General features: G+C 50.8%; 4 protein-coding genes across 8 annotated transcripts in view; 3 read left to right on the forward strand and 1 right to left on the reverse strand.

The window, feature by feature from the left end:
- SNRNP200 (small nuclear ribonucleoprotein U5 subunit 200) overlaps positions 1-31,171 on the forward strand; it is a 43,165-nt gene extending 11,994 nt beyond the window's left edge. Inside the window, exons 8-45 of the mRNA XM_034761667.1 lie at positions 214-313; positions 848-984; positions 1,913-1,996; positions 2,259-2,432; positions 3,686-3,823; positions 6,040-6,195; positions 6,567-6,737; positions 7,043-7,236; positions 8,255-8,378; positions 8,961-9,110; positions 9,492-9,602; positions 11,455-11,586; positions 12,590-12,778; positions 13,819-14,016; positions 14,522-14,674; positions 14,844-14,924; positions 16,336-16,419; positions 16,937-17,043; positions 17,640-17,758; positions 19,193-19,347; positions 19,942-20,131; positions 20,857-21,030; positions 22,952-23,112; positions 23,368-23,595; positions 24,100-24,291; positions 24,375-24,553; positions 25,239-25,390; positions 25,891-25,999; positions 26,189-26,297; positions 26,847-27,036; positions 27,222-27,386; positions 27,716-27,837; positions 28,289-28,432; positions 28,684-28,860; positions 29,220-29,380; positions 29,508-29,589; positions 29,892-29,984; positions 30,574-31,171. Of these exons, the coding sequence (XP_034617558.1) occupies positions 214-313; positions 848-984; positions 1,913-1,996; positions 2,259-2,432; positions 3,686-3,823; positions 6,040-6,195; positions 6,567-6,737; positions 7,043-7,236; positions 8,255-8,378; positions 8,961-9,110; positions 9,492-9,602; positions 11,455-11,586; positions 12,590-12,778; positions 13,819-14,016; positions 14,522-14,674; positions 14,844-14,924; positions 16,336-16,419; positions 16,937-17,043; positions 17,640-17,758; positions 19,193-19,347; positions 19,942-20,131; positions 20,857-21,030; positions 22,952-23,112; positions 23,368-23,595; positions 24,100-24,291; positions 24,375-24,553; positions 25,239-25,390; positions 25,891-25,999; positions 26,189-26,297; positions 26,847-27,036; positions 27,222-27,386; positions 27,716-27,837; positions 28,289-28,432; positions 28,684-28,860; positions 29,220-29,380; positions 29,508-29,589; positions 29,892-29,984; positions 30,574-30,717 (5,529 nt within the window). The 3' untranslated portion in view covers positions 30,718-31,171. The remainder of the gene's footprint in view (positions 1-213; positions 314-847; positions 985-1,912; positions 1,997-2,258; positions 2,433-3,685; positions 3,824-6,039; positions 6,196-6,566; positions 6,738-7,042; positions 7,237-8,254; positions 8,379-8,960; positions 9,111-9,491; positions 9,603-11,454; positions 11,587-12,589; positions 12,779-13,818; positions 14,017-14,521; positions 14,675-14,843; positions 14,925-16,335; positions 16,420-16,936; positions 17,044-17,639; positions 17,759-19,192; positions 19,348-19,941; positions 20,132-20,856; positions 21,031-22,951; positions 23,113-23,367; positions 23,596-24,099; positions 24,292-24,374; positions 24,554-25,238; positions 25,391-25,890; positions 26,000-26,188; positions 26,298-26,846; positions 27,037-27,221; positions 27,387-27,715; positions 27,838-28,288; positions 28,433-28,683; positions 28,861-29,219; positions 29,381-29,507; positions 29,590-29,891; positions 29,985-30,573) is intronic.
- Positions 31,172-32,739: 1,568 nt separating this feature from the next.
- On the reverse strand, positions 32,740-42,535 carry CIAO1 (cytosolic iron-sulfur assembly component 1). Of its 4 annotated transcripts, none has more exons than XM_034761668.1 (8): positions 42,438-42,535; positions 42,050-42,215; positions 41,660-41,808; positions 39,336-39,447; positions 37,857-37,945; positions 37,158-37,359; positions 35,567-35,654; positions 32,740-33,607 (listed from the first exon to the last, which is right to left on the reverse strand). In XM_034761668.1, exons 2-8 carry the CDS (start codon positions 42,186-42,188, stop codon positions 33,367-33,369), a joined length of 1,020 nt encoding a protein of 339 aa, XP_034617559.1. In that variant the 5' UTR covers positions 42,189-42,215; positions 42,438-42,535; the 3' UTR covers positions 32,740-33,366. The 4 variants fall into 4 exon arrangements, with proteins under 4 accessions (XP_034617559.1, XP_034617561.1, XP_034617563.1 ...); XM_034761670.1 differs by having other exon boundaries at positions 42,416-42,486; XM_034761672.1 differs by having other exon boundaries at positions 42,457-42,480.
- A 250-nt stretch (positions 42,536-42,785) lies between these two features.
- TMEM127 (transmembrane protein 127) lies at positions 42,786-56,291 on the forward strand. The gene is made up of 3 exons (XM_034761673.1): positions 42,786-43,476; positions 53,822-53,986; positions 55,112-56,291. Exons 1-3 carry the CDS (start codon positions 43,233-43,235, stop codon positions 55,417-55,419), a joined length of 717 nt encoding a protein of 238 aa, XP_034617564.1. The 5' UTR covers positions 42,786-43,232; the 3' UTR covers positions 55,420-56,291.
- A 6,824-nt stretch (positions 56,292-63,115) lies between these two features.
- Positions 63,116-100,509, forward strand: STARD7 (StAR related lipid transfer domain containing 7). 2 transcript variants are annotated; one of them, XM_034761675.1, is made up of 9 exons: positions 63,116-63,183; positions 63,332-63,757; positions 78,345-78,547; positions 78,915-78,964; positions 84,252-84,362; positions 84,468-84,550; positions 86,920-87,019; positions 89,547-89,631; positions 98,269-100,509. In XM_034761675.1, exons 2-9 carry the CDS (start codon positions 63,354-63,356, stop codon positions 98,457-98,459), a joined length of 1,227 nt encoding a protein of 408 aa, XP_034617566.1. In that variant the 5' UTR covers positions 63,116-63,183; positions 63,332-63,353; the 3' UTR covers positions 98,460-100,509. The 2 variants fall into 2 exon arrangements, with proteins under 2 accessions (XP_034617566.1, XP_034617565.1); XM_034761674.1 differs by lacking the exon at positions 63,116-63,183 and having other exon boundaries at positions 63,229-63,757.
- The last annotated feature ends 26,651 nt before the right edge of the window (positions 100,510-127,160 follow it).

Here is a 127,160-nt window from a genome sequence, read left to right on the forward strand (position 1 = left end):
CAGACTGCACTTGGTTAGACTCTTGCCAGTGTTGCTTAGAATCTTGATTGTTACATGGAGGATGTGGGTTGTCAGTCTGGCGGGTAGCTGGTATTTACTATGCAGTTGGGTTCTATCTGTTGTGCAATGGGAGTTTGGGTCCCCTGCCCTCTCCCATGGCGAAGCCGGGCAGCAGATGCATCACCAGCATCTTTCTGTCCCTTCTTTTCCCAGACTGCCAGTGATGACAGGGAGTGTGAAAACCAGCTTGTCCTGCTCCTGGGCTTTAACACCTTTGACTTCATTAAGGTGCTGAGGCAGCACAGAATGATGAGTGAGTACTGGGCACCTCGTTAACCTGCAGTGCTGTAACCCTGGTTCTTTGCCTGTGTGCTGCTCCAGTCGTGCTGCTAGCCACAGCTTGGGTTATGGCTGCACTATGGGGACTTACACCAGCATAAGGGAGGCGACGTACCCCGGAGGGTAGATGCAGCCTACGGCGATGGAAGGGGTTTTTCCATCAGTGTAGGAACACCGGCTCCCTGAGCAATGGTAGCTGGGGTGACAGAAGTATTCTTCTGTCGACCTCGTTACATCTGTGTGGGGTTTTAGGTCCGCATAGCTACGCTTGGGGCATGGGTTTTTCACATCCTTGATTGACACATGTTGTCCTACGTTTTAAATGTAGTCCTGGTCTCAGTCAGCTTTCATAGCTGCAACTTTCTCACCTCTCCACACATCTGCCTTCTGTGCAGTCTATCCTCTGCACCATGCTTTGTGAAACTTCAGGTGTTCTCCACCTTGCCCCTCTCCCTCTGACCCCGTGCATTGAGGCAGCTGCCTTCTCTCACCCTCTTTCTCCCTCCAGTCCTGTACTGTACGCTGCTGGCTAGTGCACAAAGTGAAGCCGAGAAGGAGAGGATCATGGGGAAGATGGAATCTGATCCCGAGCTGTCAAAATTTCTGTATCAGCTGCATGAGACGGAGAAGGAGGATCTGATTCGGGTAAGAAGAGCGGCGAGAACCCATAAGGTCCTTGTTGCATCTGAGCTGTCACCATTGAAATAGCACTTCGCATGCATGTCACACACACGTTTCACTGCAATCACTGAATAAACTGGATTGAAAGGAGGGGAGGGTGCTACTGGGGTCACAGCATAGAGGTTTAGAATAATAGAATATCAGGGTTGGAAGGGACCCCAAGAGGTCATCTAGTCCAACCTCCTGCTCAAAACAGGACCAATTCCCATCTAAATCATCCCAGCCAGGGCTTTGTCAAGCCTGACCTTAAAAACTCCTAAGGAAGGAGATTCCACCACCTCCCTAGGGAACCCGTTCCAGTGCTTCACCACCCTCCTAGTGAAATAGTGTTTCCTAATATCCAACCTAAACCTCCCCCACTGCAACTTGAGACCATTGCTCCTTCTGTCATCTGCCCCCTTTCGGGTAGTTGAAAGCAGCTATCAAATCCCCCCTCATTCTTGATCTGATGTTGGTTGTAGACTGACCATGCATCCTCTCTTCATATTAGCCAGATCCAGCTTTGGGTGCTGAGCATTGCACCTACTTGTGCTGTTACTAATCAGCAGCTCCTGCGTCTCTGTTACGGGGTCCTCTGAGATACAACTCCCTTTGGAGCATTTCGGATCCACTCATTAGTTGGAAGGGGTTATGGAGACTTTGCGCATGACATCCTCTGTGCTCTGAGGGAGCCGAGATATCCGGACCAGGGTCTGATCCTGAGTCATCTTCCCCATAGTGCTAAGCATGGCTTGTTAGCCCCCTGAGGAGCTGCCTTACCAGCTAGCTGAAGCTGTGCTATCGCAGTGGGGCAGGAGCAGGCGCTAGTGTGCGGAGCAGGGCACAGCAGCTGCTGTTCCCCACCGAGAGGTGTCTGCACCATGTTAACCTGCCCTCTCCCTTTGCCCTCCAGGAGGAACGCTCTCGCAGGGAACGTGTGCGCCAGTCCCGGATGGACACAGACCTGGAAACCATGGATCTGGATCAGGGTGGAGAGGTGTGTCCCTTAAGGCACCTGTTCTTAGGATGCTCGAGGGGCTGAATGAGTGCAAGGGGGCTGTTGTTAAATAGGGACCGGTGCGTGCAGAAGACACCCTGATCTAGCGGCCTGCAGGTGGGGTGTGAAAGGTTAAGCCCCTGATCTGCCTGAGAAGCTTTGGGAAGCCAGACTTGCAGGCTGGAGGGAGTGGTTGCAATGCTGCCCCTTTAAATCTGGGCCCCTCCCATTCTTCCTCTGACGCCCCATCTGGTTTTTCCAGGTGCTGGCCCCGCGCCAGGTGTTGGACCTGGAAGATCTGGTGTTTGCCCAGGGCAGCCATTTCATGGCCAACAAGCGTTGCCAGCTGCCCGATGGCTCGTTCCGCAGGCAGCGCAAAGGCTACGAGGAGGTGCATGTGCCTGCCTTGAAGCCAAAGCCCTTCGGCTCCGAAGAGGTAGGTGACTCTATTCCCTTTCAGTCAGCGGTGGGCAGGGTTGGATTACCTAGCGTCCCTTCTTCCCGACCCCCCCACAGAAACCTACTGGCTTTGTGGCACTTCTCACTCGCAGTGTGCGACTCAGGTGTTGAGGGAGCATCTCCACGACGTGCCCTGGGGCCAGCAGGACTTGGGCCTCTTCTGACACGTGACCCTTAAGGAGCCTGTGCGTTAAGCTCTGTTTCCCTGGGATGTGCACCTGGCATTGGTGCCTCTGGTCCCCTTGCACCTTAAAGATGGGCTGCTTTGCGGGGTCTGGGGGCGCTGTTGCTGCACCTCTGCCAGTCATTTGTGCAAGCTGGTCTGCCGGACTGAGCGAATGAGCATGGGCCATAGTCAAGGTTGGGTTCCAGTTCTGGCTGTGCTACTAATTCACCATGTGACTTTGGACAAGTCACTTGGACTCTGTCAGTTTCCCAAGCTGTAAAATGGAGACAAACAAACCCATGTCGTGAAGAGTCAGTGCTGGTTGTACAGTGTTATGGATTGTTGTGGTACGTGCTGTAATCATTGCTTTGCAGTTGGGCTGCCCCGTGAGCTCTGACGTGCAGTGGGAACTGCCTGATACACGAGAGGGCGCAGTCTGAGAGAATCAGTAGTTTTGGCCCGAAGAGTTAGAATCCTCTATGCTAGTTGACTGCATTGCTGGTCACTGCCCGGAGTGATGGGTGAGATTTGCAGATCAGCAGTTGGAGCCCCTAGGCCAAATGCTTTGGTCTAATGGGCCCCATCTGATCTCTTACTACCTGCTCTGCACAAAGCATTATGTCCCAGCCACACTGAGGGTACGTCCAGACTACCCGCCGGATTGGTGGGTAGCGATCCATCTATGGGGGATCGATATATCGTGTCTCATCTAGATGCAATATATCGATCCCCGAACGTGCTCCCGTCGACTCCGGAACTCCACCAGGGCAAGCGGCGGTAGCGGAGTCGATGGGAGAGCCGCGGCCGTCGATCCTGCGCTGTGAGGACAGAAGGGAAGTCGAAATAAGATACGTCGACTTCAGCTACGCTATTCCCCTAGCTGAAGTTGCATATCTTGCATCGACACCCCCCCCCCCCCCCCCAAGTGTAGACCAACCCTGAGAGAGACCAAGAAGCTCCCTGCCATTCCCCAAGGTGGGGGTCTCTTCTAGACCACAGAGTGCCCTGCTTGCGGCACAATAAAGGGCCTGTTCTTTGATGTTAATGATGTTTCTCCTTTTCAGCAACTGGTTTCTGTGGACAAACTGCCCAAATACGCCCAGGCTGGGTTTGAGGGGTTCAAAACACTGAACCGGATTCAGAGCAAACTCTACCGTGCTGCACTTGAGACTGATGAGAACCTGCTACTCTGTGCTCCCACGGTAAGGATCCGGCCAAGCTGTCTCCTGCCACAGGAGGCCACCTCATAGATACTTAGTGCCTCCAGCCCCTCCTGTTTAGCACAGACTTTGGGTTGTAGCCCAACTCTCTTAGAACATAAGAACGGCCAAACTGGGTCAGACCAAAGGTCCATCTAGCCCAGTATCCTGTCTTCTGATAGTCGCCAGTGTCAGGTGCCCCAGAGGGAATGAACGGAACAGGGAATCATCAAGTGATCCATCCCCTGTCGCTCATTCCCAGCTTCTGGCAAACAGAGGCTAGGGACACCATCCCTGCCCATCCTGGCTAATAGCCATTGATGGATCATGAATTTATCTAGTTTTTTAACCCTATTATAGTCTTGGCCTTCACAACATCCTCTGGCGAAGAGTTCCACAGATTGACTGTGCCTTGTGTGAAGAAATACTTCCTTTTTGTTTATTTTAAACTTGCTGTCTATTAATTTCATTTGGTGACCCCTAGTTCTTGTGTTATGAGAAGGAGTAAATAACCCTTCCTGATTTACTTTCTCCACACCGGTAATGATTTTATAGACCGCTGTCATATCCCCCCTTAGTCATCTCTTTTCCAAGCTGAAAAATTCCAATCTTATTAATCTCTCCTTACACGGAAGCCGTTCCATACCCCTAATAATTTTTGTTGCCCTTTTCCGAACTTTTTCCAAGTCCAATATATCTTTTTTGAGATGGGATGACCACATCTGTACTCAGTATTCCAGAGGTAGTTGTACCATGGATTTATATAGAGGCAACATATTTTCTATCTTATTTATCTATCCCTTTCTTAATGATTTGCAACATTCTGTTCGCTTTTTTGACTGCCGCTGCAAATTGAGTGGATGTTTTCAGAGAACTATCCATAGTGACTTTAAGATCTTTCTTGAGTGGTAACAGCTAATTTAGACCCCATCATTTGATATGTATAGCTGGAATTATGTTTTCCAATGTGCATAACTTTGCGTTTATCAACATTGAATTTTGTCTGCCATTTTGTTGCCCAGTCACGCAGTTTTGAGAGATCCATTTTGTAGTTCTTCACAGTCTGCTTTGGACTTGACTGTCTTGAGTAGTTTTATGTCATCTTGGGGGGGGGAGGGGGGGCTGGCTCATACTTTGAGGGGAATCTGTCTTTGGCTGCTGTGAGAGACTGTGGATATGATGGGGCTGATTCAATGTATGTACCAGGGTGTGACATACCAGGGTGCAATCCAGACCAGTGGAGGGCTGTGTTAACCCCTCCCCTGCAACCCCGGGTGCCTTACAATGCCTTGCTGCTGTAGCTCCCTCTTGGGCTGCTCATAAACAGCCTTCCAGCATGCAAGCCACAGCCTGACTCGCACCAGCCATGGTTATACCACAGGGTGACCCCAACACACCCCCAGTCCGAGATTTTCCACCAGAAATGTGTGTCCTGTTGCTGCCCAGCACCGAGGAATAATATGCCAGTTTTTTGTCAAAGTTATTCAGATACTTTAAGTTAAACACACTGGATTAGCTAAAACAGTAAAACAAGTTTATTTAATACAAAGAGGTAAATTTTAAGTGAGTACAAGTAATGAGGCATAAAAGTCAGAAATGGTTACAAGAAAAATAGAGACAAGACATTTACTAATACCTGACTTGACTTAAACTAGATTAGATTCAAGCAAAGTTTCTCACCATGTGCTCCAGCAGATTACTGACCAAACCCCCCTGGAGTCCAGCGCCTACTTCCCTTGTCTCTTCAGGCGCAGTGAATGTGATGGGGCGGAGGAGGGTGTCTGGGGCTGTTTTGCCCCTCCTTTTTATCCTTTCAGTCTCTCTTGAGAAACATTTCCAGCTGAGAACCAGGATCCAAAGAGTCTATATGGAGAGATGTTCCCTGTTGTTTTTTCCCCACTGTTTGAACTTCCTTTGTCTTCCCTTCCTGCTTGATGACTGTTTCCTGCTTAAATGCAAATTAAGCAGAGTACACGCTCCTTTGTTTAGGACAGACCTGTTTGCCAAAGTCTTTTGGGGCAGGGTTGTGGGGTTTGGAACGTGTGTTAATAATGCCATACAGGGGAATCACATATCATGTTGCCCCACACATTTTACCAGGCCAATACTGATCAGCAAATTATGAGTTTTTTAACTGATACCTTACAAGGCGTGCTTTATGTAAAGATGATTACAGTTGTGTGTAGGGTGTGACTACAGAGGTGTATTCTGTGCCGCAGGGTGCGGGGAAGACCAACGTCGCTCTGATGTGCATGCTACGTGAGATCGGGAAGCACATCAACATGGATGGAACCATCAATGTGGATGACTTCAAAATCATCTACATTGCGCCCATGCGGTCTCTGGTGCAGGAGATGGTGGGAAGCTTTGGGAAGGTAATGGAACAACTTCGCTCTGGTCTTGCTACACCTGCGGGGGAGAGGGAGGGGAGCAAGGACTTGGAGCTTTGCTCCTGTGAGGTCTGTACTCAGAAGGGCCCCAGCTCAGCTCTAGCCTTAAAGGGTATCAAGCCTTGAGAGGAGAGGGTGTTGTGCCTCTTATTCCCTGTTCCCTTGGGCCTGATGCCTCTATTCCAGGCTTTGTGATTCAGCACCAAAGAGGAAGAATCCGTGTCTTGCTTAATGCCACGGTGCAGAAAACCCTATTTGTTGTCTTGGGAGAGGTATGCGATTGTGCATACGATTTTCCCGGTCTCCTCACATGCACTGGGCTCTCATCCAGCCTAACCATACTTGGTCTTTCCTAGCGCCTGGCAACTTATGGCATCAACGTGGCCGAGCTGACTGGAGACCACCAGTTGTGTAAGGAGGAAATCAATGCTACCCAGATCATCGTCTGCACCCCCGAGAAGTGGGACATCATCACCCGCAAGGGCGGGGAACGCACCTATACCCAGCTGGTGCGCCTCATTATCCTGGTGAGTAGCAGTAATGTCTCCCCAAGCCCACTGGGAGATGATGACCCTGACTGTGACTGCACTTCGAGAAGTGCCTCGTGGTACCTCAGCAGAAGGGGTTATGTCAGGGTCTTCGCGGTTTCTGAGGAGGCCATAATTGATCTGAGACTCCATCTGGTAGTGGTGGATAGGTGGGTGTTTAAACCTATGCAAGCCCGGCCATGCAGTTCCATCAGGGAGTACGAATGAACCAGACATGCAGCAAAGAAGTCAGTCGAACCTTTCCCCTTTGAAGTCAACCTCTTACCACCCCTTTTCTCCTCTAGGATGAGATCCATCTGCTGCATGATGACCGGGGCCCTGTCCTAGAGTCCTTGGTGGCTAGAGCCATCCGCAACATTGAGATGACCCAGGAGGATGTGAGGCTTGTTGGCCTGAGTGCCACTCTCCCGAACTACGAGGATGTAGCTACGTTCCTGAGAGTGGACCCCGTCAAAGGCTTATTCTACTTTGATAACAGGTGTGGGAAAGGTTGGGAAGGGCCTTTTACAATCCAATTGGGGAAGCAACCAAGGTCTTTGGTGAGATCTTTATGGGGAGGTGGTTTAGAATGTAATTGTCAATAAGCTGATGGTGCCAGGGTTTCATTGGGCATCCAGCCTGGTTTAATTAGCCACGGGACGAGCTTGTGGCTTTTAGGGAGATCTGTTAGAATGTGTAGGTCCAGGAACGCACCCCTGAAATGCACCCTAGGGATATTTTCCTGAGGTTGTGTAACTGTTAGTTAACCATAACAAAATCTTAAGGTTAAGTATATTTTTAGGAAAGGGACAGGTCACAGGCAACAAACAAAAATTCAGACGCTTGTGACCTGTCCCTGACTTTTAGTGAAAATAACTGACAAAATGGGTGGTCGGGGGGTCCAGCACCCACCTCCGCTGCGGCTCCAGGGTGTCTCAGGTGCCCGCAATGGCTTGTTTGGCATTCCGGGACCCGTGGTTGGGAGCTGTGGGGTCCCCCAGCCAGCTGACAGCTCCAGCCCCACCGCCCCAGGGCTGAAGTGGAAAATGTCATGGAGGTCTCTGGAAGTCACAGATTCTGTGACATAAACGTAGCCTTAGTTGTACTCATACCTGGTTCAGAACTTAAGCTGGGAGGGGAAGAAAAGGGATTCTTCACCCCAATCTGCTGCAAAAGCTTCTTGGGGGAAGCTTCGAATGGCTCTGAGGTGGCTTGCAAAGTTTCATCCATATCGGAGGCCATGCATCCAGGAAATGGATTCAAGTGACAGTCGAATACTGCTGCCATAGAACTAAAACAAGGAGGCATGCTTGGCCGGAACGTGACTCATTGATTCTTCGTGTGTTGGGCTAGAGCAGGAGAGCATTTAGCATGGAGTCTCTGTGGAGGGGCTGGATTGAAGCTTGCGAAGGGATCTGCACAGTGATTCTTGGATAGAAACCATCTGGTCTGTGGCGAAAATCCATAATGTGGAGGTGCCATTCCAGCCAGTTCATGCTGCCTGCTTCCCATTGCAGCTTTCGCCCAGTGCCCCTGGAGCAGACCTATGTGGGAATCACAGAGAAGAAAGCAATCAAGCGCTTCCAGATCATGAATGAGATTGTCTACGAGAAGATTATGGAGCATGCTGGGAAGAACCAGGTAGGCCTGCCGTCCTGCTGGTATTTTAGTTGCTGGTGCATTTAAGCCTCTTGGTTATGGTGCCCTGGTGAGAGGCTTTTTCTATTTGTCCTGTGTACTCTGCTCCCAGCTCCAGAACTGCTGCAGTCTCTGTCTGTGGATAGAAGTGTAGATCTGTGCTGGCTACCAGCAGCTGAGGCAGGGATATGTACCCCAGGCTGTTGTTTTTCTGCCTGTTGACTGTCACCTGCTGACCATCCAGCACGAGCACTTCCATTCTTCCCATGTGGCTGTGCCTTACCCCAACCCCTCTGGTCAAAGCTGGCTGGAGCTCCCTCCTGAGCCAGGTCACTGAGCCTACAGTCCCTCCCAGAGCCAAGCGTCTCTCCTCTTCCAGCATTGCGGTGCTCCCATTACCAGGCCAGCAGCTCCAGCCCAGACCTGCTGCATCAGCACCATGTCCCAGTGTGTCTTCTAGGCCACTCTTTTGCACCATAGTCACCTCGCTTTCCTGAGCATAGGGAATGGGCTGGGGCAGAACTCTGTGCCAGCTGCCATGGCCTCCCCCCCCCCGATAACAGTGCTGTGTGGTACGTTTGACAGGTGTTGGTGTTCGTTCACTCCAGGAAGGAGACAGGGAAGACGGCCCGAGCCATCAGGGACATGTGTCTGGAGAAAGATACACTGGGCCTCTTCCTTCGCGAGGGCTCAGCCTCTACAGAGGTCCTGAGGACAGAAGCTGAGCAGTGCAAGGTAACTGGCAGGCAGAGAGCTGGGGTATATGCCTGTAGTCTGGCTGGTGTGTTATGACAGACTTGGGGGGACAAAAATACTGCGGCTCACATGTCATAAGCTTGCCACGTTTCCGCAGAATCCGAGCGTTCTCTCCCTCTTGTCTCTACTCACAGCATTAAACCAAAATCTTTTCAGTGGGAACAGTGGGACCTGCATCCTTGTTCCCCGTGGGGGTGTTGGTTTCATGGCAGCATGAGAGACCAGCACTTGTTAATGAGTGGTGGAGCTCAGGCGCTCCCTGCCCTGGTTTGCCCTCCAGGATTTCCCCTGACCTGCAGTGTGTTCTGTGGATTCACTCTCTAAAGGGTCTGACTGTAATTAGTTGTCTTTTTGCTACAGAATCTAGAGCTGAAGGACCTGTTGCCGTACGGCTTTGCTATTCACCATGCTGGGATGACCAGAGTAGATCGAACACTGGTGGAGGATCTGTTTGCTGACAAGCACATTCAGGTGAGTCCCTGCGCCAAGTGGAGCATGTGTATTCAGGTCAGGCTGGTATCGTCCCTGGGAGATACTTGAGCAGTGCTTTAAGGTGATTGCTGCTTCAGCATGTGTTGGGATGCTCCATCTGGAGACTAGAAGTGCAAGGCTGTTGATTGTCATGTCTTAATGAAGCTAGTGCTCATTGTGACACTAGAGGCACACAGACTGGGTTCTCTCTGGTCCGAGGTCTAGGCTCCAACCCAGGTAGTGAATGGGTCCATGAACAGGGCATGGCTAGGATAGAGGAAGGAAGCCTTTCCTCTAAGCAGAGATGGGTATCGATGCTCTTGGATATCCCTTTAGCTGGCTCTCTCACCAGCAGCCCGTGGGCTTCCACCTTGGTTACCGTCATGGAGGATCATCTAGGAGTAGTTCCTGACTTTAACGAATCTCTGTGACTACTTCTGCTTCAGCCACGGCGGCGGAGGCTGGAGCTGGCAGATTTTTGTTTCTTGCCTGCGACCTGTCTGTGACTGATCTGAACCGTATTCATGCCCTGTTACTCCGTTTCTGCCTGTGGTGCGATGCAGCTGTGGGAGTTAGCCCTGCCTGCTGCCCACAAGGATGTAGCGGCTTTGTAGGGAAGATGTTCTGTTGTGGGACGAGCAGGGTTCTGTTGAGCACAGGATAACCTTGTCCCTCTACCCCAACCTTGTAAAGCACCTTGAGGGCAGTGAGACTGAGGTTCTATTTTACAGCTGGAGAAATTAAGGGCTGGAAAGGGTAATTGCCCTTAGACTTGTGACTTCTTTGGGGCAGGGAGTGTATTTGCTTTGGGTTGGGACAATGCCCAGCACAGTGAAGTCCTGGCCCATGACTAGGGCTCCTCGGTGCTACTGCAGTACAAATAGAGGGAACGTTGTGACAGACTGACAACACATGCCTTACAATATCCTGAATGAACTTCACTGAGGGCTTGTCTCCATTTGGAACACTCCAGTGGCCCAGCTGTAGTGCTTCAGTGTAGATAATACCTCCGCCTGTGGAAGGGGTTTTCCCATTGCAGTAGTTAACCCACCTCCTCAAGGCTAGCAAGGCCAATAGAAGAATTCTTCCATCGACCTCGTGCTGTCTTCACCGGGCGTTCGCTCAGCATGGCTAAGTCTGACAGGAGTGTAGATTCTTCAAGAAACCCCATTGTCTACTAATGACCTACTCTTGGAAACTGCAGCTCAAAGCCCCCTGAACGGTATAAAGTGGTGGGGGTGCTTGTTCTGAGCTGAAGCTGTGATGAACTGGTAACCCCCAGGAACCCTTGGGGTGGGGGTTGAAGGACTGCTCCTGCCAGAATCCATGTGTGGGTTGAAATGAACCCTGGTAAGTTTAGTACCATGTGTGTGGGTTCTTTGATCTTTTTGTAGTGCTTTTTACTTGAAGGGTAAAGCAGGCGTGCACAGGAAGTGCTGTGTGGTACCTTCTGATGATGGCACTGATACCTGTTAACCAGCTCTGAAGAGAAAAGCCGGTGCCCTTGGATAGTATCTCTGCTGGGACACTGAGGCAGGGAGCTGTGCAGTGTGGAAGTACCCTGGTCAGAATGAAGGGAGACGAGGGTCTCCACACAGAAAGGTGATGCTGGGGAGCCGGAAGCCTCTGGGGGCGCTCAGAACTGAGACAGGCGTGACTCACCCAAGGCCAGGCAGTCCGTGGCAGATCTGGGAATAGGCCCCAAGTCTCCCAGGCTGGGGCCCTCCACTGAGCTTTGGGTACATGGAAGGAGACTTTCAGGCACACTTGTCCTATTGGAGCAAGAGACAGTATCTTTGGTGGAGTTTCCTGTGGGAATGAGCTAACCAACCCCACTGTGTTCCTGCTCCAGGTTCTGGTCTCCACGGCGACGCTGGCCTGGGGTGTGAACCTTCCTGCTCACACAGTCATCATCAAAGGGACGCAGGTGTACAGCCCAGAGAAAGGCCGCTGGACAGAGCTGGGTGCTCTGGACATCCTGCAGGTAAAGTCCTGGCAGTAAAGCTGCTCTGACCATCCCTAGCAGGTCCCTCTCCTCTTGGAATCTGCCTCATGAATCCTCCATGTGATCAGCTTCGTGCATTTTGACACCACTGCTGCCACTGCTTTGCGTAGCGACAGCTCCGTGTTGGTCACGGATTCCGTGACTTTCCATGACTTTTGCAGTGGCCGGTGCGCCTGGCCCGGGAGCCACCTGAGCAGCTTGGGCAGCCCCTGGGCCAGGCACCCTGGCTGCTGCTGGGGCAGTCTTGGGACCCCGCCACCTCCCAGTAGCAGGAGTTTGGGTGTGGGGGGCTCAGGGCTGGGAATTGGGGTGTGGGGTAGTGCTTACCTGGGGTGGGGGGTGGATCCTCAGAAGGGCGACAGCAGCTCCCCTCCCTCAGCTCCTAGCTCCATGTGCGGCCTCCAGCCACAGGCATCACCCCCGCAGCTCTCATTGGCCGCGGTTCCCAGCCAATGGGAGCTGCAGAATCAGAGCTTGGGACAGAGCGGCAGCATCGCTTCCCCAGGAGCTGGATAGGGAGCCTGCCCCTCCCCGCACCCTCGGGACTCCCTGGGCCGTCCTCCCAAGGCGTCCCCTTTTTCCCCCTCTCCCCCCTCCCCCCCCAAAAGAAGAAAAGTTTTAGGGATATATAGTAAAAGTCATGGACAGGTCTCAGGTTGTGAATTTTTGTTTATTGCCCGTGACCTGTCCATGACTTTTTACTAAAAATGCCTGTGACAAAACGTAGCCTCCCCCATAGCCTACCCCACTCTGCCTCCCCCAGCTAGACTATCTTGACTGTCCGATGAGCTGAACCACAGAATAAGTGTGCTGGTAGGAGTAAGGACAGAGGAATGACCCACAGCACCATGTTACACCTCCTACTCTGTAGTGGATAGCTGAGCACTGGCTGGCTTGTGGCACAGCGGTTAGGGAAGTGTTCTGCTGTTGGCTAGGCTGAAAGCTCTTCTCTGCATCTGATTAAACCCTTTGTTTGTCCTAGATGCTTGGCCGTGCTGGGAGACCCCAGTACGACACAAAGGGCGAGGGGATCCTCATCACATCGCACGGAGAACTGCAGTATTACCTCTCCCTACTCAACCAGCAGCTCCCTATCGAGAGTCAGATGGTGTCGAAACTGCCAGATATGCTGAATGCAGAAGTGGTGCTGGGGAATGTCCAGAATGCAAAGGTGAGAATGTGGGTGTGTCATCCCTCCCACCCCCCAATTGCACCTTTGTATAGAAATGTTCACAATAAACCTGATTTCTGGTCTGGCGAAGAGAAAGGTGCCCTGTCTGCCATAGCCCTTCCTGGTGGCTTGCTGGACAAACTGCTCGTAAAGGCACAGAACACACTGGCCTTCCCTAGGCAATACTGTGCATCTCCATGTGCCTTCTAGCGCTGCCTGTCTGTAGGGGTGGCAGAAAACCCAGCCCTGTCACTGAAAAGGACGTGATACTTGATATAGACATGTGCAGATTGTAAAACCGATGGAGCACACATTCAATCCAGCGTAGGATTGGGGTTTATGTAAATCAAAATAGTCTGTAAGTGAAGCATTTTGGCTGTTTCGTGATCTTTGGCTTCCAGTTGTTGCCTGAGCTGGGAAGAGAATAGTGTCCTCAGGCAGTGAGTGAAATGATTTTTGCTCCCTGGTCCAGGATAGGCGCTTAGAGAAATGTATTAGCCCTGAAGGCATTTGCATTAATCTGTGATCTGTCCGTTTCTGGATCTCCGCTTGGTCTTCACAATATTCCCCTGCTTATGGCTAGCTTTCTTGACTGGAATCTCCTTACATTGCAGCATGGTTTTGCTGGCCTGGATGTCTGAGATGAGCATTCTCTGGCACTTGAATGTGGGGTTCCCAAGCTCTGAGGATAGAGAGCGTTTATTTTGCACTTTAGTGATTCTGCAGATAATGGCCCCTAACTCTAGGATTGAAGTGCAGGAAAGCAGCTCATACTCAGAAGGGTGCAAGTTAAGGCCAGTTATGACAGTCTGCCGGGGTAGGAGCTGCCTCTTCTCTGCTTTCAGTATTTCTAGTTCTGATGTTTCATGAGGCCTCGGTCTTTAAAACTGCCCCCAGTTACTTGATCTAGCCGGGGTCACATCATGGTAAGTTTTGGGTCTTGAACCAATGGTCCCCATAACTTCCTGCTCCAGGGGCAGCGGTGTGCCCGCTCAGCTGAAAGATCACTGGCATTGCTGGTTCTTGGTGTCTGTCCGTAGGATGCAGTGAACTGGCTGGGCTATGCCTACCTGTACATCCGAATGCTGCGCTCCCCATCGCTCTATGGGCTCTCTCACGATGACCTGAAGGGAGACCCGTTGCTGGACCAGCGCCGGCTGGATTTGGTTCACACTGCAGCCCTGATGCTAGACAAGAACAATCTTGTGAAGTACGATAAGAAGACGGGGAACTTCCAGGTGAGGCAGGGGACGGGGGTGTGACTCACTGAAGCCAGAGGGCTGGGGAGAAGGGTACAAGCAGCCTCCTAGAGGTGGCTCCAGATCAGCCACAGTGGGTGTTTTGGGGAGCATAGTGGCTGTTGCCTTCCAGCCTGGAGCTCAAGGGAGTCACTGGTCTGAAGAGACAGTGGGGAGGGTTGAAGTAGCTCCAAATGTCGGTATCCTCGGGTACACTGCTGCCTCCTTGCTGAGCAAATTCCCATCGCGGCCTGGGTCTCCTTTGCTTTGGAGATGGAAGTAGAGAGGCTGGGACCGAGGGAGGGAACTGTGTCCCTGACACAACAAACCTTCTCCCCTGGGCCGTTCCTGGCTCCTGAGGGATTCTGCTCTGAATGTCAGGAGCCTCTGTGCTGGCCAGCTTCATTCTGCATCTTCCAGTGGGCTCCTTTCTGCCTGGCTCAGCCCCCCCGATCAGCCAGAGGGGTCTGTGCAAACTGGAGTTACTCCTTCCTCCCTCCCCCAGGTGACTGAGCTGGGCCGCATTGCCAGCCACTACTACATTACCAACGAGACCGTGCAAACCTACAACCAACTCCTGAAGCCCACCTTGAGTGAAATCGAGCTTTTCCGGGTCTTCTCCCTGTCCTCAGAGTTCAAGAACATCACTGTGCGGGAGGTACGGCTCTGGGACGGGTTGGGGAGGGGGCTTGGTCAGGCAGCAGAGGTGCTCCCAAGATCTTCTCTCCTGTACCCTGGAGGGCTGCCAGGCTGGTTTCCCTGGTTCAGAGGGATTGTATGCGATGCCCCCAAGCTGGCTTCACCTCCCACTCCTTGTCTCCCCACAGGAAGAGAAGCTGGAGCTCCAGAAGCTGCTGGAACGGGTCCCAATTCCAGTGAAGGAGAGCATCGAGGAGCCCAGTGCCAAGGTGAGCCGCCTCTCTGCCCGCCCTCCTGAGAAGCCTGGCACCGCGTGAGAGGAGAGCCCGGCGGCACTGAACCCCTCCCTGCTTCTGTTCGGTGGTTTAGGGAATGCTTGATCCTGTTGCCCAGCCTCCCTTCCCTTTTGTGCAGTGTCCTGGTGTGAGGATGCGGCTCTGGCGGGACCCAACTGAGAATGCCAATTCAGGACAAATTGCTAGAACAGGGCAGTCACAGCCCAAGGCTGGGGTTTTTCCACCTCGAAGGCAAACCAAACCAGCCAGACAAAGAGGACTTCGGTCTCACCCCACTGGCTAACCACAAGTCTCACAAGCAATTTCCTTAGACACTCCAGTTTCCCAGTATCACCACCAGTGCCACTCGTTATGGGGACAAATGGTTATGAAAACCAATACCCCAGTAAAAGAAAAAAGGTTCCCTCGATCCCAAAGGACCAAGCCCCAGACCCAGCTCAATATACAAATCAGATCTTACCCACAATCATGCTGTTGCCAATCCTTTAGAGTCTAAAATCTAAAGGTTTATTCATAAAAGGAAAAAGATAGAGATGAGAGCTAGAATTGGTTAAATGGAATCAATTACATACGGTAATGGCAAAGTTCTTGGTTCAGGCTTGTAGCAGTGATAGAACAAACTGCAGGTTCAAATCAAGTCTCTGGAATACATCCCCAGCTGGGATGGGTCCTCAGTCCTTTGTTCAGAGCTTCCGTTGTAGCAAAGTCCCTCCAGAGGTAAGAAGCAGGATTGAAGACAAAATGGAGATGAGGCATCAGCCTTATATAGTCTTTTCCAGGTGTAAGAACACCTCTTTGTCCTTACTGTGGAAAATTACAGCAAAATGGAGTCTGGCGTCACATGGGCCAGTCCCTGCATACTTTGCTGAGTCACAAGGTGTATTTGCCTTCTCTCCATGGGTCAATTGTATAGCTGATGGTCCTTAATGGGCCATCAAGCAGGCTAGGCAGAGCTAACACAAACTTGCCTGGGATGTTTCCCAGAAGCTTAGCATAAGTTTGAAATACAGAGAGTACAGAGCCAATATTCATACCTTCAACTACAAAATTGATACACATATACAGACAGCATAATTATAACCAGCAAAACATAATCTTGTCTTAGACACCTCATTTGACCCCCTTTATACAAGATTTGGTGCCACTACAGGACTTTGGTTGCAACCATGTTCTATATGGTCCCAGATTATGCTAATAAACGTCACACCTGGACAGGAGCATAGGGGTGGGAAGGAACTGCAGTATCTCCCCCCAGTACTGTTGTGCCAGCCCTGACCAGCTAGGAGCTCTTTCTCCCCTCCCACCCCTCTTCCCCAAAGATGGGAGGCTCTCAGCTGATACACCATCAATGATTTGATCTAACTCCTATTCTTGCTGTCTGTAGATCAATGTGCTCCTGCAGGCCTTTATCTCCCAGCTGAAGCTGGAAGGGTTTGCTCTGATGGCAGACATGGTGTACGTCACCCAGGTGAGTGGGAATTCACGTGGGTAGAAAATCTGCCACTGTCTCGGAATGACTCTCTCTCTGCCCCGGTGCCCCAGTTTGCAAGGTGGGGATAATGCCTGCTCCTCGGGAGCTGGGAGGGTTAATGTTCGTTAGTTGCTTTGATGACTAATAGGGCTGTGAATTTATAACGGGGGCTAATTCCTGTGAGGTGCTCATTAATAATTGAATACATGAAAATGACTGCAGGTGAAAGCTAATTTATTTTGGAGAGAGATGACATCCGGGTCTTAGCTCTGCAACAGAGCTTGAATCTGAAATACTGACCGATTAAGTCACCTTAACACACACCAAGTCGCTGGCTGTTATTGACCCAAGGCTTGCTGGTCACATGGCTGGAGGGTGGAGTAGGTGGGCAGGAGGAGCCGTTTCCCAGGTTGGGGTAGGAACAGGGCAGTTGGTTGTGAATTGGAAATCCCCAGTGGCTGTGAAAGCCACTGATCCCCCATGGGCTCTGACAGCTCTCTTGTGTCCCTGCCAGTCTGCCGGGCGGTTGATGCGTGCGATCTTTGAGATTGTCCTGAACCGTGGCTGGGCGCAGCTCACTGACAAGACTCTGAACCTCTGCAAGATGATTGACAAACGCATGTAAGTGATGGCTCCGTGGTGCTCGGATTTCTGATGTGCCGCTAGCTTACCGCCTATAACCAAGCCAGGTGTCCGACCTGCCCTGGGTGCACCCTTCACCTCCAGGTGCTCTGGCCAGAGAGGCTGGTGGCGACTGGGACGATAGTGAGTGCATGAACATTGAATGGCACCATAACGAGTTCTCTACAGGCCAGCGAGTGATGTAACCTTAATTCCTGGGACAGCCTGAAGGCTGGTTGTGCTCTATGGAGTTGGCATGGACGCACCTATAGAGCTTGTGTCAGCCGGAGAAGGGGTTGCCTAGTGTGTCATATCCCAGGGCTCTTGGAGTCTGAAATCCATGTCCCACGAATGTGGAAGTGCTGTCAGAGGGCTCTGATTGTAGGGAATGGGGGAGCACAGTCTCTGGGCTCATGGGAATGACTTTTACCCAAGTAGGGGGGAAACATGAGCTGTGGTGGGTATGGTTGCTTGTAGTGGCACAGTTGAAAAGGCTGGCTTCTTTCTCAGTGCGGGGACATAGGCACATGCCTACAGGTATCCTGATGGCGCTGGATATCCCCTTGCTAACTCCTGTGTCCCGCTTGTCCCCATAGGTGGCAGTCCATGTGCCCCCTGCGCCAGTTCAGGAAACTGCCCGAGGAAGTGGTGAAGAAAATCGAGAAGAAGAACTTCCCGTTTGAACGTCTCTATGACCTGAACCACAATGAAATAGGTATAGGAACGGGGGCCTCTGTACCAAGCGGGGCTACTAACGGTCCCTGCATTCGAGCTGCTCACGGCTTTCATCTCTCTGCCTTTGCTTTTCCCCCATGGAGGCCCTGCACTAACTGTAGCAAGGCAGCGGGATGGGGGTAGAGGCACTGCTCTTTCGCTTGCCAGTTCCATATCCTCCCAGAGCAAAGGATGTCAGGGGATTTCGACTGAGGGCAGCTCGTGTATTTCCCAGATCAGTGGCCGGGGGTCACCAGTGTGGTCAGATGTTGGCTGCAGGTGTGTTCTCTCTGCGTGCTGCGTTGACTCTGGCCAGACAGCAGGCTCCAATCACACTGTTCGTAGCGAAGGAACTTGGTCAGGTTTATTATCAACGGAGCACAGTATTGGTGCCTTATACTCCATTCATGTATGCCTGTGACAGTGGACCCAGCTCAGTTAGCAGCGGGACTTTCCACTATCCCCTCCCTGTGAGACCCCTCTTTATATGCCGATACAAACAAGTTCCGTATTGCCCCTCCCATCGCCTTGTACCTGTTGGTTTAATCAGAACATCTCTATCATAGACTATCAGGGTTGGAAGAGACCTCAAGAGGTCATCTAGTCCAACCCCCTGCTCAAAGCAGGACCAATGCCCAGACAGATTTTTACCCCAGTTCTCTAAATGGCCCCCTTAAGGATTGAACTCGCAACCCTGGGTTTAGCAGGCCAACGCTCAAACCACTGAGCTATCCCTCCATCATGCTGTCATCATGACCTTATCTTTAAGATAGGTCAGCATGTTCCTGTTATCTGTAGGGAATGTGCTAATATCGGGGTGTTCCGGTACCCCCCTTTTGGAATGTGTTTGCGTGTATATTCCTGTACCAGCACTAGCTGGGAATGTGTGTTTCTGCAATATCAGCCCTGCGCTTGCCAGATTCTGTGAGCAGGGCCTGCCTCTTGCTCACAACTTAACTTTGCTTTATAGCAGCAAAGCTTTGACCCCTACTTTAGCCCAGGCCTTTGAGACAAGGCCTTATGTTTCAGGCCTTCTTTCTACTACAACCTACCCCTAGGTTCTGTCTCTGTTCGGTCATTAGCCTTTCCCTGGGACCAGATGGATGCATCTGTTGCTGGTTCTTGTACACCGACTGTAAAACACCTCAGGGCACCGAACAGCCTTTTGTTTGTATAGCGCCTAGCACAGCAGGGGCTGGATGAGGGCCCTGCTGTGTTGGTGCTACCACAGTACAGATAACGTCCAGGGAATGGGTTTGGCCTGAGAGAAGTGCTGTGGGAACAGATGCCCTCAGATCACAATTCTCTAGATATGAAACAGCCGCTTCTCCTTCAGAATGCCATTGAACTGGAGAAGCACTGAGCGTGTGGGTCCATCCGCTTGCCCGTTCTCTTCCCCCAGTGCTGCCCATAACGTTTGTGTCTCACATTACAGGGGAGCTCATTCGGATGCCCAAGATGGGCAAGACGATCCACAAGTACGTTCATCTGTTCCCAAAGCTGGAGCTGTCGGTCCATCTCCAGCCCATCACCAGGTCCACTCTGAAAGTGGAGCTAACCATCACCCCTGACTTCCAGTGGGATGAGAAGGTGAGAGGCGCCCCCGGAGACACGCAGTCCTGGCTGACCAGGTCACGGGGGAGGGCGGCAGCTTGATGGCAGATTGGAAAACCTGCCATATGGTGAGCTGCTTGAGTCTGTCCATCCATTTAGCTTGAGAGAAGGTTAAGGGGTGACTTAAGCCGATAAGTCCCTACCTGGGGAAGGTAGGGACTTCCGACATGCATCCGACAAAGTGGGCATTCACCCACGAAAGCTTATGCTCCAATACATTTGTTAGTCTTAAAGGTGCCACAGGACTCTCTGTTGCTTTTTCCTGGGGAAGGAAGATTTAATACACCTCTGCTCTGGGAATTGTGGGGCCAGTCTCTGGCCTGTGCAATCCAGGAGCTCAGACTGGTGGAGGACAATGGTCCCTTCTGGCCTGGGAACGTGTGAAAATCCAGCTGTGCGGTGGGACGGTGCCTGAGGAGCAGTGTTGCTCTGGAAGAGCTCTAACTGTGGGCTTGTGGGCAGGGGCCTGTGTGGCCAAGCTTGTCTGTGGCTGGCAGCCCCAGTGCAGGGCGGGTCAGAACGGGAGAGCTCTGGGCGCTGTGCTGCAAAGCTCACTGCTGTCTCGCCCAGGTGCATGGCTCGTCGGAAGCCTTCTGGATCCTGGTGGAGGATGTGGACAGTGAAGTGATTCTGCACCACGAGTACTTCCTGCTGAAAGCCAAGTACGCCCAGGACGAGCATCTCATCACCTTCTTCGTGCCTGTGTTCGAGCCGCTGCCCCCGCAGTACTTCATCCGGGTGGTCTCAGACCGCTGGCTCTGTGAGTCTCCACCTGCCCGCTGGGCTGGGACGTCTTTGTGCTGTATTGCAGGAGCTGTAGTGGGGGAGATGCTTTGCCAGCCAAGCAGTGGTAGCAGGTGGCCTCTGGAAGTATCTTTTTATAAGGGAATTTGTAGCCCCTACTTAGGGAGTGGGCTGAACCTTCCCCTGAGGCCCACTGAACTGCACGTGGAACGGGTGGGACACCTGGAGCTGTGAGAGCAGCAAAACCAACACTGGCTCGTGCCCTTGGGACAGGGCACAGGTACCTGCCTCAGTCACTGGCTGGGGAGACCTGCCGCTGTGCATTGTGGGAGGAGAGTGTCAGGCCCAGGTTGGGCCGTGATGATGAATTGCCGGTGGGGAGCAGAGCTGGTGGGGAGTGGCAGCTGAGATCAGTCGATAGCAAAGGATGGCTTGTCGTGGGGGACAAGGGAGGAATAGGGTGGTGATCATGCCTCCCAGAAGTGGAAGTATTTGCTTTGTGGGAGAAGTTCAGTGCTGGGAGCTGGTATTTCCCCGTGCTAGCAAGGCATTGCAGCACCTGGGCACTTTCTGAGGATCTCTCATTGCTGCAATGATCCAGACAGTCCCTGGTCGTGTGTGTGTGTGTGTGTCCCCTCCCCCCCGCCCCCCCGGCTCCTGGGAGCTCAGACTTTCTGGTATGTCTGACACAGCTATGGCTGATTCACTGTACAAACTGTTCTGATTCTCTTTCTTTTCCAGCCTGTGAGACGCAGCTGCCTGTGTCCTTCAGGCACCTGATTCTCCCCGAGAAATACCCCCCGCCCACAGAGCTCCTGGACCTGCAGCCGCTGCCCGTGTCCGCTCTGCGTAACAGTGCCTTTGAGAGCCTCTACCAGGACAAGTTCCCCTTCTTCAACCCCATCCAGACCCAAGGTGGGTACTAGCCCAGCTCCCACCCCAAGCTGCTCCCTGCAGCAGAGTCTGACGTAAGCCCTGGGCTGCTGAGAAGCAGGTAGTCCAGCTCCATGGGTTGGGGAGTGGGGGTGAATGATCCTCTGCATTAGATATCCTGCCCTCTCTCCCTGCCCTGCGCCTTGGGAAAGAGCAGGCTGCTGGGATCTGAACAAACCTTTCTGGCAAACAGAGGAGGCCCAACTGTGGTGACCAAAGGCCAAGACTGTACTTTTCCCTACCCAAATGCTGCACCTCGGTAACAGGGATGTCCGGAGCTAAGTAGCTAATACTCCTGGCAGGAGTGGAAGGGATTGTTTCAGGACTTCACCAGCCTCTAACTACTGGGGGTGGGGTTAAGAACATGAGAATGGCCATACTGGTGAGACCAAAGGTCCATCTAGCCCAGTATCCTGTCTTCTGACAGTGGCCAATGCCAGGGGCCCCAGAGGGAATGAAGAGCCAGGTAATCATCAAGTCATCCATCCTGTCATTCATTCCCAGTTTCTGGCAAACAGAGGCTAGGGACACCATACCTGTCCATCCTGGCTGATAGCCATTGATGGACCTATCCTCCATGAATTTATCTAGTTCTTTTTTAACCCTGTTATGGTCCTTGGCCTTCACAACATCCTCTGGCAAGGAGGTCCACAGGTTGACGGTGCGTTGTGTGAAGAAATACTTCCTTTTATTTGTTTTAAACCTGCTGTCTATTAATTTCATTTGGTGACCCCTAGTTCTTGTGTTATGAGAAAGAGTAAACAACACTTCCTTATCTACTTTCTCTACACCAGTCATGATTTTATAGACCTCAATCATATCTCCCCTTAACCATCTCCTTTCCAAGCTGAAAAGTCCCAGTCTTGTTAATCTTTCCTCATACAGAAGCCGTTCCATACCCCTAATCATTTTTGTTGCCCTTTTCTGAACCTTTTCCAATTCCAATATATCTTTTTTGAGATGGGGCGACCACATTTGTACGCAGTATTCAAGGTGTGGGCATACCATGGATTTATATAGCTGCAACATGATATTTTCTGTCCTATTATCTATCCCTTTCTTAATTATTCCCAGCATTCTGTTTGCTTTTTTGACTGCTGCTGCACATTGAGTGGATGTTTTCACAGAACTATCCACAATGACTCCAAGATCTTTCTTGAGTGGTAACAGCTAATTTAGACCCCATCGTTTTATATGTATAGTTGGGATTATGTGTTCCAATGTGTATTACTTTGCACTTATCAACGTTAAATTTCACCTGCCTTTTTGTTGCCCAGTTACCCAGTTTTGAGTGATCCTTTTGTAGCTCTTCGCAGTCTGCCTGGGACTTAACTATCTTGAGTAGCTTTGTATCATCTGCAAATTTTGCCACCTCGCTGTTTCCCCCTTTTTCCCGATCATTTATGAAAATGTTGAATAGGACTGGTCCCAGAACAGACCCCTGGGGGACACCACTAGTTACCTCTTTTCATTCCATAAGACACCCATGGGGGCAGATTACCCCACATCTGCCTGGTGGCGGAGATCCTGGCACCTTCCTCTGAAGCAACTAGTGTTGGCCTGTTTAGGAGAGAGCCTGTGTTCTGATCTTAAAATGCTTCCCGGTGCCTGCCAAGTCAACCTGGAAAGAGTCTGCGTTGTAATGCTCCTCTTGTGAGGAATTCCTGTTAGGTATTTACAGTACTGCCCTGCTGCGTGCCTTGGCCAGGAGGGGCCTCCTCTGGGGTGATGGTGCCAGTCTGTCTGCGAGGGCTTTGGCCTGCCAGCAAGGAGGCCAGGGTCATGGGAACCTTGTCCTAGCCGCTCTGGGCTGAAATCCCCAAACCTCCTCCGGGCAGCATGGTTCAGTGGTACTGCGGCAGTTGGGCTCCTTGGGGTAACCAAGGGTTCTGTCTCTCCCCAGTGTTTAACACCGTCTATAACAGTGACGACAATGTGTTCGTGGGTGCCCCCACGGGGAGCGGCAAGACCATCTGTGCCGAGTTCGCCATCCTGAGGATGCTGCTGCAGAACTCAGAGGGGCGCTGTGTCTATATCACCCCCATGGAGGCCCTTGCTGAGCAGGTGAGTCCCCACAGCCCTGTCTCCTGGGCGTGGGTTCAGTTCCTCCCCCGGCCCGTGTGCTGGGAACCCCCAGTTCCCCAGCAGAAGGTGTGGGGGCCTCTGTCTCTCTGCTCCTCTGCTTGTACTCTGCTGTCCTGCCCCCTCCTTCCTCCCAAATGTCTCTGTGACCCCGAAGGAGTACAAGGAAACTCCAGGACAATCCCAGCCAAGAGCTCTGGCCCTGGGCTAATGGCCATGCCTGCTGTGCCCTGGCAGGTCTTCCTCGACTGGTACGAGAAGTTCCAGGAGCGGCTCGGTAAGAAAGTGGTCCTGTTGACTGGGGAGACCAGCACGGATCTCAAGCTGCTGGGCAAGGGCAACATCATCATCAGCACCCCCGAGAAGTGGGACATCCTGTCCCGGCGCTGGAAGCAGCGCAAGAACGTCCAGAACGTCAACCTCTTCATCGTGGACGAAGTGCACCTCATCGGGGGCGAGAATGGGGTAGGAGGCCGAGGGGGCTGGGCTGCCATGGAACGACGCGTGGTGGCCCCGCCGGCTCCTTTCTCTGGGCTGTCCTGTACCTCAGCCCGGAGCAGTGCCCAGAGAAAGGGGTTGGGGGGAGCTAGACCACCGGGGTGGCTAATCTCATCCCTGCTGCTTGATGTACCGGGGCAAAAAGCTGTTCCAGGGCTACCCCCTGGAGCGAAGTCCTGCTGGGACCGTACCCTTGGCACTTAAAGGCCAGCAGCTACAGGGTTAAGCGGGCGGCGAGATCAGGTCTGAAAGGCCAGTGGAGGTGGGGAGGAAGGGATAAGTCCTGCAGTTGGCTTGGAGCTGGGGCTCTCCACAGAGGCCATGGGAGCCTGGGACGGCCCTTCTGCAGCACTGATGGTCATCGCTGAGTGGCTGCTTGGTGCAGGGGCTGGGGAGAGGGCCCAGGCTGACGGACTTCTCACCACCCCCCCCCCCCCCCCCGCTGTAACCTGCCCACGTGTCCATCCGCAGCCTGTGCTGGAGGTGATCTGTTCCCGGATGCGCTACATCTCCTCCCAGATCGAGCGGCCCATCCGCATCGTGGCCCTCAGCTCCTCGCTGTCCAACGCGAAGGATGTCGCTCACTGGCTGGGCTGCAGCGCCACGTCAACCTTCAACTTCCACCCCAACGTGCGCCCCGTGCCCCTGGAGCTGCACATTCAGGTAGGGACCCGGGAGGAGCCCCCCACCCCGGAGCTTTGGTCAGGGGCTTCACCATTCACTGCCGGCTTCTCTCTTCTACTCAGGGCTTCAACATCAGCCACACGCAGACCCGCCTGTTGTCCATGGCCAAGCCGGTCTATCATGCCATCATGAAGCACTCCCCCAAAAAGCCGGTCATTGTCTTTGTCCCGTCACGCAAGCAGACGCGCCTCACGGCCATAGACATCCTCACCACCTGTGCCTCCGATGTGCAGAGGCAGAGGTACTAGGGCGGGAGGGGAGGACTGGGTGGGCATTCGGGGTTTTCTCCCTCGTCTCTTCTCTGACTCTTCCCAGTGGAGAGGCCCATGGGGGCGAGGGGAACGCGTCCCGATCACTTGTGCTCACTGAACATGCTGTGATCCACCCTGTAGGGGTGTGTAATCAGTCCCACTGGCCCAACGATTCCTCTTAGAGCCACTGTCTCCCTGGCCTCCACCTACATGTTCAGCCACCTTCCCTCGCCATGCCGGACTCCTGTGTGCTGTTAAAAAGCCGCTGTGTTCCATCCCAGAGGTGGCTGCCTTTCAGGCTGGGTTAAGCGACCTGTGTGTGTCTCATCTAACTCCCCCAGGCGGCGCGGAGCTGGGCACAGACCCTGTGAGGCAGGCGCTATAGAATAAGGGTGTTACGTTACACCCCCTGTATGGACAGGGAAATGGAGGCACAGGGGTGAAATGACGCAATGCGGGTCCGTAGTCAGTAGCTGAGCCAGCACCAGAACCCAGGTGTCCGGGCTCTTGGTCCCCTGCTCTGAAGGCTGCAGCTCCGAGTGCTGGGAATGGCCCTGCTGCCTGCTCTAGCCAGTTGAGCCCACTGACGGGGCGTGAGGATGTAGTGCCTGCGTGTGAGCGCTGCTTCGGGGCGGGCGGGGATCTTCGCTGGGCCCTGATGGCTTCTCCCCGCAGGTTCCTGCACTGCACAGAGAAGGACTTGGGGCCATACCTGGACAAGCTGAGCGACGGCACCCTCAAGGAGACGCTGCTCAACGGCGTTGGCTACCTGCACGAGGGGCTGACAGCCATGGAACGACGCGTGGTGGAGCAGCTGTTCGGCTCTGGTAAAGGGAGCGAACGGGGGCGCGAGCCGCCACACGTTGCTGTCGTCCCCACCCTGGAGCGGGGCAAAGGAGGCCTGGAGGTGGTGGCCTGCCAAAGCCACAGTGGCAGAGCTATGGAGAGACCCCTGGGAGTCTGGACTCCCAGCCCTGTGCTCAGCTCGCTGGATCCCCCTGCCTCCTCTTTCTGACCCATGGCCCAGGGACGGCTTTAACCCCAAACCAAGTGGGGCTGGCCAGCAGGGCTTGGGCGGAGCTCCATACACAGCATTGGTGCGGTGGGGCTCATGCTGCTTGCAGGGGACAGTGAGGGGCTGCTGCTCAGTGCACAGGTTGGCCCTGGGCCTGAGAGTGAAGGGCCCATGTCAGGTCCCCACCCCTGTTCCCAAATGGGGGTTCTGCTGGCATGCACGGCCACAGCGTCAGCTTGCTTCCCCCTGCCCAGGGTTTGCTTATGAAATATCCTGCAGCTTTCTGGCTGACTGCTCCTTGCTCGCCCTTAGGTGCTGTCCAGGTGGTGGTGGCCTCTCGGAGCCTGTGCTGGGGCATGAACGTAGCCGCTCACCTGGTGATCATCATGGACACTCAGTACTATAACGGCAAGATTCATGCGTGAGTATTCCTGAGCACATGGGGGAGGAGACCTCTCCGTGCCTACAGTAGGCGGGTGGAGGAGGGAGTGGCTCGTGAATGAGGGGATTGTCCTGAGGTGCCCCGCCCCTCTCTGGCGGTCAGGGGTGTGTCAGGCACTGCCAGCGATGGAGTACTGCAGACAGGACACTCTCTCTCCTTTTGTCTCAGGTATGTGGATTACCCCATCTACGACGTGCTGCAGATGGTGGGCCATGCCAATCGCCCCCTGCAGGATGATGAGGGGCGCTGCGTTATTATGTGCCAGGGATCCAAGAAGGTGAGCGAAGCGAGGGGCGTGTGTGTGTTGTACCTCCTGGCTAGGACATGGATTCCCTATCCCAGCTGTGGTCAGATTGGCTCAAGCCTCCGTCTTGGGAACAGACTAACTTGGCTCAAGTGCTGCAGTGGGCAAAACCCCATGCCCTGCTATAGCTCCCTGGTACTTTACAAACCAGACCTCTGCCGTCATTTCTGGGGGCGAGGGACAGTGCACAGCACTGCAGCCTGGCTTAGGATGGGTGCACTGTCTGCACTGTAGTCCCACTGGAAAGGGAAAATAATTCCCCAGAGGGCACTGACCCCCGCATTCCGAACACCTCCACCCCTTCTGACTTGTTTCCTGGGCTGGTGCATGGTCTGCAGCCCCTCCTCCGACTCCACACGTGAGCTCCCGGAGCTCTCCAGGACCTGGATGGCTGTGCTGCTCCGGTGTGCCACTGAAGAGGGATGCTCTTGTGGGGTGGGGGCGAATCTGTCCAAAGTGGAAGGGGTCACTTTCTCCTGAGTTTCACGCCTGCTTTGTCTGGTTCCATTCTCCCTGCTGCAGGATTTCTTCAAGAAGTTCCTGTATGAGCCCCTCCCGGTGGAGTCGCACCTGGATCACTGCATGCATGACCACTTCAATGCTGAGATTGTCACCAAGACCATCGAGAACAAGCAGGATGCTGTGGACTACCTCACCTGGACCTTCCTGTACCGCAGGATGACCCAGAACCCCAACTACTACAACCTGCAGGGTGAGCCACGCGAGATGGAGGAAGCTGAGTGTGTTGGGGTGGGGATGTGAGGAGCCTCTGGACAGCTGGCATTTTTAGCACTAACCCGTTCTCTCTGGCTGGCTTAGGGCAGCCTGGCAGTTCCCCAAGCATTGCAAAGCCCCTCTGTTGTTCTGCCTTGTCTGATCTGCCTCTTGTGTTTGCAGGGGTATCTCACAGACACCTGTCAGACCACCTGTCCGAGCTGGTGGAGCAGACCCTTAGTGATCTGGAGCAGTCCAAGTGCATCAGCATCGAGGATGAGATGGACGTGGCGCCCCTCAACCTGGGCATGATCGCAGCCTATTACTACATTAACTACACCACGATCGGTGAGGGACCCACCCAGGAGGGCAGCCAGGCAGCGCATATTGCTGCTCCTGGCCTGGAAGGGAGAGCAGTGAGCTCTCACCTCCTCCAGTGGTGGGGGGGAGGGTGTTGGCCTGTCAGCCCGGCAGTGTGCCCATCCCGGTGGGGGGGGGTCACAGCGGGGGGGGGGTGGGGCGCTCTTGCTGATGCTGCATAGAAAGATCTGTTCCTGGGACACTTGATTCGGTGCCTCTAAGCCAGCCCAGCAGCAGATGGATCTGTTCCCAGACACTGGGGTCTCCTGCTGCTGCTGGGCTCCCCCTGACCCGTCTTCCTGCCTCGGCTTCCCTAGAGCTCTTCAGCATGTCTCTGAATGCCAAGACCAAGGTGCGAGGGCTGATTGAAATCATCTCCAATGCTGCTGAGTACGAGAACATCCCCATCAGGCACCACGAGGATAACCTTCTGCGGCAGGTGAGTGCCGGGCTCCATACCCAGCGGCCTAGATTCTAGGTCTAAGCTAGATCAGTGACTAGCTGCTCACTCGGACGCTTGAACGAACAGATTGTCCCAGACCGTGCAGGGGCAGCTGTCGTGGCCCTGAAGTTGGAGTCTCAGAAGGCCAGGCATCCCCAGCTGCTGTACGAGAGCACCGTTCTCTAGCGGTGCTGTGGTGCTTTGGTTGTCAGCTCCTAGGTTAGATCATTCCTGGAGTAGTTGCTGAGGTATTCAGGAGAGTCTCTGGGGATCTGTTCCCCTGGGTGAGGGGCAACAGCGGTAGGATACAGCCCGGGGGAAGCTGGATCTAGTTGTTACAGCACTGGATGGATGATGGACATAGGCTCTGCTTGGCCGTGCCAGGCTCTCTGCTTCAAATGGCCAAAGAGACAACTTGGCTTCTCTCTCTCTCTCTCTCTCTTCCCAGCTGGCGCAGAAAGTCCCTCATAAACTGAATAACCCCAAGTTCAACGACCCCCACGTCAAGACCAACCTGCTGCTGCAGGCTCACCTGTCCCGCATGCAGCTGAGCGCTGAGCTACAGTCCGACACGGAGGAGATCCTCAGCAAGGTGTGGGGGGAGGCGGTGCCCACAGTGCTTGAGGTGGGGTGGGCACTCAGTGGGGCTCTTTCAGAGTTTAGAACTGAGTGGAGTGGTCGGGCCCATAACTACCTGCCTTCCTGGGGGGAGGGGGCGGAACTTCCTCTCCTGGGGGCAAGGCTGGCATGTGCGGAAGGGCCGGGGGCTGAGCTAGCTGATGTCTGTGTCCCTATACTGCACTCCTCGCCATTCCCCGGCATGACAGCTCTCTCCCTGTCCAGGCAATTCGTCTGATCCAGGCCTGCGTGGATGTTCTGTCCAGCAACGGCTGGCTCAGCCCGGCCCTGGCGGCCATGGAGCTGGCCCAGATGGTTACCCAGGCCATGTGGTCGAAGGACTCATACCTGAAGCAGCTGCCTCACTTCACTTCGGAGCACATCAAGCGCTGCACGGACAAGGTGAGAGCGGGGGAGGGGGACTGGGGAGTTCTGGGTGGGGGCGCCCCAGAGCCTGGCTAGATGCAGATGCCTGCCCTTGTTTTTGTGAATTGGGTTGAACGTTTTTCACTGCACCAGCTGCATTTCAGTTGGTACGTGGGTAACCTCTTCCCCTGTTGCTCCAGCCCTGGCCTTTTAGGGTGGAGAGCGCCAGGCTCTTGGCGCTGGTGCCAAAGGCTGCAGTTGAAGCCTGGTGCTGGCGCCCTGCCCGGTGTAGGGAGCTGGCGCAGGCTGTGTTCCTGGCACTGCAGACAGCACAGGGCGTGTTCTAAAGTCCCGAGGGTTTGCTCAATACCTGCACTCTGTGTGCTTCGTTGCAGGGGGTGGAGAGCGTCTTCGACATCATGGAGATGGAGGACGAGGACCGCAACGGCCTGTTGCAGCTCTCTGACGCCCAGATCGCTGATGTGGCCCGTTTCTGCAACCGATACCCTAACATCGAGCTCTCCTATGAGGTGGTGGAGAAGGAGAGTATCCGCAGGTGAGCTGGGAGCTGCCTGCAGCGAGTTCCAGGGAAGGGATAGGCAGAGCCATTGGCATCCCTGGGCGCCGAATCCAGGCGCTGGGGAGGCAACAGGACCTTGCTTACCTCTTGTTTCTGTCTGCAGCGGAGGGCCAGTGGTGGTGCTGGTGCAGCTGGAGCGAGAGGAGGAGGTCACGGGACCTGTCATTGCTCCCCTCTTCCCCCAGGTATGTTGGTGTGCTTGCAGAGGGAACTGCTGCCTTCGTGGCTGTGCCTGGCTGAGCCACCCGACAGCTAGGATGGGGCTGGGGCAGCCCAGGTCCCCACAGACCCTCCCTTGAACAGAGCTGGCCGGGAAGCCCTCGCTGGCTGGGGGAGCTGCACTGGGCCCTCGAGCAGGATGACTGTCTCTGGGCTCCTTGCTGGCCAGCCTGGTTGTAACTGCAGGGCGGGGGGTGGAACATAGCTAGGGGAGCTCCTCCCTCCATTGTGGGCAGGGACTGTTAACCGCTGGTTGTTTCCTCTGCAGAAACGTGAGGAGGGCTGGTGGGTGGTGATCGGAGACTCCAAATCCAACAGCCTCATCTCCATCAAGAGGCTGACCCTGCAGCAGAAGGCCAAGGTGAGCTGTGGTGTGGAGGGAGCGGGACTTCGTGCAGCCCTGCTGCGGGGCATTGGCACTTCCGGGCTGCCTGCCAGCAAGGTCCCTGGCAGTGGGCGGGTGCTAGATCAAACCAGCCTGTGACATTCCACTGGCATTTGTGTCCCTGAGAAGGGCTGTCCTGCCCGCAGCTGTAGCGCACACAGCACACCAGGCCAGCCCTCCTGTGACTCGGAGGACACCTGGCTTAGTGCCTGACGCAGCCCTGCGAGTGAGGGCTGGGAATTGTGACTCATACACGCAGGCTCGCATGCGTATCAATAGCAGTGTAGCCATGGCCGGGGAGGCATGACCTGAGAATGAGGGTGTCTTGGTTCTGCCACTACCTCAGTGTGACCTTGGGCAAGTCGTAGCCCCCCCGCCTCAGTTTCCCCATTTCACCTGGGGCTAATGCCTAGCTCACAGGGAGTGCTGATTCTGACCCAGAGGAACAGGGCACATCACCCCGTACGCTAGAGACACAAGATCTGAGCCCCTGGGAAGCCCCCTCCCCTGCCCAGCACTTAGCCCCTCTGCCCAGCTACCAGCTCAAACGCCTTTGTTTGTTTAGGTGAAACTGGATTTTGTGGCCCCAGCCACAGGCGCCCACAACTACACCCTCTACTTCATGAGTGATGCCTACATGGGCTGTGACCAGGAGTATAAATTCAGCGTGGACGTGAAGGAGGCAGAGAGCGACAGCGACTCAGACTGAGCCGGGCCTTAGCCAAAGCTGGCCTGGGCCTCCCTGCCTGGTAGCGGAGACCTGGGCGCAGCTGAGGCATCCCCAGTGGTTCCAAGGGAACAGCGGGTACAGCTTTGGCATTTGTTTTAATGTGTCCGTGTGAGTGTGGGCAGCACTGGGCCCTTCCCCCAGTGTAGTGGGGCCTGCGGGACTGCCTGCTTCTGTGCTGGCTGTGTGGGGCGACCTGGCCTGTTTAAATCATAACCTCTCCGGTAGCTCTGAGCTGCCCCATTCCTCGCTGCTGCTGGGGCTGGTAGCACCAGTGAGGACAGCCCGTGGCATGTGCAGGAGACGTCTCGCCTCGCTGAGCCTGTGTTTCAGATGCTGATGGTTGTAGCTAAGCAGCCAGGCTTTGTACAGTGGTTTTAGAGGGGGGCAGGTCAAGGACCTTGGCCTCAATAAAGCTCTTTAGAAACAACCTCCAGTCCCTGGCGTCCTGCGGAATAACTTGCTGGGGGTGCGTGTCTCATCCTGGTTTGTTCCTCTGTTGCCTGGAGCCTCCAGGCCCAGGCACTGGCTGTTGGGAGGAATTATGACTAGCGAACAGAGGGCGTGAGCAGCATCCCAGCTCTAGAGCTCTCCCACTTCCTCAGAGGCCCATCTCACCACACTCTGGGGGGGACTTGCTCATGCCTGAACCCTCGGTGGTTCCAGCCCTATATCCCAGCTGGGGACTGGAGCCGTCCTCTCATTCAGTTCTGTGTTTCCTAGTCCTATGGCAGCATCTCCAGCCCAGCTCCCCTGCCAGTACTGGCTGCTGGGGGCAGACATGATGGGGTGGCTGTATCTCGAGTGAGACACCTGGGCCCCATTCCTAGCTGTGCCCCTGCTCTGCCCCACGTCTAAAACAGGGAGAACTTGCCTTTGCAAAGCCCCATAACCCAAAGGAACGCCACCATCCCACAGCCAGCTTGAAATGCTGGCTCTGCTAGGAGCTGAGTTTAGCCCCTCTAAGAGTCTATTAAGACACTAGCAGCATCTTGCCTTCAAGAACCTCAAGCACTCAAGGCTGACAGCGTGTCCAAGCCCTGCTCCTAGCTGGAGTGCTGGCAGAGGCTGGCACCCACTTGTCCAAACTAACAGAAGTCCAACTCAGCCTGTTCATAACATTGTTTGAAAGTCAGCACAAGGTGAAGACAGAAGAGGCTAAGCTGGATTGTCTGGGCTCACAGGCTGGCGCTCAGGGCTCCTGGTAGTCACAGAATGATAGAACTGGGGCTGTGCACATTTTGTTGTTTCTGAGCCTGGGTGCATTGCACAGCCCAGGGGCCACCCTCCCCCTCTCCTCTCTGCCGTATGCCACTTGGCTTTGGCTGGGGGGGTCGGTCAGCGGGTGAAATGCTAGTGGGAGGGTGGCCGAGCAGAGTATGGCCTGGCAGAAGGTGTTAACACGGCCTGCAGCTGGCTTTGCTCTCCAGCCAGCTGTGCCTGTGCCTCACACAGGAGGGGGGGGGCTCTGTCTCCCTCCCATGTTTACAGGCACCAGCCCCTGAAACTTTGAGTTGAGCTGTTCCAGCCAGCCAGGCCACCAGCTCTGCCAGCGTGTTAAAGGTACCACAGGGAGGAAGTGTCCGCTGAGATCACTAGTGGGGCTGTGGTCACTCAGTGGAAGCAGTTTGATGATCCTAGCTGCCCTCAGGCTGAGTCCCACCTTGACACTGTTGTCCTGGCCAGGCCAGGGAAAATGAACCAGGGGAAACCTGGGACCATACTGAACTGCTCAACGTAATAGAGAGCAACGGTTTTATCAGCTTGTGCCTGGTTGGGACCAAGACCACCCCCTGCTCCCAACCCATCATGAACCAGAGCGCTACATCCCACAGCCCTGCTCCCCTAGCACTGCTGCTCTGGGAGGCTCCCAAAGGCCACCTCAGCAACCTCATTTCCAGCCAGACTCCCCAAGAACGCTGCTTGGCCCAGGGGCCTGCTGGAGACGTCTGGCTCTAAGCCCAGTTGATACCACATCACCAGGGGAATGAAGCGGAGCCAGGATTTGGGGGGACAGCACATGATTATTTATTAGAATGCTTCAAATCACAGGCAGTCCCCTCCTTCCCTCCACACCACCCTGGGTCAAGAACAGCCCCTGCCAGTGAAACCCTCAGCTAGGAAATGCCAGTTTCCCATGTAATGGCCAGAACAGGGACCAGCTCCAGAACCAGTCCTGACCCTGGCTCCTTTCAAGGAGTTGCACTATTGCAAAGAGCCACACGCTGAAGCATCCTGCCAGCCTCGTATCAGCTCCAGGAAGGAACTGATGCTGGGCCCCTTTGGAAGCTGCTCATGCCCCGTTACCATCCACTGAAAGCTAGGGAAAGCCTTTTCCTAGGGAAGCTGTTTGAGACCTCCCCCCCAAAAATTGAACACCCCTCATCTACCTTTAAGACTAGTTTAGCAGTAACAGGTAGGGTTCACCCTGATACCCCAGCAATCCAAGTCCTGGGGGGGAGGGGGCAGTGGCTGCTCTTTTCCCCCTCTGCAGGTTAGGGCTGCAGGGAACATTACCCCTCCCACCAGCAGGACACGTATTCTCTTAGCAAAACATTTAACAGCTGCTGCTGCTGCACACAACAGGCCCAGGCCTGTGGCTATGCTGGGGTCACTGCACTGCTGGGTTTCTCAGCAAACCTCTGGCCGCTGATACTTCCAAAATGCCATTTCTCCATCATCGCTGCATGAAGCCAGCAGCCCCGGCTCCTTGGGATTCCAGGCCACACAGTTCACGTCCTGGGAGTGAGCCCTGGGCATGTGGGCGGTCAGCGCGAAGGTGGGCTGCTGGGGACTCGACAGCGGCTCTTCCTCAAATATGCGGATAGCATCATCTCCACAGGCTGTAGCCAATGCTCCCGTCAGGCGACACCTGCAGCAAACGAAGGGCAGAGAGTGAGCAGTGCTGCAGCATGACAGGGGGAGATGGTGAAGCCAAGCCAGTCCCTGCCCCAAGGAGCGCAGACAAAGCATGACCAGCCCGAGGGGCACAGCGATCCAGGTGGGTAGGGGGAGCACAAGGAGGCTGCTTGGGGCAAAGGAGCTGGGACGCTGGTGAAGGCCTGGAGGAAGGAGAGAAGCAGTGGAATGAGCCCTGCATTAGGCACTGCACATGGTTACCACCCTCAACCGGGGCAGGCTTAGTGGAGGCAGTTTCCTTCTGAGAGCCCCAGGGGCACAGACTGATTGGAGCGAAGAGCCTCGGTGGCCCCCTGGAAAGGGGGAGAGAAGGGTGAAGGTAGTTGATGCCAGGTGGAGCCTGCACTGGGGACCAGATAACTCATACTCATGGGGGGATTCTGCACCAAATAATTCCAAATTCTGCATATTTTATGTCAAAATAACAGCACATAATGATGCCAGTTTCAGTTATTTTGGTGATTTATTTCAAAATACCTGTCAGCAAGTATGTCTAACAATACAGACAACAAAAGAGGTTCCCCCAGGAGTAGGGAGGTAAAGAAACCTCTATGACAACCAGTTCCTGTTTTCTGTTATGTTTTTGTTGGGTGCCTCAGTCTGGGTGTGTCACATATGCCAGCTGGGCACAGCCTGGGGGGAAACTGCCCCTCTGCTCTTTCTGTCAATTCTCGTTTTTTTTCACCCTGGTCCCATAGGGTTATCATATTTCAAGTTCCCCATAGAGCACACTACCAGGGGGAGGTGGAGGGATGTGTGTGTACTGGGAGGGGGCTGTAGGGCCCCCCCCAGCCCAGACACCTGTACCCCTTCACCCTCAGAGCCCAGCCGCAGGGTACCCCCCAGCCCAGACACCCATGCCCTCCCCCCACCCTCCCTCCAGAGCCCAGCGCCCAGCCGCAGGGTACCCCCCGGCCCAGACACTCATGCCCGCCTCCCTCCCTCCAGAGCCCAACTGCAGGGTACCCCCCAGCCCAGACACCCATACCCGCCTCCCTCAAGAGCCTAGCTGCAGGCTCCATGCCATGCAGGTGCGTTAATGTCCCACCAGGCAGAGACAACCTGTACCTGCTGATAGCAGGGGGGCACAGTGTAAAGGTTTGGCCCCCCCCGCAGTCCTCTCCTTACCCTCAGTCTCCCCTCCCTGCAGCTCCCAGCTGCCTCTTCCCAGGAGATGCAGTTTGTTGGCCTCCCGTGCAGGAAGGGGGCCCAGCCGCACCCTGTGACTGAGCGGGGCTGGCAAACCCAGGAACCACAACCCGCCCACCCAGTGCAAGCTGGGGAAACAGCGGCTCCTAGAGGCAGCCAGCCGCTCCAGTTCTGCAGGAAAAAAATGAAATTTTGCACAGAACATTAAATCTGTGCAAATTCTGCACTGGGTGGTGGCGCAGAATTCCCCAGGAGTAAACTCAGGTCTCTCCACTGCGCTGAGACAGCGCTATTTTAAACATCTGACAGTGGGGGGCTGACCATTCCTGCCACTCTCCCACCGCTAAATGGGAGGGGTTCTGGGCTGGAAGCAGCTGGAGTCAAGTCCTCCAGCACTCAGAACAGTTCAGTGGCAATATGCTCTTTCTTGGTGACCTACAGCTACATGAGAGGCCCCAGAACTGGAGCTCCTTCTGGCCTAGCAGGTTGGTGGTGCTGTGGGAACTACCCACTGTGCTAACTTGATCATGGCCCCACTGCACGGGTGTTGGCCAGACCCCAAAATTCCCATCATGCTTCAAGGACAGGAGTGATGTGAAGCAGCTTCTGGCAGGCAGGGACTCAGCTGCATCAGTCAGTGCGTGGCCTGCAGTCCCAGCGCCCTGGGAGTGATTCTCACACAAGTATTCAGAGGTCCCTGCAGGACAAACCCCTCCCACCACGGAGTGTGGATTGGACTGAGCATTCCAAGACCCAGGCTCACCATGCCACATCGTAAATGGTCCTGGTGTGGAAGCCAGACAGGGTGCAGATGCATTTCCAGCTGGGGTCAGCGCCGCTGCAGACCACCCCTGCAATACACCAGACAGCAATCAGAGCAGTTCTGCCTGCAGAGCGTGCAGCACTTGCTACCGGGTTCCAGTTCTGGACCAGGAAGGGAAGACATTGGGTCACGCTAGCACTGCCCCAGGGCCTGATGGGTAGGGGCAGTGCAGTCTTTGTTTCAGCACATGGGGAAAGTCTGCCTGGACTCTAGGGCAATGAACACCGGACCATTGGGGCACCCGGCTCTAGGGGAGGTCTGTAGCTCTGGACCAAGCATCCCAGTGGCAATAAGTGAATGTAACTCAGTAGGTGTCACTGTGATGAGGTGGGGATTTTCCCTTCTTATCTTGTATGTGAGCCTGTGAGTCTTACTGTTGAGCCTATGAGTTTTACTGTTTTGCATGTGCCTCAGTTTCCCAGTGTGCTCCACCAATGCCTAGGTGGTGGGAATAAGGGTGTGTGACTTTTGCTAGACCCTCGGGGGCAGGTGAGGATGCCACTAGATGACAACCAGGAGACACTTTGCCTGGGAAGCAAGACAAGACCAGAAGGAGGAGCAAAGGGGGGTGCCTGAGGACAGGTCAATGGAAGCTGGGCAGTCTGCTTGGGGGAACTGGAGGGGGAGTCCAGGGCGTCTGGCCCGGGATTTCCCCAAGATGGACATGGCTGAAAGTCACTGATTTCTGTGCTAACAAGTTCTGTTCTACGCTGTGTTCCTCTCGACTAATAACCCTTCCGTTTTACACTGGTTGAGACGAGTCTCTGCTGACTGTGGAGTGGGGCTGCAGGGCCCTCTGGCTTCCCCAGGAGCCCCACACGGGCGGACTCGCTATGGGAAGCGCGTAGAGGGGCAGGGGAAGCTGAATGCTCCGGGGTCAGACCCAGGAAGATCAAAGCTGTGGAAGCTTCTTGCCCTGGCGACAGTCTGCTCAGAGAGAGGAGGCTCCCCCAGATTCCTGACTGGCTTCGTAGGGAGTCATTCTAGAGCATCGCCCCGGCGACTCCGTGACAGTCACAGATTCGGCTGCTCCAGAATGAGGGGTGAGATGAGCAAAGCACGGGTAGGTTTCCTTGGAGGCTGGTCTGCTCCCCCTATAGGCACAGGTGCCAGTTGGGCCTGACTCAGAGATGCAGAGCGTTTGGGTTACCTTTGCCAGGGTATATGTGCACTGGCAGAGGTTTCAGGGGAAGCTGGCACAGCACTTTCCTGAGTCATTTGTCTGACTAGCCAGGGCTGTTTGTCCCTCGCTCTCAACCAGCTTCACCCAGACCAGTGCTACATATAAAGGGGAGTGAGTCTAATGGTTAGAGCAGGGGACAAGGAGTCCAGAGTCCTGCTTTCCATTCTTAGCTCTGCCACCAACTCCTTGTGTGACCTTGGGCAAATCCTCTCCCATTTCCGCAGCTGTATATACTAGGGACGGTACCAACGCACCGCTCTCTCTCTAGTGCTCCAGTCTCCCAGGATGGCAGTGGGGTAGGAGTGGCTCCAGGGATAAGAGACTCTGCCCCCAGCTTGCCCTGCTCACCTTGCTCATTGCCTGGTTTGTACTGGTGCCAGATGCGCACGGTCTTGTCGTCGCTGCAGGAGGCCAGGCGCTCCCCACTCTGGTCGAAGGCAAGGCTCCACACCGTGGACTCATGTCCCTCCAGCGTGGCACAGCACACCCAGTCATCCTCCTCTTCGCGGTACAGCTTCACCGTGTCGTCATAGCTGGCTGATGCCAGCAGCTGATGGGGGAAAGGCGGAACACAAATGAGCTCAGGATCAGGAGATCCAGGATGGGGGGCAGCACACGGGACCTCACACACCCACCGAAAATGTGCCCTTTAGATCCCCCCCAGGCTGGAAGAAGAGAGACAGGCTAAGGGGAACGTGGCCTCGGGGAGCCAAGCCTGAAGCCCCCCTTTTTCCCAGAACAGAGCTCCCTCTAAAGGCAGGGTTGCCCTCCACTGGCAGGGTTGGGGGGAATCTGTATGCCTTTTGCTCAGGAAGCTGGGTAAAAGGGAGCCAGTCAGCTGATCACCTTTGAGCCTCTGCCCAGAATCAGACCCAGTGGATGCCTCTCCCAGCTCTAGCTGCACCACCAACTCCCACCACCTTTGGCACCTGCCTAGGATCACAGCAACAACAGGCACTGCACCAGGACAGCAGATGTTTGGAGCGACTGAAGACCTGGGTGGGAGCATATGAGGGGGCTAGGGAGGCCATTGGGGAGAGCCCTCACCTCCTGGTTGGGATGCCAGACCACGTGCTTGACATCCTGCGTGTGGGCGTTCAGGACACTCACACACTCGTATTCGTCCTCTTCGTCCACTGTGAGAGAGAAGGGGTTGTGGGTGAACGCAGCCAGGGACTCTGCCCAGTACCCTTCTGCATCCCTGTGACTGCCCAACGGAGGGGCAAAGGGGAAGCCCTGGCTCTGCAGCACCCAACCTAAATAGGTCAGCACAGATAACAGGGCTGCCCCTTAGTCCTTCAGCCGCCCCTTCCCAGACCCAGCTGGTCTGCCCACATCTCTCCCATGATCCTCCAGGTCTCAGGTCCCAGCCTCCCACCCATGGTCCCGCCTCATGTTTCTTGACACGCCTGGTGTGATACAGGCTCATCGGTGCCAATGGTTCACTGTTCTTGACAAGTAACTCGTGTCTCAGACCTGACAAACTCAGGTCCCCGGTATATCATGGTAGCATGTGAGGTCTCTACTGAAAGCTTGTAACTTATCGATACTCACTGCACGATGTACATACGGGCAATAGTTAAGGAATAATAGAACTATATTGAAAATTGTGACTTATGATCTTGGAGTAAAAGTCAGCCACCAGGGAACCATGCATCTCGGTGACAGCCCATTCCAGCAGCAGGACGCTGTCACCCATGCCTGGTTGACTGGTGATGTAATGCAAGAGTCAATTGTCTACCCTTGCCCCCTCCCAGATCAGTCAAGGGAAAAGCATCAAAGTCAACTGCAATCAAAACCACGTGGAGGGAAAAAGAAAACCTTGTTACAGACAGCACCCCAGCTGTGAACAGAGACCAAAGACTGATTCAGTAGGAAAGACACTCATCTTGAAGAGCAGGGGTGTTGTCATGAACATGTGGATCCTGGCTCCTGAGAAGCAGCCAGCTCTGCCAGAGACTGAACTTTTCGGGGGGGACGGGGGACACAACCTCCCTTATTAGCTAGGAAAGGGAACTGTTAATAAATGTAGGTCCTAGTGCGTGGTTTATAGTTTTGGTTTCATTGTAACCATTTGTTTCCACCACTCGGCTTTGTGTCTGGTGGAATCTTTACTCTTACATAAACCTTCTTTCGTTTTATTAGAAGTGTTCACAAGGGCTATGTGTTGTACAGGAGTGGTGATTTAAGGTCAAACTGGGGTAACCTGTTCCTTTGAGGGCAGAAGTTACAGGATTTCTGTAAGTAGCCAGTGTCAGCGGCTGGATATCAGAGGAATACTTCAAAGGGACTTGGAGACTGGGGTGCACCTCTTGTTAACCTGCAAGGCAGATTGTTAGCCTAACCCAGAGGAGAGAGAGCGGCTGAAAGGCTGGCGGTGTCCAGGAACTAACATCCAGGCACCATGGGCAAGCCGGAGGTACGGGGTAACAAGGTGACTCTCAGTCCTGAGAGCCGTCAAACCTGGTTCCCCACATATCTCCCATGGTGCTCCTGGTCCCCCCACCCCTCAGACCTGTCTCTCACCTTCCCAGACCCAGACGCTCTTGTCTCGGCTGCAGGTGGCCAGGAGGCTGCCGGATGGGGCCCAGGATACGGACTTCACCTCGTTTTCATGTCCCTCCAGGGTGGTCACACACTGTCAGAGGGAGAGAAGGAGTTTGTGCTTAAGCCAGCCCCAGGGAGGGAGGGAGGAGCCTAGCTCTGCCACATGCTCCCAGTGTCCCCATTGGTCCAAAGGGGCCCAGAGGGAGCAGGAGAAGAGACGAGTGACTCCCTGAAAACAGAACAAGGAGGGCTCAGACAACCCACCATAAGCGATTCAGAGCCCCGGCAGCTGGGGACAGAGAGAAACCTTCCTCCCAGGAAGACCTGCAGCCAGGAATTCAAACAGACTCTATGGGAACACTCAACGCAGCTCCACATGCCAGCCCACATCCCCCCTGCTGTAACCCCATTGCACTCATCCCATATGCACCCAACTGCAACTCCATGTCTTGTAGGGAAGCTGCCCCCAGAGGTACTGGGCCAGCCATCCGCCGAGAGTGGGGAATCTAGCACTAAATTGGAAACTCTGCGTCTTCATGAATATATGTTCCCATTTCAAGCCACGCCCTAGAGATCTCCTTGCAGGCTCTTGATCACAAGAACAAGGGACACTCAATGAAACTGAAAGAGGACAAGTTCAAAAGTGATCGAAGGAGAAGTTGTTTCACACAAGCAGTGATTAGCCCATGGAACTCCCTGCTATTGGATACCACTGAGGCCATGAGCATTACTTAGTTCTACGAGAGATTGGACATTTATATGAAGAACAAGATTATCCAGCATTAGAATAGTTAATACTCATGCATTTTGGAAGGGGTTCATGGCTTAACCAGTTATTACAAGAGGTTAGGACAGGGGTGGGCAAACTACAGCCCGGGTGCCACATCCAGCCCTCCAGACATTTTAATCCGGCCCTCGAGCTCTCGCCGGGCAGTGGGGTTGGGGGCTTGCCCCGCTCAGCTCCCAAAAGCAGCGACATGTCCCCCCTCTGGCTCCTATACATAGGGGCAGCCAGGGGAGCTGTAGGGGCAGCGCCTGAGTAGGAGACGGAGGGGGGACATGCCGCTGCTACTGAGAGCTGCTTGAGGTAAGCACCGCCCGGAGCCTGCACCCATGACCCCCTTCCGCGCCGTAACCCCCTTCCCCAGCCCTGATCCCCCTCCCGCCCTCCGAACCCCTTCGTCCCAGCCTAGAGCACACTCCTGCACCCCAACTCCTCGTCCAAAGCCCCACCCAAGAGCCCGCACCCCCAGAGGACAATCCAGAGTACCGTATTTCAGACAGCACCCTGCCTAGGAAACGTGCTTGATGCTAGAGCTGGACAAATAACTGATTTTTCAGTTTGCTGCAGTTCTAACAAATGGGGGGAAGGAGGAATGGTTTGGGCCAAACTAAATCTGAAAATTTTGCAAGATTCCAGCGCATTGAAAAAGTGACCAGAAACTGTTTAAACATTTTGTTCAACCCAAAACAAACTCTTTTGATTTGCAGCACTTTTTCACATACCACCACCTAGCCCTTATATAATGCTGTTCATCAGTCTTTAATGTATTTCCCAGTCTTTAATGTATTTCTCATCATTCCTCAACAGCCCTGCAAAAGAAATGAAGATCTACAAAGTGGGCTGGGGTGTGTGTATGGTTGTCGGTGGTTCTGTACCACTTTTTACAAAATACTCAGTCACTGGGCCAGTGAGAAAGACACTGGTGGTCAGGGTACCCACCTGGGTGGCAGGATACCCACCCTGTTCCAATGACTAGTTATCCACAATGGAAGAACTTTAACAGGCGAGACAGCGAGAGATCCACAGCCCAGTGACTAGGGCACTCACACCAAACAGAGGGGGGAACTGAATCTAGGGGAGACCACCCCTGCAATGGTGGAATTGGAGGGGAGGGCCCTAGCCATTGCCTAAAGCTTACAAGGGACGCAGCACCTCCTCCAGTTTGGTGAATGGCGCCTACATCTCAGAAAGTTTTGGGGATGGAACTATTTGGTGAATGTGTGTCAAATTCACGAATCATTTTGGGTCAAGTGACCCTAAATTGTCAATGAATAAATATTGTGCTCAGCTCTAACTGACATCTCACCGATGGACAATCACTAAGATGCAGACAGACAGCAATCCGGGGCCACCCACTGCATCTGCAGGGGGCACAGTAGCAGGGTGTGCGGGGGAGAATGTGTGTTCTGCTGCTCTCTGAGCTCTGTTGATACTTCTGGAGGGCACTCAAATCAGCACCTGACACCAGCACTGACTCCACAAGCATCCTCTACACTCAGCCCTGTGGAGACAGCTGTACCTCAAACTCATCCTGGCTCTTCTTCCAAATGCAGGTGGTGGCATCAAAGCTGGCTGAAGCCAGGTAGCTCCCACACGGGGACCAGGCTACCTTCCGGATGGTCCTCTGGTGCCCCTCACCCAGCACCGACTTGCACACCCAGCCATCCCCTAAGGCAGAGGACAAGAGAGAGATGAGCGAAGAGCGGGAGGCTTGGCAGCCAGAGCTCCCTTCTCAGCCCCGCTCACAAATAGCTTTGCCTATGGCCAAGGCACTACGGGACGCAGCAGCCCACGGGCTCCCTGGACCCAGGAGACTCCAGGAGCAGCTGGGATTTCACCTTCCTGGGACAGAGCTGGGTCCCCACCCACCAGCTGACAGAGCAGGCCCGACTTGGCAGCGGTTCCCTACCCTCCTTGCCCCAGATGCGGATGCTGCGGTCTCCCCCGCAGGAGGCCAGCAGGGTCCCAGAGGGGTCCCAGGCCAGGAACCAGCAGCGAGAGTCAGGGTGGGCTGGGATCCGGGCGAGCAGCGACAGCGAGTCCTTCATCCCGAGGGCGGGTCTGGAACAGCCTCCCTGTGGGGTGGAGCAGAGGTTAGCCCGGAGCGCCCAGCGGGCAGCAATCACCCTGCTAGGCTCCCCCCTCCGCACCCGGCCCCATCTCACCCCGGAGTCCACTCCACTGCGCCCCTCCCCCTCTGCACAGGGACACCCGGGAGCCCCTGCTCCGCACCCAGCCCCACTGCGCCCCTCCCCCTCTGCACAGGGACACCCGCGCCCCAGCTCGAGCCAACCCGCCTGCGGCGCGCGGCGCTGCCCCACGGGAGCCGCCCGGCCAATGGGCCCCGCACACTCGACTCCCAGGGTGCCTCGCGGGCGCGTGACGTCCTACGGCGCGTGACGTACGGCGCTACCGGCCGGGGAGGCGGAAGCGGAAGGGCGTTCGGCGGCGGCACCGACTCGGGCTCGGATTCTCCCTCTCGGGTCCAGGGGCCGGTCGCTACTCGAGGGACTCCGGAAGTGCGGACCACAGTGGGAACTGTGACCAGAGACCCTCCCGGGCCTGGGCTTCCCTGACTTGAGGGGGAGACGAGACCGACCCCGCTGCGCCCCCCCCCCCCCGCACCGGGGCCCCCCCCCCTGCGCCCCTCCCCCATCGCACAGGACCCCCCGCCCGGCTCGGACCCCGCTGCGCCCCCCCCAACAGGGACTTCCGGGGGCCAGCTTAGATCCTGCTGCTCCCCTCCCCCCCAATAGGGAGCCTGTCAGCTGCTGAGAGCTTCCCCCACCTGCAGCACCCACCAGGTATTCACTTGGGCCCCTGGGTGCCCACTCTGCTTCCAGAAGGTGCTTCCTGTGTTCCCTTCTTCCTAAGTGCCTAGAGGGGACCTGGGGTGCTGTGCCCCTCTGGCATCCCTCTTGGGTGCTGGGATTTCCTCACCAAGCTTGTCCTCCCGCGTGACACGCATAGGGGTTGTCCTGGTTGGCATTCGCGCCCTGCTTGGGACCTAGAGCAGCACAGTCCACGGGAGGTTGCACTGAGCTAGTTTGTGCCCCTCGGTACTGGATCCATCGCAGGGAGAGGATTCTGGCATGTACACCCCAGGTGGCTCTGGGTTGCCTGGAGGGCGCAGGCGGAGAGGCCAGAGTGGAGGTGCCCTGCCAAAGCAGCCAGAGAGGAGCCTGGCTTCTGCGCTGCCCGGCGCCCTGTCTATCACAGCCCTGTGCACTGCGCTGGCGGAGCCTGCCTGGCTACGGATTCACGGGGGGACCTGTTCCCGTCAGGAGCTGGGTGTAGCTGATGTACTTGGCTACGTTGATCCAGAATTGCTTAGAGGTGAGAATGGGTTATTTTCTGTTCCTCCTGGGATCGGATGTGGGGGAGTATGTGGTTGGGAATGGCCCAGATCCAGTAAGCAGGAGCAAGCCTTGGTGCCATATACTGTACATTTAAAGGGTTTGTCAATCCCCATACTGTCTCTATTACATATTTGTACAGTGACGGCTGACATGGCTTTCCCAAATCATCATCTTTATTATGACTGACTTCATTTCCTGTCTGCTCTGCTCAAAGAACTGAACAGCTTGAGCCTTGCTTTCAGACTTTGCTCTTGAGGCAGAATTCTGCACGTTGAGCTATATGGCGGGTGTCCCAGCTCTGATATTCTGTTCTCTGCACAACTGCCTGTGGCATCAATGGCAGTTCTATTCACGTAGAGGGAGAGGTTGTTTTAAACTCTGTGCTGGGCAGAATTTTGCTCTATGTTGGCCTATAGCCAGTTGTTGAGTGAGCAGCAAGATGTTTGCTTGCACTGTAACTGGGAACTACATGTTATTATTTTGATAAGACATGTGCTACTTCACCCCATCTTTTTAGTGACTCTCGTTCAATGTGTTCCATTAGAAATTAAACGGAGCTTTTCGGGGCAGAGCCAGGATTTCATTCATGGTCCCTTTGGAAGTCAATAGGAATTTTGCCATTGACTTAATGCGGTCAGGATTCTGTATTTTAGTCTATATAGATATTTAGAAAAGAGGTGACTAAGGAGGGATATGATAGAAGTCTATAAAATCATGACTGGTGTAGAGACAGTGAATAGAGAAGTGTTATTTACCCCCTTCCCATACCACGAGGGCTATGGGTCACCCAATAAAATTAATAGGCAGCAGTTTTTAAACAAACAAAAGGAAATATTTCTTCACACAATTCCCAGTCAACCTGTGGAACTTGTTGCCATGGGAGGTTGTAAAGGTTAAAAATATAACTAAATTAAAAAAAAATTAAATAAGTTAATGGCAAATAGGTCCATTAATGGCAAATAGGTCCATCAATGGCTATTAGCCAACATGGTTAGGGACGCAACCCATGCTCCAGGTGTCCCTAAATCTCAAAGTGCCGGAAGCTGGAATTGGATGACAGGGGATGGGTCATTCAAAATTGCCCTGTTCTGTTCACTTCCTCAGAAGCATCTGGTACTGGCCACTGTCAGAGACAGGATACTAGGCCTTGATCTCGACTCAGTATGGCCGTTCTCATGTTCTTCTGCCACAATCATCATCCTAGTATCTGAGCACCTTCCAGTAGTGCATTAAACAACATAACTGACATCTGTCACATACTGTTCCCAGGGGGAGAAGCATGTGCAGTCAAATTTCTTGCTTTGGTAGGGCTTTTAAATTTACACATTGCTCTGTATTCATGCTAGAGAAAGGAAGTAAAAGAAATGCATCAAGGTGCATTGGGAATTGGAAATACTTGGAGAGGAAGGTGGTGAGGTTTGCAGTGGTCTTTAGTTCCTGGGGGAGTTCATTCCACAGGATTTCACCCCAGGTCTTTGCGGATTTCTTTACAGTGTTCTGAGAGCTGTGTAAAGAACATCATTGGAAATTTGCACTAGGTTAAAGACAACACAGTATATGACTTACATTTTATAAAAAACAGTTGCTTCAGTTTCTTTATTAGCAAAAGTAGAGGTGGTGAAAAAATGGGGGAGAAAAATTGGCAAAAACTTCAAATTAAAAATAAAAAAATAGTAACTTTCATTCCATGTTTTTAAAAGGAACAATTTTTTCACATTGAATTTTTTTTCATGAACATTTGTATATTTTATTTACAACAAAATTGTTTTTTGGGTTTCTGTCTCTCCCCTCATTTCGCCCCTTTCCATGCTTACCCGAGGAGGCTGTGAATTCCTGTCATTGGAGAATTTAAAAAAACAGGTTACTCAAACACCTTCAGAGGCAGTCTAGGTGTATTTAATATAGTCCCAGCACAGGAGGTGGGGCTAGATGACCTCCTGAGGTCCCTTCCAGCCATACATTTCTGACATTCTAAAACATTCAGCTTCATAAATGTGGATCCACATTATAAACTTTTTAACATTATTTGAACCCTCTGCTAAGGGTTCTGAATTTCTACAAAGTGTATGCCTCAGTGGGTTGGTAAAGGGTCACCAATGGGTCAGTTCAATATTGTTTACTGCCTACCTCATAGCTACTTAATCATCTGTGAGAAATTAATCAATATTTCTCTAACTAGATCCTAGTGGACAAGTGTCTGTAGCACAAATGCCTCCCTTGTTGTCAGTCTTAACTGAGAGACCAAGGTCTGAATGGTCCATGGAGTCCCTCTAAGACAGGGGTCGGCAACCTTTCAGAAGTGGTGTGCCGAGTCTTCATTTATTCGCTCTAATTTAAGGTTTTGCGTGCCAGTAATACAGTTTAACATTTTTAGAAGGTCTCTTTCTATAAGTCTATAATATATAACTAAACTATTGTTGTATGTAAAGTAAACAAGGTTTTTAAAATGTTTAAGAAACTTAATTTAAAATTAAATTAAAATGCAGAGCCCCCTGGACTGGTGGCAAGGATCCGGGCATTGTGAGTGCCACTGAAAATCAGCTCGCGTGCCGCCGGTTGCCTATCCCTGCTCTAAGACAAACACTTTGATGTTGGAAGTTTGCCTTGTCTCTCTGTGTTCTGCATCTGCTTTGGAGATAAATAGAAATCTTCATTTTCAGGTCTGTCAGTTCAGCATCTTTCAACTAGCATAAATTCCTTTTAAATAAAAATCAGTCTGAAAAGCACCACTTCATATCCTTATCCATATCACATCCTTAGGATCAGCTTTGTTCTTGGCACTGGCTGTGGAAGCGGAAGGGGATGTTCTTGAGAAGGCAAGAAATACAGAAACTTTGGTGTAGTTGAGTTTTTCCTTTAATTTCCTGTTTTAATCAAGTTGCTGTCAGATGTGGTTGAGAAGTTATTCATATTAATGTGTGATTGTGTCATGTTTAGAGCTAAATCTCTTTCCTCTATCGTATATCCGTTACGTCTTGCTGCATGTTTCTGCAGATTGTTTCAAAGAGATTAAATTCCAGACAACAGGTTAGAGCAACCCCTTTAACTTGAAATATTAAGTCACTTGGAGTCTTTGACGCCAGTATTTTGCCTGTTCCTTATTTTAAAGACTAGCATCCCATGTGTGAGTGTCAGTCAGTGGTTAATTTTGGAGTTGAGGCTGATCCAGCCAACCCCAAAATCCAGATCCTAATGTTGTTGCTGAGGGCTTGTTTACATGGTGTGTTAGTGTGCACCAGTGGGATGTAACTTCTGGTCCACACTAGCATATCACGTACTAACTGGCTCGTGTGGACCTTGCTGGCGCACACTGACAGTTCCCTAGTGCACATTGACGTGGTACTGTTTGAAATAGAACTACTGTACATTAACACACACTAGGGAATTTTTAGTGCACGTCAGCAGGATCCACATGGGCCAGCTAGTGCGTGACACACACTGGTGCAAATTAGAATTCACACCCCACTGGTGTGTGCTAACGCACTGTGTAAATAAGCCCTTAGGACTCACCACTAGTCAATTAGCTCTTAAGCGGCAGCACCAAGGTGAGAAGGGTACTCTGACGAGCTGGCCAGCAAGTGCAGGCTTCCAAATATGGATTTGTCCTTTCCTTGCAGACCCTCCTCTCAGTGTAGTGATCCAGTGTCAGCCAGGCCACAACTGCAAATGTGTTGCTAATAATGAAAAACTTGCTTTTTGAGATGCCTAAAGTGGGGGGAACCTACATGTCTGTTGTAAAACCATGTAATTAGTGCTAGGACTGACCTTCATAACAGAGAAATCAGAGCTGCCGTTGCCTGGTATGTGTCATTCTTTTGGGTAGAGGAACCATAAAGTGTGCTACGCAGATTTCTGAGCATCTAAAGGAGTGAGTTTTATTCAAGTACGGCACTGATTCCATTGCTTAACAATGACTTCCCCCTCCTTTTTGGAATCTTATTTGGTTAAATGTTGAGGTTCACCTTTAAAGAGTTCATCCATGACTTATTTAAGAGCCACCTTTTCCTTTGTATAAACTGGCTCGCTGTGCTCCAATAGCAGCCGTATGGATAGCATGCCTGTAGTTGGGAGGACAGCTGACCTTCTAAGCTCTGGGTTTTGCTTCATGACCAGCTGCTAGGCAATTCAAAAGTGCAACAACTTCCTCACTCTGTCAAAGGCTGACATCACCTCTGTAAGGCTCACAATTCCAGCGGGCCCAAGTGGCAAATGCTTTGAGGTTGCTTTGACTCCTATGTGATAACACAGCACCTACTGCCGTTTGTTTGGCCACTGTGCTAATTCAAGTGATTGGTTTTTAAAATCACGGCTTTAAAATTCCCCTGGCCTAGATGACATCACTTCATAAAGCCCTGGGCTGCTTCTTGGCAGGGAGGAGGTGTTTTAGGAGTTCTGAAAGTGCTTCACAGTTACTAAGCTACAGTATGAGAACCTGGCAGACCTTTTACAATATCACTCTATTGGGGGACTTAGGAGATGACTGTAAAACTGTGCACAGGTGAGATGTGGAAGCACAGAGAGAACATCAAAGAAATTTGCTCATGGTGCATTCATTCCTGAGATCACAGGCACACGAACCCCCTGGTGTCCAGCAACCGAGTGCTGTGTACATTTGCTTTATGATGAGCTGAAGAGAAAAGTTAGGTTAAACATGGAAAGGAAGAGTATTGAGTTTCTGATTTTTAGCAGCTGCAGCTCTGTGTCCTGCATCCAATCCTTTGTTTTTATTAGGGCTGTCGATTAATCGCGTGAGTTAACTGCAATTAACTCAAAAAAATTAACTGTGATTAAAAAAATTAATCACGATTAATCGCAGTTTTAATCGCACTGTTAAACAATAGAATACCAATTGAAATGTATTAAATATTTTGGATGTTTTTCTACATTTTCATATATATTATATTCTGTGTTGTAATTGAAATCAAAGTGTATATTATTTTTTATTACAAATATTTGCACTGTAAAAATGAAAAACAAAAGAAATGGTATTTTTCAATTCACCTCATACAAGTACTGTAGTACAATCTCTTTGTATTGAAGGTGCAACTTACAAATGTAGATTTTCATTGTTGTTACATAACTGCACTCAAAAACAAAACAATGTAAAACTTCAGAGCCTAAAAGTCCACTCAGTCCTACTTCTTGTTCAGCCAATCGCTCAGACAAACAAGTTTGTTTACCTTTGCAGGAGATAATGCTTCTTGCTTCTTGTTTACAATGTCACTTGAAAGTGAGAACAGGCATTCTCATGGCATTGTTGTAGCGGGTGTCGCAAGATATTTACCTGCCAGAGGTGCTAAAGAGTCATATGTCCCTTCATGCTTCAACCAGCATTCCAGGTGACATGCCCATGCTGATGACGCACGTTTAAAAAAAATAATGCGTTAATTAAATTTGTGACTGAACTCCTTGGAGGGGGAATTGCATGTCCCCTGCTCTGTTTTACCCGCATTCTGCCATATAGTTCATGTTACAGCAGTTTTAGATGATGACCCAGCACATGTTCATTTTAGAACACTTTCACTGGAGATTTCACAAAATGCAAAGAAGGTACCAGTGTGAGATTTCTAAAGGTAGCTACAGCACTCAACCCATGGTTTAAGAATCTGAAGTGCCTTCCAAAATTTGAGAGGGACGAGATGTGTAACATGCTTTCAGAAGTCTTAAAAGAACAACACTTCAATGTGGAAACTACAGAACCCAAACAACCAAAAAAGAAAATCAACCTTCTGCTAGTGGCATCTGACTCAGATAATGAAAATGAACATGTGTCAGTCCTCTCTGCTTTGGATTGTTATCAAGCAGAACCCGTCATCCGCATGGACGCATGTCACCTGGAATGGTGGTTGAAGCATGAAGGGACATATGAATCTTTAGCACCTCTGGCAGGTAAATATCTTGCGAGGCCGGCTACAACAATGCCATGTGAACACCTGTTCTCACTTTCAAGTGACATTGTAAACAAGAAGTGAGCAGCATTATCTCCTGCAAAGGTAAACAAACTTCTTTGTCTGAGTGATTGGCTGAACAAGAAATAGGACTGAGTGGACTTTGTTTTATTTTTGAATGCAGTTTTTTTGTACATAATTCTACATTTGTAAGTTCTCTTTTCATGATAAAGAGATTGCACTACATTACTCGTATTAGGTGAATTGAAAAATACTACTTATTTTGTTTTTTTACAGTGCAAATACTTGTAATCAAAAATAAATATAAAGTGAGCACTGGTACACTTTGTATTCTGTGTTGTAATTGAAATCAATATATTTGAAAATGTAGAAAACATCCAAAAATATTTAAATAAATGGTATTCTATTATTGTTTAATAGTGCAATTAATTGGGATTAATTTTTTTAATCGCTTGACAGCCCTAGATTTTATGTTTGAATCCTGCTGCTACAAACTTCAGCTTGAGAATTGTATCAACACAGTTAAAATCCTAATCAAATCATGCTGCCCAAGCTCTATCATTTTTGCCCTTTGGGACCCATCTTTACCTCACTCCTGTCATATTTATTCCACGTGCACGATATATTGTAAGCTACATGCATTATATCTACAGTAGAGCTTCAGCGTTATGAACACCAGAGTTACGAACTGACTGGTCAACCACACACCACCCTTGGAACCAGAAGTATGCAATCAGGCAGCAGCAGAGATTAAAAAAAAAAAGCAAATACCATACAATACAGTACTGTGTAAAACATAAACTACTAAAAAAAAGATTTGACATAATAAGGAAACTGTTCCTGTGTTTGTTTCATTTAAATTAAGATGGTTAAAAGTAGCATTTTTCTTCAGCATAGTAAAGTTTCAGAGCTGTATTAAGTCAATGTTCATTTGTAAACTTTTGAAAGAACAACCATAATATTTTGTTCAGTTACCAACAACCTCCATTTCCGAGGTGTTTGTAACACTGAGGTTCTACTGTATATGTTTGTGTTGTTCGTAACAAACTCTGCCCTTCTGGGATAATTTCCATCCTAGGATCTCAGTGATTTTGGGATGATTGGCATGATGCCCATTGTGCAGATGTGGAAACTAGAGCACAGTGAGACCAAGTGACACAGTAGTACTGGGAATAGAACCCAGGGACTCACAATTCAGGTAAATGTATAGGCCCAAGTTTTATAATAGGCCGTTGGAGAATTTACCCTGGTGTAGGTGATGTGACCGCTTGATGTCTGTGGATGGAATAATACTGTGCTCAATTTGGGGACTTCACTTGTTGAATATGTTTTTATGCAGATTTATGTTGCCATGGTGAAAGTAATATAAAACAGAAGTGACTTGCCTGTCGAGTGTCTAGTCAGCTGTGAAATTCTTGATGATATTTTCAACGTGAAAGAGACTAGACTGAAATAACTCATGTGCAAAGCCTTACATAGGGGCTCTGTGCTGTAAACAGCACCACTAACCTAGGAGGGGGGTTCCCCTGCTAAGAGAAATGAACAGCTGAGGTCAAGCAGCCCGCCGAAAGGCATCAGAAGCAGCTTGTGACTCTCAGTTACCAAGGCCATGATTAGAGCCAGGGGCCTGGAGGTGTGCTAGTGACTCACCGTGTGACCGTAGGCAGTCACATCCCTTGTGCCTCCCTCAGCCCTCAATAACTATAATACTGGGTAACACACACGACTGTTGAAAAGCAGCTGCTGTATGTGCACTGATCTTTTCTAAGGAAAATAAATACAAACCGTGCCTGAAGAAAGAGAACCTTGGTTCTAACTGACCTGTACTTAGTGGAGGATAAAATAATCTGCATAAAGTCTTCATAATACAGCTAGGTTAGTTTGTACAGTGTAGGCTGAAGTTACCCAATATCTGAATTTGACCCTACCACTGTAGCAAGGAGGTGAGAAATCCCACAATGGTCATTCCATATTAAATTGCATCCCTTCTAATTCATACAATACCATAGTTAGATCCACATGAGTGACCCCTTAGATCCACAAATAGCATCATTTGGTCTCAGCTTCTGGACCGCTGCTGTAACCATGCCCTTGTTAGCTGTGAGTCACAGGCTTTTCTGATGCCCTCTGACAGGATGTTTAACTTCACCTCAAGCGTTCACTTCCCCTCTGCAGGTGACTCTCCTAGTTTGATGGAGGTGGTGGTGTTTACAGGGGGTGTGAGTGAGAATCCAGTTCCGTGATCTGGGCCTTATTCTATGTAGTCTTTCACACAAGCCACATTAACACACCCCTGCCATGCTTGCCAACCTAACGTGGCAGTCCAATAACATCAAAGGGGGAGAGGAACTGTGAGATGGGCAAAGTTTGAAGAGTGAAAACTTGCAGTTGACGTTTGGAAGTGAGATAGAGAACATGGTGCATGGGAGAACTTCAGGAACCTGCAGCTCATGTAAAGTGGGAAGATCATGGTCCAGGATGGAGAGGAAGCTGGTGCTCGATGAAAGAAGAAAGGACAGAGAAAGAAAGAGAATATTCATGAGTTAGTTTGGAACAAGTCTCTGGAGGATTTAAAAATGTATGGGTTGTGTAACTGGGTCAGGTTTTTGTGCGCAGTGCATAGAAACCTACCCCACCCCACCCCAGGCATTTCATTCTCTGCATCATTAAAACCTTCTACAACAGGTTGCACTGTTTCAGCCGGCTGTCTTTTCCACATACCCAATTGCCTATTAGATTTAAAAATGTTATTAAAGCTAATGTTAAAATTATATAATACACAGGTTGAGAAAAGAGTGTCTGTACATCTGGGTAGAGTGCTTAGACTATCCACAAGTACAAAGTTTGTTTAAAAACTCATAAGATACATAATCAGCATTAACCCAAATATAGGTGAATAAATTTAACAGTGCAGTTTAGATATTAGCATCCAAGTATTTGGGTGCATCACTCATGAAAAGTTATACAGAGAGTTGGTTGTGGAAAGCACATATATTAATGAGAGAAGATTGTCCCTCAGTAATTGAGAATTTAGGATAGGTTATCCATTTAGAGGTGTCACGCAGCTCAGTTATGCTGAACACAATTGCTGCAGGCAATATATAAAAATTAATTTCAATTTTCAGACTGCTAACGTGGTTAACAGGTGATGCTTATGCAGTGTTAAATGACTGAAACCTTTTCACTTTGCTGGGGATGCTAGAAGAAGAGGGTTCATTGTCATCAACAAACAGGAGTAATTGCATCCAGCCTCTTATGTAAGCTGTTCTGTGTATTGTGCTTATCAGCATCTCTTAGCCGAAATACAAAATAAGCCACAGTGATCATTCTCTGCTACAACTAATGCTGCTGCTGCTGGACTAAAGGAGCTAACCCCCTCATCCCATCAAATCTTAATTGTCCTTCTCCTTGTCAGCCTCAGAGGCTGAGAATTGGCACCACCCTGGAGATGGAACTGCCTTACGCCATCACCATTCCATGTTGAGTATGGTGGTGGGTGGGCTTGGGGGAACTTGCCCAGTGCTTTCCTGGCTGTACCTAGTCTGTAGACAAAAAATGAATTTCGTTCTTGTGGGCTGCCAAACCAGCACATTTCAGCATCGTAAAACTCTCACGAAGGCAAGCTCACCAACACAAGTGACCATAGATCACTATTGGAATAGTTAAGAGCAAACCAGAGTTTACCCTTGAAGGAATGGCCACCTCTGGGCTGCAAGGTGACCTCCGTTTCTACAGCACTACTCATGCGTCCAGACACGTTAGCTGTGTTACCAGGAGGCTTTATTACTAAATCAGTTTAATTTGCAGCCTCTTTTGTTATTTCCTGTTGGCTCAGCTGACTTAGATTCTTGTCTGTGTTTCCTGAGTCGGTTTCATCAGCATAATAACTTCTAGTGAAATATTTGACTGATTTGGCTGACAGTTGCAGTGTATGCACTTTGGAATACTGAGGTAAATGCAACTGGCAATGTCCTAGTTTGCGCCTGTATCTCTTCTGTTTTGTCAGTTCCTTTCACTAGCTTTGGAAAAACATTGTGCATAATTACAAACTCTGGGGTGATAAGCACCTCTTGAGAGGCATTGAGTACCCACACCTCGGACTGAAGTAAATAGGAGTTCGATGTTATCTCGTTTGATAAGTGATCAGTCATGCCGCTTTGGCTGAGGGACAGAAGTCTGGTGTCTGGATAAAAAGTGTGAATATTTCCCCAAGTGAAGATGCCCCAGATAAAGGCCTGATAGCTGAAGGCTGATGCCTGTGCAGTCCCCTGCATGGATTCTGATGCATGTGGAAGGTTAAATGACTCGGTTCTGAAAAGCCCATCCCAGTGTCTGAATGAGCAGAGCAGCTCAAAATTCATCCTGAAACAGTGAGATTTTGAGGTTTGACACTTTGTATTCTCTCTCTCTCAGACTACTGCATGAATCCACAGACAGTCTTGTTGCTCCGGGTCATCGCTGCTTTCTGTTTCCTTGGAATAATCTGCAGCCTTTCAGCTTTCCTGCTGGATGTTTTCGGACCCAAGCATCCTGCGCTGAAGATTACTCGGCGCTATGCCTTTGCTCACATTCTCACAGGTAACTGCCAGGGCATTTGCACCTCAGTGAGGCTGGTTATGTGAGGTGGCATACGAGCATCATCAACTGCAGCGTGGGAAAGCTGAGTTGATATCTTACCTTGGGCCCTTGTACACCCTCAGCCAAATACACCTCAGAGCGTAGCAAACGGGAAATAGTATTGCTATCCAAAGGGGTTTTCCTTGTGTCCCTGATCCCTGCCCGGTCAACATTCTCAGCTGCAGAGTTCATGTGCCTTTATCTTCCCCTCTGCTGTCAGCACAGAGCATTGTCAAAGTCCTAGAGGTGTCAGTCTGTGCCCTTGGCTGCAGGACTCTTGCTCCACGTTGTGCAGCTGCAGCTTGAAAAGCAGGGGTTAAATCTGTCAGAAATAGAGGCCTAGGATGAAGTTTATATTTAATCTGTTAATGGGGATGAGCTGGTATATTTCATTTCCAGAGTGATCCCTTAGCACAGACAGAGTGAACCAAAATAACCATGGCACCCCTTCCCCCCAGGTCAGGGGAAGAACTGCCATTGATCTTAGTAGCAGCAGGGTTGTACTCTCCACCTACTGTGTGTCGCACAGGTGCCAGCTGTGCTGTCTGCACTGTGACCAGGGTTGTTATAAATCAGCCCTGGACATGTGCCAAAGGTGTGTAACTTGCATGAACCTTCAACTTCCCTTCCCATCTGCTGGCCCCCGTCTGTGAAAGATGAGTTTAGAGATTGAACACTCTGGCCCTGATTCCCAGGCATGTTCAGCTCATCCTTAAAGCCCACATTGCCCATGATTTCGCCCAACCTATTTTGGCTTTTATCACATCCATTTTCCCTCTTCTAGTTGACGAATCCTCCCACCATGCTATGCAGGTTATAGAAGTCAGGTTGAGGTTCCTCTGTGCATTACTGTGCAGAGACGTAGGGCTGGCCCTGAAAATCTGGCATTTCTGTTTACTTTGTGGTGGTCTCCCGGGGGGGGGGGGTCCTGTGCAGTTTCATTGATTTTTTTGTTGTTGTTGTTTTGGTTTGGGTTGTTTATTTGTTAGGCCAAAAAAAAAAAAAAAGTAATTCACTTCCTGCTTGGTCACTTACTTCTCTCTCTCTCTCTCTCTCTTGCATATCCTCCACTGCTGCTGGTCTCAGTTTTGCAATGTGCCACTGTGATTGGATTCTGTTACTGGGCCTCGGAGCTGATTCTTGCGCAGCAGCAGCAGCACAAAAAATACCATGGATCTCAAGTCTACGTCACCTTTGCTGTCAGCTTTTACCTAGTGGCGGGAGCTGGCGGAGCCTCCATCCTCGCTACTGCTGCCAACCTGCTGCGCCACTACCCAACTGAGGAGGAGGAGCAGGCACTGGAGCTCCTGTCCGAGATGGAGGAGAATGAACCTTACCCAGCGGAGTACGAAGTGATCAACCAATTCCAGCCGCCTCCTGCTTATACGCCATAATGCTGCTTTCTCCCAGCCCCCCAAAACTAACTGCCCACCTCTTTTTGGGAATGCACTCCCTTGCCCATGGAGGCCACTCAACAGTGCCTCACTTCCCAGGCACCTTGCTCACTCTTATGCTCTTCTACCCACAAGGGAGAGGACTTGCTTTAGAGAGTCAAATGACCAGCGGTTTCTTCTTACAGAGCCCCCCAAAACCTCCTTGTTTTATGGACTTTGTTTTGTGATTTTTATCTCCCACTCCCATGCACTGTATGTACCTGGCAGTGCTGAAATACTCCCTGACCAAGGTGATTTCAGCAGCTCTCAACTTCCTGTGTAATCTCAGAGACTCGTACTGTGCTGCCCCAATACTCCCACTCACCCACGTACTCACCAGCATGGTGCAGGAAATCACACCTGTCTCTGACATGCATGTGCATACCTGGAGGAGGGGTGTGTGTGGTTGGGGGCAGGGGGGTTCCATAATCTTGCATTGTGATATTCAAGATATCATTCACACTGGCCCGTATACCTACATGGAGGTGAAAGTCACACAGGTACACACACCTGCATTAGAGGTGAATTCTACAGTCTTCTGCTGTTGTCCATGCAAACTCAGTCAAGCCTCTGTAGAGGTGTAACTTAGTGATAAGCACACCCTGGAGAGGTGTGCTCCATAGGAGCACCGTGTCACCTATATATAGGTGAAACTCCCGCCACTATGAACTAGTGTGTAGAGGAGAAATTCCTTTATATCGGTAGCATACTAGGTGAAAGGTCTAGCAAATCTGCCACCGCTGCTTTTTCCACTTCCACACTCTGATTCATGCTATTGACACAAGCATTTTGCACTTTATTCTCCGAGCTCACGGCCTTCCTTTTTTCCCCCCGCCCCCGGCCCCCCCCCCCCCCCCCCCCCCCAAGTTTTCTGGGGAACTGTGGAACTTGCTAGGACTAGCTGCTGTGTACCGCAACCATTAAGCGGCCCTCAGATAAGTTTGCAAATATTAGGCCAGAGGTCGGTGAAAGATGGAGCCTCCCTTTTTTAAAAAAAAAAAAAAAAGCTGTGCTAATTTCAACTGTGGTACAGAGGGAGCTGTCAGTCCCTGATCAGGTCCAGCTCCCGTGGCTACCGCAGCACAGTACCAGCAGGTGGATCTATGACAGCTTTTAGTCTGTTTGGTGTTTTAAAAAAAACAATCTGCTGTACAGTGACAACTACTGAAAACCTGTTCCGTGGTCTCCACCAAGATACACAGTTGGCTAGAGATTGTATGCAAATTCTGTCTTCACCCAGACTTGCTCTGGTTTTATAGCATTTTGTCCCCTTTTCTTTTAATCTAGATATTTTTCTCTCCTTTTTGCCCTTTACAAAAACCATTCTCCCAGCTGAAAAGGGCAGGCTGTGACCAATCAGCATCTTCGTCGAACAGCTCCAGGAAGCACTGTAGAGCTGCTCATGGTGCTTTATTTCCATAAGGAGCATGGACTGGGCTCCCTTCTCCCTACACATGTAGTAGTGCAGTGTGCTAGCGCCAGGCCTGCTGAGAAGGAGCCAGTAACACGCATCCACATACTTGCACTGTGCCAGCCATCATCACAATTGTAGGGACAGCATATAACACTGAAAGGGGAAACAGTTAACCACTGACTTCTCCATGGAGGGGATTGTTTTTAAAGAGGTTTTAGAAAGTGGCCTGCATGTCACTGAAATGCTGAGTTCTGTGTGGGATTTGGTCATGTCCTTCAAATGGAATAATGAGGCTTGGGAAGGAAGGTTATGTCTCTCTAGTGCTGGCTTGGAACTGATGATGCAGTGGCTTGTCTGAGTCACTTTAGTACAGGCCTACTGCAGCTTGTAATTCGTATGCAGTTCCTAATGGATCCCCCTCTCTTTCTCTTTGAATGTATATCTGATATCGCAGTGTTACCAGCAATTTTGTTGAGCTCATTCCTTTCTCTCCCATATTTGCGACACTGTTGGCAACACAAAAGAGTAATCCAACATCCAGACCTCAGTTGCAAACCTGGAGTCTTCTCCTAGGAGAATGTAAGACATTCCACCCCTGGCGCCCCCTGCTTAGGGGAAAGCAGCCATAGCTTGTAAATTGATTCTGGAAAGTTATCAAGGAATCTTCTCCACTAAAAGGCTTGGAGCAGAAAGAGGAACAAATAGATAAGGCTTCTGATAAAGGTCTTTTAGAGTTTAGAAGGAACTTGGGTGGCAAAGAGGCTGCCAGTGGTAATGGTAATGGGGTCTTCTCCAGCAGGCAACCAAATGTCTCAGCTTCGCTCTTCCCTTCCGCTTCAATGGAATAGTCAGCTTAATGCCAACTGTTATACATGCAGGCAAAGAGTGTATTAGTGAGACCCCTAGACTGTCTCCTGATGGCTGATATGGTCTTACCATTACTTGGCATCGCTGTTCCTGCTCTGATATTGAACTACATCCCATTTATGTACTGGACTCCACAGTGACCTCTGTGTCTGGTTTGGGTGGGAAATGTTCTGTGTTTCCCCCTACTGCTGTGAGAGAGGGAGAGTGTGTGTTGGACTGAAAATACTCTATGCATAAAAAAATTTTATTTCTGTAAAAATACTTTAATTATCCCCAACTAATAATTGATTCTTGGAGCTCGAGGAAATCTACATGAAATCTGGGGAAAACCTCATTCCTAGCCACTCCACGCAGCTTTCTTTTCCTCCTCAAGACCTGGGAAGGGAAAGCAGAACAGGCAACACATCCATGTGCCAAAGGGACTTTGAGCCACTTTAGGAACGGTGACCACCTCTGCTTATCTGGTTTCTGCAGCTGGGACTCCACAACCAGTTTACAGATGATCCATGTATTCAGTCTTCGTGAGATCCCTTTCACACTATTAATGTCATCCACAAGGCACTGGTGGCTTATGTAAATTCAGCTCTATGTTCTGATTTTTTTCTAGAGAAAATAAAAAGGATGTAACTAGTCTCCCCTGGGAGTCCTCACTCTTTATTTCACACAAGATTAATTGTCACCGTGCTGAGGAACAAGAGAAAGAAGGGATCACTCTGATAGTAGTTGGCACTTGTCATTTGTAAGATCAGTTTAACGAGCCTCCTGACTCCTCTGTGACACAAGAAACCTCTCCATTTCAGAGAAGGGAAACGATGAAAGAGAAATTAGGTGACTTGCGCAAAATAACAGATGCAGAGCTGGAGGTAGAACTTGGCCATTCCTTGCTGCTAGTCCTGGGCTATAATCTGCAAGCGGTTGTTGCTTTACATTCCATTGCTGGGACCAATCATGCTAAAATAAGGGTAATTGAATCTCATGCTTCAGGCTGTCAGCCTGCCAGGGCTCAGAAAGGGCTTCTCACTCCATGTCCATTATTGTATTACTGGCTGAGAGCCTTACCCTGGGGGGTTTCGGTAGAATGAAGCATCAAGGAGAGCCAACTGCTGGAGCCTTGATTCAACAACATGGATCAGTCACAGATTTTGCTATGGCATTTTGTGGATGAACATGGCTCTAGAACAGGGGTTCTCAAAACTTCATTGCACTGTGACCTCCTTCTGATAATAAAAATTACTACATGACCCTGGGAGGGGGGACCGAAACCTGAGCCCCATTGACCTGGAGGGGGGCCTGTAACCTGAGTCCCACCATCCAGGACTGAAATCCTCAGGCTTCGGCCTCAGGTAAAGGGGCTCGGGCTTCAGCCCTGGGCCCCAGCAAGTCTAAGCCAGCCTTGGTGACCCCATTAAAATGGGGTTGTGACCCACTTTGGGGTACCGACCCAGTTTGAGAACCGCTGCTCTTGAAGAGAAGGAAGCTGTTTGTTCATCCTGGCTATCTGTACATTGAATACTAGTGCTGTTTGAGTTTGATCCTGCTCTCAGGGTGCAACTTTAGTGTGAGGGGACTATCAGGTGCTTAAGACATGCAGGGCCTTATGTTTGCTGGGAGCTGTTGTACATAATGGATTGAATCTATCCCTAGGGCTGAGTAGAAAATAGTCATAGCTGTGGATACTATTAGATTTTAAATGTTATTAAAGCTAATGTTAAAATTATATAATACACGGGTTGAGAAAAGAGTGTCTGTACATCGGGGTATAGTGCTTAGATTATCCATAAATACAAAGTTTGTTTTTAAAAATCATATGATACACATAGTGCATAATCAGCAATAACCCACATTTAGGTGAATAAATTTAAGAATAGTTTAGATATTAGCATCATGAAAAGTTGTACAGAGATTTGGATGTGGAAAGCAAAATATATCAATGAGTGAAGATTGTCCCTCGGTAATTGAGAATTAGGATAGGTTTGTCCATTTTGAAAATATAATCCATGAGGAAAGTATTTGAGTTACTTTCCCCACTGCGCTTCTCATCGGCACTCCAGTTCATCCCCACTGGTACTGCCAATGTCTGGTGTTGTGTTCTATGTAGATGTCTCTCCACCATCTGATGGCGTCCAACACCATGAGTTGCTGCATCAGCTGAATGTAGCATTCACCAATTCCGCATTCTCTCAACGCTCGCTCGTTACTGGGGTCCAATGTGCCCAAGGCTCCGATGATCAGTGCGTGTCCGAACCTGGTAACCCCTAGCTCTCAAGGTTTCGGGCAGAGAGGCCTATTTCTCCACCTTTTGAGCTTGGGCATCGTGGAAGGCCAGAGTCCTGTTCTCAAAGGGCACTGTGATGTCCACCATGATGATCTTCCGGTCCTCGTTGGTGATGACTTTGTCCGGTCGCAGTTGGCTGTTGGTTCCGGGAATGGTGGAGTTCCCAGCAACCTTCCCTACGAGTGGCGGGATGGCTCTGACCAGATGATCTTGGATGGTGTGTCGCAGCTGCCAGGCTCTGGAATGGGGCTTGCAGCTACACAGGACGTGGAGTAATGTCATTAGCATAGCTGTACTTCCTACATCGCTTGTCCTGATTCCCGTGATGGACAGCTCCGTTCAGTGGGATGCAGTTGAGCCAGGCCCTGTGGATGAGCCTCCAGCTGGCAAATCAGGTGAAGCTGCCCCTGGGGAGGAAGTGGTTGCTGGCGTCCCACTTGCATGTCATCTCTAACTCCTTGCCCTGGTCCAGCTTCCGTTTTAGGTTTTCCACATACTGGCAGCGGATGGCATTCTTCAGGGTCCTCTCCAATAAACTGCTACCTAAATGCTTGGCCTTAGCTGAAGGGCAGTAAACTACCTAAGAATGGCCATACTGGGTCAGACCAAAGGTCCATTTAGCCCAGTATCCTGTCTTCTGACCGTGGCCAATGCCAGGTGCCCCAGAGGGAATGAACAGAACAGGTAATCAGCAAGTGATCTTGGATGGTGTGTTGCTCATTTCTAGCTTCTGGCAAACAGAGGCTAGGGACACCATCCCTGCCAATCCTGGCTAATAGCCATTGATGGACCTATCCTCCATGAATTTATCTAGTTCTTTTTTGAGCCCTGTTATAGTCTTGGCCTTCTTCTGGCAAGGAGTTCAACAGATTGACTGTGCCTTGTGTGAAAAAATACTTCCTGTTGTTTTAAACCTGCTGCCTATTAATTTCATGGGTGACCCCTAGTCCTTGTGTTATGAGTAATTAACACTTCCTTATTTACTTTCTCCAAACCAGTCATGATTTTATAGACCTCTATCATATCCCCCCTTAGTGGTCTCTTTTCCAAGCTGAAAAGTCCCAGTCTTATTAATTGCTCCTCATATGGAAGCCGTTCCATACCCCTAATCATTTTCGTTGCCCTTTTCTGAACCTTTTTTGAGATGGAGCGACCACATCTCTGCTTCAGCTAGTACCAGTGATATCCAATGTGTGTAACTGGATCAGAATGAACAGTATGTGTCATTTCCTCTTACTACCTGCACCAGTGAATCTGGATTTGGAGATGAATAGACCATTGGATTGGGGGGAAGGGAATTTACTCTCCATCTCTGTTCAGGCCTAGGATTTCCACAGTGGAGGCTGTCGCTGCTCCAGACACTAAGAAGGGGAGCTAGTCTTCAGCAGTGGGTTTCCTCCTCTATTCCACTTGAAGGTTTCCCCTGTTTTAAAGGGAGTGCTTTACCTTTTCATAAGAGAATTTCAGTCTTAGGTTGGTTAATGGATAGCCGCCAGCCCCACATGGTCGTCTGAGTGGCAAAAAGAAGGGCAATCAGTCATCTGGTTCAGTGCTGTCACAGAAGTGTACTTTAACCTTCCCAGAGGACTGTCCTGTCCTGGGGGAAGGAGTTCACCCTCCATTTACTTTTACTCAGAGATGATAAAACTCTGAGATGGTTTGAGGGGTGGGATTTTGGACTCCCAATTAGTTGTCCCATTTCATAATGGCTTAATTTTCATACTGTATCTTGAAGTGCTGACATACACACTGTGAATCACTCCACTGCCATTGCTATGCAGCCACTTCTGGGATGGCATAAGACAGCTATCTAATAGTATGCACCAAAACTATAGGCACATGGCTGCAGTGACTAAGACAACTAGCAGGCAAAAGGAATTGGTCTGTTGAGTTTGCCTGCAGAGAAAGGCAGAAGTGTGATTTTTCTAGCATTTTTACAGGTACCACAGCAGAAAAAAATCTACAATGAGAGGAAAAGGGTGTATTGCCATCTCTGCCACTAGCTAGGGTGACCAGATGTCCCATTTTTTGGGACTTTTTCTTATATAGGTACCTATACTCCCCATCCCGTCACGTTTTTTCACAGTTGCTATCTGGTAACCCTACCATTAGCTCTTCTTCTACCTGCCTCTGTGGGTGTCAGGCCCAGGCAGGGATCCTGACCCTGGAGGCCTCCTCCCTGATCCTGGTCTTGACTTGCTAGGAAAGCAGTCTGGATGTGCCCGCTGAAGAAAGCCTGGCAGGAGGAACCATCTAGCCGGACCGATGTCTGCTGGTAGAGTCTCTCAGGAGACAGACTAGAGCCTTGTAGAAGATGGCTCAGCTGCAAAGCACCCAGGACCACGAGGACTTCAGTAACAGGATGCATACGGAGACATCTGGGCTTGAGGAAGCGAGCCAGTGAGAGGGCTGCAGCAGCACGAGGGGAGGGAGAAGAACCCCCAGCTGCTCAGGAGGGGACTGGCTGCTGGCCACCTGAGGCAGTGGTGTTTGGAGATGCTCTTCTGCGGGGATGGAAGCATGCCGGCCTGGCCTGACCTGAGCTGACCTGGAGATGTGCTGCCTGCCTAGAACCCAAACCGGACATAGCTCAGTGGTTTGAGCATTGGCCTGCTAAACCCAGGGTTGTGAGTTCAATCCCTGACGGGGCCATTTAGGGATGTGGGCCAAAAAAAATGGATGATTTAGTTGGGGATTGGTCCTGCTTTGAGCAGGTGGTTAGACTAGATACCTCCTGAGGTCCCTTCCAACCCTGATATTCTATGAGTCTATGACACATTAGCAAAAACTGGCTGATTTTTCAGCCACTCTGGCCACTTTTCTGCCCCCTGGGGCCTGGCTCCATAGCTCAGGGGGTTGAAGGTCACCCACACGGGCACCCCGGCGCAGGCAGCTCCCTGGCCAGCCCGTGAGCTGCCACGCAGGACCCCTGCATCTCCAAGGCGCCCGCGCTGGCTCACAAGGCGGGGCGGCGCCCTCTAGCCTGCTATGCGGGGGAGGGGCTGGCGCCTGCGCCACAGACAGACGGCGCCGCGCACCAATGGGCGGCCAGGGCCGGCCGGCGGGAGGCCAATGGGGGGGGCGGGCAGGCCCACGTGGGAGGGGTGGGCGGCGCGCGGTAGCGGTTAACCTCTCGGTAGGCGGCGGGGCCGAGGCCGGCTCTGAGGCGGTAGGTGCGGGGGCGGGTGCCTGCCCGGGCGGGGCTTGGCGGCGGCGGGGCGCCTTGGTAACGGCGGCCGGACGTGCTCGGCCGGCTCGTGGGGCCCGCGCGGAGCCGGGGAGGCCGCGTGGTAACGGGCTCTGCTCTCTCGCGCTAGGACGCCGCGCGGCTCGGCCGGGATGTTCCACCCGCTGCAGTGGAGGCCGCCCGCCAGCATCTATTCCTACTGCGCCCGCTCGGCCCCCTGGGAGGGCCGGCCGGGGCCCGCGCCGGCCCTGCGGAGCCGCTACCAGTGGCTGCTGGGCTGGTTCCAGAAGGAGCCCGGGAAATGCCCCGGCCCGAAGAGCCTCCTGTCGCTCCTGGCCAGTCAGTGCAGCTACGTGACCGGCCAGCGGGTGCGGCGGGCCCAGCAGATCGGGCAGCTCTACGGGAACATCTACTCGGAGCGGGCGCGCTGGAGCCTCTTCAGCGGCCTGTGGCGCAGGTTCCAGGCCCGGCACGCCAGCGCCTGTAAGCTGATGGCCGCCCTCACCGGCGTCTTCCTGTGGGAAGAGGAGCGGATCCAAGAGGAGGAGTTGCGAAGGTGGGTCTTTCTGGGGGTCCCCCCGGGCACTAGCAGCCCCTGCTCCCGGGGGTGGGGTTACAGCGATCGGGAAGAGGAACCTGTGATCTCATGTTCCTTAAAATAAGTATCAACAGGAACCCTGCATTAAGGCAGCTTTATGTAGTGTTCCCCACGTGCAGAGGCGTTTCAGGGGCACCATCAACTGGTCTAGAGATTTGCCAAGTTTTACAACAGGCCACATTAAAAGTGCTTGCGAAGTCCATATAAACTAAAATGTCAGACAATGACTTGCTTATACTACTCTGTATACCCACTGTACACTGAAATGTGATTACAATAGTTATATTCTAATCGGTTTATTTTATAATTATGATAAAAATAAGGAAGTAAGTAAATTTTCAGTACTAGTGCGCTGTGACACTTTTGTGTTTTTATGTCTGATTTTGTAAGCAAATAGGTTTTAAGTGAGGTGAAACTTACACAAGACAAATCAGACTCCTGAAAGGGGACAGTTGTCTGGAAAGGTTGAGAGCCACTGCCTTAATGCACTAGAAAATCAAGGCTATAATTCTGTGATGGATGGATGAGATGACTGACAAGGGCCTTTCTATCTCTAGCCTCTGATCCAAAATATATCTATTCTTTAATAACAAGAGTAGGGGCAGTTCATATTTTAAATATCTGATTAATGGTTTTGTGATTGGTTGGGCCTCAGAAACACAGATGAGGGGTGATATGTCATACTTTAGCTTGAAACTGCCTGTAGAATGAAGGTTTTGAGGGGGGTACAGAGATGTAGGCTATTCCTGACTTGGTGCCCTCTTATCCATATGTTTAAACTTGTTTCCATCTTTTCTTAGAGGTTAAACACGTTATATTCTATCTATTAAATCACAGAAACTCTTAGAAGTGAAATAACCTTTGCATTTGCACCCATCTTTGCTACTTTATCTATTAAGGGTTAAACAAAACCCTTCATGGCTCTGTATATATTTTAAATACTGATGTTGTCTGTTTTTCCCTGTTTCTTTTTGAGGGGCTCAAGTGTGTATCGTAAGTTCTCTTAGGGCCCAATGTTGTAAACAGGTAGGCAGGTGCGGCCTGATCCAATGCCCAGTGAAATAATAAGAATTTTTCCATTGACTTGCATGGGTGTTGGATCAGACTTACCATTAAGGCTACTTATGGGACCGTACAGTAGTTATTAACATGCTTAAATATTTATGGGATTTGGCCTTTTAAAATTAATTGAAGGGCTGAGGTCATGAATCTAACACAGATCCATTTTCATATTTATTAACAGATCCATTCTTTTGTATCAGAAAGCTCATGAAACTTTGTGTGTATGTATATTTAAAAAAAAAATGCAACTATAAATTAGCTTATGGAAGTCCCTAAAGCTGTATTGGTGAGACCAGCTACCAGTCATTTTCTTCAGCTTTGTGGTATTAATGACACATTATGGTTGATGCTTTTCTACTCTGTCATCTTCTGTCTTATCAGTTGAATTCTGTTATCACATTGTTTTTTTTTTTTTTTTACATTTAGGTGCATAACCTGTTGCTCATTAAAACTCTGTGATAGTGAGCTTTTCTACTTTTATTTCATATCTATTTTCCTTATTTTAATATCTTAATATTTAGTTTAATGTTGATGATTGTTGAAGGGGCTTTTCCCTTCCTTAGTTTTAAAAATTTGGTTTTTTAACTACTATCAGGTGTGGTAGCAGGAAGTAAACTGCTCCAGTAAACTCCAGAAAGTTCCACCACATTTCTAAGTAGTTGTTTTTTTCCTTCTCTATAGAACTGACTTGATGAGTAAGTTTTTTCTAGTACCAAAATTTCCCACCAGAGTGGATAAAAATCCATTTTGTTAAATAAAAAAATCTGTTTTTATTTTTTTTTATTTTGTTTAAATTGTTTTCTTTTTTAAAAATAAACCTGTTGAAAATAACATTTTGTATTAAATTCAGATAAGGCCTAAATTTACTATAATTTCTTAATATTTAAATAAAAAATAGATATGCTGAGTCCATGAGCCTTTATCAAAAACGTTGAGTTAAAGGCTGCTTTTCCATATAAGGACAGATGTGTTTTCCCCCTGATTCTAACTTTTAAGGTCACGCTGTATAAATGTGGCACAGTAGGTCAGCCTAAGTAATTTAGGAGACTTCCATTTTCAAGAGACTTGGCCTCCAGTGACTTTCACTTAAGCATATTTGAAAAATTTCCCAGGCTAACCTAATATAATCAGTTTAATTCACTAACTACAGTTTATCCCTCTGTTTAATAAATGATTTTTTGTCTATGTGAAACATGTTTTGGATACATAAACTTCTCTTATCAAAACATTTAAAGTTATTTGATTTAATAAAAATAAATTTTATATGCTGTTGTTGGCCTATAGGTTTTTTGTTTTTTTTTAATCCAGGGGATCATGAGAAGTTTGATTCCACAAGATTGATACTGTGTTATCCAGTACATCAAGTTTTTAATGTGACTAGCTTGGTATAATAATGCTTAATGTCTGGTTAAGCCAAGCCGCCCTTTTACCATGGCTCCCTTTGTAAAGTAGATTGCTTAAACCTTGAGTTTCTTATTTCCTCAAATGAATTGGTTTATTATGGATTGTCATTGACCCAAGAGGCTTCCTAGAACTAAAATGGGGAGTGTTTGGAAAAAGAAATTAATTTGGAGTCATATCTCTTTTTTAACTCGCTAGAGCGGGGTCGGCAACGTTCGGCACGCGGCTCGCCAGGGTAAGCATCCTAGCGGGCTGGGCCAGTTTATTTACCTGCTGACGCGGCAGGTTCGGCCGATCGCCGCAGTTCACCGTCCCGGGCCAATGGGGGTGGCGGGAAGCCGCAGCCAGCACATCCCTCGGCCCGCGCCGTTTCTCGCCGCTCCCATTGGCCCGGGACGGCGAATCGCGGCCAGTGGGGGCTGCGATCGGCCGAACCTGCCGCGTCAGCAGGTAAATAAACTGGCCCGGCCCGCTAGGGTGCTTACCCTGGCGAGCCACGTGCCGAACGTTGCCGACCCCTGCTCTAGAGTGAGTTGAATATGTTGTTCAAAGCTATTTGCTTTTGTTTAAAAAAAAAAAAAAAAAAAATCTGACTTTCTCTCTATCGTGGCTCAGTTGCTTGAGGTCTGTGATGTCATAGTTTTACTAGTTGTTGTAGATGAGGTAGACAAGACCTGAATTTTTAAGTGTAGAAAGAAATGGACTTTTTTTTTTTCACATCATAAAGAAGTGCCAAAACAAGGAAGTAGTGGGCGGGGCAAAAACCCTTTTTTGTGGTTCCTTTGCAGGCCACCTTTAAAGATAGTTTCTAGTACTGCAAAAATTACTAATGGCTCTGCCCTTTCTTGTGGGGGGAGTAATTCTTCAATAAAATCAGCTGCATACAGACTTCCTTGCTCAGTGTTTATTTCACTTAATTTTAACTGGGAATTGTAGGAGCTTTAAAAAGCAGATTAAAAAACTAGCTTATTTAACTGTATCTACTCCTGAAATGCTGTTCAACCACCAGCACACACAGAGCTGGGATTTTTTCATCTGAGACCTCAAAGCACTTGACAATGGTGTGAATGTGTCATTCCCTTTTTACAGATAGATTGAGGTCAAATAGAAAGGCTGACTAAATCAGGAGAGGAACCTGGGAATCAGGGTGCATTGACTTAAATCAAATGTGATTTAAAATCATGGTTTACCAAGAAGAAAACCTGGTTTTAAATAATCAATTTTAATCTTCTTTTGCATTTGTAAATCTTAATTCTTTTCCTAAAGAAAGATTAATTCTCATTCGTTGGTAACCATTAAAACATGATATAGTCTTCAGTAACTGGTTTATTAAACCAAGGAATATTATCTGTAGTAAATGAAATGAAGGAATTGTTTCTGGTCACCATGTCCTTCAAGATTTCAGAACTTGTACTTCTCATCCTCATGTCACAATTTTATTCATGCACTGGAAGAGGAAAACAAGCTTTCTTGCTTTTTCAACTCTATTCAAAGTTGAGAAACTGATTTCAACTATTAATTGACCTGAACTACTTGAATAAACTGAAATGAAGCAAACATTCTCTTTGCATGTGCAGAAGAGTCTACTGCTGTCAAAAGCTGGGTTAGCACTTCAAACTCTGGTTTCAAGTGCTTAGCCAGTGACTTGCACCAGCTCAGTAGTTTGACTTTCTTTAAAACTTCAGCAGCAAACATGTGCAATTCGAATATCTTTATTTAAATGATTATAATAAATTCAGACCTTAATATAAACAAATTTCAAATTAAATTTGATGTTATAAAAAAGAAAACTGCATTGGATTTAAATAAAAATCTGATTTAAATTTAAAAACAAAGCACTTTTTATTTGGCTCCCAGCAGCCCTCTTCTAGTTCTGTGCTGAGATTGCACTTTTACTAGCTGGTCCTACATGTACCCTTCCAAATACTACAATTTTAACACTCAGGCCTCTGTCAGTTGAATACTGTTATGTGAATGTGCTCCTCTGCATAATCCTGTTTTACTGTCACGTTTCTCATGAAGTTATAGAGCAGCTTAAATAAAGATCTATTCATTAGTAACTGATCTAAAACATTTAAATGGGTGTCTGACGTTCTAGTATCAAATCTAAATAAAGATCTCGGACAATGTAATTGCATTTTAAGACTGTTATCCTTTGACAACTTCTGAAAAGGGTCAGTTTAAGGGTCTCAATATGCAGTGATTATCATTTTAGGAAGAAATGTAAAGAACATAGGGGTCTATTCTATGTACAGTACAGCACTAAGCTATATATAAAATTATTTTTAAATAATGAGCAAGCAATCCAAAATTACTACAAATTCTATAGGCAGAGGCAGATTAGAGATTTGTGGGGCCTTGGGCCAGAGCACGTGGGGACCCCTCCCCACCCTTTCCGCCTGCAGACCCCACCTCTGTGTGCCTCTTGCAGGTGCTCTGTGGACTGTCACTTGGGAACTGGTGGGCTAGAGTGGCAGGCTTCGTCCTGAGTGTCCTTGGTTCTAGAACTCCGTCTTTAATACTAACTTAGTACTGAATGTGAGGCCTTTTATAGAGAATAAATGACTGGCTGGAAAAGAGCCTGAGTTGCGGTGTTATATTTAAAAAAACAAAACAAAACAAAAAACCTTAAGTAGATCTGTATTGAATATTCATTAGAAATCATGTTTCTACTCCCCTTCCCCCCCATGTTGTCCCTCTACGGTAGCATCTGATTATCTTCTTGCATACTTTTTCTAAATAGACTGTTTGGGAATAGTGACAGACCTTAGCCACAGCTGAGGATGTAATGGAGAGAGATGAACATGACGTACAGATCTGACCTATATTCAGAGTGAAAGATGGTGAGAGTGACGTCATCTGTTACATACAGGGAATCCTCAGACTTAACACAATTCTGAGGAACGAATTGTGTTGTAAGTTGAAACCGCTTTTCTCATAGGAATCAATGGTATGAAGGGGCTGAACCAAGGCTTGATGCACTATTTTCACCACAATAGCCCAGATTTTTGTACTAAATGAATTATAGATGACTAATGTTGGAACATCAATGTATTTACTGTACACTGTATTTTGTAAACAGCATTCAAATAAACATATAAACTCACATACGCTGCTCAGAATTCCAGCAACACAGGCTAAGAAAGCCAGGGAAAAGATCACACGTGCTGAGCCTCAGCCAATCACTGTTCAAGCTTTGATTGGCTCCCGGTCCTGGGCTCAGCCAATCAAAAACAAGTGTCAATAAGCTACCCTGCTGCCTCGAAGCCAATCAGAAGTGACCCCTTCCATCTCAATACCAGTATAACTCAACCAGGAAGTGATTTCAAGCAAACTATGCAAATCGAGCATCAAATCAAGTGTCGTAAGGGCAAAATGGGCAGTAAAATTGAAAAGTCTGTGACGTAAGTTGGGCATTTTAAGTCCGTGGACTCCCTATACTTGGGAGCTTCCACTGCTGAGTCTTCAGATACTTGAAGCATCAAGTCTTGAAACCTGACTAGCCCCAAGTTAGCTGCCCATCAGGTCATGTGGGATGTGCTGTAGGAAATACTATATGCTGGAGATGAGTGCTTCGCTGATGGTACGATCTATGGAGTGATAGATGAAAAGTGTGTGCAAAAATTGTCCAGGGAATTTGTCGTTGTGTCGTCCCTGTCCCCCACCACCACCACCAGGGAACCAGAAATTCCCAACCAAGAAATGTAGAACTCCTGGAATTTTGTTTGGAAGCTCGTAAGATTTACATGTCTGCTGTACTCATGGGTTTATTTTTAGGTTGTAAATACTGCAACAGGGACTGTCTCATTCTGTGTCCTGTTTGCTGGGCACCTTAGCAATGCAGTCAGAGCATTTATTTGCCAACCAGAAATTACTTTAGCACAGGTTTGGTATAGGGGAATTTAGGCAGCTGCCTCACGTTGGTAATTTGTGCACTTTGATTGACCTTTGCAGGTTGCTACAAGGCAAACAGTGATCTGGGGAGGGAGGGGCCTGGTTTGAGAACCTTCTAAACTGATTCTGCCAAGTTGCTTTTGTGGACTCTTTATCTGTTCCAGGTGCCTGCTGAAGTCTGGTGCCAAGGTCAGAAGTGACTTACATGATTATAGAAATACAAACTGCAGCCAGGCTTTTGCCCTCCCTCCAAAATAAAAAACAAATGAAAAGGGAATTTTTAAAGCAACTTAGTCTCCCTGCTGTCCTCCCTGCAGTAGTATGAATGTATCAAAATTAAACACTTAGTGCAACTTTAGCAGATAAGAGAGAGACAAACACTTCTGTAGTACACCTCTACCCCGATATAATGCGAATCCGGATATAACACGGTAAAGCAGTGCTCTGGGGGGGGGGGCAGGGCTGCACAGTCCGGTGGATCAAAGCAAGTTCGATATAACGCGGTTTCACCTATTACATGGTAAGACTTTTTTTGGCTCCCGAGGACAGCATTATATTGGGGTAGAGGTGTATTTGGCTACCAAAGACACTGCCATCAGGGAAGCACCATCCCCCTACTGCTGGCTCTAATAAGACAACTTGCAGGGGCCAGCCTGGACAGCTTTCTGGTGGCTTTCTGCATAATGTATACATGAGGAGACTTAGGGCAAGTCTACACTGCAAAATTAAGTCAACCTAAGTATGTTGACATACAGCCACTGCAGTAATTAAAATCACTCTTGCATGTCTGCATTATGCTTTTTGTGTCAGCGGTGCACATCCTTACTAGCAGCGCTTGCATCGATGCAAAGAGCAGTGCATTTTGGGTAGCTATCCCACTGTGCAACTTGCCACCACCTAGTGCAGGGTGTTTTGGGAAGGGTTTACAATGCCTTATGGAGGCAAACAAATCATGCAGGGTTGATTGAAACCATGTTCCCAATGTCCCTTGAGGCAATTTTCTCCTTCCCATAATTTTATCTGCATCCTATAATGTTCTGCGCCTCTTTTCAAAAGCCCCATATGTCCGCCATATCTGTGAGAAGCATGAATCGGACACAGCCTTGCACTATTGTGATGAGTGTTCCAAGCACAGTTTGCCTGACCCTCAGTATTTGCAGAGCTGCCAGAGAAGTCCCGGGGAACAAGACGATTCCTTGGAGGTCAGATTGCTGTGAGACATAAAAAGATACAATTCAAGGTTATTGTTAGCATTCACGGAGCAGCCACAGATGGTGGAGTGTCAATTCTGGGCCTGAGAAACAAGCACTGACTGACTGGGATTGCATCATTGTGCAGGTATGGGATGATGAACAGTGGCTGCAGAACTTCTGGATGCACAAGGCCACATTCCTGGAAGTGTGTGTGGAGCTTGCCCCAGCCCTCCAGCGTAGTGACACCAAAATGAAAGCTGCACTAACAATGGAGAAGCAAGTGACATCGCTGTGTGGAAGCTTGCAATGACCGATTGCTATTAATCGGTCAAGAATCAATTTGGTGTTGGGAAATAGACCACGAGGGTTGCTGTGATACAAGTGTGCAAGGCCATTAATCACATCCTGCTATGAAGGACTGTGATTCTGGGCAGTGTGCAGGATATAGTGGATAGTATTACAGCAATGGGGTTCCCAAACTTGGGGCAGGAGGGGAGGGGAAGGGAGGCAATAGATGGAATGCATATCCCTATTTTGGCACCAGACCACCTTGCCACAGAGTACATCAACAGAAAGGGCTACTTTTCTATGGTATTGCAAGTTTGATGGATCACTGGGGACATTTTACCAATATCAAAGCAGGCTGGTCAGGGAAGGTGCATGATGCACGATTTAAGAATACAGGCCTGTTCAGAAAGCTGTAAGCCAGGGACTTCCTTTCGAGACCAAAAGATTACCTTAGGGGATGTTGAAATGCCAATAGTGATCCTGGGAGACCCAGACTACCTCTTACTCGTGTGGCTCATCAAACCATCCACCTCGACGACAGCAAGGAGTGTTTCAGCTACAGGCTCAGCAGGTGTAGAATGATAGTTGAATGTGCCTTTGCCGTTTGAAAGGCAGCTGGTGCTGTCTACTCACGAGACTAGACCTCGTTTAAAAAAAAAAAAAAAAAAATCCCAATGGTTATAGCTGCCTGCTGTGTGCTTCATAGTATCTGTGAAGCAAAGGGAGAAATGTTCCCGCGGAGGTGGAACGTCTGCTGATTTTGAGCAGCCAGATACCAGGGCTATAAGAAGAGCTCAATGGGGAGCTATATGGTTCAGGGAGGCTTTGAAAGACCATTGTAATAGTGACCCAGAGTAGTGTGTGGGCTGTAGTGTGCTCTGCCTGGCATTCTCTCCCCCCCAGTATGAACCTTGTAATCAATGCAGGGTGTGGGTGTGTTAATATAACATTGCAAATGCACCTATTGCTATTATCTGTGAATGATGTTGGCCCCAGCCAGCATATGCTGTGAACCAATAAAGATGAATTAGATTTCCATGAACTTTTATTTCAAACCTATGCAAACACAATATTTATAACTGAATGAAACTTCATTAATACAGGGAAAAGAACCTCTAAAGGGGAAAAGTCATTTTCATTTCACAAACACACTGACCTCTGAGAGAGAGGGTTGGCATATGTGTGGCTTTGATGATATGTACCTTACCCAGGGTGAAGTGTCGGGGTAGTGCAGTGGCCCCAGATGCCACGTGGAAGGGGGAGGGAGGGTGTGTAGGGAGTTCCGGAATGCAATTCTTTATGGACTACAGAGGGAGATGAGCATGGGTCTGTTGAATCTGAAGGTCAACAAGAGTCTCCAGCATGTCTGCTTACTGCTTGAAGTGCTAGCATCTCCTGCAGCACATGTCTCTCCTTTGCTTGTGCTTTTCTCCTCTCCACACTATCCCTGTCCGTTCTGTCCATGAAGGTGATCCCCCAGGCCATGTGCTCGACAATTGAAGCACCAGAGGCTTGCAGGATCTCTGGAAACGGGTCATCCCAAATCCTTTTTCTTCTCCTCCTTATCTGGCTGAGCCGTGCCGCTGGCGTGGATGGAGTCTCGTGAAGAGACCCTCCAGGCCACATTTCCAGCTGCAAAAGATACAGTGCACAATTGTACTATTGTGAGTGTATTCACAAACTAAATGGAAAGTTGGCATACTGACCTCACTCCCTTTCATCCACACAAGTTACAAGCACTGACTTCTGCTTGGGATTCCTAGACCATGGTGGCAGTCCCAGACATGGTGAGTATGGTCCAGGGGAGAGGGCGAGTTGGAACAGTAAAGCTGGGAGTAGCTCATGGGCAAGAATATATGCAGATAGGGCAACTGAACTGAATACTGACACAGTTTTCCACAGGCAGTGGTGATTTTAGCTGAAAGGGAACAGCTTCTGCACAAGTCTGGCTGCAAACTGGGCCCCGTATGCTGCTAGCCTGGGTGCTGCAATTGTGCCTGCTGAAGTAATTGCTGAGTAGCATGGGAAAGTGTCCTAACGTGGCGGAAGAAATAAAGCAGCCCTCCCCAGAAACCTTTGGCAGAGGAATGCAGATTACCTTCAGGATCTCCATGGAGGATTTGCAGGACATCCTAGTGCACATGAGCAAACTGTTCTGCAGGGCCCCCTCTGCCTAAATGTACAGGGGAATGAGAAGCAGATAACAGACACAGGCAGAGTCACTAGCTCATTTTCTTCTAGCATGATTAAAGAGTAAATGAACAGATGTGTCCCTGCAATGTCGAAGCAAACTGCATACTTATCAGAGGTTCCTTCCCCTGTATCAGGCTCGCCAGCGCTGGACTGCAGAGACTGGCTCTACTGCTCCAGTGTCAGAAAGAGGTCCTGGCTAGTCACGCCACTGGATCCCCTGGTCGCCTGCCCCCCCCCCCCCACACACTCTTCTTCCTCCTCCTCCTCTCTCTCCCCTAACACCTTTTTGTTCACTTAAGGGGCCTGGGACTCCAGCTCCCCCGAAGTATCCAGGGTGGTTGTGGGGTCTCTGCCGAGGATGGCATGCAGCTTTTTGTAAACGCGCCATATCTGTGGCTCCGTACCAGAGAGGTTGTTAGCCTCCTTTCTCTTCTGGTATGCCTGCTGCAGCTCCTTGGCTTTCACACAGCACTGCTGCCGGTCCCTCTTGTAGCCCTTCTCCCCCATGCCCCAAGCAATCTGCTTGTAGATATCGACGTTTCTGCAGCTGGATTGGAGCTGTGTCTGTATAGCCTCTTCTCACAGACCCACCACCTCCTGTGTACTCCAGGCAGGAGCGTGGAGCCAGCATGGTCAGCTGCGCAGTTGCTAGGTGAGTGCTCACTGTGGAGAAAACAGGAAATAGAATTTCAAAAATGTGCAGGGCTTATATATCTAGCACCGGGCAGCAGAGTTCAAAACGGTGACCAGAGCAGTCATGGCGGGGCATTGTGGGACACCTGGTTGCCACTAAAGTCCATGTAAATAATGCAGTGACTGCATTGACCTAATTCCGTCGACCTAAGCACTACGCCTCTCATGGAGGAGTAGTTATTAATTCGGCGTAGCAGATGCATTACATCAGCGGGAGCGACATTTTAGTGTAAACGCTTACAGAGTTAGGCCAACATAAGCTGCCTTGCAACGACCTAGCTCTGTAGTGTTTCAGTAATCATTTTGGCTGTTAGTTACTGAACAGCCCAAGTACTTAACTCTGGAACTACATCGGTCATGTACAGGGCTATTGCTTGAAAAGTGTAGTGGTGGTATGGGACAGATTGTGATGTGGGAAGCAGGGAGCCATCAAATTCTGATCTGCTATTTTAGCTTCACGTCTCTGATCATTGTACAGGTTCATATGTACTTTTGCAAACAAATCCATCCCCTAAAATAGGATGTGTGGAGACAAATCCAAAATATATATAAAAAATTGTCAAGTGTGGGTGTGAGGGGTTGTCACCCCTGAGGTGCAATCTAGGAGCCCGTGGGAACAGTTGTGCCCCTTAACCTTCCAGCTGGGCTGGCACACTCACACTGCTCCGCTTGTGATTCAGCCAGCCTCTCCAGGCCCTGTTATCACCCAGCACGACAGCAGGTGGCACCACACACCCAACTGAGATACCTGAATGCTTTATCTAAGCCACTCAAGGACAGACAGACAAGACAGCAGCCATTTCTCAGCTCCCCAGCCTTGCACCCTTGCTGGACTATAAACCCAGTATTATACCATCTTGCACTGCACAGGGATCTGTGCAATGCAAGCTCATTAATATAGTTTGCTTTCCCCTCACTGTGGGGAAGATATGCACAACATGTCTGTGTTAACCACGCTGAGATTTTCCCAGGAACTTAATTTAAAAACACACTGGTTGTGATAAAATATAAAACAAGTGTATTAACTACAGAGAGATGAATTTTAAGTGATAGCAAACAGATCAAAGCAGATTACCTAGCGAATAAACAAAAATGAACTGAGCCTGACATACTAGATTGATAGGATTTGAATGAGCGGTTTCTCAGCCTGACTGATACAAGCAGGCCTGCAGGTTCTTAAGGCACAGACTGCAATTGCTGTGCAGCCTGGGTTCCCCTCCCCGGTCCAAGTCCTTTGTCTTTCAGAACATCTTTCAGGTGTTGAGTTATGGGGGAGTGAAGACAAATCATGATGTCACTCCCCACTTTATATAATCTCATCATCTGGCGGGAACCCTTTGTTTCAAGCTAAGCTTCCAGCCCAGTGTGTGGAAGAATACAAGTACCAAAATGGAGCTCAGTATCATGTGGTCTGGTCACATGTCCTTGCGTGCCTTGCTCAGTCACAGCAGCCATTACTTATAGGCCGGCTGAAACATTCACCGAAAGGCTCAGCTCTTCCATGGTCCATTGTCTTTGTTGATGAGCCATCAGCACTGTCCAGCTTCTTCATTGTTGTACCTGAAAGGCTAACTGGGGGTGTTTTCACTTACCTAGCAAAACTATAACTTCACATACAGTCCAACAGGATATTAATGTTCAACAGGTCAAGAATGATACCTTACAAGGCATACTTTGTACAAGGTGCTACATGATTATATCCTCATTGTATTACTATGGTGAATGTGGGGTGCAGTGTCACAGTGGGGATTAGTTCTTTGCTGCACTGTGGGATCTTATGGGGTCTCCGTTTTTACAGGGCTAAACATCATACTAATAGAACAGGCACAATCTGTCCTAGATTTTCTTGGGCAGCTACACTTCTCTGGCTTAGTGAGCACCCTGGCCCTAGTTCAGTGCTGCAAGTGTCATCATTAGGAACGGGTTAGTCCCGAAGTTTCACCTTGTTCCAAAGAGCTTCTTTCCCTTGGCAAGTCTTTCCTTTAGCAATTCATCCCTTGCACACAAGCAATCTATTCTATCATCCGTTTACTAGGGATAACTGCTGGCTACCTCTGCTGTTACCTGGGGTTTTCAGAACCTGGAGTGAAATAGTTAAGTTATCCCTGTTGGGGGAAGTGTTAGGAATAAATCAATCAGAGGCGTCTAGATTCAAGCTTTTCAGTCTCAGTTGTTTGTTTGTCCCCTCCTCCCATTCTGATTAGCAGAAACTGGCAGCTAGATATGACCTTGCTTCTGAATACCTGTCTCCAAATTAACCCTTAACTATGCAGTGGTCTATTTCATTAATTCAGGGTGGCTGAATGCATATAATATGGTTGCAATTAGCTTAATCACATTCTGGGCTATATAAACCCTCAAATCCAGGGCAACACTGTAGCTTTTTACTGGAAGCTTCATTTACAAGAGCTGAATGATCCATTTGAGCTCCCAGCGAAGTCTGACTTCCACCTCTGAACTTTTGAACCATCTCTGTAGATGATATAGGGGTTCTCACCCTGCTTGAGGGACTAAAAATGCGTAGAGCAGAGGTGGGCAAACTACGGCCCGTGGGCCACGTCCGGCCCTCAGGCCCCTCCTTGCCCAGCTCCTGGCCCAGGAGGCTAGCCTCCAGCCCCTCCCCTGCTGTTTCCCCCTCCCCCGCAGCCTCAGCTCACCGCGCTGCCAGCACAATGCTCTGGGCAGTGGGGCTGCAGAGCCCGGCCTGACCCGGTCTCTGTGCTGTGCAGTGGCGTGGCTGACTCTGGCCGGGCGGTGCTAGCACCACCAGTGCTCCAGGTAACGCGGTAAGGGGGTGGGGTTGGATAGATGGCAGGGGAGTTCAGGGGAGTGGTCGGGGCTGTGGATGGGGGCAAGGCAGTCAGAGGGCAGGGAACGGGGATTGAATGGGGGCGGGGTACCGGGGGACAGTTGGGTTGGGGTGGCAGGGGGCAGTCAGGACAGGGAGAAGGGGTGGTTGGATGGGGCAGGGGTCCCGGGTTGGGGGGGCAGTCAAGAATGAGAAGAGTGGTTGGCTGGAACAGTGGGGGGCAGTCAGGGGTAGGGGTTACGGGGGTGTGTGGATGGGGCAGGGGTCCCGGGGGGCGCACGTCAGGGGACGGAGTGGGGGGGGTGTCCTGGGTGGGGGGGCAGAAGTCCGGGGACGGATGGACTGGGCCACACCTGGCTGTTTGAGGAAGCATAGCCGGCCCTCCATACAATTTCCGAAACCTGATGCGGCCCTCAGGCCAAATAGTTTGCACCCGCCCACTCCCCGGCGTAGAGAATGCTAGGAAAAACTTCTTGCTGAGTCTATTCTTCTTGAGGATAAAATGTTTCTGATCGTGTGGAAAGCTTCAGTCCATATGTACAAGGACCAGGCTCCTTTGCAGTTGCCTCCCCCTCCACGGGCAGTTTGGCTTCCTAAGGAGCAGCGCTGGCATTAATGGCTGCCCCACTGTGCCCCCTTTTCCCTTCTCTCCTCCCCAAGAAAAGATCTTTGCAATCCCCATCAATGCTTTCACTTGGATTCCTGCCGAGCCTAGCGGGCAGCATGAAGAGCCCTTACCAGAGAGAAGGAAAGAGTATACAGTGGAGCTGCTGTCCCATTCCTGGCCTGGCTTCTCTGAGTTTTGTTTCCTTGGCCAGGGAGTGTGGGGCCCATTGCTGGCACCTTTGGGGAATCCTATTGTAACATGGCTGCTGCTGGGATAAATGAAGCCAGAAAATGCTTTGCTGGCCTTGTAGGCTGTGTATGTAGCAAAATACTAGGTGGTCCTGGCCTCTTCTGTAGCAGGGCTTTGGCACTGACTAGCACAGTCTTTCCTCTGTTCCCACCCCAGGTCTGCAGAGGAGATGAAGCACATGGAGGAAGTCTCCAGGCTGTTCCCTGGCAGCGGGGGAGAGCACCAGAAGCTGGGTCCCAAAACCCATGTGGATATAACAGCCACTCGGGAGGAGCATCCCTGGGAGATGGTGATGGACAAGAAACACTTCAAGCTGTGGAGGCGGCCAATAGAAGGGACCCACCTGTATCAGTACAGAGGTAATTCCTCCATCCCCCTTGCCTAACCATGTGTGTTGTCGGTCACGGTATGATGCCTGTTCAGACCCTGCACGGTGTGCCTGGCTCTCAAATGCTGAGCAAAAATTCAGCGTGGCCTGTCCTAAAACCTACTTCCTTCTTCCTCTCCTGACATCACGCTGCTCCCTCTCCCAGCTTCTCACTGGAATTCTCTATCCTCCTTCATATTGTTCCTCTTTCCGGTCACGGCCTCTCCTCCCCTCTGTAGTGTGATTCCAGCCCTGTTAGCAGCTTATGGAAAAGACCTTTCCCATGTGATCCCACTGAACCGAGATACAAACTGGCTTATACCTGTGGTCTCAAGACTCTTTGTTTCCCTTTACTGCAGTGTTTGGGACATATACAGATGTGACTCCCAGGCAGTTCTTCAATGTGCAGGTGAGTGTTTCTGGGCCCATCTCTCTAATTCCAGGATGCATGATGTGTTGGAAATGAAATACAACTCTCTACCCACAGCACTTAACATACCATCCGCATAGGAGGGCAGAGAAGTGGCAGCCACTGCATGCAGGTCCCAGGGCTTTCTTCTTTGTGATACCCACCGGGGGATGACTTGCTCTGTATTAACAATCCACTTGTAGTGCACTTGGCAGTGGGCCTATTTGGCTTTACAGATGTATACAGCTTCTGCTCACCTCCTGTTAGCTTTATGCCCTGCCTGGCTGGTAATCTCTTTAGGATCTGTCGTTAAGTAAATCCTTCGTATGAACCTCATGCTCCCTCTTCACATTTATTACCTGGTATGTTTCTTCTGGTGAATCAAAAATACTTGGCAAAATAGAGCTGCTTAAACTAGTTGAGACTCTATTTTCCTTCATGGTAGCCATCCTGGTCCAGCAGAAAGGGCATGGATTTGAATTCCAGAGACATGGAATTCTGGATAAAAGATACTTATCCATGTAATGCATAATTAGACTATGAAACCTGCTGCCATAGGCTGTTGAGGCCAGAAACTCAGCAAGATTCAAAAAAGGATTGGACGTTTGATATGGCTAGCAAGAATATCCAGAGTTGCAATTGTTAATGCTGCCAAACCCGTCCTTAAACCCACACTGCTCTCATATCCCACCTCACTGCTGGCACAACCTAGTATTAGAGAAATAAGGTGAGGGAAGTAATAGCTTTTTTTGGACCAACTTCTGTTGATGAAAGAGACATGCTTTTGAGCTGCACAGAGCTCTTTAGGTCTGGGAAAGGTACAAAGTGAAGTTACCCAAGGTTACATTGACTTACAGCTACCACAGTAATTAAACTGCTTTTGCAAGTCCACGCTACGCTCCTTGTGTCGGCAGTGCGCATCTTCACCAGGAGCGCTTGCACCGATTTAACTATCAGTGTGGGGCATTGTGGAACAGCTTCTGAAAGGCAGCAACAATCGATGCAAGCAACTCCGTGTCTACACTGGCACTGCATCGACTGAGGCCATTTCCACACTTACAAGCGTTCAGCAGCACAGCTGTACCGATGCAGCTGTGTGCTGTAAGGGCGCTCGTGTAGCTGCATTATGCCGATGGGAGAGAGAGCTCTCCCGTCAACGTAATAAAAGCAGCTCAATGAACGGCAGTAACCATGTCAGCGGGAGAGCATCCAGAGGAGCTGTGAAATTGACAAGACAGCCAACAGCCGATGTGTTCATAACCACATGACCGCAACAGCAAACGGGCTGTCAAAAAATGCTGCAAAATACTGTCAGAAGACCATGGGAATACTGAGACACAAAATAATGCATTATGGGACGTTGAGCCCACACCCATGATGAGCTGCGATCCACTCCACCTTCCCACAAGTCCTAGCTGCAGAAGGTGGCGAGCAGCACAGTGCGAGAGCGCCAAGTGTGGACTTGCTCTGCCGACAGAGGGAGTGTAGTGGGAATGTGCAATAGCGATGTTGTTTAAAGCACTTTTTGATCGTAGACATAAGTTTTGTTGACAACACTCTGTAGTGTAGACAAGGCCTTAGGTTGACGTAAACTGTTTTACATCGGCCTAACTAGTGTAGACCAGGGATTAGTGTCACAGCTAAATACAGGGTGGGACAGATTGTTTAGCATAAGTAGTTAACACAGATTGTAAGAAACAATTCAAAGTGAAGTGGCCTGTTAACACCTCTGCACTCACAGAACAAAAGGGGCCAGGCGGGTGGGGGGCCGGGGTTAGTGGTTTACAGCTTGTTGTAAAAAAACATAAATCCAATATATATCTTCAGACTGTAATTTTTTTAATGTCTAGTTAAGTTATAAATTTAAGATCCCAAGCTTGTATTTTGAAGGCGTTGTGCAGGTTTTCTTTGAGGACAAGGACTGAGAGGTGAGATATGGAGTGCTTGGGGTGTGCTATAGACCGCCGGGATCGACCCAGGATATGGATAAGGAATTGTTTAATGTATTAAGGGAGGTAAATACTAATAGAAACTGTGTCATTATGGGGGACTTTAACTTCCCGGATATAGATTGGGGAACAAACGCTAGTAGCAATAATAGGGCTCAGATGTTCCTAGATGTGCTTGCGGATCAATTCCTTTATCAAGTGGTAGCTGAGCCGACGAGGGGGGAGGCCATTTTAGATTTGATTCTGGTAAGTAGTGAGGACCTTGTTGAGGAAGTGGTAGTGGGGGACAACTTGGGCTCCAGTGATCATGAGCTAATTCGCTTTAAACTAAATGGAAAGAGTACCAGAATTAAGTCAAAGACTAGGGTTTATAATTTTAAAAAGGCCAATTTTAACAAATTAAGGGGACTGGTAAGGGAAGTGGATTGGGCAAACGTATTAAGGGACCTAAAGGCAGAAGAAGCCTGGGATTACTTTAAGTTAAAGATGCTAGAGCTGTCAGAGGCCTGTATCCCCAAAAAGGGAAAAAGATTACTAAGCAAGAGACTTAGACCGAGCTGGATGAGCGACCGGCTGAAAGGGGCGATTAGGAAAAAACAGAAAGCGTACAAAGAGTGGAAGAGGGGAGGGATCAGTAAGGAAACTTACCTTAGCGAAGTCAGAGAATGTAGAGATAGAGTGAGAAAGGCCAAAGGCCAGGAAGAGTTGGACTTAGCGAGGGGAATTAAAAGTAATAGTAAGAGGTTTTACAGCCATATAAATAGGAAGAAAGCAAAGAAAGAAGAAGTGGGACCGCTGAAGACTATAGCCGGAGAGGAGATTAAAGATAATCTAGGCATGGCGCAATATCTCAATGAATATTTTGCATCGGTGTTTAATGAGGCCAATGAAGGTATTAGGGATACTAGCACCGTTACAGAGGGGCATACGGGATGGGGGATTACTGCATCCGAGGTAGAAACAAAACTAGAACGCCTTAATGGGACTAAGTCGGGTGGACCGGACGATCTTCATCCGAGAATATTGAAGGAATTGGCGCGGGAAATAGCAGGCCCATTAGCGACTATATTTAATGAATCTGTAAACTCGGGGGTAGTCCCGTTAGACTGGAGAATAGCCAATGTGGTTCCTATTTTCAAGAAAGGGAAAAAAAGTGACCCGGGTAACTATAGGCCTGTTAGTTTAACATCAGTAGTGTGCAAGGTGCTGGAGAAGATTCTGAAAGAGAAACTAGTTGAGGACCTTGAAGTTAATGGCAAATGCGATAAATTACAGCATGGTTTTACGAAGGGCAGATCGTGCCAAACGAATCTGATCTCCTTCTTTGAGAAAGTAACGGACTTATTAGATAAGGGAAATGCGGTGGACCTAATTTACCTGGATTTCAGTAAAGCGTTTGATACAGTACCCCATGAGGAACTATTGGTTAAAATGAAAAACATGGGGATCGATATGAAAATCCAGAGGTGGATAGGGAATTGGTTAATGGGGAGAATGCAGCGGGTCGTATTAAAGGGTGAATTGTCGGGTTGGAGGGAGGTTACTAGTGGAGTGCCTCAAGGTTCGGTTTTGGGACCCATCTTATTTAATCTATTTATAACTGACCTCGGGACAGATTGCAAGAGTGGTCTGATAAAGTTTGCGGATGATACGAAGGTGGGAGGAGTTGCAAACTCGGAGGAGGATAGGGATACTCTGCAGGGAGACTTGAATGAGCTTGTGAATTGGAGTATTAGAAATAGGATGAAATTTAATAGTAAAAAGTGTAAGGTTATGCACTTGGGGACGAATAATAACAATTTTAGTTACAAGATGGGGACGCATTGGTTAGAAGTAACGGAAGAGGAGAAGGACCTAGGGGTCCTTGTGGACCGCAGGATGACTGAGTCGGCAATGTGACGTGGCGGTGAAAAAAGCCAATGCGGTCTTGGGATGTATTAGGCGAGGTATATCTAGTAGAGATAGGGAGGTCCTGCTTCCGTTGTATAAGGCGCTGGTGAGACCTCATTTGGAGTACTGTGTGCAGTTCTGGTCTCCAATGTTTAAAAAAGATGAACTCAAACTGGAACGGGTGCAGAGAAGGGCGACTAAGATGATCAGAGGAATGGAAAACCTGTTGTATGAAAAGAGATTAGAGGAGCTTGGGTTGTTTAGTCTGACAAAGCGAAGGCTGAGGGGGGATATGATTGCTATCTTTAAATATATCAGAGGGGTTAATACAAGGGAGGGAGAGGAATTATTCCAGTTTAGTACTAATGTGGACACGAGAACGAATGGATACAAACTGGCCGGGGGAAAGTTTAGGCTAGAAATTAGACGAAGGTTTCTGACCATCAGAGGGGTGAAATATTGGAACGGCCTTCCGAGGGAAACGGTAGGGGCAACGGACCTGTCTGGTTTTAAGATTAAGTTGGATAAATTTATGGAGGGAATGGTTTAATGATAAAACATAGTAGCCAAGGAAAACCAAGCAATGGTACATGAACAACATAATGGCCAACAAGGGTCAGGCTAGAGACTCTTGCCTATATGCTCGGGGTATTACTGATCGCCATATTTGGGGTCGGGAAGGAATTTTCCTCCAGGGTAGATTGGCCGAGCCTCTGGAGGTTTTTCGCCTTCCTCCGCAGCATGGGGCAGGGATCACTAGCAGGAGGGTCTCAGCCGATTGAAATCACTAAAACACAGGACTGGGGACTTCAACGGTAGAGTACAGGGAAGGGTCTTGCGGCCTGCAGCATGCAGGGGGTCAGACCAGATGATCATAATGGTCCCTTCTGACCTTAATGTCTATGAGTCTATGAGTCTATGAGTGATCATTTTGTGAAAAGTATTTGTCTACAAGTGATGCAGTGGTTTTTGTTTACCATTTTTCTGTGAGAGTGGAATGAGAGTGGGTCACCAAGAAGATTCTAGTATTTGCCTACAACTTTTTCTGTGTGATGGTCTCTCGTAGGCCTCTAAAGTCTGCCTCTAGGGCCTTCTATCCCCGGTCCCCCTCGAAAGCATCTGCTTCCCAAAGCAACATTATAGAGGGGAAAAGCTATAAAGTCCCGTGTCCCTGCTGCAGTAGCCATCCCCGCCACTGTGTGTGTCTTCCCAGCAAGAGTATCTTAGGGGTCATAACTTCCTGTAATACTGCCTGGCTCCCAAAAGCAGTGTTTATTTTTGGTGGGTAGAGCTTGGCTTTTCCACAGTATAAGGAACTGCTCATTTGTCTGCCTTTATAAGGTGGGGAAGAGGGGTACCTCCTCCAGCCATAACCTCGACGATACAAGAAACGTGCTACAGCTTCACCCCATGACACAACTGTCATGTGTTCTTCCCTTGTTCTGTAGCTGGACACTGAGTACAGGAAGAAATGGGATTCACTGGTCATCAAACTGGATGTGGTTGAGAGGGACCTGACCACTGGCTCGGAGGTGGTTCACTGGGTAACTCACTTCCCGGTGAGTGTTCCTTTCTCCTCCCTCCCTCTCTCACCCCCCCCCCTTGCTTTCTTATGGCCTGTCTGGTGTTAAAAGGGACTGATTTGCATGTTTTTGTTCCTTTAGTACCCAATGTATTCACGGGACTACGTTTATGTTCGGCGGTACAACGTGGACCGGGAAAACAATCTGATGGTGCTGGTGTCACGGTATGGATCACTGATGCAATCTAGCTATTCCTGCCACACCTAGCGCCATAGTGTGAGGATGGGGTTGTCCTTAGACTCACTGTCACTCTGACAAAGATAGCATTGGCATTGTTTCTTTTGTAGGCCTTGCTCCTTTGCCATGCTTTTACGTGGGTCAGTAATTTGTTATAGTTGCTGCCAGCCATGCCTATAAATCATTGTTTGACACTTCCCAGTATAAGACCTTGTTTTCAAATTTGCTGTGCTGGGTGTCTGCCTCAGAAACCATGCTGGTTCAGCTGTTTCTGAGAATGAGGCTTGGGAAAAACGTTTTTTAGTATTAAATTCTGATGACCTGTTCTTTGAAAAGCTCTTGTGCTCCCGCATCTTTGAAGAGGGACTTGAAATTTGGCGGGAAGGGTGGATTTTATATCAGGGATGTGCCTTTTCTGGAGCCTGTGAAAATGTGCCCTAATTTGGCCACGTTGTAACTCTTTGAAAAATCTTAGTTCACACATGCTCAGTAGAGAGACACTTCTTTTGATTTTTTTGGTAAGCTAAAATCTCTGAAGATTTGATGTGCACTGCGCATGCTCCAGCATCTCTAGCTTGTAGTGCTGACCAGGCTCTGTGTGTGCCATCTCCACAGTATGACTAAGCAATACCCGGTAGCCCTGGGCTGAAGGGAGTGAAGCTGGACTTCCCCTGTTATTGGCAGCTTTGTGCCAGGGTAGGGCTGGGCACCAGAATTGAGAGAAAGGAGTGTCTCTCTCCTGAGCTTTCAATGGCCCTCATGCCAGCACCCAGGCAGTGTGAAGGAGTAAGCCACATGACGCAAATGTGGTGTGGAGAGGGGAAGAGCTGGACCTGGGGGGTGAGGGAAGTAGGCTGGAGCAAGAAGCTTTGAAGTGGAGGTGGGGAACAGACTGGGACTGGAGGCTGGCACAGGGGTGGGGACTGGGACTGCAGGGAGGAGACTGAATGAGAAGTCCAGGGAGGGGGACTGTGAGCCAGTGGGAATGAGAAATATGTGGGGGAGGGTGAGGAGGGACTGGAGGCTGTAGAGCGGGGAGAAGATGGGCCTGGGGAGAGCTGAATAGCTGCGCAAGGGGACTGGGGATAGAGTCTGGAGGAGGTGAGGAAAATAGACCAAGACAAGGAGCCATGGGTAAGGACAGGCCTGGGAGGGGGACAGTGCAGAAAGGTTCAAACTTGGGTGCAGGGCAGGGAATGGGCAGAAGAGTGTTTCCATTAGAGCCTCAGTGCAGCCTTAATTCAGTCTCTTATGCTTTATGCCCTAGCATATAGTCTCTAATTACATGGCTCTGTACCATCCTGCCTTTATACAGCGCTGTTGATGTTTGCTGCATAGACTGTCAAACATGGTCCCTGCCCTGAGGTACGTCCAATCTAGGTTTGATGGCAGACAAGGGTATGGGAGTGAGGGAAGTTTAGATAGTTACAGATCAAGAGGTCACTCTTCGTTTTGCACTGTGTGCATCGTGTTCCACTTCTTCGTTATGTTGGTGTGGGGGAGCTTGTTTGGAGGAAGTGGGCTTTGACGAGATAGTTGAAGAGGAGTGAGAAGGTCCTTCCAGGCTTAGGAGAGAGTGAGTGTGATGCTTGTGGGAGGAGAGCATGAAGGAAGCTGGAACTGACTGAGCACACAAGGCCCAAGCATGGTGCTTGGATTCTGCTATGGCTGTGCAAGCCTCCTGCCCAGCAGTCCATGGATGCCTCTGCTCTGCTGGCTGAAGGATGAGCGATGTTCTTGATCCAGTAGTGGAGGAAAGATTGAGAGCTTCACAGGGGAATGTGGCTCCAAAATTGGAAAGGCCGGAGTTTCTCAGGTCCCTTGTCAGAAGCCCTTCTGTCATATCTAGCGTGGTGAGGAAGAGCTCAGTGTCTGGATACCACTGGGTTAGGAGAGAATACTGGAGAGGGCTGTCTGGTGTGTTACATATGTAGTGATACCTGGTTCATATATACACAGACACTATTTTAAAATGCCATATCAATGGCAGGGGAGGCAGGGTGGATAATAGGGCAGGTCAGTTTGCTGTTCTTCCACAGACTGTCTGTGTGAACTTGGGCAAGTCACTTCATGTCCCTGCCTCAGTTTCCCCATTAGTAAAATGGGGATGATATTGCCCTCTTTTGTAAAACGCTGTGAGTTAGGTATTACTATAAATGGCCTGTTGGAGCCTCTCTAAATGACTGCAAAATGTCAAGAGGCTGTCTGAGAATAGCTTGGGTTCTCACCATTGTGGAGAGTCTATATTTTATCATATGTGAGACTAGTACAGGCTGTCAGCATCTGTCAGACCCAGGTCTGAAGCTAACCTCAGGAGAGGTTATAAATACCCTTTCCCATCTTGCATATATTCCAGGGCGGTGGAGCACCCAGGCATCCCAGAAGATCCCGAGTTCGTGCGGGTCCGAACCTATGAATCCCAGATGGTTATCCGACCACACAAGACGTTTGATGAGGTGAGTTCCTGGCCAGTCTGGAAAACCAGGGGAACAGTCGCCTGTCGTTAAGGCCTCCCCAGTGGAACCTGAGTCAGGACAGTAGCTCTTCTGAAAGGTGGTAACTGAATGTGCTGTCTAAAGCTCTGTGGTCTGCAGCAGCTGCACCAGGGATACCAGCTCTAAGTATCAAGGGGAAAGCTGTGTGGATTCGCCTAGCCCTAATGACAAGAAACCACTCTGACGGGACCCAGGATTGTGAGGCCCTGCACAATTGCCTGCTTTTAGCATAAGGAAGTCTTGTCTGTGCTCCCTGAAACCACCAGCCTCTGGCAGCACAAGTACAGCCTTCTGGACCCCGCAAGCCTTGTGCTGTATGTACAGGTAGCAATAGGCACGCACCAACCCGAGTGCTCCAAGTGTTCCCTGCAGTGTCCAGCCACTTATCCACTGGACACTCTCCGAATTCCCAAAGCAACAGGACACACCAGCTTGTCAGATTCAACTCAGGGCCACCTCTTAGCTTAACACCGCAGGACTGAGTTATATTTATAGTGAAAACAAGAATAAAGGACAGAGAATCAAGTGATACTGAGTAAAAATTTTGGGGAAATGGTTACATATAAAAATATTCTTTCTGAAGACTAAACTTAATAAGTTACTGTCTTGTCTAAAGAAGCTTTTCACCCAAATTTCTCTCCAGCTTTTTCAGCCAAGTCTAGCTGAGATCCCACTTTCATGAAGCAAATTTGCTGTGCACTTATGCTGGAATCTAGTATCAGAGGGGTAGCCGTGTTCTTCACTTGCATCTGAAGAAGTGAGGTTCTTACTCGCGAAAGCTTATGCTCCCAATACTTCTGTTAGTCTCAAAGGTGCCACAGGACCCTCTGTTGCTTTATGCTGGAATCTGTCACCTAGGAAGTGTCGTCTTTGTCCCCCAAATATAGTAGAACAAACCTGTGATATGCACCTATAGATAGGGTGTGTATTCTCTCTCTCTCTCTCTCTCCCTCCCTCCCTGTTAGTTTCTTTTTGACATTTCTTACAATCCTTCATTAGCATTCAGTTCAGATTGGTGATAGGTGGCTCATTGTGAAACATACAATTCTTAATTTGCATTTAAGCAGACAGGTAAACATCTCTTGTCTGACAGAAAACTTGTTTTTCACCTTTTGTTGGTGACCAGTGCCTAGCTATTCTTTGAGAACATATTTTCAGTATATATGGATACTGTGCAAGGAGTTATGTATACATACATTTTACAATTACATTGATGACCAAAGTGACATAGGCTTTTATTACATGATGCTCTCTTGGTGAGCTACCATGTACATTCCAGACTCAAAAGATTTCTGTAACCTCCTTGCCAGTTGGCACCAAGAGATTCCTGGGTCACAGCCACAAAGCTGTGACTTCCTTGGTGTCACCTTGGTTTTGCTATTGAGCTAAGTACCCAAAGTCAAAGGTGACAGCTTAGCCAAGATTTTCATAGATTCCAAGGCCAGAAGAGACCACTGTGATCATGTCCTCTGACCTGCATAACACGGGCACTTTTTCAAAGTGTTGTGTTCTGTTCTGTTACTTCTGAAAATGACTGTTTTTTTGGGCGCCCAAATTGAGACTCCTCCTAAGTGCTGAGCACACACCCTCTGAAAATCAGGCCCCTTTAAGGAGTCTCACCCAAAATCACTAGTCACTCTTGGAAATCTTGGCCCTTGTGCTTCAACCACTTGGGAGAAGCTTTTATGTGGTCTTAGCAGAATACACAGCAGCCTAGATCTGCCCCTTAGACTCTGGCTGGTCAACCTGTGTAGCAGCTAGCTGATTGGAACCAAGATTTGAGAGTAATTCCCTCCCATTTGTATTGTATGCTCTTATTTCTGAACCCAATATCTCTAATTTTATTGCTGTTATGTGTTGTTCTAAAGGCTTCTTATCTGCTGCCTCTCTCAGATCCTCCTGCTCAGGGTTTTGTAGCGTGGTCAGGGTAAATGACACGTTTAACACTTCACAAACTAACCCTCAGCTCTCCCGGGAAGGAGCTGACTAAATATGCTGTCATCATATAGGTTCATATGGGAAAATGAAGCGACTCAAGACACTTGAAGCTGGGGTTAAATCTGATGATTTTCATACTCTGAGCCCTGTGCTTGCTTCCTCCATGTTGTGTCTGTTTTTGTGGATCTCCATCAAAGCCCTGCATGTCAGCGTTCTCTTGCCCCAATTGAAGAGAGACTGGAGGAGGAAAATGGTTCAGACTTAAAACATATAATGCCAATAGTATCTGCAGAGACTCTAGTCAGGATTCTGATGCATTTGCTTTCAATCCTCATGCTTCCTGGTTATAAGTGGTAGCCAGGAAGAAAGTTCCCTGTGTGGTATAGTGTTGTGCAACTAAAACACCTTCCTGTGAGTCATTCAGCACTAGAGGCTGGCTGAGATGGGGGTTTTATCTGCCCTGCTTAGGTAGTGGCTTTGTAAGATCAGCCCTGGTTGCTGAGAGGTTCCTGTGACAGGTCAGGTATCACTAAACTTATTCCTCTTGCAGAACGGCTTTGATTACCTGTTGACGTACAGTGACAATCCACAGACAGTGTTCCCGCGCTACTGTGTCAGCTGGATGGTCTCTAGTGGTGAGTTGCTGGCTCTAACCCTTCGCTATGGTCTATGGATGTAAAATAGTAACCGGTTAACCAGTAAGCATTAGTCTTATCAGTTAACCCAGGCTAACCGTTAACCCCCAGCCCTTGGCGGGCCGGTGCAGCTGCAGGCCCACCGCGCCAGCCAGAACGGCCCCAGCCCCGCACGCCCCTCTCCATTTAATCGGTTAACCAGTTAGCTTTTTAAATGATACTTACATCCCTACTCTGGTTTGGGAGTCTGGCTCCTTTGAGCAGCATGAGTCCTCCGGCCTCCTTGTTTCTGGAATGAAAGCAGTGGGAGGGTGTTGTGGAGAACCTTGCCTGTGTTGGTCAGATGGACCTCCTCTTTTGGGGGATTACAGACAGACTTCAGTAAACACAAACTAGAGATCTGGCATGGGGAATCTGGGGAATGCGTGGTGAAGAGCCTCAGACTTTTCTGTTGGTTTCTCTATCCCTGGGGGGAGGGGAGGTGCACTATGCAGGGGCCTTCAATTTGAAGAGCCTGAGAAAGATAACTGTATAGGAGAGCTGCCCAGCGGTGCCGATTCTCACTGATTTCCCTTGACCAGCAATCAAGGGGAAATGGGACTTGGGAAGCTCGTCTGTGACTTCTTGTCTGTCTGACACTTGAGGGGATTTACCTACTTTCCCATCGTGGCCTTTGTACCTCCAATACTTGCACTCTGGAATGGCGTTCCTTCTTCCTCGCACCAGGTGATCTGCACACCCCAGGGGCAGTTAAAGGCACACTGCCAAGGTTGAGACCCACAGACTGGAACTTGTCATTAAAAAAATCACTACTTGTAAGATCAGGAAGAAGCTGAACAAACTCTCATCCCCTCTGAAACGCCTCCCAGGGTGACCCTCAGAGCACTCGAATGGGCTTGGCTCACTGGCCACTGCAGATGCACATGGTGTGTGTGTTTCCCCTCGAGAGTGGGTGAAAACATAGAAGTTACCTGCTCCTGGGATTGGAGTGGAAGGGCTGTGCAACAGGTGACTTATCCCCGAACGCTCTGCTCTGCTCAGAACCTCTGAGACGCAATCCATCCGTTCAGTAGCTTAATCAACCCACTGCCAATTAAGTCTTTAGTTTCCCACCCCCAGACTCTATCCACATAGACCCAAAAGCCTGTGTAAAATGGATGCTCTAAAGCTTGGGCTCTTTCAGACCAACAGCATGAGGGAGTGCTAGAGACAAGGACCTTAATTGAAAACACCTAGCCACCGGCTGGGCCCTGCTTACACCAGGGTCTATTAGGGCTGGTCTACACTATGCGGGGGATCGATCCAAGATACGCAACTTCAGCTACGCTATTCGCGTAGCTGAAGTCGAAGTATCTTGGATCGAATTACCTGGGGCCCACACGGTGTGGGATCGACGGCTGCGGCTCCCCCGTTGACTGCGCTACCGCCACTTGCTTTGGTGGAGTTCCGGAGTCGACGGTGAGCGCATTTGGGGATCGATAGATCACGTCTTAATGAGATGCGATAAATGGATTGCTACCCGCCCATACGGCGGGTAGTGAAGACGTACCCTCAGTTTGAGAACCTCTGCTGATGTCATCTGCACACCATGGCAGCGCATCTTCTCAGCAGCATGGGCTACAGTAAGCAGAGCAGGTCTGGCATCCACTCCCTATGGTGGCTTCCCATCAAATAGCAAGTCAAAATCAAGCTCTCAGTTCTTGCTTTCAAGCTGCTCAGTGGTCTGGGTCCAGCATATCTAACTGAGGCTAAACCCCTGGCAGGGAAGACACTGGTCAGCGGCTTTGCATCTTGGGCATGATGGAAAACTCTTCCATGGGGTGAAGCTCTTTTGTAGAGAAGACAGAGCTTTCTCAAGGGATGGTCTGCAGCTGTGGAATGAAATCTCTCACCAGCTTAAACCTCCTCCTCTTCCCCTCCAAGTGCCAGGTGCACTCCTCTGATCTGTACCGTGGGCACACAGCTCTCCGGGGGAGAGAATGAGCCCCACATGATGCCTGTTAGTCACTTTACAATGTGCATGACTGAAAGCACTAGGATACTACAGTTATGGGGATGAGATAAGAACCTGTGTAGAAAGACTTTAAACCATTACAATTGCAAAGTCAAGCGCTCAAGTAGGGAAATGCAGAATTAAGGTTGTCCAGGAGCCCTTAATTTGGCTCCCTTGGGCATCTGCACTATAATAAAATGAGATAATGTAATTAAATACTGTTTCCCCACAGTACCCATCTCCTTCAGTTCAATGTTTCTCTTGATCCCCCTCATTCAATATATGCCCTCAGGCTTTGCTTACCACACACCATCCAAAACCTGCACTGGATGGACCCAGGACTTGGAATTTCCTCCTGGCTGTTTCTATGGTGCTCTTACTGTAGTATTTGAGTGTTTCACAAACTTTAATGAATGTGCCTTCACCACCCCCTCATGAGAGTAGGTGATGCTAGTATGCCCATTTTTGCAGCTGCGGCACAGAAGAAGACCAAAATTGCCAAGTGTTCACAAATTTTGGGTGCCCAGCTTGTGATACCTAAGGTCTGGGTGGTTTTTGTTTTGTTTTCCCCCCCCCAGAAATACTTAGCATTTTTATAGCCCTCTGTCTGATCAAAGAACAACTCTGCTCCACTTCCATTGCAGTTCTGCACATTTGGACCTACGTGTCTCCTAGCACCCAGAAAAGGAGGAGTAAATACACACCACCTGACTTTTGCGACAAATGAGGCAGAGGTTCTACAGACAGCCTCTGTCACTACACAACCCTGATTCGTTCCCAGAGCACAAGGTCTGGGTGCTCTGGGAAAAAATAGTCTGTGATCATGTAACCAAAAACTATCCTAATACAGACACACAAGGGGGCAAATAGTGAAGGTTTAGAAAAGCTATTTAGAAAAGCTGGATGAGCACAAATCCATGGGGCTGGATGCGCTGCGTCCGAGGGTGCTAAAGGAGTTGGTGGATGTGATTGCAGAGCCATTGGCCATTATCTTTGAAAACTCATGGCGATCGGGGGAGGTCCTGGATGACTGGAAAAAGGCTAATGTAGTGCTCATCTTTAAAAAAAGGAAGGAGGAGGATCCAGTCAGCCTCACCTCAGTCCCTAGAAAAATCATGGAGCAGGTCCTCAAGGAATCAATTCTGAAGCACTTAGAGGAGAGGAAAGTGATCAGGAACAGTCAGCATGGATTCACCAAGGGCAAGTCATGCCTGACTAACCTAATTGCCTTCTATGAGGAGATAACTGGCTCTGTGGATGAGGGGAAAGCAGTGGATATGTTATTCCTTGACTTTAGCAAAACTTTTGATAGGTCTCCCACAGTATTCTTGCCGGCAAGTTAAAGAAGTATGGCTGGATGAATGGACTATAAGGTGAATAGAAAGCTGGCTAGATCGTCTGGCTCGACGGGTAGTGATCAATGGCTCCAGTGATAGTTGGCAGCCAGTATCAAGCGGAGTGCCCAAAGGGTCAGTCCTGGGGCTGGTTTTGTTCAATATCTTCATTAATGATCTGGAGGATGGCGTGCACTGCAGCCTCAGGAAGTTTGCAAATGACACTAAACTGGGAGGAGTGGTAGATACGCTGGAGGGTAGGGTTAGCATACAGAGGAACCTAGACAAATTAGAGGATTGGGCCAAAAGAAATCTGATGAGGTTCAACAAGGACAAGTGCAGAGTCCTGCACTTAGGACGGAAGAATCCCATGCACTGCTACAGACTAGGGACCGAATGGCTAGGCAGCAGTTCTGCAGAAAAGGACCTAGGGGTTAGAGTGGACGAGAAGCTGGATATGAGTCAACAGTGTGCCCTTGTTGCCAAGAAGGCTAACGGCATTTTGGGTTCTATAAGTAGGGGCATTGCCAGCAGATCGAGGGACGTGATCATTGTCCTCAATTTGGCATTGGTGAGGCCTCATCTGGAGTACTGTGTCCAGTTTTGGGCCCCCCACTACAAGAAGGATGTGGAAAAATTAGAAAGAGTCCAGCAGAGGGCAACAAAAATGATTAAAGGGGCTGGGGCACATGCCTTATGAGGAGAAGCTGAGGGAACTGGGATTGTTTAGTCTGCAGAAGAGAAGAATGAGGGGGGATTTGATAGCTGCTTTCAACTACTGGAAAGGGGATTCCAAAGAGGATGGATCTAGACTGTTCTCAGTGGTACATAAGAATGGCCGTACTGGGTCAGATCAAAGGTCCATCTAGCCCAGTGTCCTGTCTACTGACAGTGGCCAATGCCAGGTGCCCCAGAGGGAGTGAACCCAACAGGCAATGATCAAGTGATCTCTCTCCTGCCATCCATCTCCATCCTCTGACAAACAGAGGCTAGGAACACCCTTCCTTACCCATCCTGGCTAATATCCATTAACGGAATTAACATCCATGAATTTATCCAGTTCTCTTTTAAACGCTGTTATAGTCCTAGCCTTCATAACCTCCTCAGGCTAGGAGTTCCACAAGTTGACTGTGTGCTGTGTGAAGAACTTCCCTTTATTTTAAACCTGTTGCCCATTAATTTCATTTGGTGGCCCCTAGTTCTTGTATTATGGGAACAAGTAAATAACTTTCCTTATTTACTTTCTCTAAATCACTCATGATTTTATATACCTCGATCATATCCACCCCTTAGTCTCCTCTTTTCCAAGCTGAAAAGTCCTAGCCTCTTTAACCTGTCCTCATATGGGACCCATTCCAAACCCCTAATCATTTTAGTTGCCCTTCTCTGAACCTTTTCTTATGCCAGTATATCTTTTTTTGAGATGAGGAGACCACATCCGTATGCAGTATTCAAATGTGGGCGTACAATGGATTTATACAAGGGCAATAAGATACTCTCGGTCTTATTTTCTATCCCCTTTTTAATGATTCCTAATATCCTGTTTGCTTTTTTGACCGCCGCTGCACATTGCGTGGACGTCTTCAGAGAACTATCCACGATGATTCCAAGATCTTTTTCCTGATTCGTTGTAGCTAAATTAACCCCCATCATATTGTATGTTTAGTTGGGATTTTTCTTTCAATGTGCATTACTTTACATTTATCCACATTAAATTTCATTTGCCATTTTGTTGCCCAATCACTTAGTTTTGTGAGATCTTTTTGAAGTTCAACAGTCTGCTTTGGTCTTAACTATCTTGAGCAGTTTAGTATCATCTGCAAACTTTGCCACCTCACTGTTTACCCCTTTCTCCAGATCATTTATGAATAAGTTGAATAGGATTGGTCCTAGGACTGACCCTTGGGGAACACCACTAGTTACCCCTCTCCATTCTGAGAATTTACCATTTATTCCTACCCTTTGTTCCCTGTCTTTTAACCGGTTCTCAGTCCATGAAAGGACCTTCCCTCTTATCCCATGACAACTTAATTTACGTAAGAGCCTTTGGTGAGGGACCTTGTCAAAGGCTTTCTGGAAATCTAAGTACACTGTCTACTGGATCCCCCTTGTTCACATGTTTGTTGACCCCTTCAAAGAACTTTAATAGATTAGTAAGACACGATTTCCCTTTACAGAAATCATGTTGACTTTTGCCCAACAATTTATGTTCTTCTATGTGTCTGACAATTTTATTCTTTACTATTGTTTCAACTAATTTGCCCGGTACTGACGTTGGACTTACCGGTCTGTAATTGCTGGGATCACCTCTAGAGCCTTTTTTAAATATTGGCGTTACATTAGCCTATCTTCCAGTCATTGGATACAGAAGCCGATTTAAAGGACAGGTTACAAACCCTAGTTAATAGTTCCGCAACTTCACATTTGAGTTCTTTCAGAACTCTTGGGTGAATGTCATCTGGTCCCGGTGACTTGTTACTGTTAAATTTATCAATTAATTCCAAAATCTCTTCTAGTGACACCTCAGTCTGTGACAATTCCTCCAATTTGTCACCTACAAAAGCCGGCTCAGGTTTGGGAATCTCCCTAACATCCTCAGCCATGAAGACTGAAGCAAAGAATCCATTTAGTTTCTCCGCAATGACTTTATCGTCTTTAAGCACTCTCATTTGTATCTTGATCGTCCAGGGGCCCCACTGGTTGTTAGCAGGCTTCCTGCTTCTGATGTACTCTAAAAAAACATTTTATTACCTTTTGAGTTTTTGGCTAGCCATTCTTCAAACTCCTCTTTGGCTTTTCTTATTACATTTTTACACTTAATTAGGCAGTGTTTATGTTCCTTTCTATTTACCTCACTAGGATTTGACTTCCACTTTTTAAAAGATGCCTTTTTATCTCACTGCTTTTTACATGGTGGTTAAGCCACGGTGGCTCTCTTTTAGTTTTTACTGTGTGTTTTTTTTGTTTTTTGTTTTTTGTTTTTTTTTTAGTTTGGGGTATACATTTAAGTTGGTCCTCTATTATGGTGTCTTTGAAAAGCATCCATGTAGCTTGCAGGGATTTCACTTTAGTCACTGTACCTTTTAATTTCTGTTTCACTAACCCCCTCATTTTTGCATAGTTCCCCTTTTTGAAATTAAATGCCACAGTGTTGGGCTGTTGAGGTGTTCTTCCCACCACAGGGATGTTAAACGTTATTGTATTATAGTCATTATTTCCAAGCGGTCCGGTTATAGTTACCTCTTGGACCAGCTCCTGCGCTCCACTCAGGACTAAATCAAGAGTTGCCTCTCCCTTGTGGGTTCCCGTACCAGCTGCTCCAAGAAGCAGTCATTTCAAGTATCAAGAAATTTTGTCTCTACATTTCATCCTGAGGTGACATGTTCCCAGGCAATATGGAGATAATTGAAATCACCCACTATTATTGAGTTCTTAATTTTGATAGCCTCTCTAATTTCCCTTCGCATTTCATCGTTACTATCACTGTCCTGGTCAGGTGGTCGATAATAGATCCCTAATGTTATATTCTTATTAGAGCATGAAATTACTATCCATAGAGGTGACAGAACAAGGAGTAATGGTTTCAAGTTGTAATGCGGGAGGTTTAGGTTGGATATTAGGAAAAGCTTTTTCACTAGGAGGCTGGTGAAGCACTGGGATGGGTTACCTAGGGAGGTGGTGGAATCTCCTTCCTTAGAGGTTTTTAAGGTCAGGCTTGACAAAGCCCTGGCTGGGATGATTTTAGCTGGGGATTGGTCCTGCTTTGAGCAGGGGGTTGGACTAGATACCTCCTGAGGTCCCTTCCAACCCTGATATTCTATGATTCTAAGGTTGCTTTAATTCTGTCATTTCCTAACTGTTGAGTGCTTGACTTTGCATCTTTAACATTCTTTCAGTGTAGCTTTTTTGGGAAGTAACTTCCAAATTAAAAAAAAAAAAAAGGCTGAAGAAACAACTTCTCTCACTGTAGAATCAGACTGACCTGCCCATGGGCCATCAGCAGGATTCAGCCCTTTGCAAACCCAGCCCTCTCCCACTTGAGCTGGCAGAGGGGAATAGTACAATTACTACCTCTTACTCCACGTGGACCTGTGCTAAAGGGGGATGGCACTTTGCCAGTGGTTTCACAGAAATTTGCTGACAGCAGAGGAGTCTGGAGCCTGAGAACTCCATGGTTTGATACCAGGTTTTGGGGTCGTGTACTCTAGTGGCTATAGACCATTCTGTTCCTGTACCCCAGCCTGCTTGTTACCTTTCTGCTTCTTCCCACCCTCTGGTTCCCATAACCCTACCACCATTTTCTCACTGGTCTATTTCCTGGGTACCAGAAGGGGGAGCCCTCAGCAAAGGAGAGACAGGCTCCCTGCTCTAGGTTCCAGTGGCATAGCAACAGTCAGGATGAGCAATTGCAGGGCAAGTCCAGATCAGCCCCAGGATGGAGCAGACTCACTTGGGGATGACACATAGGGGTTTTGAGGGGATGGAGTATGTTCAGTGCAGATGGAATTTAGGGTGATTTAGTGAACTTCTCAAGTCTCTAAAGTGCAAACTGAGACTTCTTCAGATGCTTGCGATTTGGCCAAATTTGGATTAATTTTTCACAGGGACAGCACAAGTCACATCCTTAACACCACAGCATCTCCAGCCAAATTTCAAGACCCTGCTGCAAAGCATGGGGGTGGCAGAGCTCCTCCATGAAATGTTTGGAAGACTGTTTTAACTAACTTCCTCCTCAGAAATGACTGAACAGTTTAGCTGAAACTTCCCAGACAAATTCAGCCGGCGGCAGACACCTGTCATGAGAAATTTCAGCCCAAAGTGTTAATGTTTGGCAGATATATACACAACTGAAAAGAAGGTCTTGTAATGGAAAGTGTTGGGTAACCTTACTCTAGCTTCACATAGAACAGAATAGGAAGATTACTGCCCCATCGAGTCCTCCTTGATTTGATGGCATCTCTGCGTACACCTTCTTGTGAGTGTTCTTGTGTGTGCTTTCCCTTGCCGCCCTTTTGGCCCTGCTGTAGAGGAGGAAACTCGGCAAGTCACCTCACCTCGCTGTCCCTCGATCAGTGTGTCAGTGATCAAGTTGGGAGTTCCTGGCTCCCACACTTATTCCTGCCTCTTAATTAGTCAGGGGGCATTGAGGTGCTTAGGTTTTGTGGGGATGGATGCTCACTTCGTGTGCTACACATTGGATAGATTGTTTTGTCAGCTGTTTGTGTTGAGGTCTGAGCCTGTTTCTGGAGCAGTCCAGATGTCCCCTCCCTGCACTTCCTTGGTACTCACTGTCACTCCCTTTCCTGCCAGGCATGCCAGACTTCCTGGAAAAACTGCACACAGCGGCTCTGAAAGCGAAGCGGATGGAGATCGAAGTGCGGGACTACATCTCTGCCAAACCCATTGAGAACAGCAGCAGCGGCGAGGGGAAGGCGAGCATGCCTGGTGCAGAGCACAAGAGCGAAGACACCCACAGCCCTGCGCAGCTCGAGTACGCTTAAGGGCTGGCTGTGCCTCCTGCGTCAGCACTCTAGCCTCTGCTCCTGGATCCACGGAGCAGGGCCGATGGGGCGCTGTGACGTCGGTGTAGCCACTGGACCTTAGTTCAGCTGTTCTCCTTTTGACTCCAAACCCCTCCTCGCTTCTGTCTTCTGCTGCATGTGGGGAGAGGGGTCTCTCCCCTGTGTGAGCCTTGTTCTGAGCGAGGCCTGGCCATTGAAACACAACGTTGTGTAATATCCTCTCGTGCTGGTGGTTTGTCCCTGGTGAGGGGATGCCCTAAAAAAACACCTGGTCTCTGTCACAGTATGGTCAACATCTCTCCCGCCTTCCCCCCTCCCCTTTGAGCTAGTGTTGGGCACAGATGCCACTGGCTCCTGAAGCTCCAGGGCAGTTCAGCTCTGCAGTGTCAGGGGTGGTGTGTAGAGAACCTTAGCCGCAGGGTTGGTGGGCTAGTCTGCAGCCAGCCCCAGATGGGTCACGCGGGTGGGGGTAGGGAGGTGGGATCTGTGTTCAGTGACACTTAAGTGTGTACTGCAGTGTGCCTCTGCAACATGAGGGGAGTGTTCCTCTGCTGGCCAAGTGCCTTTCACCTGGAGCTGCCCTGGCCTCAGCTGGAAGTGGAGAGCTGTGCCTGGCAGGGGTGTGGCTGTGCTCAGTGTTGCCCACTGGAACAGGATGATGCCTCCTGGGAAACCAGCACCGCTGCACCTGTCACCATATTTTTGCCTGTGTTTTCCTGGTGGGAAGAATGAAGGACTCTTGGCTGCATTACTACCTGTGGCTCTGGGGGCTGGTGTGGGAGAGGGACTTGGTATCACTTGGGCAGGGAGCATGGATGAGGAGGCCTGGTTCAGCTGCCTTCTTACCTCAGTGGCTTTTTATTTTGATTTTTCCCTGGGAGGGCACAGCTCCTGCTGCCGTGAATGCCCGTGCCACCATAACGAACAGAGGAACAGAAAACTGCCGGCAGCTGCCTCCTGTGCTGAGTTAGCCGCACCTCTGTCTGGTTGGATCAGACACATGCCTGCAGTCATGGCCCCTACCCAGCTTCCCTTGTGGTGGGAGAGGGGAAGCTGTCAGGATGCAGCCAGGGTGAGGGTCACTGGCAGCACTTGCTTTGCTAGGGAAGGGTCTGGAGCAATCTAGGAAAATGGTTAAACCTTAATAATAAATGAATAAGCTCTTGTAGTAATGACCGAACTGCATATTGGGTCAGGCTAATTGCATGTGTTCACCCCAGAGGTTCCTGTTCTGCAGTGTAGTCCTGGTTTGGATCTCGAGGAGAGACCAAGAGCACTCCCTGTCCTGTGTATTTCCTGTTACCCAGAGTGTACTTGCCAGTGTGTTTCAGCCTGGTTCTCCTTGTGATAAGCAGAGTTTGGGAGAGGGGCTTCTCTCCGTGTCCAGTCCCCACCCTGGGGGGAGGGGCACACAGTCCAAATGCTCTTCCAGGGGCCTGAAGCCTCATGTTTTAACAGCCCTAACTGCACCATCACAGGGAAGGACTCTCTGAATTCTCCTGTGCTGTAGGGAGCTGCTGCTTATGGCACTTGCCTAGTGGGACTCCCCTCTCAGTGCAGGAGTTGGGGGGCTAGGGCCAGAGCTTTCTGCCACTGCCCTTTCGGGATATACCTGGTTCCAGAGGAAACAGAATTCTGTGCTGATACCTCCCAGTGGTCAGGTACCCCCACCCCACTCCCTGATAACATGCGGTTTGAAGTCCCCTGTAGGACAGACAGCATGAGCCAGGTGGGCTCCCACGAACAGATCCTGCTGTGGTGCCAGAAAGCAACTCTTCCCACCTTCCCTTTCCTTCAAGGGCCTGGCTACCGCGTGGTACAGTGAGTGAGTGGGAGGGGGCTCAACCCTCAGCTGAGTGCAATCGAGGGGTGCTGTGTGTTGGAGGCCTCCTGGCTCCTCAGTTCCTGTTTGTGGCCATTGAGGTCCATTAACATAGTCACTCTGGATTTGTTACAGCTTCACTCAAACCTGGCATTTCTATGAAAACGGATGTGTGAATAAACTTACACTGGGGCAAACCCCCATGGAGTTGCAGTGTCCTTGGGCTGAGAGAGGGAATGTGGAGCTGGTGATGGGGTTGGCAGAGCAGAGCTCTCACCATGCCTCAGAGCAGCTGGAAGGAGTCAGTCGCCTCTGGCTCTGGCCAGTTGTTTATCAAAGGTATGCAGGGCCCAGCTGAGGGAGGGGAATGTGTCCTCCAAGGCAGGACACGTGAGCATGGGGAGCAACAGCAATTGGTGCACTGCGAAGCACCCCGCTTGCCAGGAGTTCTAGATACAGCCTCGTACGTGGATGGCACATGTTCTTGCATGCCAGGTGGATGGTGTCAGTTCAGGGCAACTGCACTTGTATTCCCTCTCCATGATCTGGAAGGGTATCCACTCTAGGGTCCCAGCTCCCCAGCTGTCCCCTCTTGGGCAGAGACCTGCCTATCTCTCCCTCCTGAGTGGGGTTTTTCCAGCCAGCATAGTTCCCTGCCTACACTGCATTCCACAGAAAGCAAGATAGCCTCAGCAGGCCTGCATTGCTTTTCTCGTCAGAGGCTGTAAACCGCAAAATTGCCACAGACAAGTTACCACAGGGCTGTCTCTAAGCAAGTAGACTTAAGGTAAAAACATTACCAAGAAAACATGAAAAACAATAAAGAACCTATACACATGCTAATAAGCTTACTGGAGATTTCTCCCCCCCCCCCCCCCCCCCCCCCCCCCCCACCCCCCCCCCCGGCCGCNAAGTAAGCACATTTATTCTTAAGGTGAAAGCATTACAGAGAAAACGTAGTAGAACAATTAAAGAACCTATACACATGCTAATAAGCTTACTAGAGATTTCTCCCCCCCCCCCCCCCATCTGCACAAAGGCTCTGGTCGGTGTCCATCTTTCCAACTCTTCTAGAAGGGTTGGGCCCCCTTGGGCAGAATGTCCTGCCCTTTTCTTGGATCAGAAAAAAGGCCTTGAGTCAGTTTAAACACAGGCTATTTATTCAAAAAATAAATCCAGGTTGAATCCTAGGACTGTAAGGGATCTCGAGAGGTCATCTAGTCCAGTCCCTTACACTCATAGCAGGACTAAGTATTCCTGACTGGTATTTGTCTGGCCAGCTCTTAAAAATCTCCAATGAGGGAGATTCCACAGCCTCCCTGGGCAATTTATTCCAGTGCTTGACCAAAAGCAGGCTCAGCAAAATGTGGTGGGTGGGACATGTGGCCCGACTCGGTGACAACAGATGGACTGCAGCTATAGCTTGAGTGGTATCCGTGAGAACTGAAACGGCCACATGGTTGGCCTCCAAAGAGGTGGGATGATTTCTTAGCAAGGAGAGATGGACAAGCATGGCGAAGGGTGGCCAGAGCCAGAGAAGATTGGAAGATGTGTTGTGATCGGCTCAGTCTTAATTGATGAAGGACTGACAGTCTACGCTTAACCACCCTGACAGGAAGGTTTTCTTAGTGTCCAACCTAAACCTCCCTTGCTGCAATTTAAGCCCATTGCTTCTTGTCCTATCCTCAGAGGTTAAGAAAAACAATTTTTCTTCCTCCTCCTTGTAACAACCTTTTACATACTTGAAAACTGTTATCCTATCCCCTCTGTCTTCTCTTTTCCAGACTAAACAAACCCAGTATTTTCAATCTTCCCTCAAAGGTCATGTTTTCTAGACCTTTAATCATTTATTTATTTATTGCTCTTCTCTGGACTTTCTCCAATTTGTCCACATCTTTCCTGAATACTCCAGTTGAGGCCTAATCAGTGCGGAGTAGAGCAGAATTACTTCTCGTGTCTTGCTTATAACACTCCTGCTAATACATCCCAGAATGTTTGCTTTTTTTGCAACCATGTTACACTGTTGACTTTTATTTAGCTTGTGATCCATTATGATCCCCAGATCCTTTTCCACAGTACTCCTTCCTAGGCAGTCATTTTCCATTTTGTATGTGTGCAACTGATCGTTCCTTCCAAAGTGGAGTACTTTGCATTTGTCCTTTATTTTATTTCATTCTGTCGATTTCAGACCATTTCTCCAATTTGTCCAGATCCAAGCAGGGCTGCCACCTATTATCCCGGCTTGGATTGCCACATGGGCTCTCTGCTGGGAGCCCTGCTGCCCCCAGGGTTATGGCTCCATGCTCCCGCCTGAGAGTCTGGCTGGCCCCCAGGCTCTCTTTGCTCCCTGCTCTCCATCAGATGCAAGAAGCCCTGGGCAGCTGCCCACCTGCTCCTGACTGGGAGCAGGGAGATATGGGTTTGAGGGGGGGTGTGTCACGGAGTATTGGGGGACTCAGGGCCCTGCACCCCCCGGCTTCCTGCGATTCACCATGACTCTCAGCCAGCCAGTAAAGCAGAAGGTTTATTTGGATGACAGGAATACAGTCCAAGATAGGTCTTGCAGGCACAGACAACAGGGTCCCCCTCAGTTAGGTCCAGCTTGGGGTCCCAGGGCATGCCAGCCCACCCCCCTTGGGGGGTCAGAGCCATCTCTGCCTCCCAGCCATCTCTCCACCCTGCTTCCCACACTCTGCTTTCAACGACCCCTCCCACAGCCTTTGTTCAGTTTCCCGGGCCCCGGAGTCACCTGACCTCCAACCCCCTCCTGGGTTCTCATGTTACAAGCTCAGGTATGTTCCCTCGGGCCGACTCCCATCCCCCGATGCAGACCATCCTAGTCACACTCCCCTGTCAGCATTCCCACACCCCAGCAAGAACAGTCCCAGTTCGTCACATCGTGTAGCTGGACTCCCACTGAGGAGCTGCGCAGAGCAGAGAGACCTGGATCTCAGCTGCCCACACACACTGCCCCTCTTCAGTCGATGGAAGCAGCACCGACAGAAGGAGGCTGTAAATCGACCTAACAGGTCAATTTAAGATTGTGGTATAGACATGCCCTAAATGGGTCATTGGAAAAAGACTGGCTGAGCTAGACCCCATCTTAGTGGAGAATCTATGAAGACAATGGCAAAGCCAATCAGCAGGACACTGGCACCTAGCAAACAAGGAGCCAAAGGCAGATGGATTTTCACCGCCTCTCAGGAGGGAGGCTGAGCAACATTCCTCAGCTGGAGAACAAAGGATGGGAGGTGGGGGATAAGAGCGGGGTGCTGGAAGGAATCCAGGCTCTCAGCTGGAGTCTGACTAAGGAGGTCCGACTGAGAGATGCACAGAGCTTGAACAATGTGGTTCACTAAACCTTGGCTGGGCTGTGGGCTGACCAGAAGGTCTGTGCTTTACCCTTCAGTTCTCGGTGCTACTCTAAGGACTGCCTAGGCTGGATTCCAGTTGATTAATAAACCCAGTTCTGACAACACTATGTGAGTGTCGCTGCAACTGCTAGGCGAGGTGCATTAGTCCCTGAGGAGTGGACAAGTCTCTACCAGGGTCTATCTCAGCCAAACTCACTGACTGGCACTCATGGTGTGAAGCAGGAGTGCTGGAGGTCCAGCTTAAGCAGGCAGTGAAGCCTCATGGCTTACCCTGGAGGAAGAGTGAGACCTCTGGGGGGTTTGGCACACTCAAGTGTTCTGCCTAGAGACTGTTCCAACACTGGGTGTGTAGTGCCAACCCTGTGGCTCACACTGTGATACCCTCAACCCCCTTAGTTCCTGGAGCCCTGTGGATTCCCTCCCCCAGGAATTACAATCCCAGGCCCACAGTGATACATAAATTTACTGTAATATCTCACAGCACTATGGCAGGGAATTGCCATGTCTGCCACATCTTCGCCTAGGAATGGGAATGCAACTTGGCTGGTTGACAGGCATCCTAGGGGAACCCATAGGCTTACTGGACACATTTATTCCCTGGATGGTGTTTTGGCTGTGATCTTTCATCATTTCATCCATGCAGATAATAAACATTCTGGTAGCAAGCTAGCACCCATCCTTCAAAACTCTGCAGAGTTGCTTGACCGCTGTCCTGGGGAAGTTCTCTTTTTGGAACCCGAGGGGTGGAGTTCCAACACCCCCTTTGCTGCCCCCAAACCACTGGGCAGTGTGAATTAAAATGGTGGTTGTTGTTTTTTAATTTAAATTAAGTTAAGGTTTTCTAAAAATAACTTGTTCAAAATGAATTTTGAATTTAATACAAAATATGTTAAGGCCTAAATTTATTATAATCTCTTAAAACATTCAAATAAAAAATAAATATGCTGAGTCCATGAGCCTCTATCAAAAACTCTGAGTTAAAGGCTGCTTTTCTAGATAAAGAAAGAAGCAGGGAAAGCATCTAACTTTTAAGGTCGAGCTTTATAACTATGGCACAATAGGTCATATTCTGTATTAAGAGCTGGATCCTGGGGCAGATCCCGGGGCTGTGCTAGTGGGCACAAGAGACTGGCAACGTCATCACAGGCATGGGGACCCAGCCTCTGCCTCCAGGATACACCATCATGTATCTCCTCAGGATTGTTCACTGAGATATATGCCTGTTTTAGAGCTGCTTCCTACTTCAGCCCAGATTGGCTCAAATTATGGATATTTATGACTCCATCCACCATGGAAACTTACTTTCCCGCTCATGGAAACACACTGAAGTTTTTGTTTAATAAAAATAAATTTTACAGGCAGCTTGGCACAAATCATGAGCAAAAAGTTAAGGCGTTGTCAGAACTGGGTTTATTAATCAACTGGAACCCAGCCTAGGCAGTCCTTAGGGTAGCATCGAGAACTGAAGGGTAAAGCACAGACCAGCCAAGTAAGCAAGTAAACAATCCATAGCTCGTTCCCTATTTTCTAACATACTAGAAATGTACAGTTAATAAGAATTGGTAAGTATTAAGCTATATCATTGCTTAAATACATGTATATAGTTATAGTGTGCCCTTAGAGCAAAGATGTACCAAATCTAGTGTAATGCAGTTCAGGGTCCTGGAAGCAACCAGGAGCGGGACCCACTGCTGGCCACTTCCGGGGCGCAGCGCAGTCAGTGATGCCAGGACAGGTGGGAAGCCTGCCTCTGCACCCCCACTACGCTGCTGACCTGAGGTGCTACAGGTGAGTCTGCACCCCAACCCTGTGCCCCAATCCCCTGCCCTAGCCCTGACCCCCCCCCAAACCTGGAAACTCTTCCTGCACCTCAAACCCCTCATCCCTGGCCCCAGCCCAGAGCCTGCACCCCCAGCCCAGAGCCTGCAGTCCCCATTTCGTCCCTTTCTGAAAAGCCAAAAGCTCTTCTCTGAGAGGCACCGGTGCCCAAAGGGCTATGCTGCTGCCTTCAGGCTACCTGGGATGCTACCAACCTGAACCTCAAAAGTACCTTGTGCCAGGATGGGCAGCTGGCTAGGGAAAGGACTGGGTACACTGCATGGTGGGGGTGGGGGGAGTTTTAAAAGGCAGACCTCAGGTACTCTATGGCTCAGGGGCTCCCCACAAAGCTAGCTCCAAATTCATTTCTAATAAAATGTTTATAAGGGAAGCAACAAGTGCGAGGCTCCTCCCACTACTACAATGTCCAGGTCGCCATCTCTGGCTCATTTAACCAAAGCGCCCTGTGATGTCCTGTGTGCCTAGGATGTTACTTGATACATTTGTCACGGCTGTGCCATGGCTACTCCAGCAGGTGGCAGAGCCACACTGCAGGTGTTTGGGGACCTGCCCACATTTCCTTGCTGCTGCAGAGGGTTCCAGGACAGCAAATGGTGCGTGAACTTTCCCAGCTCCTCTAGTCAGCGCAGGGGCCAGTGTTGCCAACTCCACGTAGCAGGAAGTCACCAGTCCAACCCGGAAAAGTTGATTCCAAAAGGAATCAAAAATGTCACTAAACAAGATTTCCAGAGCATTATATCTACGTGTGTGCGCCCAGGCGAGTATCATCACACAATCATTCACAATCAGCTCAATCGTGTTATAAAATCCATTCCATGCGCTCAGTCTTTTGCACACCAAGTCTATGTCATTACGCCTCAACTCAGCATATCCTCGGAAGGAATCGCGTTTCAGGGCTCTCGGGCTGAGATCACTATAATCTGCAGGCGAGGAAAAGAAGTTGGTGGAGGCTAATTAAATACTTGGCTAAAGCCAGGCGCACTTTGGAGAGAGCAGCACGTTAGCCAGAGCTTTTTTTTACCCAAATCTTCTTCTTCGCCGCTCCATAGTAGGTAGCACAGCCTGTGATGCAGGGGAAGATGTCTAAGGAAGCAGGCTGGGTGGGGGAGGCAGGTTAGCCAGCGAGGAGAGCCGCACAGATGGAAGGTGGGGTGGGAGGAGACAGGGCCATGTGCCCCAGTGGGGCAGGGGGCACGGGGCCTCCAGGGATGAAGCCGTTACTACAGGATCAAAGGTGGAGCTAGTTTGATTTCAGCTCCCCTTTACTCCTTCCCCAGGCTTGGCCTGGGATTAGCTGCCCAGTTGTTTTCAGAAATGAAACCCTGGAAGTGGGGGGATTGGGAAGGGGTCCGGCCAGCGGATTTTTGTTTTTAAATCTACTTTCTTGGCTCCCCCAAGCGCCGAGCTCAAGTCAGGCGAATGCCCCCTTCCCCCCGCCTCCGGGCTCTGCCTTTCACTCACCTGTTGGCTCAAATCCAGGCTGGCAAGAAAGGGAGGTTTGGCTGAAATTAACCAAGCCCAGCTGTACTGCGGTGTACAGTGTGCCTAGCCCCTTCTCACCCTAAGGGTCTTCCCAGCCATGGTTCAGGGGCATGGGCTGACCGTTCCTCTTGTGCAGCGTTGCTGCTGTGTGTCATTGCAAGCAGAGGGGCGCTGACGCACCCCCTGGCTGGAAGTGGTTTCCATCACATACAGAGTTCACAGTTTGGTTCCATGGCTGTCAGCACCCCCGATTGCAAGGGGGAGGTGCTCTGCTGGGCCAGGTGTCTAAGAACAGGTCATGGCCCACAGGAGAGCAGTAAAGCAGAATATGGCTGTGTCCGGACTAAACCGTGTGTGATACCGAAGATGTAGTCGGAGTGGCTGCATCAAGGACTGACTCACCAGTAGAGGTGGAAGCAGGTTTTCTATCAGACCTCTCTGCCGGGAATGAAACGAAGCATTGTGGACTGTTTACATGGAGGCCAAGGGAGAGATGTGAAGTCCTCTCCCCAGTAATTCTTGGTCTAATTTGGGGGTACTCCAGCTGTTTCCATTCTGTGGGGAGATCCCAACTCCCACAGCTTGCAGCTCAACGTTTTGTCATGGACAGACCCTGGTGGTACACACCGGACTACAAGAACATCGGGCATCCCTCTTGACAGACAGGCGCTTCCCCTTTCCCCCCCGCAGATGCTTGTAGGCAGCCACTGGGAGTCCCAGGGGGTTGCAGTGCAGAGGTGGCATCTACCCTGCTGTGATCTATGTCTGAAGGTCGACGGGTCATGGCACAAATGAGTAATATGACAAGGTTGAGAGCCTTAGCTTCTCAGGGCACAGCTGCTGAGCAATGGAAACAGGAAGGCGAACAATGGTGGGGAGGGGACGTGGGCAGGTTACATTTCCTCTCTGTGCTGTTGTGGTTTCTAAACCAAGCTGTCTTCTCGGCTCTAACAAAGGACTTGAGTGTGACAGTTAGAATGCAGGGGGCTGGTCGTGCCCGTGTGGGATGGCATTGAGAGCCCAACTTCAACTCAGGACATTAGGTAAAACTTTCAAAAGCGCCTACATCCCATTTTCAAATGTGAGCCTAAATCATGTCTGAGAATAGGATTTAGTTGCATCTGAAAATGTTCCTCCTGGTCTGTAATGGAAAGCTATGCTGGTTTCATTAAAATTCACCTTAAACCCTGATTTAGTTCAACTAGTGAAACCTCCTAATGTAGATGCACTTAAACCAGTTTAATCCCTGCTGATGTGTCTGCACCAGGGTTTTGCACCCAGTGGATTAGAGTGATATAACAGTTGAACCAGAGACACTTCCCAGTATAAGCAGGGCCCGAGCCAAGGTTTTCTTCTCCGCTCCGAGCTGCACCCCTTGCCCCTGTCCCTGCACCATCTGCTGAGCACTGTTAAGAACACTTGGCAGGTATCAGGAGCGGAGCATGTCGTCTGGGGCTCAGCATTTGGCCCCAGTGTTTGTGGCTTTGCGCAGGGACAGCCTATTGTGAGGAGCTTTCACTTGTGCCGTTCAGATAGGAAGCAGCAACTGTAACTGTTTGTGTGTGGACAGTACAGCCAAGCTGGAGCTTTAGGTCTGATGCCCTGTGACCAAGAACCTCTCATTGCCCCGGCAGGGGGGAGACAGACACACTCTGATTGTAGCAGGCGCATTGTGGAACGGTGCGTGAGCTGTGTCACGCTGGCCGCCATCAACAGCGCCGCGAAAAGTACGAACGGATCCAGTGTGTGATACCGAAGATGTAGTCAGAGCGGCTGCATCCAGGTCTGAGTCACCAGCAGAGGTGGAAGCAGGTTTTCTGTCAGACCTCTCTGCCGGGAATGAAATGAAGAATTGTGGGCTGTTTACATGGAGGCCAAGGGAGAGATGTGAAGGCAGCAAGAAAGGAGCACAGAGGCGAGCACAAAGGAGCAAAGAGAATGAACTTGGAGGGTGTTTCTAGCCAGTCCAGTGGCTAGAGGTCTGGGCCCTGCAGGGACCACTTGGCGAAGGCCCAGGGGCGGGGGCAGGGAGCCATTCACCAGCCAGCGCCAGGCCTGTACTTGTGCTGCCAGAGGCTGGTGGGTTCAGGGAGCTGATCCACAGCAGGCCCAGACAAGCCTCCTTCATGCTAAGGGCAGGTGGTGTGAGCTCCTCTGGCCCAGGCCCCGCCCCCACTCCACCCCTTCCCCCAACCCCTGCCCCACCTCTTCCTGCCCCTGCTCCACTCCCTCCCCACCCCCATTTCACCCCTTCCCCGAAGCCCCCACCCTGCCTCTTTCTGGCTTCTGCCCCCTCCCGCGAGTGACGCCAGGAGCCGGCGGAGCAGAGTGGGGTGGGCTGGGGCCGGGTCGCTCACTGCCGCCGCCGGTACCAGTCCCGCAGGCTGCTCTGGACCCCGTGGCCCAAAGCGTGGGACCCAGGGGGGGTTGCCCCGGTCTGTCCTAGGTCCATCCCAGGTCCCCTTGGGAGCGTCACATGTGACCAAGCTAGGGAAGAGCAGACAACATGCCCCCGAAAGTCACAAGCAGCCAGGCCTTTGAGAAAAAACGTAACAATCACCAGAGACGGCACCATGGACAAGCCTCTTTAAAGTCCTTCTAAGCCCTCTCTAGTTCATTGGGGTGGTGAAAACGGCTGGTCTTTGCTGACCGAGCCCTAGTGCCTGTTTGAAGGAAAAGCTCTGTGCGATGAATTCTGTGCTTAAGCTAAAGGGGACATTTTTTCTCTGAACCCGGAGGCTCAAGCCGGGGGGATATGAGGAGTGGTTAGGGCGCTGTGTCCCCTGCCCCCTGCACATTGCTAAATGAGAATGCATGACAGGTGGGTGGGCTGCTGGAATCCAGGGGCCTGCCTCAGAGGCCTATGCTGCCGCTAAGCACACACAAGCTTACCTGCTCTGCTGCCTCAGGGTTTTGGGACACAGAAATGTCCAGCGTAAGAAGTGACAATTTCCCATCACCTTGGGGAAGCTGGTGGAAAGTTCCCAGGGGCGAGTGCTCCAAAATGAGCCGTGAGATGGGGACGAGGGTGGTTCTCTGCCCTGCTAGGCAGGGCCAGGTTGGAGGCTGTAATGGGCCCTTCTGGGAATCTGTAGTGGAGGAGGAGTCTGACAGTGCTGGGCAGGGCAGCACCCTCAGCTCCCCCTGAATTGGAGAGGGGGCTGCTTGGCTCCTGGCACTGGAAATGGGTCTTTCCTTGCCCTAGTGTAACTCCACACAGGCAGCCACATTTGTGCAAACTCCTGCTGTAATCATACTGCCCCAATGCGACTGACCCTACCCAGCTCACCAACCCCCTCTGGCCTTTGGGCAGTCCCTGGCCTCTGCTAGAAAGATACATACACTACGTGGATTAAAAGCTGGGTAACGGATTGTTCTCAAAATGTAAATGGGGAATTAGGGGCGTTTCTGGTGGGCTCAATTCTCAACCCTATGCTCATTTTTATCAATGATATGCAAGAAAACATAAACTCAACCCTGATAAAGTTTGCAGATGACACAAAACTTGGGGAGTGATAAATAGTGAAGAGGACAGGTCACTGCTACAGCGTGGTCTGGATCACTCGGTGAGCTGGGCACAAGCATGCAATATGCATTTTAATAAAGTTATACATCTAGGAACAAAGAAATAAGCCAGACCTAGAGGCTGGGGGACTCTGTCTTGGGAAGAGTGTCTCAGAAAAGATTTGGGGGGTCATGGTGGATAAGCTGCTGAACATGAACTCCCAGTGTGAAGCTGTTCCCAAAAGAGTTACTGTGATCTTGGGCTGCATAAACAGGGCAATATTGAGTATGAGCAGAGAGGTAATTTTCCCTCTGTATTTGGCACCGCTGCCATCATTGCTGGAATCCTGTGTCCAGTTCTGGTGCCCACAATTCAAGAAGGATGTTGACAAATTGGAGAGGGGTCAGAGAAGAGCCACGAGAATGATTAAATGATTAAAGAAAACCTGCCTGATAGTGACAGACTCCAGGAGCTCCATGTATTTTGCTTAACAAAGAGAAGGTCAAGGGGTGACCTGATCACAGTCTATAAATACCTACAGGGGGAACAAATACTTAATGATGGGCTCTTTGGCCTAGCAGAGAAAAGTCTAACACGACCCAAGAGCTGGAAGCTGAAGCTGAAGCTAGACAAATCCAGACTGGCAATGAGATTTACATTTGTAACAGAGAGAGAACAGACAAAGAACAGCTACGCAGTGGATGTGAACTGCCAACATTTTAGCTGGGAGCCAGTGGCGGGATTGAAAGGGGGCTATCCCCGCAGGGTCGGGAGATGGAGATGGGCGTCTGCCCTTCTCAGGCTATGCCGAGGCCTTGAGCCCCCAGGGGCTGGCTGCAGCCAGGAGGTGCATTTGGCTTTGGAGGGCCCAGGATGCAGCTGTCCCTTAGAAAGGTGACAGGGGAGAGAATATCCTGCCAGGACATGAGGGGGGATTGGCTCCTGCCTGTGCAGAAGGGGGTTAGTGGCCTCTCCGGGGAGGTGCATCACCTAAGTAGGGTGACCATACGTCCTGCTTTGGCTGGGACAGTCCCTTTTTTAAGTCCTGTCCCAGCCATCCCGACTTTTTAGGCAAAACTGATCATCCGTTGGTGAGAGCCAACAGGACAAATGCCCAGTTTTGCAAAAAAAAGTGCGGCACAAACCCTAACGGGGCGCAGAGGAACATGCAGGTGGAGGTTGGAGAGTGGCATCGCCAGCCCTGAGCGGAACAGAGGGAGGGCTCGGGAGAGCAGCTCCCACGCGGGCGGGTGGCAGGGGGCTTCGGGCCGGCCCTGTGCGGGGTGCCTTTTCCTTTGGGAAAATATGGTCACCCTACATCTAACAGCAGGGGCTGTGCCCAGAACAATGGCTGCAGCTGTGCCCCCACCCCACCAGGGCAGCTGTCTCCATGCTGCCAGCGAGCTGCAGGGGTAGTTCCGCGTCAGGGCCGGGGCTCCATTCCCTGGGATTCTCCTGCAGGCATGTTGGGAGAAGGGACCCCCCGCCTGCTGGAAGAACTCAGCAGTGAGGCTGCTAGCCGGCTCTCCTGGCTCCTCCAACTCTCCTCCACCCCACCAGGAATCCTGACCTCAGGCCCTGGGGAGGGGGAGAACCCAAGTTTCCCATGTACTTATTGCTATGGCAGTGGTGTCTATGGTTAGAGCAGGGCCTGCCTAGGTGCTATTTCTGCCTGTGGGAGGGGAGTGAGAATCCAGGGAGGGCTGCTAAGGAGTGTGGTCTATGGGGAGGGCAGGTGACGGGAGGTCTGTGCTCAAGAGGTCTAGTCATGGATCAGGAAGGAGAGACTGGGGGTCAGGACTCCTGTGTCCAATGCTCTCCCCGCTTACTCTGCACCTCCATCTGCCTGATGTCACAGCTCTGCACTTGTGGAGGTGCTGTGGGACCACAGCTGAGGGGTTACAGTCCAGGCTGAAGCTGTTAACAGCCTGGCCGATCTATAACAATCCCCCCGCCCTTCCCTTCCAGCCCTGGACCCCCTCTGTAATGTGCAAACACCCCACTGCTCGCCTCTGGCTGACACGAGGCGCTGGCCCTTTAAGGTCACCACTGGTGCTCAGCAGCACAAGGGTTAACAGGGCTAGTAAGTCCTGTGGTCCATGGCTGCAGGTTGCCAATAAAGGAGAAGAGAATTCCTCCTTCCCCACCCCATTAGAAAACAATGGCCTGAATGCTGGAGCCAGGGCCTGGGCCCCTGCTAGGTGTGAGGACAGACACCCCCTCCCCCAGCAGAGCCATCCACGTAACCCAAGATACACACAGCCCCGTTGCAACAGAGCCCCATGGGGCTGGCGGCAGCAGCCGGGTGGCCAGGGGTGTTATTGGCCATAAGGTCCAGGGCGTCCGGCTGGAAGGTCCCGCTGGAGCTCTGCTCTGCTTTCTCCCCTGGGGGGTTAAACCAGTGTGGGTGGGAGGAGGTACTGGAGCCACAGGCCCAGGTCACAGATGCTGCTGGTCTTTAGCGTGAGCTTGCAGGCTGACCCCTGGCTCCCAAGCACAGGCGCTCAGCGCATTGAACCTCTCCAGTCAGCAATGTTTAGCCTGGCCCTCATGGGTCAGGGCCTCCCCCCTGCGGGGGGTATAGGGTCAGAGTCAACAGGGCTTACGCATGAGGAAATCCCATATCTTGGGGGGCAGAGCTCAGCTGGTGCCAGAGTGTCCCACCAGCAGCGGCTCCTGATTGCCAGATTCAGGCTGGATAAGTGGCATTAACGCTCCCATCCCAGGATGCAGGTCTGCACCATCCTCACTGTACAGCTGGGGAAACCGAGGCACAAAGCGGTGGCGGGACTTGTACACAATCACACTGCATCAGTAGCAGAAGCAGGAATAGCACCTAGGAGTCCTGATTTCGGCTCATTTTCTAGGCTCATAGTTACTCCAAACCCCTGTTGTGGGCTTCCATGGGGCCAGTAGCGTAGCTAGCGGAGTGCAGGGGAAGCAGCCGTTTCCCCTCAGCACATTTTCCAAAAGCCGCGCCTTAGTTAGGGGTTACTATGGTGCCAGCGGGCGGGGCCCAAGCTCCGCTCTGAAGCTTGGCCTACCGGGCCGGCGCTGGGCTCCTGCGGGCAAGGGGGGGCAGCACGCCTGGAGGAGCCATGGGGAGAGGGCGGCCCAGCCAGAGGTGTGAGGGAGGACACAGCATGGTGGACGGCGGCAGCCAATGGGGGGGCGGTGGGTGCAGCCGGAGGAGCGGGGGGGGGGAGCGCGCGGGCTGGCGGCCCGCAGCATGGCTGGCAGCCATGGGGGGGCAGCGGGTGCGACCGGAGGCGCGAGGGGGGGGCCCATGGGGGTGACACGGCCGGAGGAGCCATGGGGGGGGAGGGGCGGTGGGCCAGAGGAGCCAGCCAAGGGGGGGGGGGGTGCAGAGCGGCCGGAGGAGGAGCCAAGGGGGGCACCTTTTTTATGTTTGCTCCCCCTCCTCTTAGAACCTGGCTACGCCACTGCATGGGGCCCCCCCTACCCTGGGAGCAGAGCGCATGGCACCTGGCCTGCCAAGCAGCCTCCTGGCCGAGCACTGCTGCCCTAATGAGCTCTGGCCAGTTCGCTGGGCGGTGCCTGGCCTAGTCTCGGGTTCCTGTGTGGCCGGCTGAGCTCAGACTTGTCCCTGCTAGTGGCACAGGGCTGGGGAGGGAGCCGGCTGGTTTGCTGCAGCTGGGAACCTGCCTGACAGTTCGCACCACCTGATCACCTGGGAGTGTCCCCAGGCAGAGGCGAGGGCTGGGAGTGCTGTGCTCAGGTGCCGTCGGACTGGTCTGGGAGGCGCTGGCAGCTCCTGCCTGAGCACAGGGACTGACCCCAGGGAGCTGGGGGTCAGGCCGGTATCTCCCCTGCCCCACCGGGCTGGGCGGACAAGTCTTGCTGAGCTACTGCAAAGAAGGGCAGGGGGCAATTGGATACTGGTGCCAGCCCCGCTTTGCTGGCTGTTCTCCCTTCCCCTGCTGGCCCAACTTTCAGACCCCCCCAGGATCATGCGTGGGGGGGGGGGAAGCTCCTCTCAATGACCACCCCTGCCCCCATGGTCAGGAGGAGGAAGAACAGGACAGCCTCGCTCCTCCTGCCCCCCACATGCCAGTCATGGCCCTGGGCAGATTGCACTGCCCCAGCTCAGTGTGGGGCTGACCCACAGTTGGGGGCCTGAGTAGATAGGGATGCTCCTTGGCCGGGCTGGGCAGGTTTCCTGGGCAGTGGGGCTGATCTAGGCCAGCTGGGCCCCTCTGCAGGGCGCTTTGCCCCCCGAGGTCCAGCTGGGTGCAGAGCTGGGTGTGGTGTTGCTGGTTTGTTTTCCTCTCCCTCTGACTGAGTGGGGCAGTGCCCCGTTCCCAGGCTGGCCTCGCCCTGTTCTCTCCCACTCTCTGCCCCAAAGTGGGACGCCCAGTCACCTGCAGTGCCATGAGCGGCCTCGCCCAGTGGGGGGGGAGGGGGGAGGAGTAGGGCGCCTCGCCCCGGTACTGAGCCCCGGCCATCACGTCCCTGCCAGCTCGTCCTCACCCAGGCTCCTGCTCCTTGTGTTCCAGGCTGGCGGCTGGCACGTGGGGTGCTGGGGCACTGCCACCCTTCAGCTCCCTGTGTGTGGGGCTGGGCTAGATCTGGGCTGCAGGAATGTCAGACAGCCCGGCAAGATCAGAATCAGCTCCCGCCTCCCCGCACACCAGTTTGTGATGGGCAGAAGAGCCAGTGTTGCCCTCTACCCTGTCACTACGTCAGCACGTAATGATCCTGCTGTGAGCTGAATGCATTTCCACAGGGGGCCCGGAGCTACTTCTTACCGGTCAGGTGCAAAGGTCCTGCCTGGGCAGCCGCACGCCCCACCTCCAGCCCTGCCCTCTAGCTGTGTAAGGGGGGTGGGCTCCAGGAACCGCTCATCCCAGGAGAGCCATCTTGCTAGACTCGGGGTGCTGCACAGTCCCACGCTGGTGGGAAATCCAGACCACGAGGATGCTGGGAATCAAGGGGGTAGGAGGAGGGCACTGGGGGTGATAGGAAGCAAAGGGACAGGCCAGGGTTTGTGGGGGTGGGAAGGCTGGACTGAAGGGTGATATCAACTTGTTGGTGCATGAAGGGATGGGTCAGGAACCAATGGTCCATGGAAGATCAGGAGCCAGCGCTGGACGTAGAGAGGAAAACAAAGCCCTCGTGTCTCTAAGGGCCAAACCAGCCAGCAGCACTGCTCAGGTGCCCATGATCAGGAGGGCTCAGGTGGGTGTGGGCAGCCCAGCAAGCTGTGGAGAGCTGCAGAGATTAACCCGGAAAGACATTAGCCCACAGCCTGGAGAGCCAATGAAATCCCATGGAAGGGGCAAGGGTGACCCCTCTCCTCAGTAAGATCGGCTGGTTTGCTTTCTTGGGGTATGCCAGACACTGCAGTGCCGAGCACCATGTAAACACTGGGACAGATGTTACAGTGCACATGCCTGTCCTCCACTCTGTGTAATGAACCCCCATTTCTAGGGCTGAGACGGGTGTCAGTCGTCAAGCTCCATTCATTCCTGGGCTTCCCTGCTGATGCTGCCAATGCAGGGCCAACTAATACCGATTGTGGGGAAAGAACTGAGGCCCACCAAACTCATTTCATGCAGGCCACCAAACAGCTGTCAGGAAGTTATCTGTTCCTGCCATTTAAAATGGCCCTGCAGTTCATTCTCCTGATCCCTCTAGAGCCAGCCAGTCCCTTCACCTGGGGCCAGAGCAGAGCCGGTGCCCCAGAGGGGCAAGGCCCTGATCCCATTCCCCATCCCATGAGCCAACCAATCCCCATTCCTGGGGCTGGATCAGAGTCAGTGCCCCCAGATCCCATTCCCCACCTCTGTGATCCTGCCAGCCCCCTTCAGATCACTAGCAATTTAAAATGTCTTGTCTTTTCACTTCCCAGGCTTTTTGGCTAGGCGACCCTGGCTGTGGAGTCACTGGGCTGACTCTAGTCCAAACAGGGGGTGCTTTGCCCATCCATCTTCCTCATGGGCACACACCAGATGGCTGCAGCTTGGTGCCAGGCCTATGGGGCAAGAGGATGGGAGGTTGGGGCGGAGGTACCCTGTCTGAGCTGCTCAGGGATTCCCCATGCAGCAGGATCTAGATGAGAGTTATGGAATGCCCCCGGCCCTCACTCCCAGTGGGAACCAGGGCCACCTCAGTTGGGTCTGAGAGTAGTGGTCTTAGGCCTGGTCTGCACTTAAAATTTAAGTCACCACAGCAATGGAGCTCTGGAGTGTGAAAAATCCATCTATCTGAGCGCCATAGCTAAAGAATCATAGAATTGTCAGGCTGGACGGGACCTCGAGAAGTCATCCAGTCAACCTAGACCAGCCCTGACAGACATTTGTCCGACTTGTTTTCAAAAGCTTCCAATGACGAGGGCATTCTACAACCTCCCTTGGAAGCCTGTTCCAGAGCTTAACTCCCCGTAGAGTTAGAAAGCTTTCCCAATATCTATCCTAAATCTCCCTTGCTGCCAATTAAGCCCATTGCTTCTAGTCCTACATCCAGTGGACATAGAGAACAATTGATCCATGTCTTCTTTATAACAGCCCTTAACGTATTGGAAGACTGTTCTCAGGTCCCCCTTCGGTCTGCTTTTCTCGGGATTAAACGTGCCCAGTTTTTTGTAACCTTTTCCTCACAGGGCAGGTTTTCTAAACCTTGGATCATTTTGTTGCTCTCCTCTGGACTCTCTCCACTTTGTCCACATCCTTCCTAGGTTGTGGTGCTTGGGATTGGACACAGCACTCCAGCTGAGGCCTCACCAATGCTGAATAGAGCAGGACAATTGCCTCTTGTGGCTTACATACAACATGCCTGTTAATACACCCCAGAATGATCGTAGCTTTTTTTCACAGCTACATCACATTGTTGACTTGTTTGCATTTTGTGATTCACTCTAACCCCCAGATCCTTCTCAGCAGTACGACGGCCTCGCCCAGTTAGTCCCCATTTCATAGCGGTGCATTTGATTCTTCCTCCTTAAGTGAAGGACTTTGCCTTTGTCTGTATTGAATTTCATCTTGTTGAATTCAGACCAATTCACCAAGTTGTCAAGGTGATTTTGAATGTTAAACCTGCCCTGTGCTTGCAACCCCTCCCAGCTTGGTCTCATCTGCAAATTTTATAAGCAAACTCATTACTCCATTATCCAAGTCATTAATAAAAATATTGGATAGTACCAGATCCGGGACTGACCCCTTTGGCATGCTGCTAGAGACGCCCTCCCAGTTGGACAGCAAACCGTTGATAACTACCGTGCTGTAGCCATGCTGACCTAAACCCGATGTAGTCAATCCACCCCGTCAGTGCTGTTGCTATGCCAACCTAACCCTGGGGTAGCCACTCCACCCCCGTCAGCACTGTCACTATGCCGACCTAACCCTTGGGGTAGCCACTCCACCCCCGTCAGCACTGTCTCTATGCCGACCTAATCCCGGTGTAGACAATCAACCCCCCTGAGTGCCGTAGCTGTGTTGATCTAACCCCGGTGTAGACACAGTTAGGTTGATGGAAGAAGGCTTCCTTGGACCTAGCTACACTCGCTCGGGGAGTGGGTGTTCCCACACTGATGGACAGCCCCCTTCTGTTGCGGCAGGCTGTGTCTACACCATGGGGTGATGCCAGCAGAGCTACGCTGCAGTGGTGTAGCCATGGCAGGGCCCTCGTGGTTGTGTGCGGTGGTGCATTCTCCAGGGACAAGCTGAGTTGCAGACCCACGGTGAGAACTGGGAGTAGCCAAGAGTCACAGTCTGTTTCTCCCCACCCCACTTGGCGCACGGGGCGGCCTCCCCTTGCCAATGTCTCCTGCGCCCATCTCAGCTCCCGGAGTCCTGGGCTGCCCATGGACAGTCTGAGGGCAGGTGTCAGTGCGCAGCATGCTGGGGAGGAACAATGGAGCTGACCGTTCAGATCGGCCTCCTGCACAGCAGCATTTTATCCCCAGGTCCATCCCAATGCAGCGGCACTTCTGGACTGTCCTGGCTGGCCCCGCCAGGGCTGCCGCAGCTGAGGTACAGAAACTGAGCACCTGGGCAGGTTTTCCAGGACAGGTGCGTCAGAAAAGGGCCGATCCTGAGAGAAGCGGGCCGGGTGGCCGCCCCTCCTCCCCCCACACTCTGGGCGGGCGGCTGTTCTGGGGGGGAGGTCAGCAGGGGCAGTGTCAGGAGGAGGAGTGATGAACACCTGTGAAGCACACTGGGGCTTTGAGCTGCCTCTTCCCTCAGGCCTAGCTGCTTTGGGGGAGCACCTACAGCCTGAGCCTCCACGCCACACAACGCAGCCCAGGCTCCCTGCCCCGAGGTGCCCCTCCCTGCTCCCGCCGCACGGACTCTCCTGAAAGGCCTTGTCAGCTGGCAGATCTGGCCTGTGTGGGGGCTGACCCTGCCCTCTGGCTTGGGCACAGGCTGTGCCCTCCTGATCCTCCCCCCACAGCCCATCACAGCCAAATCAGCTGCATCCAAATCCCCAGCATTCACCCTGCAGAGAATCCCTTGGGTCTCCAGCCAGGCCCGACACCCCCACTCCACCCCCTTGGCGTGAGGCCGGGGCTGCAGCCCGTGAGGCCAGAGGGAGGCTTGTGCCCTGGTGCCTGGGAACAGGAAGAGGCTGGGAGGTGGCACGGCTGGAGCATCGGACACCTCTGGCAGGGGCCCAGCTGCCTGCCCCACATTCACCCAAACTGGGGCAGCAGCAGGGAGGAGGCACAGAGGAGGCAAACAGAGAGGAAGGGAAGCGAGGGAGCCGGGGGGGTTCTGTCCCCCATGCACTGAGTCAGCCTGTCCGCAGCGTGCTGGGTGCTGCTCCCTCCCCCCGCCCCCCCCCCAGCCTGTCCTTATGGCTCCTTCACTGGGTTCATGGCAGCTTGAGAGGGCAATTCAGGGGGCCCCTGCCTCTCCCCCCAGCCCTGAAGATGTAAACGATTTGGTTGGGATACAGAAAAAATGGATTTAGTCAGTTTCAATCATTTCTGAATTGAAATGCAGACAAAGAAATGGGTGAGGGCCAGGGCAGCTTGTACCAGGGGTACCCCCCAGTGCCACAGCGTGGTGGACCAGGGTCATTATCCTCATTTTATAGAAGGGGAAACCGAGGCACAGTCTCCAAAGTCACACAGCAAGTCAGTGGCCGAACCCAGCAGCCATGATTGCCAGTCCCCACCCCCCATATACACTAGACCCCCACTCTTCTCCCAGAGCTAGGAACAGACCTCAGGAGTCCCGGCTGCCAGTCCCCCATCCTGCACTAAACAGCTGAGGTCAGCCCTATGCCGGTGAATCTTTCCTAGTTTATCTTGTGGGTCTTGGCTCCATTGTGTTTGCCCCTTGGAACAGCTCATATGTGTTAGTTACACAAGGTAAAAAACACAGCTTTCGTAGTAGTGAAGATAAGGCCTATAGGAAGTGACATTAGCTATCTATCTATTGCATCCAGCACCATGGTATCTCTTTAAGCTGGTTGTTAGTGTACATGTGAAGGGACCATATATATCTGAGGTGTATGGGAAAGAACTCCTTGGAAGCCATTAAGATTTGTGTCATGCCCTCAGGGTACACCCCGCCAATGAGAGTTTGCCCTGATGATGCAAACTCTCCTTCCCATTAGGTGAGTGTGTTTTCACTGAACATCCTGCCAGAGCTCTGCAAGAGTGGGGTGGGTGGAACACAACAGACCTGGGTGTCTCTTACTCCGGGGGGGAATTAGGTGCCTAAAAAGTCTGCACACAATCATTTAAAATTCTGCATATTTTATTTGTCAAAATAACACAATATAATCAGGCCATTTTCAAGTCTTTGCTGACAAGTCTTTTGAAATAAATGACTAAATCACTTTCAGGTAGAAACTGGTCCCCCTGCACCGGGAATTTTCCTCTCTGTGGCATGGAACTGCTGTGTCCTCTCACCCCTCTGCAGCCCCACGGTGATGTTGCCCCGTCTCTCCAGGTTTCAGCTACATCTGGAGGCCATGAAGAGTTTCGACCCTCTGTGTGAAACTCCCTCCCTAAGGCTGGTCATCAAAGAATGTATTGTCTTCAATATCTGCTGCAAGGCTATTTGACTTGGGTGGGTTCCTCTCGAAGCCACCTTGGCCCTGCCTACCTACCCATGCCCCTTGTCAGCTTCTGACGGCCTCCTCCTTCCCTCCCTCCAGTGTGTGTGCCACAGAATGGGAGTGGCCACATTGGCAGCAGCGGCTGGGGCCCGGTGAGACACCTGGGGATATACGGTAAGTGGAGGTTGGAATGACTCAGGTTGTTTTGCTTTGCTTGATTTAAACCCGCCCCAGTAAAGGTGACTCCCCTGCTTTTCCCACCAGGCCTAGCAAGTGAAAACCACGACCTGGGCCTGTAATTAAAAAGCTCATCATCATCATCATCATCATGCCAAGGTAAATGCTACAATCACCAGCTCCAAAGCAGCTGCTACCCCTGGGGGCCTTGAACTGCTGGCCAGGAGCCCAGGAGTCTGTTGCTGGGGCTGTTCCCTGGAGCCGTGGTGTGGAACAGGCCCATGGTTCCCATTGCTGCAGCACCTGTGGGGGAGGGAACCAGCGCACATGGACATGCAGGATAACAACCGATTCCTCCCTCCTAGCCAGCGTGTGGCTGTGTTCTTCCCCCACACCGGGTTGCCTGCCAATTCCCCCACCCACAAGCCTTTAGGCAGCTGATTAGGAACCTGATCCTGATGCTCTTAGTCACTCCTGCAGAATGGGGCCCCTACATTGACTAGGGCAGTAGTTCCCAAAGTGGGGACCCCAGGTCCCTGGGGGTCTGCTGTGGGTAGGGTGACCGTACATCCCGTTTTGGCCGGGACAGTCCCTTTATTAGATCCTGTCCCTGCCGTCCCAACTCTCATCAGTTGGCAAGAGCAAACGGGACAGTGGCCCAGTTTTGTCAAACAAGTGGGGTGGGACCCCTAGCTGGGCACAGAGGAACAGGTGGGGTGGGGCCCTGTGCTGGATGGAGGGCTAGGGAGAGCCGCTTGGGCCAGCCGCCCCATCCCACGTGCAAGGGGGCAGGGAGCCTCGGGGGGTCCCATGGGCAGGTGGCAGGTGGGCTTGGACTACCAGCCTCGTAGACAGTGGGAGGGCTCAGACCACCAGCCACGCACGTGGATAGAAAGGGGGCCATGGAGGTGGGAGGGGGCTCACGGGCAGCATGGGGGCTCGGAGGCCTGCCGGCATGCCAGGTGTGTGTGTGTATGTGCCCTCAGGCCAGCCCCAGGTGCAGTTGTGAGGGGGACCTCAGCCCGGCCCTGTGTGGGTGGGAGGCAGGGAGGGCTTGGGCCAGTCCCATGGGGGGCGGTCAGAGGGGGAGAGCTCAGACCAGCCTGGGGATATCCTGTTTCCCCTTTGGGAAAATATGATACCCCTAGTTGTGGGTTATGCGGGGGTCTGTCCCTGGAGCCAGGGCCATGTTCCGGCACTTTTGCTGCACGGAGGATGCTGTTTTGTTCTCAGAACGGTGTCTTCCTCCTCCGAGCATGACCTTGCACACACTGTGCGTGAGCGATCACCTTGCTGGTGGGGAGTTGGGTAGCACCAGGAACGAAAGGGAGCTGGGACAGTCAGTCAGATGCCAAAGATGTGGAGAGCAGTTTGGGAAGCTCTGGGCTAGGGAATTCCTGTCTCCATGAGAGGTGACAGTGGCCAGGTCAGCGTCCCTTTGGGGGTGTGCGCCATGGTGGTGGGGGTAGAAGTTATTTGTTGTACTTAGGGGACCATTAGATCACCTAATTGGACCTGCTTATAGCCCAGGTCTTAGATTTCAGCCCGTGAGCCCTGCACCCTGCCCAATCATGGCTGAGCTAGCGCAGAGTGATGTTGGGGGCATGTGCAGAGACCCAGAAATCCAAGTGCGCCTGATGCTTGGCTGCCTGGGGCCTGGGCCCCCTATTCCCATGGAAAGTCCCAGAAGACAATTGCTTGGACATTTGGTACCTAGCAAACGATGACTCTGGATGGCCCAGCCTCTGCAACAAGCCAGCTGGGTATGAGCAGCTGGAGAACAAAGGGCTGAGGAGGAGGCCAGGTGGGGCTGCTGGAAGCAAGGAGGTTTCTGGACTTGGGGACTGACCCAGATGGACCATGCTGTGCCCTGCTATTCGCCATGGTAACTGAGGTCTTTCTATGCTGTGCTCCAAACATCTAATAATCCCAACTGCTGTTCCAACGCTGGCCAAAAGTCACTCCAGATTAAGGAAACTGGGGGTGCATTGCTCCCTTTCAATGTTCAAGTCTCCCTCTGGTGTCCGATCCAGGTGGACTCGCTGCAGGGAGCTCATGGTGTGACGTGGCATGCTGAAGGCTCCGAGAGTCGGTTCCAGGAGGTGGTGAAGCCAAAGGGCTTACCCCAGTGAGAGAGTTTGACCCTAAGGGGGCTGACACACTGAAGGGGGTCCTCCCAGGGACTATTTCAGAGCAAGGGCACCAGAACAGGGGGATAGGGGGCCATGGTCCCCCACTTTTTACCAGCTGTAAGAGCGAGTGACAGGGGGTGGGGGCAGAGAGGAGCAAGCAGGGTCCTGGGGGGAAGAGGTAGCTTGGGAGTGGGGCCTCGGGGGAAGGGGCAGTGTGGGGACAGCACCAGACCTGGGGGTCTGTGACAGGGCCTGTGTTCTGTCTCCCCATTGCTCTGCTCTCGGGGCCTCTCACAGTTTCTTGACATGCTGCCTATTGTTCTAAGTGATGTTAAAGGCACTGGACGTGGGGGCTGAAGGATCATGAGGATTATAATCTCTCTAGGCAATAGAGAAGCATTTACATTTGTGTTGCCAGCAGACCAGCCAGAGTCACATTTTCTAGTGTGTCTCTAACCAGCCACTAAAAAACACCTGAAATTTTTCATCTCCCCTGGGTTTTTGCATGTGTGGAAGTTCAGCTGTATGTGTGCAGAGCCAGCACTGTGGAGACCGTGGATGACCTCGGTGGTTAGTAACAGGCTAGGGAGCATCTTGCTTCCTGGCTGCCATCTTGAGTCTAACACCGATTAGTAGGGACTGAAAACGGTTTACATCCAAAGACTTTTCAGTGACGGGTGATGAGTTTGGTGGATCTCAGCCCACCTCCTAGTGCACACAATATAAATTTGCCGCCCCTGATGACTCATGGGGTGCCCAGGACTGTGAGTTACCTTGTTATCCCCATGAGTCCAGCGAGAGGGAGTCTTGCTTGTGCTTAACTGGGTGTCAGCTCCCTGACTCCACCAGCCCATTAGCCACCCAGGCACTCTCCTCTGGGCTCTGCCAGCCTTTGCTTTGCCTTGCAGGTTAACAATAGGTGCACCCATCCCTGAGCCTCTTTGAAGCATTTCCCTGTTGTGGCCAGCCCTTTATCCCCTGAACTCTCACAGAAATACCAGGGATGGATCAGTGTACACACCTGCCTGTCTGATTCAGCTCAGAATCAGCATCTTGCTTAATATCACAGCACTGAGATATATTAATAGTGACAACAAGAATAAGTTTATTACCAAAGATTCAAGAGCTAGTGAGTGAGGATCATGGAAACTAGAGGGCTACATATAAAACAAAATAATAACACACAGTCTAGAGACTTAACAGGCCAATCTTCTATGTAAAGAAGTTCATCTCATCCCAAATGTCTTTTGCAACATTTCAGCTAAGGCTGGTTGTAATCCCATTGTCATGAATGTAATCGCACTGCCCGCTTACTTTCTAGGTGGAGGATAAAGAGGGGTTGTCCTTGCCTTCTCCTTATATTGCCCCAAAGTTCATTGTCTGTTCCCAGAGTCAGACTAACCCCTCCGCCCCCCGACCCACCACCGTGTCTGATTCTCCGGAGTGCTGGCTCCCTGTTGATTTTGTATCCCAGTGACTCTCCATTGTGTTAACGTACAGTGCTTCATTTATACGCCAGAGGGATAGGAGAATAAACATCTTCTGTCTGGCAGAAAACCTGCTTGTTGAGTCTGCCTTGATGCAGACGCTAAGAACATATTTCCAGTACCCATACGTAACTCCTTACACAGTATCTGCATATACATTTCACAATGCTAGTAATGACCAGTGTGGCTCTGGTTTCCATTTAAGGCGGCACACAATATTCTTTGGTGAACCAGAATATACATACGCGATCAGGATATTCTTGTAACCCCCTTTCTAGCTGGCATTGAGGGGTTCAGGGGTCACACCACCCCAATAATAATACAACACAGCCCCTTTCAGCCATGGAGCTCAGGAGAATTCCACCCCTGCAGAAGCAGCTGGGTGGGGGAAGGGATTTGCCCATGGTGACAATGGCTGGCTCTGCTTGGGAGAGGCGATCTTTTGGCTCAAAGTGTTGCGCTTGGGAGGAGCCTGTTGATTTCTATCCCACCCCTGGAGACTCATGCGGGCACAGTGGCTGCTCACATGCAGTGTGGGGATAATTACAGGCAGGGACAGCGGGGTTTGTGCCATATATTAATACTTTGATTGTTTGCTTGGGGCATTTTGGGGATCGTTCTGTGGGTTAGGTGCTATAGACTGGCTGATGAAACAGTCTGGCTTGGTTGTCTGCTCACGGAGTATGGGCAGTGTCCCACTCCTGTGCCCTGCTCCTAACTAAAGGGGAGCAAGAGGGCAGAGGTGCTGGAACTCAGGAGATGGAGGGGGGGCTGCCTCACCCACTGGCTGGAAGTGGTTTCCATCATATCCAGGGTTTACAGTTTGGTTCAATGGCTCTCAGCACCCCCACTGTACAAATTGTTCCAGCGCCCCTGCAAAAGGGGCACGCAGTTCAGTGCTTGGCCTCTCAGCTGAGCACACATCGTGGGGTTAAATCAATGCCCACTGTGGTGGTGGCTTTAGAGATGAGGACACATGTCCACCAGGCACTGGACTGAGACCCAGAAAACTCATCGCACAGAAGCCACCCCAAAGCTGCCAGCCAGCAGGACTTTTAAGTGTTAATGGTGGAGAAGCTTCATATGGGTTGAAAACAAAACCTGGGCTCTGGCTCAGTTCAGACCTGGATCTGGGAGCAAATCTCATTGTGGCTCCTATTTGTATGATTGACCAAACCGGTCCCCTGGATGCGAATGCCCCAACTGAGGTGGTGTCCTTGGTAAACCCCTGTGTTTGCTAGGAACGGGCTGAGACCCACCAGAGGTTCTCACTGAGTGCCAAGCTCTATACAAGATGTATGTTTCAGTGGGAATGGGCAGGAGCTGGGCGTCATCACCTCCCCTCTAAAATCAGTCCTCAGCAGGGTATTTTGGCTTCTTGCCTGTATCATGCCAGGTCACCGTGGTTTCCCCACCTTAAAGCAGAGCAATTAAAAACCTTTGGCTCTCAGTGCAAAAGGCACACAGAGGCAGAATTAGGAGGCTCCCAGTACGTCTCATGCTGCAGCCACATGGGTGGGAGATGCTGATAATTAGCAGCTGGAACACTTGGCTGGTGGCTCCGATCTGAATGCCGTGGCTGGTCCCACGGGATGTCTCCAGGCTGGCTGGGTGGCTCATGCCCTGTGTGCTGATTTGTTTGTAGGTGAGTTTTGTGCTCGGGATGGGTGCCTGATTGGCAGCCCCAGAGGGCAAAGGCCTACATTCCTAGATCCATGCATATCCCACACTGCCCCTGCCAATGTGTCTCAGCCCCGCCTGGAAGAGTGAACTGTTTATCTCCAGTACAGTACGCGCAGCAGTAGCACCATATTTCTGCACCTGCAGCCATATCCCTCAATCCTGCACTTGAGTCAAATCCTTGAATTATCCCCCAGTCATTGGCAGTAGCAGCACAAACTCCCTGCCGTGGAGAGGACACTTCTGGGGCCATCAGAGAGTTAAATAGGGTTACCATCCGTCCGTATTTCCCCGGACATGTCCGGCTTTTGTGTCTCTAAATAGCCGTCTGGGAGGAATTGGTAACAAGGTTAAAATGTCCGGGGGGGGTTTTCTCCCTTGCCTCCCTCCCTCCCTTCCATGCAGAGTGCAGCTGCTGATTGGGCGGCTGGGCCGATTGACCCACTCCCATTGGCCTCCAGCAGCCAGAGCCCTCCCCTGCTCCCCCCTCCTTCTGTCTGCAGCCCTGCACACCCACCCCCTGCCCCAGCCCGGAGCCTGCACCCAGCACCCAAACTCTATCCCAGAATCTGCAGCCCCGTGTAACACACAAACCGGCCCACCGGGCAGCGTGTTTTGCAAACACGTGGAGCCAGAATGGTAAGGGGAGTCCGGGGGGGGGGGCAGTCAGGGAGCGGGGGAGTGTTGGATGGGTCCCTGGCCTCCACCTGCCACCCCCCCTTCTGCGCATCCCCCTCCATGGGCCCCCCCTCTCTGCCTGCCTCTCCCTTGTCTGCTTGTACTGCCAGAGCCAGCAGCAACTGCTGTCTGCTGCCCCTGGGTCCTAGTGCCCCCATCCACTAATGGGAAGACAGGCTGCCCTTACCCTGCCCGTCCACCCTAGCCCTGAGCCTCTCCAATGCCCCAAACCCCTCAGCCCCAGCCCTCATCCCCCCACACCCTAATCCTCTGCTCCATCCCTGAGCCCCCTCCTGCATCATGAACCCCTCATCCTCAGACCTACAGCCCTCACCCCTGCATCCCCTCCTATCCCCAAACTCCCTCCCAAACCCCCTCCCCCCTTCCCACACCCCCCCCTCCTGCCCTCAAACTCCCTCCCAAAGCCTGCACCCCCTCCCTTTGCACTGCCTCCCACCCCCAAACTCCATCCCAG

The sequence above is a fragment of the Trachemys scripta genome, chromosome 2 (genome assembly GCF_013100865.1).
Source record: "Trachemys scripta elegans isolate TJP31775 chromosome 2, CAS_Tse_1.0, whole genome shotgun sequence".
Classification (NCBI taxonomy): domain Eukaryota; kingdom Metazoa; phylum Chordata; order Testudines; family Emydidae; genus Trachemys; species Trachemys scripta.

What these genes read in the sequence shown, in the direction of transcription:
- CIAO1 (XM_034761668.1), bottom strand. Translation starts at nt 42,188, where the DNA reads ATGAAGGACTCGCTGTCGCTGCTCGCCCGGATCCCAGCCCACCCTGAC. An exon ending in AGAGCCAGGATGAGTTTGAG is followed by an intron (nt 39,448 to 41,659) that starts GTACAGCTGTCT and finishes TCCCTCTGACAG; the next exon opens with TGTGTGACCACCCTGGAGGG. An exon ending in CAAACCAGGCAATGAGCAAG is followed by an intron (nt 35,655 to 37,157) that starts GTGAGCAGGGCA and finishes GGTGTATTGCAG; the next exon opens with GGGTGGTCTGCAGCGGCGCT.
- TMEM127 (XM_034761673.1), top strand. Translation starts at nt 43,233, where the DNA reads ATGTACACCCCAGGTGGCTCTGGGTTGCCTGGAGGGCGCAGGCGGAGA. An exon ending in TGATCCAGAATTGCTTAGAG is followed by an intron (nt 43,477 to 53,821) that starts GTGAGAATGGGT and finishes TCTCTCTCTCAG; the next exon opens with ACTACTGCATGAATCCACAG. An exon ending in CTTTGCTCACATTCTCACAG is followed by an intron (nt 53,987 to 55,111) that starts GTAACTGCCAGG and finishes TGCTGGTCTCAG; the next exon opens with TTTTGCAATGTGCCACTGTG.
- STARD7 (XM_034761675.1), top strand. Translation starts at nt 63,354, where the DNA reads ATGTTCCACCCGCTGCAGTGGAGGCCGCCCGCCAGCATCTATTCCTAC. An exon ending in CAAGAGGAGGAGTTGCGAAG is followed by an intron (nt 63,758 to 78,344) that starts GTGGGTCTTTCT and finishes TTCCCACCCCAG; the next exon opens with GTCTGCAGAGGAGATGAAGC. An exon ending in CAGCTGGATGGTCTCTAGTG is followed by an intron (nt 89,632 to 98,268) that starts GTGAGTTGCTGG and finishes CTTTCCTGCCAG; the next exon opens with GCATGCCAGACTTCCTGGAA.